Below are 121896 nucleotides of genomic sequence, written 5' to 3'. Positions count from 1 at the left end.
CACAATAGTGGGATATACCACATACATTGTCTGTATTTAATTTCTATACTTGCTTATAGTTTTGTTGGCTGTTCAGTGAAAATGCTTTATATTTTATTTAATTAAAATCAAATAAAAGGTTACTCTCTCTCTCTCTCTCTATATGTATATATATATATATATATATATATATATATACATGTATATTTAATCCAAATTAAAAGGTAACATTTACATATGTGTGTACTGTGTATATTTATTAAGTATATATAAATACAAACAAATACATGTATTTATTTAAGAAATATTTATGTATATTTATATATAATTTATATATCAATATAAATATTTTATATAAACATAATACATTTTTGTTAAATATACATGCATGTGTATGTATTTATATATTCATATACACAGTACACACACATACATTATGTAAACAAACTTTTATTTTGTATGCGATTAATCATTTCACAGCACTAATATATCTTATATAACACACAACATTTAAAACATCCAATTTTTTCTTGACATTAATTTATGGATAAAATGTAGATTTTTAAACTACTTTAATTTGAAGCAGACAAATATGGGAATATTATATCAAAACTTGAGATATATAACAAAAACACAGAGTTACAGACATTTAATGTGTTATAACATTCCCCAGTCCACCCATAAAAAATATTATTTCCACACATTTCTCATTTTTACCTTATAACATGAATAAAGGGTAGAGTCTACATGCTTGAAACATATTTGTTTACATCAGACATAATGAAAATATAATGATAATAAATGGCAAGAATCCTAACACAAGGCATTCATCTTTAGTCTTTTGAGTTTGTTAATCACACTTACAATTCCACGGCGAAACACAGACTGGGAGAATCCAAAACAAAGTATATTTCCCAAGCTGGATGCTGAGCAAAATGACATTGTGATAAATCTATGAGGATCAACTTTTTCAAAGAGGTCTGTTATGAATAAGGCAGCGACTGCTACAGTCCATAGGCTGCTGGGCAGGAACAGGGCCGTCTGTACCATGCCTGTTACTGTGACCCGCATCTGGCTCTTCTGCTGAGGTTGGGAAAAAGATTCACTGCTCTGCCCCATCTTTTTCATATGTTCACGCAGATAAACAAAAGTTTTGCCCCAAGAGATTAATAATGTGATCATTGGACAAGTGCAATATAGCAAATACAAAAAATTTGACATATGAAATAAATACAGGTCTGACTCTAAGCTTGCTGATGATGTTGTGTTCAGATCATGAGAGGTAAAATTCTCTGGGACGGGCTCAAGCAAAAAATATGATACTGTTCCCAAAGTCAAAGAAAACAGAAGCATTATCTGATTCAGAACGAAGCCGACATATAATATGACTCTAATATTCCTCTTAATCCAGATAAAGATGGCACGATGTTGAGGAACAATTGACATGTAGTAGAAAATGCTAATCCAGGCATTGCATGAGAAGTTGCCGCAGAAAAATTGATAAATCAAAACTCTGCATAGCGTTTGAAGCCAGAAAGGGGATTCAAAAAGAAGCATAATAATGGTCAGGGCAGTGAGAAGTTGTTGAAATGTTGAATTGAATAACACAATGATTAACAAGAAGCGCAGTGGATTGTGAAGCGTCACTCCAGAGACTGGTCGCATTAGGCAAAAAAAGAAGATGATGTTGAAGACTGTGGCTGTGAGGCAAAGGGGACTGGAGATCAAAGCAAATAGCCAAGGCTCCATCTTCAGTGTTGCCTCCAATCAGTTGTCTATGGTGGCAGTCCAGAAAATGCCCTGCTCTTCCTGATACACCTAGGCTTTTATTACGACATCGCCAATAAATAAGGTGAAAGTAAAATAGGTTGGTGAATTAAATGTGGCTCAACGGCCAACCATAAACAAATCACACACATTCTTACATGGTTAAAAACAGAACTATTCACAAGCTCTTTTTGGAGTGTTACGTAATCAGTGCTACTACAGAAATTATTGTTTGAGTTCTCAATACTTTAGATAGAAAAACAAAACAATACTTTTTAAATAAAACTATTTATAAATATTGTAGATTGAAGACTTAAAGGGTTAGTTCACCCAAAAATTAAAATTCAGTCATTAATTACACACCTTCATGTTGTTCCACACCTGTAAGACCTTCGTTCATCTTCGGAACACAAATTAAGATATTTTTGATAAAATCCAATGGCTCAGTGAGGCCTGCATTGCCAGCGAGATCATTTCCTTTTTTAATGCCCAAAAAGGTACTATAGACATATTTAAAACAGGTCATGTGAGTACAGTGGTTCAACCATAATATTATAAAGCTACGAGAATACTTTTTGTGTGCCAAAAAACAAAGTAATGACTTTATTCAACAATGTCTAGTGATGGGCGATTTCAAAACACTGCTTCATGAAGCTTTGAAGCTTTACGAATCTTTTGTTTCGAATCAGTGGTTCGGAGCGCCAAAATCACGTGATTTCAGTAAACGAGGCTTTGTTACATCATAAGTGTTTCGAAATTTCAATAGTTCACGTGACTTTGGCAGTTTGATACGCACTCCGAATCACTGATTTGAAACAAAAAAATCATAAAGCTTCAAAGCTTCATGAAGCAGTGTTTTGAAATTGCCCATCACTAGATATTGTTGAATAAAGATTATTTTGGTTTTTTTTTGGTGCACAAAAAGTATTCTAGTCGCTTTATAATATTATGGTTGAACCACTGTAGTCACATGAACTGTTTTAAATATGTCTATAGTACCTTTTTGGGCATTGAAAAAGGAAATGATCTTGCTGGCAATGCAGGCCTCACTGAGCCATCGGATTTTATCAAAAACATCTTATTTTGTGTTCTGAAGATGAACGAAGGTCTTACAGGTGTGGAACGACATGAGGGTGAGTAATAAATGACATAATTTTCATTTTTGGGTGAACTAACCCTTTAAGAGTTTTATATTTGTATTCTTTTAAGACTCCTGTCTTAAAATAACTTTCCATAGCTACTGAAGAATATGACAGATTTTATCTCCAAAATGTCATCTGATGAGTATTAAGAAAATAGCATCCTATCCTATCGTATTATGCCAGATGTTGACATTATAACCAGATGTTGAGATTGAATTATTTAATTAGTGGTGCTTTATAATAATACTCATACCTGTAGTTACAACTAGGGATTTTAACAAGTCTTTAAAATAAAATACTACAGTATAGGTCAATATACGTAATTTGCCTGGTGGACAACAATAAAAAAAAAACATAGATTTTACATTGAAAAAAGGACCCAAGCCATATACTTTAGATGGACTACAACATCTTGTGTGTTGGCTCTGACCAATGAGTAAACACACAGAACACCATAGCAACCACATAGTTTTGCACAGGTAAGCACTTAATTTTTTGCCAACAAAATGTAAAACAATGTTCATCATTGTAAAACCTTAAGTCAGTATTCATTATTGTAACTCATTGTTCACTTTTGCATATGCATGATGCAGCTGGGCTCCTGTATTAAAGTGTTTAATTAGCCATGACAAGATGATGCAAACCTTTATGTGATATTTGCGTCGGTTAGGATGCTGCATGTTATGTAAAAGACAATAATGACTTGAATAAAAGGTCTATAGGCACAAAGGCACATTCAAATTACACATGGACAAAATCCTAAACCATTGCTGGCACTTCTTTTTGATAAACTATTTAATTTATTCTCTGATATTAAAAAAAGGGGGAAACATTATCTCTCCTCGTGTGAATAAAGGAAATGAATAGTGAATAAAGCAATTAAAATAATTATAATTAAAATAATACAGTGACAGCCACTGTAATGTGAAATGAGACTAAACTACATTACAGAGTGAAGTTTTTAAAGACGTTTTACTGTGCTAAGATAAAGTGCAAACTGTAATTTTCATATCAAGTGTTCCATTTAATGCTCTTGAACTTATCCACTTCTTAAATGACCTTATTTTTCCTAAATGCCGCAACTAATACTATAATTGTACAGTATGTAAATCTGTTTAATAAATTAAATTAATAAATAAAATTTTTGTAATCAGTACTTACACAAAAATCTGGCACAATGATGAAAAAAGTGTCTTTTTTTTATTAAACATGTATTTACAATATAGCTGTACATTTACATTCATACAAAACAGCCCCTAAAATAATTAATATCAATAGAGGTACAAAAGAGTTTGAGAGAGAAATATATCAAAGGACACTTCAGTTTCCAAAGAGAAAGATAAAGATCTGTCAGTCCAGTCCAACATAATACAACCATTTGTGTGTGTGTGTGTGTGTGTGTGTGTTAGCAGGGAAAAACAATATAATAAATATCATCTGGGGGGAAAAAATACAATGCCACTTACTTTACAATGATTATTTTGTGTATTGGAGTAAAGAACATATAACATCTGTTGTGTTAATTTAATAGACTTTCAAGGAAGTGGTTGATATTCAACAACCACAGGTAAAAATGTATAGGCATGACAAAATCTTTTCTTCAGAGTCAATACTGATTTTGTATTACAGGCAAATATTAAAGGACTAACTGCTACAGTTACGACCTACTCAGAATTGTCTGTGAAGATTCTCAGTTATCCAGATCATTGAATAATGTTTAGTGTTATTCTTGTCATTTAGACACTGTGAACTGATTGCGAAATTCAGTGATACTTAGTTTGAAACGGGGCAGCAAAGACACCTGATATTATTATCCGTCTCAGATCTGATGTGCTGTGACAACATATGATTGGATTTTAAAGGGATGGTCTCTGATTTTTAGAGGAATGCTCAATGTTATTTTAGTCAAACTTCAGATGTTCTTCTGTCTCACTGCATGCTAATGTTGGACCTTCAGAAACCGATGTTATTACCAGATGTAAATGGGGTCAGATTGTCTCAGGGAAGAGTGGATGGCCCATGACAGCGGTTTTGCCCCAAATCACATCTGTGATCGTGATTCACATGGTTAGTGTAACACAAAAAGTCCTGAAAGGGCACTGCGTACGATAAGGTTAAATTCCATCATCAGTTCACAACATCATCATGTCAACGGAGAAAAATGTCCAGGTAACCTAGAACAACTCAGTCAATCCAGAATCACACTACTGTTCAAATGTTTGGGGTTGGTATGATTTTTTTAGTCTCTTATGCTTCAAGGCTGCATTTATTTGATCAAAAAAGACAGTCAAAACAGTAATATTGTGAAATATTATTAGAAACTAAAATAAAGTTTTTCTATTTTAATTTATTTTTAAACGTAATTTATTTTGGTGATGGCAGAGCTGAATTTTCCAACACAGCAGCCAGGATTCTTTGATCAATAGAAAATTCAAAAGAAGAGTATTTATTTGATTTTTTTTTTTTTTTTCTTTACTGTAGCTTTTGGTTAATTTAATGCATCCTTGCTGAATAAAAACATTAATTAAAAAAAATCTTACTGACCCCTTAAGGATTTGTTCATTATCAATATGGCAGATATTTCACATCATAACACAGATGGGTAATGTTACATTAGACAGAATCATGTTTAAATCTACAATATTTCTGCACATTTTTTTTTTTTTTCAATTTCTGAATTAAGCCACTTTACTGAATGAGTTTGGTCTCTGTTAGCAGCTTCTTTGTGAAACAAAAATCAATTTTAAATTGTCCTGCATGTTTGTGCATGAACTCATTTCATTATTAACAATGCTTTTAGGCAGAATAACATACAATTATAAGCCAGGTTTGGACAAGCTACTGTTCTTGAAGCATTATACTTTTCAAATAGTGTACCACGACTTCCTCTTACAATGTTGCCACTTCAAAGATATTTCTGGAAACCTAAAAAATTGACAGGCTTTAAAATATGTGTTTAGTTTGTTGTTCTGTTAAGAGTACGATTAACACTTCAGAATCTGCATTCATGCACTAAAGATGACCGTGTCATTCTCCATTCCAGTTTCTATCCAGAGGGCATTTTATTGAATTAATACAAACACCTCCTAACACACCACTCACATCCCATAAATGACCTAATGTTGATTGATCCAACACTTGGGGCAAGCACTGTGAAAACTACAAGCTACTACTTACACAGATCAGAAGATTCCGCTGTTCCCAAAGCGAGGGAATCTCCAACTAACGATCCTTACTGGATAGAAAGGGCCTCACGACACGTTTGCCGAAGGAGACACAGGAGGAACGGACAGCTGAACTGAAAACTACAGGGTCGGATTGTCCATCAGATGTAGTACTCTTGCATGCTGTCTCTCATGGAGTTGTGAAGGTGAAACTCTGCCCTGTAAGCAGCTTCAAGGCTACGTTGGTGCTCCTTTTCTTGGAGGCTTGCAGTTCTTTGAGCTTGTCGATGTTGGTAAAGGAAACGGGTCATCACTGCCAGCACACAGAGTGTACTGAAGACTGCAGCTGTCACCACACCTGCGAATCAGAACGGACACTCAGCTTATGGGTGTTTTGAACTGGAAATGGGGCTGCTCACATAGGACCCATTCTTGCATTTCATAAAAAGCTAAATGGAGACCAATGGAACAGAAGAAAAGGAAGGTTTGTCAAGGCACAAATTTATATATTAAAGGGTTAGTTCACTCAAAAATGAAAATTCTGTCATTAATTACTCACCCTCATGTCGTTCCACACCTGTAAGACCTTTGTTCATCTTTGGAACACAAATTAAAATATTTTTGATAAAATCAAAATGAGGCCTGCATTGAGAGCAAGTTAATTTAGACTTTCAAACGCCTAGAAAGGTACTAAAGATATATTTAAAACAGTTCATGTGACTATAGTGGTTCAACCTTAATGTTATGAAGCGACGAGAATACATTTTGTGTGCCAAAATATCGACTTTATTCAACAATATCTAGTGATGGGTGATTTCAAAACACTGCTTCATGAAGCTTCGAAGCTTTACAAATCTTTTGTTTCGAATCAGTGGTTCGGAGCGTGTGTCAAACGATCTCAAACTGCCAAAGTCACGTGATTTCAGTAAACGAGGCTTTGTTACGTCATACGTGTTTTAAAATTTCAATGGTTCACGTGACTTTGGCAGTTTGATACGTGTTCCGAACCACTGATTCGAAACAAAAGATTCGTAAAGCTTCGAAGCTTCATGAAGCAGTGTTTTGAAATCGCCGATCACTAGATGTTGTTGAATAAAGTCGTTATTTTGTTTTTTGGTGCACAAAAAGTATTCTCGTTGCTTCATAACATTAAGGTTGAACATTTTAACTGTTTTAAATATGTTTTTAGTAGCTTTCTGGGCATTTGAATGTCTAAGTTAACTTGCTCTCAATGGAGGCCTCACGAGCCAACAGATTTGATCAAAAATATCTTAATTTGTGCTCCGAAGATGAACGAAGGTCTCACAGGTGTGGAACGACATGAGGGTGAGTAATTAATGAAAGAATTTTCATTTTTGGGTGAACTAACCCTTTAAAAGGGTTGCATTCTTTCGGAAAGGCCTCTTACCCTTTAAAAGAACATTCCATGTTTAAGTTAAACTTAATAGGCAGCATAACAGCATAATGTCCATTATCACAGAAAATATTTTAGATTAATAAAATAAAATAAAATAATTACAATGACAGTAAATGTGCCAGTAAATGCAATACTTGAATACTCCCACACATTCTACAAATTCTCTTTCTCCTTTAATGGAACATTTATGCTGACAATAAATAACTAACAGTCAACAATTCCTTGTGACAATTTTAATGGAGATTTTATTACCATAAGTTACTGCGCACAACAAATTACCAATACAAAGTCATTACCCATTTCTGAAATAAAGAGAGCAAAAAGGAAAGATGAACATAAACAATACGTGTGATAGTGAAAGCTCATTTCATACTTCACTGACTGTTACAAATGAGACAATGAAGCAGACTGAGGTGGTAAAACAAACCTCCGATTACAGCTGAATCAGGCTGGCTGTCGTCTTCACGATGCTCGTTATCTTTTCCCACCTCCTCTCCATGATCTACAAGATGGTGGAACATGCATCACACAGAAATATAGCACAGACTGAACTCTAAAGACATATTTTTTCTCTGACAGTGCAATATGTGTGTGCAAAATGCAGTTGCTTTACATTTTAAGGGTTTAACCCTTTTGTTTTTCAGAATGCCCATTATACCTCCTTTTCATTATATTATTTCTTCTTTTAAAAAATATCTGTTCAAAATTAAAAAGTTATTTTTGTGTCTAAATCTATTAATTTCAGTTACGGCAGATCAGTGCTTGTGTTGCTTGGCAACTCTATGTAAAAATGGTTTAAATATTCTGCATCGTTCTCGCCATTCAGAATGTTTCAATGATATCCTGTGCATTTTATGTTTTTTTTTTTATTATAAACTGATTTACATAATTTAGCATCTGTATCTATCTGTACTGTACATTTTAAAGAAATAATTGAAAAGATAATGGCTGATATAAAAAAAGGAACTTTCTGGTTCTCATCTAACATCACATTAGTTTTTATATGAAACGGGATCATGCTCATTGCTTCTTGCAATTATTTTTAAGTGTTTGCTTTTTAAATCGCATCTATTTTTCTTCTAACTAACCCAGCCATAGGAAGTCTTTATTATGCCAGTAGTAACTATAAAGCCACATGAGCCACTAGTAGCACAAAAAAGCACACCAGGTGACCCATTGTCATCACAATTACCATGGTGAATTATGGGATGTTTCCCACCAAACACATAATTGTGATGCTCATCCTTTTTTTAAATTCTTATTTAAGTGATGGATATGATATGTCTGACAGCACTCAATACCAAAACTATTCCTTAAATTGTATTGCAAAGAAATGCTCTACATAATGCACTCAAAGGCAAAAAACGATCCATTCTCAAACAGCGTGATCATTTTGTACTGATTTCTAAGAACATACCTAAACGAGAGACAGAGGTTGAAAGATCAGCTAATGCTCCGCAATTTGATTCCAGTAAATGTCCTCGTATGCTGACCAGAGAGCTACCTCTGTTCAATAATGCTGCCTTCAATGGAGCAACGTGGTTATACTGGACAGATGAGAAGCAGCCGATGAATCCTTTGGACCCAGCATGAGCTACCTCATCATCCATTACATCACTTCCTGTTTGGAAAAAGAAAACAATAAAAGTATAAAAGTCAGAGATTGTTTCATTCACACACATTTACAGTAACTGGTCATTAAAAACACTGCTTACAGCTATTGTGAGCATTTATTTCAAAAGTTACAATTACAGACAGGCACGAACACATGAAGTCTCACTGTTTTCAAATCCCTGAATATTCCAGACACAGGCACAATTCTGCTCATGTGTTTCATGATTGTCAGACACCTTGAGCGACTTAAAAAAGATAAAAGGCTTCAAACTGAAGTCAGCCTTCATTGTTGAATCACCCTTGTTTAATGTCAGGAAAGGGGAAAATTCAAACCCATCAAGCATCATGACAGATTCTGAATAGTCAGGGCACTATGTAGCGGGAGTAGAGGAAGGTGCAAAATAACATGAGTATGTATCAAGATAGGTGTTATCCATATTACAGATAATGTTAAATCCCCCAAAGGCTTTAAAGGATTAGTTCACTTCTGAATGAAAATTTCCTGATAATTTACTCACCCCCATGTCATCCAAGATGTTCCTGTCTTTCTTTCTTCGGTCAAAAAGAAATGAAGGTTTTTGAGGAAAACATTCCAAGATTCTTCTCCATATAGTGGACTTCACTGGGGTTCACTGGGTGCAAGGTCCAAATTGCAGTTTTAGTGCAGCTTCAAATGGCTCTACATGATCCCAGATGAGAAATAAGGGTCTTGTCTAGCGAAATGATTTTAAATTAAAAAAAAAAAAAAAAATACAAATTTATGTACTTTTTAACCACAAATTCTTGTCTTGCACTAGCTCTGCGATCTGCATGCATGACCTTTCAACGTAATGCATTGCACATCACAGAGCAGTGCAAGACAAGCATTTGTGGTAAAAAAGTATATACATTTTTATTTTTTTTAGAAAATGGCCGATCGTTTCGCTAGATAAGACCCTTGTTCCTCTTCTGGGATTGTGTAGCACCATTTGAAGTTGCACTGAAACTGCAATTTGGACCTTTCACCCATTGTACCCCAGTGAAGTCCACTACATGGAGACGAATCCTGGAATGTTTTACTTAAAAACCTTAATTTCTTTTCGACTGAAGAAAGAAAGACATGAACATTTTGGATGACATGGGGGTGAATAAATTATCAGGAAATTTTCATTCAGAAGTGAACTAATCCTTTAATTAGTGTCTTTTTAAATAGGATCAATTAGATTCATTACCTGTGACTTTCCCCAATGTCAGTGACTTCATAGAGTTAAACGCTGCTTCATATGAAAGTGTGTACTTCTTATTTTCATGGTCAACCTACAAAAAATAAATAAATAAAAAATCAGGGGCAGTTGAATGAATACATGATAAATCACTGTCAACAATCTGTCAGCAATTTAGCATCTTCAGTGTCTTGGCACCATGTTGAAAAAGTCTGGTGTGAATCAAATAAACTTGCTAGATTTTTTTGAAAATCCACATTCAATGGGAACAATATATGTACCAATTTGGTGACAGTAGGTAAAACTAACCCCCCCACTTTTGACAAAAGGTGGTGCTACTGAGCCCCTCCACCACGTCTGCTTCTAAGGCTTTGCCCATGTCTACTGGCTGAGACCTCAAACGTGTGTGCCAAGTTTCATGCAAATTGAAGCATGCTAAGAGTCTCAAAAGCATCCAAAAAGAATATTAAAGTTTGATGCATTGCCATGGTAACAGTACTTAAGATATCAAGAATCCTTTTGCAGGTCTACATCTGCCGTGTCTTGACATTATTCTGATGAAGTTTATAGCGAATCCTGTAAAAATAAGGGTGATTTCAAAGCATTTTGAAAGTGACACTTCCTGTTGCCGGTTGGTGGTACTGTGACTTTGACTCACAATAGTCACATCCATGTGATTGGCCTCCTACAATGAACACACAGCTGAAGTTTCATCAAAATCAGTCAATGTATGCAGAAGTTATAACACACTTCCCGTTTCTCTATTTTTTGCCATAAATTCATTTCAACGCCATGGCCAAACAGTTCGAGATATCAAAAATCTGCTCGCAATTTAGCATCCTTAATGTCTTGATTTTATACTGACTGAGTTTGGTTGCGATCGGATGAATCCCTTAGGAAAAGTACATAAAATTTCAGACCATGCATTTTTTAAACAACCCATAATAGCCAACTTCCTGTTGGGCTGGTGTGAGACTTAGAGTGCAAAAGTTGTTCGACCCGATGAGATCTATAACTGTATGAAGTTTGGTTACTGTAGGTGAAAAGGGGTGTGCTACAGAGCCCCTCAAATACAACCATATAAAAGGGTGTGCAACAGAGCCCCCCCACGACCCCACCCATGACAACTTGTGCCCGGCCCTGATGGCTGAAGATTACTAAGTGTGTGCAAAGTTTCAAGAGTTTTTGAGCATGTTAAGGGACCCAAAAGTGCCCAAAAGGTCGAAAAAAAATGTACCTAAGGAAAACAATAGGTCAATTCAATCAATTCAATCAATTTCAGTTATGTAATGTCTTTTGTGTTCTAACAATTTTTTCACATTCTAGCATGTTTCACGTATGCAGTGAAATATAACACCTGAACAAACACGTCCTTTCCCTCCCGCTGGATGTGAACTCTATGCAGCCGTCCGTCTGCCAGGCTGCTCAGGATGGGGCTAAACACATCCGGTCTCTTCTCCTTATGCAGTTGGTACCAGATTTGTAAACTCCCTGAGAGGAACAAATCAATGCATTAGCATATTTGGCAAACGTTACTTATAGCTCTAGTCAGGGATGAATGATTTTGTTGTGAGCATGTTGTAAATCATTGTAAAAATCCATTTTATTATCCATTTGGTACTTGGATTAGTCAAGCAAAAATTAAAACCATGTAACTCCAGTCATGGTGAATTATGTATGTTCCGATATAAGTGAGTCATCCTGTAGCGTTCTTACAGAGCTCAGCAGATGGACTCCTCAGCTCCAGCACCCAAGATGAGTCTTGCATAAGTCTAAGACAACGCATTTATATATAGACTATGCAGGACCTTAGCAGCTGCTCTTAAAGATTTATAAATATTAATTCCCTGGCAGCCTCTAGCCCTTTTTACTCTGTATTGAATTTGTCAATACACATTTATTTGTCCCTCCTACACACATATAGTGCAGATAAAGGGTCAAGGTGCAGGTTGTTGCTGAGATTCCCTCACAAAGTTGGTACAGTTATATCTGAGACGTCTCTTGACTTTCTTTGTGTGCCAAGGATTACTGCGCACCTAACACTTTCTGTCAATATTTCTAAAAAGCATTGTGATTGGTTTTAGCACAACAAGAATGTGGGTGGTACTATTATGTAGGAATGAGTGTTGCACAATAAAAATCCATATTTTAGTAAGCTGGGTGAAGGCATGGCTGATCTTAAAAGAATAGCTCTTTCTGCTTTTACTCAGCCTCTTGTGGTTCCAAACCTGTATGATTTTCATTCTTCCATGGAACACAAAACTTGGGACAGTGGGATGCCGCTCTTTTCCATACAATGAAAATGAATGGTGACCAAAAGGACAAAAAAGCACAAAAAAGTATCATAAAAGCAGTCCATATGATTTAGCACTATATTCTAAATCGTCTCATGTCATATTGTTTTTGTCATAATCAATCATGTCACATTTAAATATTCAAAATTTTCAAAATCAAATCTCAACAATCACAAAAATCTCAATTTTCATGTTTCATGTGCTTAACATAAAACTATTATATGACTTAGAAAGACTTGGAATATAAAATTAGTAATTTGGATTATTATGATATATTTCAGTTTTATTTTATAGTATTTATTAAGGATTTGAACAAGCTTTTAATTTTATATTTTCAGTAGTTCATTAGTTCTACTTTTTATATTTATAATTAGCTTTAATTTACTTTTTAGTTCCGTTTTAGTAATTTTAGTAGCCTACTTCATCTTGTTTTATTTCAGTTAGTTGCCAAGGCAACATTACTATTTTGTGTTTCATCTAATAGTTAATAGTTTTATTTTTAATTAACAAAAACATATATATATATTTATGGTGCTTTTGTCATTGCTGGAGCTTAACAGTTTTTGGTTATCATTCACTTTCATTGTGAAAAGAGCAGCTTGAAACATGCTGTCTAACCTCTCCATTAGTGGTCGATGGAAAAAAGAATGTCATATGGTTTTTGAAACGACATGAGAATGAATAAATGATGACAGACTTTTCACTATGATAGCTGAGTGAACTATATCTTTTTAAGAGTTTTAGTTTTTCTCAATCGCTTTGGCTCACTTTTTCTCTCTCAAAACAATAAGTTCAGGTCTCTGAACAATTAGTTTCTTGTTCACATCAGATTTGTATTTCTTAATGATTTAAGCAATTTGCATATGTTTTGGCACACATGTGCAAAAGAGAAAGTACAATTGTCACAATATCTAAATGCTTGTTGATCAAAACTGATGAGTTGATTCTCAGTGAAAATGTCAAACTCTTCACAACTTCTAAACATTCTTTCATTGAGTGAATCTCCACATGTAAAATGATTAGTTATCAAAATCTATCAGACATGCATGTATATTCCATAAATACCCATGAATTGGAATATTTGTAATGTCTGCTGAATTGGCAAATATCCTGCCATTGTAATGAAATAGGAATTACAATCTTACCAATCAACCAATCAAGTTTGGAAGCATACAGTAGGCTATATGGAGTTTGCCTAGCGCAATCACTATAATTTTTGAACATGGAGGAATGTCTAAATCCCTAAACAGCAACAGCAGTTTATTTTTGTAAAAATGTGTCACATATAAACTGAAAATACACAGTTGTTTCTTGTGGAAGATCAAGATATGTAAAGCCCGGAACACACCAAGCCGACGCCAACGAACTAGTGGTGACGAAAGCAGACTGCGGGGTCGGCAGCGTTTGGGTCCAAAGTTGCCCTGACACACCAAACCGACGCTCAACACCCGACGGCCAAGTAGCACGTCCGCTCTGCGCCTGCGTAAAAAGAAATGCCTTTCCATACCAGCAGGTGGCAGTAGCTGAACAGCCAATCAGAATGATCAGATGGCCTGACTGACGAGCTCCGACGCTGATTCAACATGTCGAATCGGCCGAAAAAAGCCAACAAGGACCAACTTCAGCCGACGGTGCGGAACACACTGAGAAAACTTAGTCGGCCGATGAACAAAAACTACCCGACGGCCGACCGTCGGCTTGGTGTGTTCTGGGCTTAAGAATGTGTGGTGTTAGGGGAAGACATAATAGAATATGTAAAATGAGCATGCAACTGTACATTTTCAGTTTACATGTACCACATTTCTACAAATATGTGCTGTATAAATAAAAATGTTCAGTCTCACTTTATGGTGTCTTTAATTACTATGTAATAACATTTAAATGAATAATTTGATACAATGCACTTATTGTGTACATTTTTACATTGTACTTATATTAAAAAAAAAAAAAAAAAAAAAACGCATGTAATTATGACTAATTAAATCTAGAATTACACTGTTGACTATTCCCTATTCCCTGACCACCCTTACACCACCCCATACAACCAAACCTGTCCCTAACCTTACCCGTATCCCACCTGAATAGCAGCAAATGTGTTTTGCAATACAATATGAACACAATAAGCACACTGTACTTATTTTTTTATGTAAGTACATACAATAGAACTAATATACATCTAATATAAAGTGTGACCAAATGTCCATTTTCTTTTTGAGTACTACAGCATTGACTTTTCCTAGTAAATTTTTACTTACTGCTGAAATATGTATCTACAAAGCTCAGTGTGATACGCAAGAGCATTCAGCTAGACACAACCAGCATTCTTGTATAGTGTAGAAAACAGACAGTCTAACTAAAAAGTAGAAAGCACATGAAATTTGTATTTAACCAACTACATTGCCAAAAGTTTTGGGATGCCTGCCTTACGTGCACATGAACTTTAATGACATCCCATTCTTAATCCGTAGGGTTTAATATGGAGTTGGCCCACCCTTTGCAGCTATAACAGCTTCAACTCTTCTGGGAAGGCTTTCCACAAGGTTTAGGAGTGTGTTTATGGGAATTTTTGACAATTCTTCTAGAAGCGCATTTGTGAGGTCAGGCAGTGATGTTGGACGAGAAGGCCTGGCTCGCAGTCTTCGCTCTAATTCATCCCAAAGGTGTTCTATCGGGTTGAGGTCAGGACTCTGTGCAGGCCAGTCAAGTTCCTCCACACCAAACTCACTTATCCATGTCTTTATGGACCTTGCTTTGTGCACTGGTGTGCAGTCATGTTGGAACAGAAAGGGGCCATTCCCAAACTGTTCCCACAAAGTTGGGAGCATGAAATTGTCCAAAATGTCTTGGTATGCTGAAGCATTAAGAGTTCCTTTCACTTGAACTAAGGGGCCAAGCCCAACCCCTGAAAAAAAAAACCCACACCATAATCACCCCTCCACCAAACTTTACACTTGGAACAATACAGTCAGGCAAGTACCGTTCTCCTGGCAACCGCCAAACCCAGACTCGTCCATTGGATTGTCAGACAGAGAAGCATGATTCGTCACTCCAGAGAACTTGTCTCCACTGCTCTAGAGTCCAGTGGCGGCGTGCTTTACACCACTGCCTCCGACGCTTTGCATTGCACTTGGTGATGTAAGGCTTGGATGCAGCTGCTCGGCCATGGAAACCCATTACATGAAGCTCTCTACGCACTGTTCTTGAGCTAATCTGAAGGCCACACAAAGTTTGAAGGTCTGTAGCTATTGACTCCGCAGAAAGTTGGAGACTTCTGCGCACTGTGATTTTACGTGGCCTACCACTTCGTGGCTGAGTTGCTGTTGTTCCCAATTGTTTCCACTTTGTTATGATACCACTAACAGTTGACCGTGGAATATTTAGTAGTGAGGAAATTTCACGAATGGACTTAGTGCACAGGTGGAAACCTATCACGGTACCACGCTTGAATTCACTAAGCTCCTGAGAGCGACCCATTCTTTCACAAATGTTTGTAGAAGCAGTCTGCATGCCTAGGTGCTTGATTTTATACACCTGTGGCCATGGAAGGGATTGGAACACCTGAATTCAATGATTTGGAGGGGTGTCCCAATACTTTTGGCAATATAGTGTACTTCCATGGTAAAAAAAAAAAAACCATCTAAACATTTTGACCAGTAAGGCTCACACAATGACAAAAATACTTTTTATTTTAGTGGCACTGGCCAATTTACTGACACATAAACTAGGTTTTGAAGCATGAATTAAATGTTTTGGGTGAGTAATTACATTTTGCAGACATGCAATAGAGTTCTGATGTTTCAGCAAACAGTTGTGACAATTACATTTACAGTTTAGAGAATGTTAAGACTGTTTCAAAAAATGTGCCAAAGCGATTGAGAAAAACTGTAATGTGAGCTTGAAGAATAGGATTGAATTAGAAGCTTTGGTTATGAGAAAAAGCCTGATCTTGTTTGGCTGTTAATATTTTGCTAGTTAATTGTGATTTACTGTTAATACGATTCGTACACCTTCCAGTGATCTACAAGGCTGTAAAACTGAACCAAATCAGCAGGATTAATCAACAGCCTTGCGGCCTTAATCTAATTAGAGAAGAACACAATCAGAGAACTATAACTTTTTATGTTTCTTTAAATTTAATCTCGCAGCACAGTATTTCAGATAATAGGGGACGTGAGTAATTAATTTAATACTGCAATATCCCTATTATAGACATATAAACCTTTCATAAACTAATGTGATCCAGCATGATATACGTTTGCACAGCCATCTCACCGTTCCGTGCTAAGATGATGGCTACATACTGCTGGCTGAGAGTGTTGACTGTGAGCAGCATGGCAGGACTCTGAGTGGTCTGGAAACTCAGTGCCATGTTGTCCCTGGTCTTGCTGTACTGAGAGGGGACAGACAGCACTGTGGCCGACCTGTTCTGTATGACAGAGAATGGCTCCTGAAATATGTAGGTGACCGATGCTCCTCTTTCAAAGGACATGGACACCTCTGTGGACACAAAAAGACCAGATGGATATTGTCACTGGCTATAAATCTAATCAGAGTACACCTGATTTCCTACAGGTTTTGTTTAAACACTTTAAACAGGGGGTATGTGACTATGGAAAATCTGTGAAGACAAACTCTGAATGTTGGCTTGATAAATCCTTGTCTGAATATATAAAAAAAATAATAATAATTTGTCCTGTAAATTTGAAGGCTGTACAGCTTTGAAGTCAACATAAAAGACCATTTACAACTATTTTTCTATAATATGACGACAGAAGGAAGGAAGGAAGGAAGGAAGGAAGGGGAGATTTTCAAACATTTTTTAAAATCTTTTAAAACACAGATTTTAAAAAAGTTTAAAACAAAATGAAAGGGTTAGTTAACCCAAAAATGAAAATTCTGTCATTAATTACTCCACATGTCGTTCCACACCCGTAAAACCTTCGCTCATCTTCAGAACACAAATTAAGATATTTTTGATAAAATCCGATGGCTCAGTGAGGCCTGCATTACCAGCAAGATAATCACAAGATAAACACTTTCAGATGCCCAGAAAGCTACTAAAGACATATTTAAAACATTTCATGTGACTACAGTGGTTCAACCTTAATGTTATGAAGTGACAAGAATACTATTTGTGCACCAAAAATAACAAAATAGCGACTTTATTCCACAATATCTAGTGATCGGTGATTTCAAAACACTGCTACATGAAGCTTCGAAGCTTTACGAATCTTTTGTTTTGAATCAGTGGTTCGGAGCGTGTATCAAACTGTTAAATTCACGTGATTTCAGTAAACGAGGCTTCATCACATCATAAGTGTTTAGAAATTTCAATGGTTCACCATTGGGGGGGGCGTGACTTTGGCAGTTTGATACACACTCTGAACCACTGATTCGAAACAAAAGATTTGTAAAGCTTTGAAGCTTCATGAAGCAGCATTTTGAAATCGCCCATAACTAGATATTATTGAATAAAGTCATTATTTTGTTTTTTTGGCGCACAAAAAGTATTCTTATTGCTTCATAACATTAAGGTTGAACCACTGTAGTCACATGAACTGTTTTAAATATAGTAGCTTTCTGGGCATTTGAAAGTGTTAATTATCTTGCTGGCTATGCAGGCCTCACTGAGCCATCGGATTTTATCAAAAATATCTTAATTTGTGTTCCGAAATGAACGAAAGTCTTACGGGACAGAATTTTCATTTTTGGGTGAACTAACCCTTTAATTATTCCAGATATCACAATAAATCAATGACTATTGCAGCAAGAATCAAAACAAATACTTTGGCATTAATAATTACATTTTCTTTTCTGTCTGTTTTTGAATATTGTGCATCATCACAATGACGAGTCCTATTAGATACAGACTATCAGACAGACAGACTAAGGCAAGAGAACAGAACAGTCAGACTTTCTCATCTCATCCTCATCGCCTTTGATCAGCACAGCTCATCAGATCAAACTAAAGGCAGCTTAACACACATCTAACTTTCTGATGTCTTCATGAATACAAATGTGTGGATTTTTCTCTTCTTGTTTACTGACAGATTATTATATTGTATTATATAACCTTATATAACAATATTTCTGTAAACATTCAGAAAGGTATATGTTTTCAAGTACATCTGCCAGTATGTCATAACTTTCATTAACAAGAAGCTAGAACATTCCACCCACATAAAAAGAACGGCAAATTCAAACATAGCAAGGTTAAGATAAGCCAATATTGCTTTGTTGTTCTGTACTAATGGCAGTTTTTTTTTTGTGTGTGAACTGAAAGATACTTATGTAAAAAGTAGCTTTGTTTCAAATTCTGTACATCAAGATGTTCAAAAATCCCACTCAACACATACGCCTCCAAGACTTCTGTGCTTCAGTGCTCATACAGGCAACATCAAAGCTCTCCAATCCAGCATCAGAGAGCCTTTGATAGAGCCGAGTTATTCAACGACTGGCAGCGCTTGCCCGCTGACATATGGATAAATTATTTTTAAAGTACATTATGCAAATATATAGACATCACTAAGTCAACCATGAATTCATGTTTCATATTACATGGCAGTTTCATCACGTCTGAGACAAAGATGATGCTGTTGGAAGTAGGCTATTCATTATTGCATAATGACTGCAAAAACAATTCTATTTTACATTCAGGATTTTAATTGTTAGATTGCATGTGATTATTAAAAAGGAAATTCATTTTATATTTTATTCATTTATTTATTTGATTATGTTGGTGGTATTCAACAAGTCATATAAAAAAACCAGATTCTCTCAAATTAAGTATGTTATTAGTTGATTATGTTATTAGTGATTATGAATAGTTTAAGTGCTTTCTTTATTCTTCTTGCTAATGTTAATTTTCTGTGTTTTGATTTAACAGTTATAAAAGGTTTCATTTATTGACATCACTAGTTAAATTTGGAATATTACCTTCTGTGCAAGAGGGTCCCCCATAAGCGGAGTTAGTGCAATCGCACATGTAACCGCTGCTCTTCTCAATGCATTTCCCCCGATTGTGGCAGAGCCTAGCTGAGCTGCTACAGTGACCCGCACACCCTGAACTCACTCCTGGTGTCACTTTGGCCCGTTCCTCCATGTCAAAACTCACTCCGTTCATGTTTAATGACCGAATACATCCAAGAAAGCCTCTATGTCTTTTGGCTGTGCCCCCTGAGAGATGAAATGATGGAAATAAGAGCAGAAATCAGAAATACTTTTCAGTGGCAGATGCATGAAATGACAACTACTACTAGACTGAATGAAGAGTAACAAACAAATACAACTCCTTCCTTTATGCACTTTCAAAAGGTCAGTTTTACCAACAAACAGCTGGTTTCCAAGCTGCAGGCGAAGGTGTCCATCAGGTGGGGTTTCTATGATCCGCAGGGGCAGCTGGTCGACCTGCAGGCATGCCTCTTTCACATTGCGTTCAGCTCGAACCCAATGCCACTGCCTGTCGTTCAGTGGCACAGGAGATTTGACGGTCAGGACTACTGGCCCGTCGCCCGCATTAAAGGAGAAAGTCACTGCTGATGGAGCTGGGTGCACAGGAACATGAGGATTTGAAAGCAGCCTGAACAAGTAGAAAAACTAACACTTCTAAAACCGCTAGCATTAAAGCAAAATCATAGTGCAGGGGTTCTCAACCCTGGCCCTCGAGATCCGCTTTCCTGCAGAGTTTAGCGCCAAACTAATCTGCTTGTAACCTTCTAGTAATCCTGAAGACCTTGATCAGGTGAGTTTGATCAGAGTTGGAGCTAAACTCTGCGGGAAAGTGGACCTCGAGGGGCCAGGGTTGAGAACACCATAGTATGTTAACATTAGTTGCATCTTTATTAACATGAACTAAAAATACACAATTTTGCAACATTCAATAATCTTTAATGTAGTTTATACATACATACATACATACTACATATACATACAGTAGCCACCATTCAGTGAGATTTTAATTAATACTTTTATTAAGCAGGAATGCATTAAATTTATCAGAAGTGACAGTAAAGGCATTTATAATATTACATATGATTTCTATTTCAAATTCTGTTCTTTTGAAATAATAATAAGAATAAATATTTATTGAAAAATCATACCAACCTCAAACCTTTGAATGGTAGTGTATATTAATATTTCAATTTGTATAAATTAACATTTTATGTGTATTATGGACAAACATGAATTAACAGTAAACAGTAATATATTTGTAAATTACAATTAACACTTAAAATAATTAAATGCTGTTTACAACATTTTTTAATGTTAGTCATTATAACCAATGTAAGAAATTGAAACCTATTTTAAAATATTATCCAAGTTATATTACAGTTGGAGGCAAAGCAGGTATTATTGCATTAACAATCAGCCAATCATAGGCCCTGTTTCCTCTCTAATGATTTTCCATACATCATTACACATTGCCTCAACCCATTTATTTATTAGTCTGTATGGATTTGTACACCAATCAATAATGGATGGATAAGTATTGAATTTTGTTTAGATTAATCTTAACTTCCTTTTTAGATTTATATTAAATTACTTGTGCTATTAGATTTCTAAAACAGAAACCTTGATATGACATTTCTACAATCTTATACGTGTATGATGATGACTCACAGCTCAGCTCAACCCTGATAAAGTCTTGAATGCCCATGTTTTCCAAGAAGACCCCGGAGGGGGAAGCAGTCTTGAAGTAGAAGGAGACATCGAGGGAAAGCTCTGCCTGAAGGGCTGGGAACTGCAGACTTGAAGCCGCTTGATAAAAAGATACAGCATTCCACAGGGACTCTAACAGGGAGGAAGAAAGACATGTCATATTCGATAGCCTTGACCGTTTACATATTCCTTTTATACATAAAATTATCTGCTATTTGTCTTCTTGTTTTCTTTTTCGTCTTGTTTTCAAACATCATGTTTGACAACAGAAGAACAGATCAGTTCAGTTCAGTTCACGTACTGTCACCAGAGCACTGCAGGGGTCCCACGATATACATGGCTTCAGAGCCTTGTCTGTAAGTATCGCCAATCGCAATCTCCTGCACTGGCAAGTGTTCCTTATATGAGAGGACACCAGTGTCATTCTCCCTGTAAACAAAAGCTCAAATTCAAAACAGTTCTAACAATAGATGTATATGGCAACAAGTACATAGCAACAGCATTTATACTCTATAATTTTGATGCATTTTAAAATAAACTAAAATGAAACATGGATACGTTAGATATACGCTACTGTTCAGAAGTTTGGGGTGGGTAAGATTTTATTTTTTGAAAGAAATTAATGCTTTTATTTAACAAGGATGCATTAAATTTATACAAAAGACTGGATTAGTTCACTTTCAAATGAAAATTACCCCAAGCTTTACTCACCCTCAAGCCATCCTAGGTGTATATGACCTTCTTCTTTCTGATGAACACAATCGGAGAAATATTAATAAATATCCTGATGCATCCGAGCTGAAGAAAGTGTTTCCATCCACATCCATCCATCATAAATATGTGCTCCACACGGCTCCGGGGGTTAATAAAGGCCTTCTGAAGCGAATCGATGCGTTTGTGTAAAAAAAATATCCATATTTAACAAGTTATGAAGTAAAATATCTAGCTTTCATCAGACCGCCTTTCGTATTCAACTTACGAAAAAACAGAACTGGTGTCGCGTCAGTTACACTTTTTCCGTAGGACGTAGCATAAACTTTTTGAACTGTGAGAGTTTTACACTTTCTTCGTAAGTTGAATACAGAAGTCGGTCTGGCGGAAGCTAGATATTTTACTTCATAACTTGTTAAATATGGAGATTTTTTTACACAAACGCATCTCTTCGCTTCAGAAGGCCTTTATTAACCCCCCGGAGCTGTGTGGAATATGTTTATGATGGATGGATGTGTATGGAGACATTTTCTTCAGCTCATACTCGTTTGGTAACGCTTACTGCCATTATAAAGCTCGGATGCGTCAGGATATTTATTAATATTTCCCCGATTGTGTTCATCCGAAAGAAGAAAGTCATATACACCTAGGATGGCTTGAGGGTAAGTAAAGGTTGGGGTAATTTTCATTTGAAAGTGAACTAATCCTTTAAATTTATACAAAAAAATATATATTTTAAATATTTTGAAACATATATTCATCAAAGAAAAATGTATCACGGTGTCCACAAAAATATTAAAGCAGCACAGCTGTTTTCAACATTGATAATAATAAGAAATGTTTCTGGAGCAGCAAATCAGCATATTAGAATGATTTGTGAAGGATCATGTGACACTGAAGACAGGAGTAATTATGCTGAAAATTCAGCTTTACATCACAGGAATAATTACATTTTAAAATATATTAAAATTGTAAACAGCATTTTACAATATTACTGTTTTACGGTATTTTAAACAAATAAATACAGCTTTGGTGAGCATAAGAAGCTTAAAAAAAAATAAAAAAATAAACAAATACATATCATAAATTATAAATGTAATAAATTAGTGACCCTAAAATATGTCTTGCTTATTTCAGTGTAACAAAAATTATAACCGGATCTGGTATAAATTCTGAATAAAAGTAATCTAGGCTTATATAAGGTGTTTACTGACTTTCATCAGGTTTTGAGCCTTGTCTGCGCACATAATTACGCAACTTGTTCACAATTATCAGTGAATGAGATCCAGCATTAGTAAAAGTAAGGTCCATCTCTGTAATCTAACAGACATAATGAGTTGCATTTGCCTTGTTACCATGACACTCTGTCTGCATCACAGTTGCAAAAGTAGTTCATGTCGACACAGTTCTCTTCCAGACCGCAGGAGCACTGCTGCACCCCTGGCTGGTATCCACCCCAATAGGTCCTCTTCTCTCCTCTGCGGTCCACCCACCAGGACAAAGGGGTGCCATCTGCAACAACACCAGACTTATTCAAATGATGGAGAACCTGTATAAATGTAAGGCTCAAGAAATGTAACATGAATATTTCATTGTTGCTAATCAAGACCTGTACAGTTCAGTCCTTTACCTCCTCCCAAAATAATAGACAGTTTCATGTATATAGGCACAAATATTAAAAAAACTTTCTGAACATACATACAAAATGGAAAAAATTTTTTTGAAAGTGTAAGGAAAAGTGACAGTAAAAGTGACAATAATTACTTGATGACAGTGACTATGGGAAATATGATTCCCTTGATTTGTGTGAAAGAAAGAAGTTCGCACTCTCAAGAATAGACCTAAAAAACTGACAGATCTTTAAACTGACCGTTTAATTTAGCACACTAAATCAGAACACTTGTGATAAGGTGTGGAACTGTAATAATGACTTCCAATAAATCTTTGGTCTGCACTGCATATTAACGCCAAGTGGAATTTAATCTGGGCAATAATTATGGTTTCAGACTGGGATGACTGCCAGACTGAAAATAAATATATGGATATTCTTTCATTCTCTGCTAGCTTATGAACTACAAGACATCTGTAACTTAAATAAAAAAAAACTATTTGGGATTTTTCTTTTACATTTCAGAATGTTTCAGAAAACACTTTATTCTTTACACTTTATGTGATGCCACGATAATTACTTTATACCATAATAATTCACCCACACCTCTAAATTGAAAGAAAGAATTGTCAAACTAGATAACAACCCTCAAAATAAATATTTTAATTGTGTTAAACATACATGATGGAGAAAAAAAACAACAACAAGAAATGAGATTTTTAAGCCTATTTTTAACTATAATATTTCTCTTTTACTATTGCTATATGTAATTTAGATATAAATGAAGCATTTTCATCATAAAATATACTACTACTAATAATAATAATAATACTTCCAACATAACTCTATAAACATCTTTAAAATTCAATAATTTTTTGTATCTGTTGAGAAATATTCGCATGGCATGTTCAACTCATATAATTCTACATTTTAGTTTATTCTTCACATATGTAAAAAAGTAGTAGTGCTGGGGAAAGTTACCTTAAAAATGTGTTACAATATTGTGTTGCTTTCTAAAAAAAAAGTAACTAATTGCGTTACTTAGTTACTTTTTATGGAAAGTAATGTGTTACGTTACTTTTGTATTACTTTTTCTCACCTGGGCAGGGCTTGCTTGTTTGTTTTTTTGTTTGTTTTTTTATATTAAACAAAACAAAAGTTTCATACTTTAATAGCAACAGAGGGTCAGAGAGAAAACTAGAATTTCAAAAGCAATAAAACAAATTATGCTTTTCTTTCAAGACAGCTGGACCAGAAGTAAGAAAAAAAAACATTTTTTATGATACAACAGGTAAGGAATAATAATCTTGTTTATAGTCTGCAGTGACATGATATCTGCCTCAGGGGAACTGAGATACATCAATTTTTCATAAACTGAGGAAAACTGCACATGACTCCCTTCAAGAGCTGCCAAAACTGAAATAGCAGCTTTTCAAAATCTCTCTCTTCCTTCCTGCAGACACTGGATGACCATTATGACCTTTCTCACATACGTTTGTTGAGATGCTAAAGAAGCATAATCTTTTTGCATGCCAATATTATTTAGTCATGCACTTCATAAAAAGTGTCTGTCTTTATTTATTTTCTCATGATGCTTTGACAGACCAAAATGTACATAGGCAAAATTCTCTTCAAGAGTGGCATGTCTAATTTTGATTAATGTTTCATAATTCAGAAAGAGTAAAGTGAGGAAAGAAACATCTACCTGACAAAATCAGTCTAGTATATCTAGGATTGAATGTTCTTTCAAAAACGTTGATGCATACTGAAACACTGAGAGACTAAGACCAGCACTTACCCCAGGGGTAAAAGAGCCGTGACCTTCTGCAGTGGTAGGCGATTCTCTGCTCACAGTGTTCCGACAGAGAAACCAGGGCTTTCAGCTGTTCAGATGAGGCACTATAATTGAACCATCCAACATGTGGCTTCTGCTGCGTAGAGCCTCGTACACTAACTGCATTCGAGCTGTTGTGACGAACCACCGTCCACACTTTGATCCCTGAAAAAATTTGACGCTCTGCATTATTTCCACATTCAAGGACATATAAAAGGTACAAAACAAATGAGTGTCTTTGTTATCATTTTAAAAATTGGAGATATAGGGCCAAATTTACTAATAAGTTGCACAAGCACAAACCCTCTCCTGGCATTAAAAAACTACTATCAGGATTTACTGTCAGGATTTACGTCAGGATTTAAATCCTGAAGAAGCATTTAGCATTTTAGTTTGTAAAACAGCAACTGCATGTCAGTAGATACTGTATTTTGTACTGTATGAAGTTTGGGGTGTAACTTCAATTATACAGTATGAGATTAAAATATAATTTTATCTTATAATCAGGGTTTGAAATTAACTTTTACACACCTGCCAATTTGGCTAATAAATGATTAAGTTACCGGCCATTCATAACATTTATTTAATAGAAAACAAGCTAAAGATTAGCCTTGACAGGCTGCCAGTTCATAAAGTGATCAGCAACAGATTCCTCACAAAATCAGCCTATGTACTGAATTCAGTGTATTAAAGCCTCTCTTCCCTTGACATCCATTCATATCGCAAACAGGACAAGTCATTCGTTCACTTCAAGAATGAGTTTGAATTTAAGTGTTTGAAAATACAACAGTGTAAATGGAAAAAGAAAGAGTGATCTATATTATCATATTTCATATGAAGCATAGACATTATTCAAGCCACAATACTGAAAAGAAAGAAAAACAAAACAAAAACAGAACAAGCTGTTGTTAATGTAATTTAATGTAAAACTATGAGAATGGCATGATTCTGAACAGACTCCGGAGTCATAATTGGACATTTCTGACAGATGACCAGTGCCGCTGGTGTGTTGACACAATGTACTCGAATTTTAAAGACGTGACACTTCCCGTCCAGAGTGCGACCCTCTTTACACTTTGTTTTGCTAATGTTGGAAGTTCCTGGTTGGAGGGCATAATCTATGAATCATACCAAATTGACTAGTGAGTTATGTATTACCCACCACAGTTGATTTTCACACGCATTTAGTGGGTTGGTGGGTGTTCAGTTCAAACCCTGTTTATAATGTACAACCAGAATTCCGGAAAATGTTGGGACATTTTTTAAATTTGAATAAAATAAAAAAAACTAAAAGACTTTCAAATCACATGAGCCAATATTTTATTCACAATAGAACATAGATAACATAACAAATGTTTAAACAGAGAAACTTTACACTTTTATCCACTAAATGAGCTCATTTCAAATTTGATGCCTGCTACAGGTCTCGAAGAAGTTGGCACGGGGGCAACAAATGGCAACAAAAAGCAAGACTTTTTGTAAAGATTCAGCTGGGAGAACATCTAGCAACTAACTAAGTTAATTGATATCAGGTCTGTAACATCATTAGCTATTAAAGGGATGTCTTAGAGAGGCAGAGTCTCTCAGAAGTAAAGATGAGCAGAGCTGTGAAAGAGTGCGTAAAAAGATTGTGGAATACTTTAAAAATAATGTTCTTCAAAGTCAAATTGCAAAGGCTTTGCAAATCTCATCATCTACAGTGCATAACATCATCAAAATATTCAGAGAAACTGGAGAAATCTCTGTGCGTAAGGGACAAGGCCTTTATTGGATACCCGCGGTCTTCGGGCCCTCAGACGACACTCCATCACTCATCAGCATGATTGTGTCAATGACGTGATTGTGACTTTCACCTATAGAGAACATTTAGCGCATCATTAAACGAAAGACAACCACAAACTCTTTAGCAGCTGGAAACCTATATCAGGCAAGAATAGGACCAAATGCCAACACCAAAACTCCAGAAACTCATAACCTCAATGCCTAGACATCTTCACACTGTTTTGAAAAGAAGAGGAGATGCTACACCGCATACTCCCGTCCCAACTATTTTGAGACCTGTAGCAAGCATCAAATTTGAAATGAGCTCATTCTGTGCATAAAAATGTAAAATTTCTCAATTTAAACATTTGTTATGTTATCTATGTTCTATTGTGAATAAAAATTGGCTCATGTGATATGAAAGTCTTTTAGTTTTCAATTTATTCAAATTTAAAAAATGTCCCAACATTTTCCGGAATTCGGGTTGTATATAGTGCCTGTTAAAGAGAGTAAAACACGTGGGAAATATATAACAGTTTTGTCAAATATAACATTTAAGCTGGGTTGAGGACAGGAATAACTGACCTGTAATGTTGCAGTAGACCTGAACAGGATCAAGAGGGCCACTTCCATCAGGATCTATAGAGAAATATCCAGAAGTGCTTCCTGCAAGCCTGTAGTGTTCACATGAAGCTTCATAGATGGCTAGGAACGCAAATAGAGAATAAAAGATTTCATCAAAGCACCTGAAACATTTCATAAACAAGATAAAGGCCATTACAAAACAGTGCTGTCTAGATGTCTGTACTTTTAACAGACATTATCTAAAGATGATTCCTGTTAAAAACAGACTTTGAGGAAAAACACAGATCTTCAAATACAGGATCAAAGCTTCCTCAAAAAAATGTATTTGATAATCTCCATTTATGTCATGTTAGTTTCTGTATCATGCACATTCAAATACCCAAAGGGAACATTGATAGTGAAATGTAAATGTGTAAAAGTAAATGTGACCCACTAATGGTTACTATTTAGTTTAAAAAGTCTAAAACTTAGGTGTGTAAGTAAATGTGTACAGTAAATCTCACATAATAAATAGACAGTAAGTGTGTTTGAAATGTAGGAATCCATTGCGCAGACCTACAGTTATGGCACGTAGCTCCACTGTATCCTGTACCGGTGCAATCACAGGTGAAAGAAGACCACGTCTGGGAACACCGGCTGCCATGCTCACAGAAATTATATAGACACCTGCCAGAGAAATGTAAGAAACATACTGTATAAAGAGATACACAAACATTTAGTTCAATGCAAATACACTGTGAAAGGAATGAGACCAAACCCAGCGTGACCAAAGGTTGCAATGTAGATTTAATTTAAACAGAGTAAAAGCAATCAGCTTTTATTTGTAACAGGCTCATTTCGAATAAAAGTCCTCAGTCGACAGAGAACTGACTACATTTCAATCTCAAGTCAAAATCAATTTTCTGAGACTGAATGAGTATGTCAGTATACAATTAAGTTGTCTGTTGCCGGCATTGAAATAGACCTTAACGTGGCCTCGCTGCTCAGACGGCATCAAACAGTCTGTTAAATCAAGAGAATCGTTGAGCTTTTGACAGAATATTTAATATCAAGTGCAGCTGGATCTAATTTACAAAGGGTAAAATTAATATTTAGATTTGTGTGAGGAGAGCATCAGAGACAGGATTGTCGCTTGACTCGAAAAAAATGAATTTCCTTTTCAAAAATGTATTTGCTTTTCTATGAAAAGCACAAAATCATGATGGTTTATAATCTTTAATAAAGGAAACCTTTTACAAATGAAAGAGCAAAATAAACTAAACAAATCTAAAAGCTTACTCAATAGAGGCATTCAGTATAGTATTTGATAACAAGAAATGTCATCTTAACCCAGCATTGAATATTTAAAAAAAAAATACTGTAGATGAATATTAATTTGCAAAATAAAAATGTTTAGGATTTAGGATTTGATTTGGCCATGCAGTTTCAGCTCTGTTTTCCTCAATAACAGTGCTACATGAACCCTTGATTTCTTCTGTGTAGGAAAGTCTTGTTTTAATGCAGTGGCTGTCGATAAACACACAGACATACTAAAAATTGATATGCTTGCAGGAGACGTGTTGATTAATAGCGCATTAATTTGTCTGCTTAACTTTCACAATTACCAGCCTTTTAGGCCTGCATATATTATTTCACAGAGCTCAGTTTGCACGCCTGGTCCCTGAAGAGCCCACTTTACGAGGCCTCCACGTGCAATACAGCCATTCAAACAGCCATTAACCACTACAGGGAGAGTCAACTGCAGGCTGGATACTGTTTCAGGTGATGATTTCATTACCTCTGTGCTATTTCTAGTCATGCTTGGAAAAAGGCTTTGCTGGACCATAAAATTATGCCAACCAATGTGCAGAACTGCAATAAACCGCCCAATGAAATTTTAGTGATAGAGGTTGCTGGTAAGGGGACATTGTCTAAAGTAAAAGTCGATGACCCGAAAATTTGTTGTTAGGTTTGTGATGTTGAAAAAAACAGGACACTGTGTGCGTTTTCAATGAATGATAGGCATTCGATCTACATTCGTGATTTTAACTGGTCATATAAGTCCCATTAAGTCACATAACGGTCGCTTTAATACTTCAGTAACATTAAAAATTTAGAACAGCATTAATATTATTAGCAATATAAAGCAATAACTGTAATATAGAGACATAAATCAAAGAACACATTCATCAAAATGGGAATTAAAAGATAATTGTTTCATGAGAATTAATGACCTTATTATCAATGGGACATGCACAGCAATGTTTAGTAAGTTAAATTCTTCATCAGTTTCCAAACTGATGCCAAGGACCCTCAAATATGATGATACCTTTGCAAAGGAACATAGCCCCCATTCAAAAGTTTGGGGTCAGTTTTTTTTAATACATGAATACATGTATTCATCAATAATGCATTAAATGGATCAAAAGCGACCATAAACACTTTGACATTGTTACAAAAAAAAAAAAAAAAAAAAAAAATCCAATTAAAATGTTTTGCTGTTCTTTTAAACTTTTTTGGTTTCCACAAACAAATTAAGCAGCACAATGATAAACGAATAATAAATGAAAATGATAATAAATGAAAATTCAGCATTGCCACTACAGGAATAAACTTTGTTTTAATATTTAATTATTTTAATTAATAATTAATATTTAATATTTCACATTATTAATGTTTTTACTGTATTTTTGATCAAATAAATGCAGCTTGAACATTTCAAAAACATTTAAATATCTTACCAACCCCAAACTTTTAATTGTTGTGTACTTTCATGCATAAAATTATTATTTACTAAATTCAGTACTAGTATAGATTACTATTTAAACTATCTGAAAGAACATAATTAGTGATAAAATGTACTAAAAATAAAATTCTTTAATAGGCTCCAGCATCGCCAGGACCCTTCATGACAAGCAGTTTAAACAATGGATGGATATTTCTATTGGATTTAACTTATATTTAGTTATTAAACTTATTAAATTAACAACATATTCAAGATTAACTCTACAAAATGCAGTCAATAAAGTAATTAAAATTTGAAGACCCCTGAACTAAACTACATGCTATTATCAAAACAATACACTGAGGTATTAGGTAGGGGGACATATCTTTATATATATATATATATATATATATATATATATATATATATATATATATATATATATATAGACTAGCCTATACTTTGATATTATTTACTGTATAATTGAAACAGAATGAAGTTACAACATTGCCACTTTTAGTTAGTCACTCAACACTGCCGTTATGTGATTGCCAAACTAGTTCTGATAAGCTTATGTAGCTCATTTGCAGATACCTCAACCTGAAACAGTTTCCCATGTGTCACCACCTTCAGACAAAAATAAATAAATAAATAAATAAATAAATAAATAGGGCTACATCATTAAAATAAAAAAATAAAAAAATGAATGTCTTCCACTGAGGCTTCATTAAGTTAAAAAATGTAAGTGCTAGACAAAAAAAAAAAAAAAGCATATTTGTCTCCACGGAGAAGCTCTCTTTGACAATATCCAAAACCCAAAAGAGGGCAAAGCGTTGCAGGGGTCAGCTATTTTGGCACTTGATTATCAGAGACACACAGTCTGAGGCTGCGTACAGAGGGGACAGAGATGGAGGAAAGGTTTAGTCTAGCAGCCGGGAGCATTCGCCCTCTGGCAGGCTCACAAAAACTGTCACATAGCTCACAGCGGAGGCCCTCAGACTATGACAGCTGCTCATGAATGATTTAGACTTGCCACTGATGGAGGGGTCTTGTCATGTTCATACAAGTTCACTATTAATAAAATCCCACTGTACAGACAAGCCAGAGGGACATGTCCCTGCCATCAAATAAAAACATACTGAGAGACTGAATTAAAGCTAGTATGGCGATCTGGTTGAAGAGAAGTGATTTGAGTGCGTCTGTATAGAATAATAAGTGCAAAAATTCACTGAAGGTAAAAATATTGTTACTGGGCTGGAACTGAATAATGTCTGAATTAAAGGGATAGTTTCAGGTTTGTTCGCCCTTCAGAACTTAAATTTCAGTTCAGTTCCTGAATTTGACTTGAAGTAGCAAACAGGATGCAGAATTGCAATTTAATGAAATTAATGAAATTAAAATGAATTAAATTCAGAGAATATATATATAAATTTGTATTTAGTTTATATATTTCATCATACTTAATAAATAAATGTTGTGCCCAATGTGGAAGAACTGATTTTATTAATAACTTTAGGTTTTCTACATAATCTTTTAGGATAAGTAGCCCTGTAGGTAATATTTAATAAACACTACAGTTCAGAAATGTGTGTTTTTTGTGTGTGTTCTTTTTTAAAGAATTTAATACTTTTATTCAACAAGGGCAGACTAAATTGCTCAAAATAGTATTTAAAAAATATTATTATTTGAAATATACTAAAATAGAAAAACAGTTATTTTAAATTGCAATAATATTTCACAATATTACTGTTTTTACTGTAATTTTGACAAAATAAATTAAGCCTTGGTGAGCATAAGCATGACCTTTTTCTAAAAACATAATAAAAAAAAAAAATCTTACAGACCCCAAATATTTGTACAGAAGTGTATATCCCCTTCATCTTCTACAGATCTATAACTGAAGATCCCACCTTCAACTGTTGCCATTTATCTTGTTTACTCAAAAGAAAGTTAATAAGGAGACAAGAGCAGAAATTCCCCCATCCTCCAAGCTGGACCCCTGTAGGCCTGGGGGACAGCAGGGGTCATGCGGCTCAGGGTCGATGAGGCCTCTGATTCCAGTATGCAGTAATGAGAAGAAGTGCCGAACGAAGCACTGAGCTTGTTAGTGGGCCACAAACCACAATGAAAGTACAAATGAACTTCCTCTAGTTCTAATTAGGGTTCTGCCAATAGCTCAGACAGCAAGACCTGAGGCCTTAATGACAAAGAACAGCTCTCATATATTCAAGTTTCCAAGGTGCTATGAATAAAATTAAATCCAACAGATATTTTTTGTGGTAGACAAATGTAAAACAGCAAAAGAAATATGGATGAGGCATATGTTCAACTGTGAAATGAAAACTGCACCTGTCACGGATGCCACATAAGTCAAACTGTAGCTGACTGTAGCTTCCTAGATGGCCTTGCTGGACTGACAGAAGATCAACAGGTTGGTTGTTGACAAGGATGATTCGGACGCAGCCTTGAAAGGCCATCGTGGGATTGAAGCAGCTGGATTTGTTCTGGGATACAGGACATCCTGAAAAATGAGAAGAAAATACACCTGACTGTAGGTATGGATGTTATAAAAGAAAAAAAATGGTAACACTTTACAATAAGGTTCATTTGTTAAACATTATGTATTAACTAACATGAATTAACCATGAGCAATACATTTGTTACTTTATTTACTAATCTTCGTTAATGTTAGTTAATGAAAATACAGTTGTTCATTGTTTGTTCATGTTAGTTCACAGTGCATTAACTAATGTTAACAAGAATTTAATAATGTATTAGTAAATGTTGAAATTAACATTAACAAAGATTAATAAATGCTGTAGAAGTGCAGTTCATTGTTAGTTTGTTAACTAATGTAGTTAACTAATGTTAACTAATGAGGCTTATTGTAAAGTGTTACCGAAAAAATAAATATAAAAACAAAAAGTGCTTCAAAAGTGACACTGACGCTAAAATATGTTATCTATATCTTCCCAATTTCACACATCATTATCTTCATTTATGCCACCAAAATACAGAAAGGAAAAATTATTAGGGCAAAATTGGGGCCATTATGGGCATTGCTATTATATTTATATATTTCATTTAATATTTAATACATAAAAATATTTAATTTAATACATAATTACATTTATCTAGAATAGTTCATCTTTAGCTCTTGCTCGTGTTATTGTTCATAAAACTATTAAAGGATTAGTCCACTTTCAAATAAACTTTTCCTGATAATTTACTCACCCACATGTCATCCAAGATGTTCATGTCTTTCTTTCTTCAGTCGAAAAGAAATTAAGGTTTTTGATGAAAACATTCCAGGATTATTCTCCTTATAGTGGACTTCAATGGCCTCCAAACGGTTGAAGGTCAAAATTACAGTTTCAGTGCAGCTTCAAAGGGCTTTAAATGATACCAGACGAGGAATAAGGGTCTTATCTAGCGAAACGATCGGTCATTTTCGAAAAAATACAACTGTATATGTTTTATATAAACAAATGTTCGCCTTCTAAGTGCCTCCGCCAAAACCGCATTTCCGCATTCTCCAAAATGCTTACGCTGTATGTCTCACACCTTCCCTATTCTACTTACGGAAAAAACGTAACTGGCGCTGCGTTCGTTCCGTAAGTTGAACGTTTATATAAAACATACACAGTTGTATTTTTTTCGAAAATGACCGATCGTTTCGCTAGATAAGTCCGTCGTCTGGTATCGTTAAACCTTCAACCGTTTGGAGGCCATTGAAGTCCACTATAAGGAGAATAAACCTGGAATGTTTTCATCAAAAACCTTAATTTCTTTTCGACTGAAGAAAGAAAGACACGAACATCTTGGATGACATGGGGGTGAGTAAATTATCAGCAAATTTTCATTCAGAAGTGAACTAATCCTTTAAAAACTGTTTCTGGCAATTGATATAAAGTTGAAATAAAATAAAAAAATATTAGATTATTAGAAATGCTGCCTTGGTAACTAACTGATATGAAATAAGTTTAACTTGAACTACGACAATTAAAACTAAAACTGAAATAAAAATAAATAAAATATAGAAATATATATATATAAAAAAAACAACATCTAATAAAAATGACAAAAAAGCACATTAGCTAAAATTAAAATTAAAACTGAAAATACAAAAATAAAAGCTAATTCAAAAATATTAATAAATACTACAATACTATATAAATAATATTAAAATGACACTGTCTCTTCATCTTGAATCTGCTTCATTTTTAAATGTTTTAACTTTGTGAGTTGCATTTTTATGAATGCAAATGTCTAATCTGATCCCAACTGTAGCTGAAATGATCTTTTAGTCTTTTCTGGAAATATTTGTGCACTCTTTTACCTCCAAAATAGTGTTTGTCTTTTGGTTCCAGGTAGTTCGTCAGCTGGATGGTGGATGCGGGCTCACTGTCCAGAGTCATGACGATCTGCAGACCTCTAGCGTTGAGACTGACTGAATGCCACAAACCATCATTCACCCTCTGACCTGTCAATCAAAATCGCCATGTACTGTTTTAAAGAACACACCAAGAGTGTATGAACATGAAACACCTTTTAGTACAAGATATCACATGATGTTAAACAAACCACACACATACTGTAAAATTCAACAATCAGTATGTGAACCGTCAACTCTCATCAAAAAAAAAAACAAAGCCATGATAAAACAAAGAACTCTATATCACAATACAAAGTGCCAAGAAAGCAAATCTGCTGGCAAAATAAAAAACCTGCCCCCCTCTACCTCCATCCCCAAAAGATAAATTCTCTTTGAGGTTTGATTTAATTAATTCTGGCCATTACATGTGAAGGGCGCCCAAGCTGTGTGCGGCCGCTGTGTGTCTACAGTCTCCCCTGTGCCAGCCATCTGTTTGTCGTTTGAGCTCAAGCGCTTCTCTTCTTCTATTCCGGTAATTACAACACTCTCTATTTCTGCCAACACTCCTATGAAGTGAGTTAGACCAAAAAAAAAATTTTTTTCAGGTAGGATAAAACAACAGCTCTAACACAGACTGGCCGTGCACAACAGATGGAGAGCGCCCTCCTTCCCCCTGCTGCGTGTCGATTGTTGTTCAAACATCAGGATTTCTCACTAGACTGAAACACACAACTGTCTGTCTCAGACACTAATCTTGTTTAGACCAGCATGTATGTTTCCTTTGATCTTTTGTCCAGAATGCTGAACAAAAATGACTTTGCCTTTTTTGGGTGAGGAGATAAGCTGTAAGTGCTGACTTTCATACAAATGGTTTTGTTTTGTTCACGCATCTCATTGTTGAGAAAAGGGACCATAGAAAAAGCGTGTCATTCTGTGCTGTGAAAGTAATAGGATGCCTCTGCACTGCCAGGCTGGCTGAATTGAAAAACAGAGACATTTATACTCTTGATCGTTATGTGCACATAATTGCTGAAACTGAGCAGCATTTCCAATTAGACTCCTTCAAAGCAGTCATTTCAGTGGCTAGAGTGTGTCATGCCTGGATAAAAGTGACAGCTCTACCATTTGATCACTGCTGCATTTCCGTGTCACTTGCTGAAGCTTTACACCTTTTACAATTTGCCTGGTGCATGTTAAATTGCTGAGCTTAAGAATGAATGTTGAAAAGAATAAACGTTATATCAATTACATGATTTAGCAACATAAGTGACTGGGTTTGTTATGCTTCTCCATGTTTTGAATCAGTTTATGTACATGCCAGCATTTAAAGAACAAAGTCTTGTTGTAAAATTATGCCTATTCTGCTGGGAAAAAAAAAAAAAAAAAACATCTTGCTGGTCTTCTTAGCTGGTTTAAACTGGTCTCCCAGCCTGGCCAAGCTGGTTTTTAGCTAGTTTAGCAGTTTAAATTAACTAGCTAGGCACGACAGTTTCCCAAAACCTCATTAACTTTGTCGCACATCCGTCGCTCGAACCACAATATAGAACTGTCATTTGTAATGTCATGCAGTTGGTGGAGTAATAACTTCTTCTAATTAGGTTGTTCGAGATCAAAGTATCATACTAAGGTCATACTAACAAGAAACTATGCTTGTAACCACAGGTTGAGGGCTGTAGTTCCAATCACACAACTTTGTGATGCTGCTTGAGAAAAGTTCATTGGAATTATGGTTTCAGGAAACACTGATTCATTGGACCATGAACCATAGTTGACCAACAATGCTTTTGGGACATTCACCCCAGGCTGGGACACCAACTAAGACCAGCAAACAAACTTTCTAGTTTAAGATGCTTTTTCAGCAGGGTTTGTCCACAAAGTTCCCTCAATGCAACTATCTGAACTGTATTTCTGAGAGAACTGGCACTGAAAGTCAAGCTACAGAAGAGCAAAGAGGGGTCTTCTCACCAGCTGACACTTCTGACATCTTCAGAGTTGATGTCTGGTGTGTAAGGTGGAGGCGCCCACTGCTGATCTGCAAAATCAGGTAATGAGGCTCCTGACCAGAGATCAGTGGACTGGACAGCAGCAGGCCATCAGGGTTCCAGGTGCGAAACTGCAGGCGCACCGAAAGGCCCTCCAGGACCGGTGCAGGAGCTGGCAGCGACAGAAAGCTGCTGCTGGAGCTCTGAAATGTGGCAGCCACCAGCTGTGGTTCTGAGCAGGAAAAGGTCACGTTGCCCTGTGAGAGAAGGGAGAATGCCAAAGCAACAGTTTACATGCAAGCAGGGAATGACCAAATGGCAATGCAGCCTGTGTACAAATGACCCAATTGCATCTACTGTAGTTGATTGCACTTGAGGTAATCAGTGAATTTATATCGATGTCAGGTGACACTGCTGAGGCCAAAATCATGCAGTCACAAGAGAGTAAAAGAGACACTGTATAAGACTGTCCTCAAAAAAGAAAAGGATAACTCTTTTAAAAAAATCTACTTCTCGTTACAAATGTGAAATTTGTATTCATGACAGTTTCAAAAAATATATTCCAGTTTCAAGAAAAGTTCTTTGACTCTAAAAATAAAAGTTTTTCAAATATTATTAATCAGCAAAACAAGTTTTGCTAAAATATTTACCTTTTTTTTTTTTTTTTTATACACTAAAAATATTTAACAGAGATTAAAACATGCTCATCATAGAAATGGTATATTCAAAACGTGAATATGAACTGCAGTTGAAAAAACTTAGTGGAAAGAACAAAAGAGTGTCATTTTTATCATGAAATGTACAAAATTAAAATGCAATTGAGAAAGCTGGTAGCACAAGAGACTGTCAAAAAAAAAAAAGCTGGAGGGTTACATGAGAATTGGAGAGGCTGAGAGCCAGACCCACAAAGGCAGCAGGCGGTCTGGATAAATGTCACCAGCGCAGCTCCGCGGAGAGTAACAGAAACACAGAGAGCACATCCGCAGGACAGAAGCTCACGTAGGCGTGAAAAGGTTACTGCAGTGTGAGGTGAACACCTCATTGATCCCTGTGCCACAGGGCAGTACAGACACCAGATCGCTGAACTGAGGCCTCGGCAGACCTTCTACCAACCTGACAGCCTTAAGCTGTGTAACGTCAGTGCTTAATTTGAGCCGGATCCTGCCGGATCCTGTTCCGGAAAATGTCAGATTTTAGATTTTTGCATTCCGCCATTTGTTAAACACTCTGGCATTAACAAGTGGATTATATGGTGAGGCAGAGCGAGCACAGGTTTATGCAGATGTATTTGGAGGTTATGTTTTGCTATTGGCCCTCAGCATATGTATTTTTGACCAATCAGCTTTCTTAAGTTCAAAATCACTGGTTGCTGCTTACTTGCTAATTGATTTGCGCGCAGTAAAGCGTTGTTTAGAGAGTAGCGTAAGGTTTGGATAGAGTGTATATACCTGACGAATGATTCTAATAAAAATAAGTTAATATCGCTAAAATGTCAAAAAGGCAGTATTTTCATTTTCCATATCCACGAGTAAAGTTAATGGTGTTTCTGATCAAAAGAGATCTTTAACTTTATTTTAAGATGACGTAGTTACAAGTTACTACATTACTGTAGTAATAACATCAAATTATGCATAATTACAACTAACCCTAAACCAAACCCTAACCTTAACCGTTACTCTATAGTAAGTACAAGTACAACCCGAATTCCGGAAAAGTTGGGATGTTTTTTAAATTTGAATAAAATGAAAACTAAAAGACTTTCAAAACACATGAGCCACATGAGCCTGCTACAGGTCTCAAAATAGTTGGGACGGGGGCATGTTTACCATTGTGTAGAATCTCCTCTTCTTTTCAGAACAGTGTGAAGACGTCTGGGCATCGAGGTGATGAGTTTCTTGAGTTTTGGTGTTGGAATTTGGTCCCATTCTTGCCTGATATAGGTTTCCAGCTGCTGAAGAGTTTGTGGTTGTCTTTTGTTTAATGATGCGCCAAATGTTCTCTATAGGTGAAAGATCTGGACTGCAGGCAGGCCAATTCAGCACCCGGACTCTTCTACGACGAAGCCATACTGTTGTAATAGCTGCAGTATGTGGTTTTGCATTGTCCTGCTAAAATACACAAGGCCTTCCCTGAAATAGACGTCGTCTGGAAACCTTTATGTATCTTTCAGCATTCATAGTGCCTTCCAAAACATGCAAGCTGCCCATACCGTATGCACTTATGCACCCCCATACCATCAGAGATGCTGGCTTTTGAACTGAATGCTGATAACACGCTGGAAGGTCTCCCTCCTTTTTAGCCCGGAGGACACGGCGTCTGTGATTTCCAACAAGAATGTCAAATTTGGACTCGTCTGACCATAGAACACTTTTCCACTTTGAAACAGTCCATTTTAAATGTATCTTGGCCCACAGGACACGACAGCGCTTCTGGACCATGTTCATATATGGCTTCCTTTTTGCATGATAGAGCTTTAGTTGGCATCTGCAGATGGCACGGTGGATTGTGTTTATCGACAGTGGTTTCTGGAAGTATTCCTGGGCCCATTTAGTAATGTCACTTACACAATCATGCTGATGAGTGATGCAGTGTCGTCTGAGGGCCCAAAGACCACGGGCATCCATAAAAGGTCTTCGGCCTTGTCCCTTACGCACAGAGATTTCTCCAGTTTCTCTGAATCTTTTGATGATGTTATGCACTGTAGATGATGAGATTTGCAAAGCCTTTGCAATTTGACATTGAGGAACATTGTTTTCCACAATCTTTTTACGCACTCTTTCACAGATTGGAGAGCCTCTGCCCATCTTTACTTCTGAGAGACTCTCTAAGACATCCCTTTTATAGCAGCTTTTATAGCTAATCATGTTACAGACCTGATATCAATTAATAATTAATTAATTGCTAGATGTTCTCCCAGCTGTATCTTTTCAAAATTTCTTGCATTTTCAGCCATCTGTTGCCACCATGCCAACTTTTTTGAGACCTGTAGCAGGCATCAAATTTGAAATGAGCTCATTTAGTGGATAAAAGTGTAAAATTTCTCAGTTTAAACATTTGTTATGTTATCTATGTTCTATTGCTAATAAAATATTGGCTCATGTGATTTGAAAGTCTTTTAGTTTTCATTTTATTCAAATTTAACGTCCGGAACTTCTTCGGAATTCGGGTTGTAGTTAAGTAATATTACTCAGTACAGTATTTGAGTAAGTACAATGTAACTATGTCACCTTAAAATAAAGTGTAACTGAGATTATCACTGATCAACTGAACAATATTGGGTCTCAATGTAGCTATATACATGTAGTTAGGGCTGTGCAGAAACCTACGAAGGATGCTCCAATAGTTGTGCCATCACTGTTTAGTGATGTCATCGTATGTTCAGAGAAAACTGAAGTTGAATAGTCAGTGTTGGTCACAGCGCCTTTTAATTGCAATACTACTAGATAAGTTAATTGTTTTTTACAGAGCTAGATGCAATATTATTCTTCTCTCTTCTGAAGTGATTAAGTCATGGTTGTCTTGTCATTTTTATTTAGGGAAATAGACAAGAGTGTGATGTGATCATTCTGTTTCTAACAAGCAGCTTTTCAGCAGTAAAACAGATCTCAAATGTGATAAAAATATAATTTGTGAAATTTCTGAGAAATTAAAAGTGTAAAATTTGGCACAGTTTGTGCACACCTTTAATGATTGTTGCTGATATTGAAGAGGCAGAAGTAATATGTCTGGGTATGATTGTGAGAATCATACCCAGAAGGCAGAAGTGAGAAGATGACAGAATCACTAGGTCAAAACCCATGTCTCCTAATAAACCAGCCGCTTACCACACTGTATATCTGAGGCTTTCGTCGTTTAGCCAGGTCGATGACATTCACTCCATTGTAGTAGAGGTTCTCCATGCAGCCATGAAAGTTACGTCGAATAAAGGTTCCAGGTTTACCTGGCAGTGGGATCCCACCAAAGCTTAGCTGTTATAGAGAATGAATAAAACATCTCATTTCAAAATACTATCAACATTAAATATGTTTTTCTATTTATATATGACATATTGCAATATATTATAAATATTGTATATTTATATAAAATGTATATATATATAAAATGTATATATACATATATATATATATATATATATATATATCAAATTTACACACACATTTCCCTCACTGCCCATAAAAGCTGCTTCTGAACATTGTCTTGAGACTGGCACATTGTGGTGATAAACAAAATGCCTGAAGTCTTTGGTATTTTGGACTGTCTTACATGATTTGTTTCAGGTCATGCCACAACATTTCAGTGGGTTTAAGGTCAGTACCTGACTTGGCTTTTCCAAAAGAGATATTTCCAAAAGAGACTTAGCCATTACGTTGTACATTCTGTGAAGCATCATTGTTATTCTGCTTGAGCCTCATTCTGTTAAGCTCCATCTCACATATGGACAATCTGACATGGTTCTATACAATTTATGGATACAGCCCAGAATTTATTTTTTCCATCAGTTACTGTCCAGCTCTGCTGCAGGGCAGTTTGAAACTATTTTGAATGCTTTGGATGAGGTTTTTCTTTTTAGAACACTTTTTCTACATTCCCCAGTTCTTTCTATACAGCACATCTGTCTGCAATACTGTCTTTAGTCCAGTGATGTTCCTTTACACAGGGCACTAGATTCCATTTAAAAACAGTAGGATTGTAGGGGCTTACATTTAAAAATAAATATATAAATGAAGAACACTATCAAGTAATTAGGAAGCATAAAGCGACAACAGCAGTGTCCTTGCTGCTGAGGGAAATAAAGGTCAGTCTATGGCCAGGCGGTCTCAGTGGCAGTCAAGCTACAGTATGTCATGTCATTCCTGGATCTTGAGGACACCTTGTACAGCTCATACACAGAACAGTGTCATCTCTCATAGGTGAGGTGAACTGCTGCCTTTATAGTGCTATTAACTTCAGGTGCAGCTCCAGTTAGCCTTTGACTATTGTAAATCTGGCTCTGGGACAGTCAATGGAGGCCTGGGGAAACAGTGATATGAGGGGAGGCATATACTCCATCACAGTGGATTTATGAACTAAATTTTCCCTTCGATGATCAATAATGTTGTTGTTTTTTTGTTTGTTTTGTTTTTGTTTGTTTTGTTTTTTTTGGTGGTAATCTAGCACCACATGACTATTAAAAATCATTTTCCTAGGCCCCCTGAAAGCCAAACCTGCATGATAAAGACAATACAAATACAAAAACTACTTAATGTGGTAGTTATATAGGTACTTTACCTCAAACACCTGCTTTTCATCTGTTGGTTGAATTTTATTTTTATTGCCTTCTTCAAAAGAGGCCCTCTTCATTATCATTTTATAGTAGTTCAATTACTTATTCAATGATTTGTTCAGTAAATTATTTTATTAAACTTGGACAATGGGAATTATTTCATTTCAAAATTATATCAGTGCGCTTGATATACACTACCGTTCAAATGTTTGGGGTCAGTTTTTTTGTTTTTTTTTTGTTTTTTGGAAAGAATCAGATTCCACAAAAATATTGTTGAAAACAGTTAGAAGGTGATTTATAAAAAATGTTATTGTTAGTGTGAGCACTAAATCAGCATATCAGAATGATTTCTGAAGGATCATGTAAGACTGAAACTATTATATTTTACTATATTTTATTTTAGAAATATATCATTTTATTTTTTATTCAAACAAGTCCCTGTTTGTCTATCATTATAGCTATATAAAAATCAACATACATCTAGGTCAAATGAATTTAGTATAACAGGCCATTTAAAAGAGCCAACTAAATTTCCTGCGCCCCTTTTTAGGCTCGCGTACAACTGTGACTACACCAGACAAACTGCACAGATGTAGAATTTGCCGCCTCAAAGGCTTGTCATTTCCAAAAAGAGGAAAATAGAGGGTCCCAGAGTCCTACCTCATAGTCGACCTCTAGAGAGTCTCCATCACCCTTGGTCCTAAAGTGCTGAGTGTGTCTATCCAAAGTGAAGTTGACCTGCTTGTTAAAGCGTTCGATCAGAACAGAGTGCCAGTGCAGATCGTCCAGGAGACTTCCTAAAGTGACCACCATACGAGCACTGCTGGATCTCACCCGGCTGTCATCTGCCAATGAGAAGGTTTCTCATGAGTCATATGTTAATAGCCATGAATAACTTCCAGTCATTAGCATGCACTACTGTTCAAAACTCTGGGGTTGGTAAAATCTTTTTATTGTTTTTAATATAAGTCTTATATGCTTACCAAGGCGGCATTTATTTGATCCAAAATACAACAAAAACTGTAATATTGTGAAAAATGATTAGAATTTAATATAATTTATTCCTATGATGGCAAAGCTGAATTTCCAGCATCATTACTCCAGTCTTTAGTGTCACATGATCCTTCAGAAATCATTCTAATGATTTGGTGCTTAAGTAACTTTTCTTATTACGGTCTATGTTGAAAACAGTTGTGCATTCTCATGAATTCCATCATGATTATTTTTTGCTTCGTAACAATACAAACACTACAATAGTCTCCACTCCAAAGTATATATGATTAAATGTGTGAATACTTCAACCCTTTGAAGTTGCTAGCTTCCCTCAGTACTGTAACTCACCCAGGTTTAGATGTAAGGCCAGCCTGCCACGATGAAGCTCCAGAGTGATATAATCTCCTCGCTGGCCTTCTCCATGCAGTAAAACACCTTCTGTCTGTCGACTCTTAAATCGCAGCGATATAACATCTTTCACCGTGCTCATAGACTTCTGGTTGAATCGGTAGAGCAAAGAGCTTCTGCCATCAAAATCAGCCACATATGATCCTATGAACATGAGATTTTGTATAAATTAACTACTGGAGACATTCTTATTTCACTTAAAATGTAAATAACAAATAAAAAGACAGTACACAGAAAAAACAATTGTGGATATTCATTTCACATTAAATGTTAATATAACATTAAAAATCATGATGAAACCAGATAAACTGCTAAAGCTGTGATCTGCAGGGATTAAAGATGAAAGGATTAAAGTTGCCTGACACCACCTGTGAAACAAAAGTTTTCAAATTTCTGGTATTCAAGAAAGATTCTTCAGGTGCCTTGAATTTGCCGCTAGAAACATTTCAGGAAACAACATTTTTGCACTTAAAATCCAAATTTACAATCAAGTATAACAGCAATAAGTAATTTATTTAACCCAAGGTGGGAATTTTATGAAGCAACGAGAATACTTTTTGTGCGCAAAAACAAAACAAAAATAACAACTTTATTCAACAGTATCTCTATTCGACGCATTCGTGTGATGCTAACGCAGGAGCCGGCCAATAATGAGTCGCCGTTCTGACGTAGAACCTGAAAGTGCTGAACATAATCATTGTTGATATTAAAGTCATTATTTTTGTTTTGTTTTTGCGCACAATTAAGGTTGAACCACTGCAGTCACGTCGACTGTTTTAACTATGTCTTTAATACCTTTCTGGACCTTGAAAGTGGTGGTTAAATGGCTGTCTATGGACGAGTCATATACCTCTCGGATTTCATCAAAAATACCTTAATTTGTGTTCTGAAGATGAACGAAGTTTACGGGTGTGGAATGACATGAGGGTGAGTAATTAATGACAGAATTTTCATTTTTGGATGAACTAACCCTTTAATCATTTAGCAGACACTTTTATTCAAAGAGACTTGAGGAGAACAACAGAAGCAATCAAATCAACAATAGGGCCACAATATGTAAGTGCTGTGACTAGTCCCAGTCTAGCACAGTACATGTAGGGTTTTTTTAAATAAAAATAAATTAAATAGATATATAATACAATATAGAGTTTTAGTATTATTAACGGGTCAAATGTTGACGAAAATGGTTAAAGAGGAAAAACTGGCATCATACACTAAATGAATGATCACACAGTCCCAACCTTCTTGTTCCGAACACAATAAATTCATGCAGAAACATGTGCCTCGTTGCTAGGACATGCATGACAAATACAAATAATGTGTTCTAAAATTAGCTCAAAATATCAAACATTTTTGATATCCTCCATAAAACCATAGCCTGAAGCTAAAAAAAAAACAACGCAATTTTCTGTGAAATCTGTCCACTCCGACTGCCTAAATTCTGCAGACTGGCTCTGACATTCAGCAACTAGCATCAGCTCCTCCAAACTGCAAATTGGGGCAAAAATCTGGGCAAAGGTCATGTAGTGTATTCCAGCCTAGAACTGGAGTTCTAATTGAGCTACTTAGAAAATGGGAGGCTATAGGAAAATGAGTTCTTACAAGAGCACTGTTCCCCATTGAAGTTTTAATCGAGCAAATTAATGGGGCTCAACAGCTCGCAGCATAGACGATCAACTCAGCGAATCAAGCGTTTAACTAATGTTTAACTTTAGTGTCTGAATGCCATAACATGTCCTGAGATCAAATGCTTCACATGCTCAATTCTATATCACATACTGGTAAACAGAAATGTTTCTCAATTTTCAGATGACATATTCAGTGAAATCTAAATAAAGTATGAATTTTTACTCAGAAAGTTAATGAAGTTTGTCTTGAGATGGTCAAAAAGGCATATGACCTGAAGGAAAGTGTCTGCTATGATCCATTTCCCTATTACCCTTTTGAGCAATGCAGCCAGTGTGACTTTATAAACAACACTCCAGAAATTTTTTTTAATTTTTGATAGACCAAAAACAGTCTAAATATTCTCAGAATCAAAACACAGAATGTTCTTTTTTCATGCTTGTTTGCAACGTTGTTTTTCAGAAACCTCTATATCTGTGTTCCAGATCATTAGTGAATAATGCCAATCATGATGCAAAAACCCCACAGCCTACGGGAAAATGAACGAAGGAGTGAGTTTAAAAAATAGATAAAAAATGAATGCCTCCTTTTTTGGATTAGTGCAGTAAAGCAGAAAAGCCTGTATATATTCCAGCATTGAATATAATGACCTATTTTTGATAATAAGCAACTGCTCCATTTGGTGAAATAAGGATACTGTGAGCCATGAGGGATGTGGTCTGGGCATAACAGTCTTGCAGTCGTGATAATGACACTTATCTAGTATTGCACCATTCTCAGGTTCAGCTTGAGTTCACAACTGTCACAGCAGTCGGCTGATTAGCATTATGTGATATGCGGCTCAAGTTAATCTGAGCTGTTAGGTGCAATCACCGCACTACCAGTGAGCACTAGCCGTCAAATCATGTATAATTAAAAGAACATTTATGCTCTTCTTTCAAGGTTATATTCGACACTCAAGATCCAGTGCACATAATCAGACCAGTGCTCATAGATTCATCATCTCAAAACACTAGGTTCAGATTTGTCATGGGATTCACATGTGAATTCTTTAAGTGTCTGTCGTTAATTAGCACAGACAGCTGAACTGTGATTCTTCATGCAGCATTTATCTGCAAAGTACACATTCATCCGAGTTTAATACACGGATCATGCCACTGAATAATGAAGGCGCTAAATGTGGGACCTTTTTATAAATGTCTATGTAATTCAACAATTGATCCATTTTGTATTTGAACCATTCTCAGTATCATTCAAAAGGCACATTTCTTTTTATCTATCTAGCTAACATAGCTTTTCTGGATAAGTGTCTGATATTTAGACATCTTTGTTCGGTTTTGGAAAAGTATTAACAAAGAAAGTCATCAAACGACCTTCATTTAAAGAAACAAAGTGAAACTACTGCTGTCATGCAATTAATTATCTGTGTCACCTTAATTCAACACCTGTAAAATATACTCTGTGACTAGAAAAGGACAAAGGACAGAAGGAATGTGAAGATCTGCAGCAAGAATTATGGGTAATGTTATCACCTTATATACTGTGCCACAACTATTTTATTACCCCTGTTACCAAGACTGCGGAAATGTGCTGTGTGAACTGCTATCGGTTGCTTCTGTAATGTAATTCTGCAACACTCTTTTCTTTTCTTTTCTTTTCTTTTCTTTTCTTTTCTTTTCTTTTCTTTTCTTTTCTTTTCTTTTCTTTTCTTTTCTTTTCTTTTCAACTCTTATGGAATGATGTAAAATATGAACTGCATAATATGGAAAACTACATCTAAACTCCAACTTTAATGCTAAGCACAGAAATACTGTGTACCCTTAAAAATAAAAGCAATAGATGTAACTGCTGTGTCTCAGAAAGTAAAATGCCTGCTGGTCATTTGTAATATATATTTTAAACATGAAATACTCTCACTCACGGTAAGCACAGCCGTACACAGCCACCCTGAGGCCCACCCGACCGCTGGGGCTCCAGTCCAGAGGAACGAAGCGGAGGAACCGGGTTCTGATAGACTGGCTGAGTTTATGGTGGACCACACTGTCTGGATTCATGTTACCCACAATCCTCTGGAAATAGAAAAAAAGGTTTTCACTTATGATTATGGTACAGTTTGGAGTCCCAGTAGTTTTCTGAAACATTAAAGGCACAAATCACGTTTTCATTATGAGAAGTATTATATACTGTACATACACGATCAGGCATAGCATTATGACCACTGACAAGTGAAGTGAATAACACTGATTATCTCTTCAACACGGCACCTGTTAGTGGGTGGGATATATTAGGCAGCAAGTGAACATTTTGTCCTCAAAGTTGATGCATTAGAAGCAGGAAAAATGAGCAAGCGTAAGGATTTGAGCGAGTTTGACAAGGGCCAAATTGTGATGGATAGAAAGGTCAGAGCATCTCCAAAACTGCAGCACTTGTGGGGTGTTCCTGGTCTGAAGTGGTCAGTATCTATCAAAAGTGATCCAAGGAAGGAACAGTGGTGAACTGGCACCAAGGCTCATTGATGCACATGAGGAGCGAAGGCTGGCCCATGTGGTCCGATCCAACAGACGAGCTACTGTAGCTCAAATTGCTCAAGAAGTCAATGCTGGTTCTGATAGAAAGGTGTCAGAATACACAGTGCATTACAGTTTGTTACGTATGGGGCTGCATAGCCGCAGACCAGTAAGAGTGCCCATGCTGACTCCTGTCCACCGCCGAAAGCGCCAACAGTGGGCACGTGAACATCAGAACTGGACCACGGAGCAATGGAAGAAGGTGGCCTGGTCTGATGAATTACGTTTTCTTTTACATCACGTGGATGGCCAGGTGCATGAGTCGCTTACCTGGGGAACACATGGCACCAGGATGCATTATGGGAAGAAGGCAAGCCGGCGGAGGCAGTGTGATGCTTTGGGCAATGTCTTGACGGGTCAGGGCAGTTTTGGCAGCAAAAGGGGGACCAACACAATATTAGGAAGGTAGTCATAATGTTATGCCTGATCTGTGTATATAATATAATGAATATAATGAAATTATTCGTTAATAATGCTACATTTTATAAAATTATCAGTATGTCCATTTATTTTTAAATAAAATCACACGAACCAAGGGTTTAAACTATAAAATTCTGTAAAAACTAACAAAAGTAACATCACATTTTCATGTCTTATTTTATACCATATTCATGGGAAGAACCTTATAATAATTTATAACATGCAGGTTGATCAGGCGTTTTCTGCATAATGCTATTTATGAATGCTCAAATCCAATTGAATCCAAAGTGCAATATTTGTTTTGAAGGTCTCAACAGTTTATATAAATGTCAACTCATTTTCATCTGATAACACACATAATTTGACAGTAATTTGTGTCTGACTCACTTCACAGTTGAGACTTGTATGGAACATGAGAACCAATGACCAAAACACCACATGGTTACGGATGAATCACAAAGAGATGACGTCAACTTTTTTCAAAGATAGACTTCTCCAAGTCCCTTTGAGATAAATAACATCAACAATATCATCAACTCCCCTGGTGAGCCACTCACAGCCCACAAATGCTGTTATGATGCCAGCAAAAACAACAATCTTACATTAGTGACTTTGAAAACCCTGTTTTGTTTTGCTTGCAGACAGACTCGGAAGAAGAAATACTGCACTAGCCAAAAGTGTTAAGGATAGCACCTTTGTACATAAGCAAGCTTGGCGCATTGGAATTTGTGGAAAGATCTACTTTAAAGTCGGCATGAAACGCAAGTTGCAACAGTCTACTCATCCCTATTGTGAGGTATATCAGAGTGAAATGAGAGAAAAGAAGAGATGTTGCTGCAAGAGGGAGAAGTTATTTTTATTAAAGGTTACAAGGGAACATTTTCTTGCTCAAAGTCTTTTGCTGTTGTTGTTGTTCTTTTCATTGACTGTACAAAGATAGCCTGATTCAAATCAAACAGTTCTATACTTTATGCTATGATACAATTTGTTCCCTTGCTAAAGTAGTTTAGATATTGTTTTCCATTATTAAATGCATCAACATCAACCTGAGCACATTTGTCATTACATCATCAGCTCCTCACCGACACTCATTTGAGCACTCAATGACGACAACATCCTGTCCCTGACTGCTTCTTCCTCTCTCTTTTTCCACCTCTGAGAGGGAAAAAAGAAAACAACAATACATCCATCCAATTACCTATCAGTTCACCTCAGCCCAAGGGCACAGTGGAGCTCCCATCGGATCCGGGGAGATGTCCCGGTTACAGGCTGCCCACGTAAACAGCTCCTCTCTATACTTCATTAACTCTATTCCTGTATCAACTCCTGCTAGACCTCCTCCTCTTTCATTAAGCCCCCGTGCACTGCTGGCGTTATCACGGACTCTCCATGGACCGTTTCATCAGCCCTGTTACGTCTGCAACTGTTACATCCTCATGCGATTCACCAGTCATTGTTTCCCTAAACCCAGTGTGAATCTACATCAGAAAGAAAAGCCAGCACAGATGAGTTCAATTGGGGTGGGTTTTATCTTTGTTATCTGGCAGGAAAACGCTTGTTGGTGCTTGCTAATGTATGTCTCTAATGAAGAACAGATTTCAAATTCAAATAGCAAACCATGGTTATTATCATTAGCTAAAACATAACTGAGATAATTAAAATAAAACTGAAATAAAATATAAATATTAGATGAAAAAATTGAAACACTGTAGCAAACATATCTGATGAATGCTAAAGGATTTAATATGTCACTTTTCACCAACAGGAAGCGGTTTCTGAGCTGCCTAACTGTTGATCGGGCTTCCACTGACCCTTTCTAAACATGAATTACACTCCGTCCCTGGAGGAGCAAGGGCCCGAGAGTGTCAGAAATAGACAGCACCTCAGTGCCTCTGTGACTGTGCTTAAACGAGAGCTAAGACAGCAAAACTGTCCCCAGACAATAGACAACGAGTCTCTTCCTTTGCTTGCTTTCCTCTCTCACTGTCTTCAGTGTGCATTGCCTGTGCCTGGAAACATCATAAATGTTTTATTTACAGTTGTTCAGCAGAGCAGAAAACAGACAAAATATCTAAAGGTATCCGAAGGCCTAGCAAGTGACGATTTTTTCATTGTGTGAGAGCTGTTGGTGTGTTGCTAGCATGTGTACAGAGAGGCAAGTGAGAAACTCACACCCGAGGTGATTTTTAGAACACTTCTACTGCGATTCTGATTCTGGCCCGTTACGGCTAAATGAGTCGCAGACTTTTACATCAATTATACTTTATGGGACCCAAATGGGCCGCCAGGCTCATGCTTTAAGCAAGCTAATCTAACGAAACCATGGGCCCTCCTATTGATTGCCTATGGGGCTGCTCAAGACTCCGTGTAATGTGAGACCTGGGAGGTATGGATGTGAAATGGAGGGAGAGAAAGAGAGATATAGAAAGAAATGAGCTGATTTAGATACATGACATGCGGTTAGCGCATAAGAACCAAATGAACCAAAAATTATGCAGTTTTTTTAGGGCTGTCAATCAATTAAAACTTATTATATAATAATATTATTAATTAAACAAATAAATCACTATCACAGTATATACATTAAAGGATTAGCTCACTACAGAATACAAATTTCCTGATAATTTATTCACCCTCGTGTCATCCAAGATGTTTGTCTTTCTTTCTTCAGTCGAAAAGAAATTAATTAAACATTCTAGGATTTTTCTCCATCTAGCGGACTTCACCAAGGTACAGGGTTGAAGGTCCAAATTGCAGTTTCAGTGCAGCTTGAAAGGGCTCTACACGATCCCAGACGAGGAATAAGGGTCTTGTCTAGCAAAACGATCAGTCATTTTCTAAAAAATAAATAAAAAATTGCATACTTTTTAACCACAAATGCTCGTCAAATGCTCTGCGATGCGCCACACATTACGTAATCGCGTTGGAAAGGTCACGCGTGACGTAGGCAGAAGTACCGTGGTAGAGCGGTCATTTTCTCCTTCAACTTCAAAATCGTCTGACATCATTGTTTTACCTTTTTTTATAAAGCGCATTAGGTTTAGTCTTTGCACGTTCGCTTTGTAGACACTGGATCGGACCTTTCCAACATGATTACGTAATGCGTGGTGCATCGCAGAGCAGTGCAAGACGAGCATTTGTGGTTAAAAATACATTTTTATTTTTTAAAAAATGACTGATCATTTCGCTAGACAAGACCCTTATTCCTTGGCTGGAATCGTGTAGAGCCCTTTGAAGCTGCACTGAAACTGCAATTTGGACCCCAATGAAGTCCATTATATGGAGAAAAATCCTGGAACGTTTTCCTCAAAAAACATAATTTTTTTTTGACTGAAGAAAGAAAGACATAAACATCTTGGATGACATGGGGGTGAGTAAATTATCAGGAAATTTTAATTCTGAAGTGAACTAATCCTTTAATATTTTGCCTCAAATGAAGATAATTAAGACATTATTTTATTGTTGCATATGCATTGAACATTACAAAAAGTGACTTTAAAAGTTAAAAATTGCAAATATTTCCTTGCATATAAGCGAAAGAAAGAGTGAATGGGCTGTGTTTTATGTAGCTTTTAATCGTTTAGTGCAATGGATCGTACCTAGTTCAAAAATAGAATTATATTGTATTTGTTTCAATGATAAAAGCATAGAACAATGAGTTCAAAGACTTCATAGTCTGCCTCTTTGTTCAGAAGTTTTGAACCTTCCAGTTATTCAAGCACAACAGCAGTTTTGCTGACGTAAGGCAAAGTCTTTATGGTATTGATCCAATGATCTGCTTGAAAGAACTGCCAGGATTTCACAAAATCTGCCCCCTTGAGCAGGCTACATCCACTCAGGGGGGAAAAAAAACGCTTAAAAGTTCACCAGTTTGAATAAGGTTTTGTGTCCCTCCTGATTAAGGACTGTTAGGCCTGTTTCATATAGTTAATTAATAAACATAAATTAAAAGATTGTGACTAGGAGTTGTACATTAAGTTTATTACAAACTTTATTGTCATGAAATTTAATTTACACAAGGAGGAGAACCATATTGTAGAACCATATTTCACAGAGTTCAGAAAGCTACTTTATGTGTGGCAAAAATAGGCATAGCACTAACACTTACACCTTCAGCTACATTCCTGCTAAGTGGTACTGCTCCACTCATGCTTGCGGTGTGAATACTGTAACCTGTTAATATGGTCGCCAAAATAAAAAAACTTTTGTGTGTGGTGTGAAGCAGGCCTTGGCTTATACATTCATGGTGAGAATGCAAGCTTGAAATCTATTCTGAAAGACAAAAAAGACAGAAGGAGAAAAGTGAAAAAGAGCATAGGACAAAGGGGAAAAGAGGGGGGAAACAAAAATATAAAAGGTCTTTCTGTCATTACAGTGCTGCTTGAAAGCAAAATGATCCATCATATAGAGGTATCCTGGATGTCATGACTATAACAGCTAGTTTTAACATCTGTCATGTTGTTAACGTTTTCCAGTTTGATTCCTGTCATTCTAAAGAGCAAATCCTCCCTGGAAGACTCCTAGAAAGTCTCCGGGCAACCTTCTCACATTCTAGAGACACAGAATGTCTGCGGAAAGAAAATGACAAAGGACGGCATGAACACAGCTCAGTAGCTCGAAGCCCCACAGGCTATAAGATGAAAGAAATGACCGTGGCGAGGCCCCCACAAAGCTTATGCAGTCAGCGATTTTCCGTCAACGTAGGCGAATCCTGTTTCCCCGCCAGGAGATGATGGCAATACAAGATGAGAGAAGATGAAGACAAAGAATGAAATGTGTCAGGGAAACTCCAGAAAGATACATGTCAACAGCTATTTCAGCTTTTGAAGGCTAGCGCTAGTCTGTCTTCAGTTCACCAAGGCCACAATATTAAGACTTAATGTGACATGAGCTCTTTTCATGTAATTCAGCACCTTGTAAAATAGTTTTCTTGTGAGATTATTGACTGGTGGTTATTGATTAAAAATACGAGAAATTCATGATTTTACAAGACGACGTACTTGTTTCTTTCTCTCTATCCTCCTCTGTCTCACAGCAAACACTATTACGCATCAACACACTCAGCAGCAGCAGCAGTGCAGACTGGAGAGAGCAATTATCTGTCACTTTGGGGAGCCCATTCACACCTTTCTACAGGAAGACCTTCTCTGACATACAGCGGAGGCAAACAAGCTCTGCGGTTGCGCCGTCCTCTCAGCCCAAAACCTTTGGCAGCTTTCCTAGCCACTTCTGATACAGATATAACACTCATTAAAACAAAGAACTAGCTTGAGAGCAAATTAGGAGTGTTTTTTATCTTGTTCTTTTTATTGACAAGCCATTCTTTTAATTTTGTAGACACTTTCTTTTCACATAAACACTGTGAACATGAAACCATTGATGCTGTCTAATACTCTTTACTCTTGGCTTGTCACAGCTCGCTAAAACAAGAAAAGTGAAGTTAGTTGGCAAAGAAAGAAAGAAAGGAAAAAGCAGAAGATTCTGACATGCAGTTTTACGTTTACATTACATTTATACATCTTATCCAAAAAGACTTACATTGCATTTTAAAGATGCTTTTATCCATACATTTAGCAATGCTAATACAGGAGCGCTGAGGATCTGATGACTGGAAATATTTGTTCGCTCTGTCTTCAAATTTTGCTGCTGGGAAAAATATCAGCCTAATGTACCATCTTTGCATAATGAGTTTTCACAATAATGCCAAAAGAATGAGAATATTATGTTGTCGTCATAGAAAAAATAAGCCAAGGCAGCTGGAGTATTAAACATATACTACTTTTCAAAAGTTTGGGGTCTGTAAGATGGTTTGTTTGTTTGTTTGTTTTCATTTCTGACAGAATGTCTTGTGCTCACCAAGACTGCATGTCTTTGATCAATTAAAATGCAGTAAAAAAACAAAAAAACGTAATATTGATAAATATTATTGCAATTTAAAATAGCTGTTTTCTATTTTTATATATTTTAAAATGTAATTTGTTCCTGCGATCATAACAGCATCATTCTCCAACTCCAGTCTCCAGTCTTCAGTGTCACATGACCCTAAAGAAAAATTTTAGATATGGTAATTTGCTGCTTAAGAAACATTTTTCTTACTGTCAATGTTGAAATCTGTTGTGCTGTTTAATATTTCTTTTGTGGAAACTGATACTATTTTTCCAAGATTCTTTGATGAATAGAAAGTTCAAAAGAACAGCATTTATATGAAATAGAAACCTTTTGTAACATTTTTGTCACTTTTGATTAATTTAATGCATCCTTGTTTAATAAAAAGTAATAAAAAACTGACCCCAAATTTTTGAAAGTAATATAAATATACATACTGTAAGAGATGAAAGCTTGTAATATTTCATTTGGTGTAAAAATATGTAGATTTTACTGTATACATTATATTTAAAACTAATTATCGCTTTGCGATAAATGCAGGTGTCGAAACTTGCATGATTACAATTGATGAAAATGTCTGTATGTTCCCAGTACCTCACTTATTGGATTATATATTTATGTTCTTTATATTTATATTATATAATATACAGTGCTCAGCGCAAATGAGTACACCCCCTTTGAAAAGTAACATTTTAAACAATATCTCAATGAACACAAAAACAATTTCCAAAATGTTGACAAGACTAAGTTTAATATAACATCTGTTTAACTTATAACATGAAAGTAAGGTTAATAATATAACTTAGATTACACATTTTTCAGTTTTACTCAAATTAGGGTGATGCAAAAATGAGTACACCCCACAACAAAAACTACTACATCGAGTACTTTGTATGGCCTCCATGATTTTTAATGATAGCACCAAGTCTTCTAGGCATGGAATGAACAAGTTGGCGACATTTTGCAGCATCTTTTTCCATTCTTCAAGAATGACCTCTTTTAGAGACTGGATGCTGGATGGAGAGTGATGCTTAACTTGTCTCTTCAGAATTCCCCATAGGTGTTCAGATCAGGAGCCACTGAATCACTTTCACCTTGTTCTTCTTCAGAAATCCAACAGTGGCCTTAGATGTGTGTTTAGGATCATTATCATGTTGGAAAAGTGCACGACGACCAAGGGCACGGAGTGATGGTAGCATCTTCTCTTTCAGTATAGAGCAGTACATCTGTGAATTCATGATGCCATCAATGAAATGCAGCTCCCCGACACCAGCAGCACTCATGCAGCCCCACATAAGGACACTGCCACCACCATGTTTCACTGTAGGCACCATGCATTTTTCTTTGTATTCCTCACCTTTGCGACACCATACAGTTTTGAAGCCATCAGCTCCAAAAACATTTATCTTGGTTTCATCACTCCAGAGTATAGAGTCCCAGTAGTCTTCATCTTTGTCAGCATGGGCCCTGGCAAACTCTAGGTGGGCTTTTTTGTGCCTGGGCTTTAGGAAAGGCTTCTTTCGTGGACAGCACCCATGCATGCCATTCCTCTGCAGTGTACGCCGTATTGTGTCACGGGTAATAGTCACCTCAGTTTGGCTTTCTACTTCTTTAGATAACTGCAGTGAACTTGCATGCTGATTTTCTTCAACCCAGAAGACGCTCCTGTCGAGGTGTTAACTTCCATGGATGACCTGGACGTCTCTGTGAGATGGTTGCAGTTCCATCTTTTTAAAATGTTTGTACCACTTTTGCTACAGTATTCTGACTGATGAGTAAAGCTTTGCTGATCTTCTTGTAGATTTCACCTTTCTGGTGTAAAGAAATTATTTTCTTTCTCAGGTCTTTGACATTTCTCTTCCATGTGGTGTCATTACTAACAGCATGAAATGGGAAGGGGTTTTAACACCCTTTTATAGTCAACTGTCTGCTGGACACCTGTGAAATGAATAATTAGACTCACCTGTGGTTGAACTCTTGTCAAATTAGACATTTGTAGTCTAAAATTTAGCTTTGCTCCAGAGACTTTCAGTGGGGTGTACTCATTTTTGCATCACCCTAATTTGAGTAAAACTGAAATTTTTGTTCTCTAAGTTATATTATTAACCTTACTTTCATGTTATAAGTTAAACAGATGTTATATAAACCTTAGTCTTGTCAACATTTTAGAAATTGTTTTTGTGTTCATTGAGATATTGTTTAAAATGTTACTTTTCAAACTCATTTACGCTGAGCACTGTATATAATTATATAGACATGTCTTTTCTGTGATGCTTTGATGTATCTATGTGTAAAGGATCAAGCTTCTAAACCTGTTGAACGACACTTTTTTGAAGAATTTACATAAAATCAATCAACTGGTACCACAGAAACATTTAGGCTATATACAGATTGCTAAATCAATCCATTTCGCATGACAGCACAGTGTGACTCAATGTCTGAGACCATTTCTTACTGTACATCATGTCAAAAATTCAGAGCTTTATAATGAGCCAATTGTGTATCAAATAAAAGTGCAGGTGGGGTATTAATAAAGCTGAGAGACAGTCCTGACATTATGCACGTCCAATCAGAAAGAAAAAACAATGTCTGTAGTACAGCTAAACCAAGCAAATCAAACCTGTAAAATGCAGAGAATTTATTACCGCACCACTTCACACTGCTGAGCATGTTACCTTTACACTTCTAAACCACTTTATTCTACATTTCCACCACATTAAAAGCTAATTACATCTTACTCGACTGTAATCTTCTCCTTTCATTAAACACACTTTGAAAATGTCATTATATCTTTAATAAAGCGGCAGTCTCATCGTTTGAATATAATTACAAAGCAGCAATATGAGACAATGAATATTCCATCATTTACAGGCATTATAAGTGTGGAGGCCAAGCCTGAGGACAAAGACAACAGATGCGTTGGTAGATCACGCTATCTTCAAACACCTGTGATGATTGAGAGGCTGTGGCAAGTTCAACATCATTAGTATGTTGTATTTCAGGAATCTCAGAAATTGCTGGCAGCAATTCACATGTTTGTAACTGAATTCAGTGTTTAGTTAATGGGATCAGAACTATTCAGCTCATGAAAATAAGCTGCACTGAAGATGTTCAAAACAAGACCATCATTTTCCTCTGCAGCAGCACAGGTGATGCATAATCAATTAAATCAGTAAATATTCAGCCTCAAAAAGTGATTGTCAAAAAGGATAATGACTTCATATGCTCTTTTGAAACTGAATTTAAATAGGGTGATCAGAACCCAGACGCAAAGCAAAAGAGTCTTGTATCACCCCGAAGGGGTTTATTTTCCGCTAATGATCAGGCAAATGTACATTACGCCACTACTTACCAAATAAATAAATAAACTGACATGAAATATTGAATTGAGTTCAAATTATTTGATTACATGCAAAGAAAGAGACTGAGGAGTGATATGAGAAGCACTGAATACCACATTGTAGGAAATTGGTTGTCAGGGACAATGGTGAAATATACAGTTTAACGATCATTACAAAAAAATATTCAACTGCAGAATGTTGTGACTGACCAATCAGAATTCAGTATTCCAGATTACGCTGTAATAATTTTGTATAATGACCACTAAACTGTATAATCTTCCATTGCCCCAGACAACTGATTCCCATAGCTGTGCGAGTTCAATATTTCTTCCCACATAATACAATATAATAATTTAGACCAAAATCAATATCTCATTTGCATTTCTTCATTTATTACGCAAGCGGGATAATGCACAGACAGCCAGTCATTTTCACAAAATAAGGCCCTTCGGGGATTATACAGTAAATTGGTACCAAAATACACACTTACCCCAACATTGTCCTCAAACATGTACTGTTTCCAGATGCGTCCGGTGTCACTGTACAGGAGCATGTAGGCACTGACCCAGTCCGAGCTGCCATGACGACCTTGTGTGGCCACTGCTGTGACCTCCATTCGTTCCTGGAGGTCAACCTGCAGCCAGGGCGACCTGTCCGTCGACTCTGGGCTCCAACCACCTCCTCCTAGAGAACCCCATAAGGTCCATCAAAATCTTATTCAACTTTGAGTGTCATATAGTACCCTTGCTCAAAAGCAAGACATACAGGAAAGGAAACTGGTACAGGTTTTCATTGAAGCAACTATATGAAATGATCAAATCTGCATTTCAGTTTGGCTTTTCAATTGGTTTTGTATTCATGGGCTGAGCTGCTGTCAATCAGTAGACTGCTTCCACTCCAAAAACAAGCCAAGAGCCTCAACCTCTTGACCTCACTTAACATGTACAGCATTCACTTCAGATCACAGAAGGCTGTTGGCACATGTGCTCCATATAAAAATGCATTTCTGCCTCTACAATCCTCCAGCTCAGAACTGTGTGGAGAAATTGGTCTGACTTGAGCAGAGAGGTTCATTACTCAAGCACTGCGGACACCACAGGAGCAGATCAGAGCAGAATTTTAAACTGGGGACCTCTGACTTGAAAGAAGCAGCGTTTACAGACCCCCTAGAGAGAGGAATCATTTAGTTTGTTACAGATGCACGCAGAGGTTGGTCACATCTATAAATAGCTCAGGACATGCAGAGATAGGGTGAAAGCAAAAGCTCAATAACACATCAAACTTGCAATTTTCTGAAGTTGTAGTTTTTTTGTTTTTTTGTCATTTTGAGCATGATTTAAAAGCACATGGATGCAGTAAATATTTAATAAGCGCTTTGCATCAATGCATCTTGTAAGGTTTTTCTTCAATCCATAATTTATTCATATGTTTTAAAGTCCCCCTGTGGTGAAAATCAAGTTTTTAATGTTGTTTATATGTGGTGTTTTTAGTATGCTTTAAGACAAACCATGTGCAAATTCATAAGTCAACACCATTGCTGAGTATTTTCTCTTTAAAACTGCAGTGATCTAAAGACAGTTTCAAAACCGCGGTTTGAAATCACTGGTGTTTGTGACGTCACAAACTACCTTGTAACCAAGGGCTTTAGCATATCATTAACATATCATTATTTTCTGTTGACAATCACGTCAACGTGCCTGCGGGCTTTAGCATATCATTAACATATCCTTATCATTTTCTGTTAATATGAAAAATCTGGAAGATTTAGCAATATAGCGGGTGTATTTCGATGTTATGGTGAACTATATGCCTTTCTCCACTTACGTTCTAAGTTGTTCAAAGCGTTTCTAAGGATATTTATTTTTAGAAGGCAGCTGTCTATCTATGAACGGGAACATGGTTTGTGTAACATTAGCTACACATTATTAGCTGTTTGATAATGTAGTCAACCAAAAGGTTAATCATATTAATTACCATTATGTGTCCGACGTTGTAAAAAGCGATACCATTGTGCAGCATTTACCTCAGTAAGTTGACCGAGTGGATCACTGAGCTTGTGCGAGTGAGTGGAGGCGGGGCTAATTAGCATATTCATAGATACTCATATAATAAATGAGGCAAGGGTGTAGAGTTACATTCAAGTTATGGAGACATTTTTTTCACAGGAAATTTTTTTTTAAATATGTCATTTTGGTGATCAAAGATGAGTTCTAAGGGACAAAATTATTGACTACAGGGGGACTTTAAACAAAGGTCTAGATACAATGTTCATACAGATGATGATGATCTTATAATATAAAATATTTTAATTGCATAAAATATTGTATAATAATTGTATAAATATAAAGAATATTCTCACACAATACATAAATACAAAAAAAGTTTGGAGTCTGTAATATTTTTTTTAAATGTTTTTGAAAGCATGATTATAAACACAGTAAAAACAACAATATTGTGAATTTACATTTACAATGTAAAATAACTGAATACATCTTAAAATTTAACTTATTTCTGTGATGGCAAAGGAAAAATTTTCAGCAGCCATTATTCCAGTCTTTAGTGTCACATTTTGAATAGGACTTTTTAAAAACTTTTGTATGCAGAAAAGGTTCAAAGGGTTCATAAACAAAAGGCTCCCATAACTCTAAGAAGGCTTAAATTCCCTAGGTGTCATTTATGTTGTCTCCTTAACTGACACAAATATGAATGAAATAACAAACACACAAGAACTTAAACTTACCATCTCTTTTGTTTAGCTTGGCAAAATATGCAGCCCGACTGTCTGAGAAATGTGAAGAGCTCTGAAAGGAAGTTGCTGGCAGAAGAGATGCCAGAGATCCATCACAGCTGTCTGGATAACACAACAAATAAAAAACAGACAAATATTAGCTAATATGAAAATAAACCCCTCTACTCACGTATGTGTAAGATTTTCTTCAGGCGAATCCTTTACTGTTGAGATAATCTTCCAACAGACAGGTGAGATGGATCTTTTCACTAATACATCTGTAAAAAAAATCCTGATAGTGTGGAACTTCATGGCAAATTCATCTTTATGTTGTTCATATTACACCTATTTGTAGGCTAGAGAGTCTGAATAACTGAGTGAACCTTTTTCTTAAGTTCAGACCTGTAGATTTGAGGCACAACCTAAAAAATAAAATAAAAAAAAATACAGATATCAGATGAAATTAAATTTAGCAATTATTTGAATAAAATAAAACAAATACACATATAAAGATTTGACATTGACATGGTTTTACATTTTTTTTTAAAAAAGGTTGCATAATCTTTGTAATTTAAACAAAAAATGGCGTAGTGGTCAGAAGCTTAAAAATGAGATGGAGAGAAAACAGGTTTCTGGGTCAAGAAAGCAACTGCTGAAGGTTATCTCTATGGTAACAGCAAAATATACCTCTGTACTTTAGTGAAAGTGTCATAATTAGGGTTAAAACTCAGTAGGGGTCTTGACTTTACTGTTTGATAGAAAAGGTTATGTGCTATTTTATCATGTAAAGTTCACAGACAAGACAATAAATCACCTATTTATACTATACTATGAAAAAAAAAACATTTCTAGCTTACAAAATCCACTCACACAAAAAATTCAGCTAGAAATTAAAAAAAAAAAATGATTTAGTAAAACTCTTGCCCATAAAACAAGCATGCTTTTACAAGGTCAATGAAAGTTGCCCCATAGTACTAATGTCCCACATGAAGTGTCCTCAAATAAGACTTCCAATGGCTTTAGGACACAAATACTTTAAAACCTACTATTAAACACCGCAAATGCCATTTTGAACTGTAAAGACAACCGCATGTTTTTAATCAATGACTGAAAATCAAAATGAATTTAATTAGCATGTCGACAAACATCTCGAACCTTCTCCTGGGTGTCTGCTAAAGATGCTCAGCTTCTTTCACTGTGGTTTTCATTAAAGCTCCCCAAATGATGTGAATTACTTTGCATTGCAAGCAAAGGCCTTGAGGCAGGAAGAAAGAGATATGAAAGGGTAATTGAATATCAATAATTACACATGGGATTTCTCGGTCAGCTCCCTACCGGTGATGCATTCCACAAACACACTTCTATTTAAAAACATTCTGGTGTACTTTATGATTGCCGTCCAGAGTTACATGCAAGAGACAAAGCCTTGGAAGCGCACTTAGATAAATTGATAGCTGTAAACATAATGAAATGATAGTCATCAATACGCAGAGTCAGATATATGAATAATTACTTCAATCACAAAAAGCATAACAGAGAAATGCTGCACGCTCCAGATAACCCCTCCTTTTAAATTTAGACGACATATGTTCAGCTATTAACCTCCCGCTAAGCGCTAACCACTTTTGACCTTCATACATATGTGAAGTCACCGCAGTGTCTGAATCTCCTCTCTGTATCATATTCTTATGTTCAAGCTCTCTTGACCTTTGCAGATTCCTGAGACCAACAACTAAGAAAATAAGATCTCTTTCCTGAAAGCTGTCATGAAACGTTAATTGTCAGAAAATGAAAAGCTCTTATTTAAGCAGACCTTACAATTTGTCATTCTGCACGAATTCCTAAGATGAGAATAATGAACTTTCATCCAATTACGGGAATTTGGGTTTTGAGTATTTTTGCCAGATAATGATGGCACGACACTGACATTAAACAGAAAATAACTGTAATGTGGCATTTACTAGGAATATAGCTATTCTAGTCTCCACATCATAAGTGCATTCAGTTGTTTGGTGTTAATTGAAAAAGTTTAACACATTAAGAAATAAATTGTTTTATTGTGAAGTCATCTGAATGAAAAGTGTACTTGAAGAAAATATAACATTAATGGGAAAAAAAGGCCACTTAAAAGTACTTCAAGAAAGTACACCTTCATACTTTATATTATATGTCAAATTAAAAGTTTTACTTTTTAAATGATTGTTTTTATAGTTCTTTATCATGCTTTATAGAAGTACACATATTTTGAAGTGTTGTATAGTTGTAGTATGTTATTTGAGTTTACATTTAAAGTGATTATATTTAAAATTTCATCATAATTACAACTGTGTAATTACAAATATATTTAAATACATGACATATATTCATTTCAGTAGAAATGAAATTGAAGTATATTTTAGTTTACCATAAAGCATTCAGCAGTACAGAATAAAAGACAATAGAAGTAAGGGTAACACTTTACAATAAGGTTCATTAGTTAACATTAGTTAACTACAATAGTTAACATGAACTAATAATGAACTGCACTTCTACAGCATTTATTAATCTTTGTTAATGTTAATTCAACATTTACTAATACATTACTAAAATCTTGTTAACATTAGTTAATGCACTGTGAACTAACATGAACAAACAACGAACAACTGTATTTTCATTAACTAACGTTAACGAAGATTAGTAAATACAGTAACAAATGTATTGCTCATGGTAAGTTCATGTTAGTTAATACATTAACTAATGTTTAACTAATGAACCTTATTGTAAAGTATTTCCGAAGTGAGTAATTATGACATTACACAAAGATGCACTTAATTACTACTTAAGTGGGTCATAAGAACTCTTAAGATCAGATAATTGTAATTAATATAAATTTACACTATTTTCAAGTAACAGTATTTACAGTGTCTTTGTTACACATTGCATTTACTGTACATGCTATAGTAAATTATGCATAATTAATTACATGCAACTAATCCTAAACCAAACCCTAATCCTAACCCTATACTAAGTACATGATGTTAATTAATATTATTCAGTACTTAAATGTATAATTACATTGTAACAAGGACATCTTAAAATAAAGTGTAACCCATTTTCATTTAATTAACATGCAATTAAGTGTCTGAAAACATAACATTCAGTTCACACCTAAGTATATTCTTTGAAAGTATATTATTTCTGTAATACAGTAGGTGCTCTTTTTATAAGTAAGCCAAAGTGGACTTTTTTCGCAAGGGTCTGTAGATATGCTAGTTGCGTAGTGTTGTTTGGTGATGCGAAGAGTAAAAATTAAACAATGAAACACACTTATTATCATGCTTTACCAGTGGAGATAATGGGAGAATCAAGTAAGAGAATTAATTATTGTGTAGTCCGGTCTCTAAAACTCACAAGTATGAGTGTAATGTGCATAAAAGTCAGAAACCATCATGTTCATCCACACTGATAGATGGCATTTAGTGCAAATTACTGAACAAATCTGCACCTTTTCATGAAAGGAATCAAAATGTCTAAGTTACAATACATCATGTAGTATTACTGCACAAACTTACAAGGGCGATGACAAGAACCTTTTAGAGAAAGCCTGTGGCGGCCCCGGCTTTCCCTGTGTGCTCGTTGAGCTGCGTTTAGGATTACTGTGCCTCCAGCGTGGAGTGGCAGATTATGAGTACAGCGATCTGAGCGTGTCAGCGCTCACAGGCCGCTGATCCGGGATAAGGCAGGGGAGCAGATCTGCTTGGACTCCAACTCTCTCTCCATTGTTCCACGTCTCCACGCCAGTGCACAGCAAGAAACTCTAATCTGCTGTAGAGCAAGCGAGGACACAGTGAAAACTGGCCGCCAAGCGATTACAATAATCACTGCATTCCAGCCATCTGCGGGTCGAGAGCTGTGTTCATTTAGTGAATCCATTCGGTTTCAAATAATGTCCACGACAGGCTAGAGGGAGCCGAACAATGTTTTTAGCTCGATGAAGTAACAAGGATTGAGTGCAGATGAGGTAAAATATCATTCCATTGCTGCAAAAACCCTCTGCGTGACCTGACTTGACTGCACTTATATCATGTATGTGAACAGATGTCTGTAATACTGATTTAACAGCCAAATGAAGAGGATCAAGCTGTTTTCATACATCTGAGTGTCTTATTCTCCCGTCGTGTATATTACATAGCAGCCGTAATACATCAGAACTCCTCAGGGATTATGCAGATGACACTGTCACACGCTCTAACTGCACCATTCAACCCCTTTATGATTTAACCCTTTCATTCTTCCTATTCGTCTCATTTCTATCTACATCATACAGTCTCATTAGCTGTGAGAAATGTAATTCATATTATACAGCTACACTTTGTTTGAGCATTTATTCAAATTAGACACACCGAGTTTGTTTAAATTCACAAAACGCTACGTTCACACTATTTTGCAAGCTATTTTGAAAGTGTTTAACTTGCCAAGCTAGCGCATCTTAAATGGAATAAGTTAAACCACAAGGTACTTTGGAAAACGAAGTTAGCTACACTGAAAGCAGCAATCTAAACTGAACTTATTTAAGGGGCAATATACATTTTTATAAATAATAAAAAAGTTATTCAATGATATACAGTACACTACCATTCAAAAGTTTTGGGTTGGTAAGATTTTTTAATGTTTTAAAAAAAAAAATAGTCTTATGCTCACCACAGCTGCATTTATTTGATCAAAAATACAGTAAAAACAGCAATATTGTGAAATATTATTACAATTTAAAAGAACTGTTTTTTGGTTTTAATACTTTTAAAATGTAATTTATTCCTGTGATGCAAAGCTGAATTGTCAGCATCATTACTTCAGTCTTCAGTGTCACATGATCCTTCAGAAATCATTCTATTCTGATTTGCTGCTCAAGAAACATTTCTTATTATTATCAGTGTTGAAAACAGTTGTGCTGCTTAAAATTGTTGTGGAAATTATGATGCATTTTATTTTTCAGGATTCTTTGATGAATAGAAAGAAATGAACAGCATTTATTTACATTTATTTATTACATTTAATAAAACAATTATTAAATAGAAATATTTTGTAAGATTATAAATGTCTTCACGGTCACTTGTGATCCATTTAATGCATACTTGAATGAATAAAAGTATTAATTTATCTCTTTTTTTAAATCTTCCCACAAATGTTTGAATGGTATCACGGTTTCCACACAAATTTGAACTGTTTTCAACATTGATAATACTCAGAAATGTTTCCTGAGCAGCAAATCTGCATTTTAGAATGATTTCTGAAGGATCATGTGACACTGAAGACTGGTGTAATGATGTTGAAAATTCAGCTTTGATCACAGGAATAATATATTACATTTTACAATATATTCACATAGAAAACAGCTATTTTAAATTGTAATACTTCTTCACAATATTACTGTTTTTACTGCATTTTTTTTTTTTTTTATTAAATAAATGCAGCCTTGGTAAGCAGAAGAGACTTGTTTCAAAGACATTAAACAACTGTAATGTTTCCAAACGTTTTATACAGTATATTTTCTGCCTTATTCTGTAATCATTTTTTTTTTTTTACATTGTATAAAATCCATGAGGACTTAATGCACAAGTTTGCATTACATAAACCAATCATAAAATTGTCATAAAATACAGGAAACAATTTTTATAGATATTAGTGGTTATTATTCAGCACAATCAGCAGTGGATTTGATTTCTTACTAAATTAAAAGCAAGAGATAAGATAAAAAAAAAAAATAAATCTGTCAATTAGACAGTCACAGTCTGTGTGTTTAGTTTCATTTTCACTGACTTTTAGTTGGTTTGACTTCAGTCACGTTTCCTTTGTTCTAGTTTCCCGCCATTAATCTGTTACCAAGGACACTCATTTAACGATCACACCTGCTTGACATTTGGTTCGTTATCTTGTGTATAAATGCCCTCTGTTTTCAGTTCCTCATTGTCCTATTGTTTGTGTCTTGCTACACGTTACCTGCTTCTTGTATTGGATTTATTTGAGTTTGGTTTGTAAATAAATACTTTGTTTTGGAACCTTTTTCATCCTACTCTTCATCATCTGAACCTATATGTGACAGATAGAAACTGGTATTACACCCAACATTTCTGTCCCCTTCACTTCTGAAATGACGGCTACACCCCTGAGGGAAGCACTTAATGCAGCTTGTTAGAAGCTTTTTATTAGAAAAGATATAGAAATTGGCAGATTACTCTAAGGTTTTCTCTTCTAAATGCAAACAGACATGCACACATTAAAAAAACAACAATACCACCTGAATAGCAGTAAAGGTGTTTATGCGCAGACTGAGTGAAATCTGTGTAATGGGCAAAAATCTACTAAACATATTTCACTCAAAGAATTTTCCATATTAAACCAATTTCACTCCACATGTGCACACCTTTAACAGCATTCAAATGGTTTATTCAATGTCTGCATGTCCTGCATGAATGCATGTGTGTTTATGCTTTGACATCAAAACGAGAGAAAAACACATTGACTTCCAATTCTAATGTAAAGACCGGAATGCATGTGTGAATTACACTCTCTGTAATTCAAATCAGGCCCTTTCAGTTAGTACTTGTGCTTAGATCTGGTAATTTAGTGTCTCTCCTGAACTCTGCTCTCATTTCTCATCATTTCTCTTCTAATCAACACAGAATGGCCATTTTCATTAAGCTCAAGTGGCTTTTGTTTTTGTTCTGCAGTCTGTGTATTTGTGTTAGCAAAAGATTAATAGTCAAAAACTGTCCCTCAATGATAATATGTATTTAGTATCAATGTAATTGTATTATCCTGCTCTCAATGATAAGCATAAATAGCTTTCTCACTCCTACACATGCTGGGAAATGAAAGCTCTCAATATCTGATTCTATCAGCATTCGTTTAGAGCGAGCCATCCATCTTTAACATCATTGACTCCCACTGTCACAGACTGCAGCCCAAACAGATGCTGGCTGCATTAATTATATTTCACAATTGTCAGCAGATTAACGAGGACACTTGTGGTCGCCAGCATGTCATAAAGTGTCTGACTGCGTCAAACTGTAGCAATCTTTTGACCTTTGTAAGCATTCAGTGTAGCCAAAAGGTCAACACTCAATGTTAAGACCAAAATAGCAATTTGTTGAGGCTTAAAAAAATAAAGTGAAACAGTATTCAGTAAAAAAAAATACTGAATCCTTGTTTAGTTCTACGGTACAACTGAGACTTTCACTGCTGGCAGGTGAGCTGATTAGAGAAAGGAAAAGCTATTCTGACAGACTATCTGAGCTCAGTGTTTTTTCCACAGTCTCAGCACTGAAACGCAGGTTAAACAAAAGCTATCAACTCCAGTATTTCTCTCTCAGCCACAATAGCCAAATATACATATACTATCGAACAGTATAGATAAAAAGTAAACACACATTAAATGGCCTCCACTGAAAAATCCAGAACAGATTAACTAAACTGGTTCAGTTGGAAACCATTTTAAATTACAAACCTTCTAGGTTAAATAACATTTTGAAGGATACTAGTACACTACCATTCAAAAGTTTTGGGTCAGTAAGCTTCAATAAGGACATCAAGGCCCGGTTTCACAGACAGGGCTTAGCCTAAGCCAGGATAGGCCTTAGTTTATTTAGGGCATTTAAGTAGCTTTTATAAAAATTCTGAAAAAATAATTTCTGGTGTGCATCTTGAGACAAACCAATGGCACTGACGTATTTTAAGATCTGTCAGTACAAGTTACTTTCAGTTAAAACAGCTCAAACATGCATTTTAGTCTGGGACTAACTTAAGCCTTGCCTGTGAAACCTGGGGCAAACGTGACATAAATCTTTTGTAACATTATACATCTTACTATTTCAAATAAATGCTTTATTTTTAAAGAAGTCTGTATTCAAAGAATCATAAAAATGTATACTGTATGTATACAGTTTCACTGAAATATTAAGCAGCACAACTGTTTTCAATATTAATAATAATAAGAACTGTTTCTTAAAATCAGCATATTAGAATGATTTCTGAAGGATCACGTGACAGTGAAGACTGAAAACGTTTAAAAAAATCTTACCAACCTCATAAATTTTGAACAGTAGTGTACATTTTACTACAAGTGTAGTCCAAATAAATCACCAAACATAACTGTAATGGATATTGCACAAGGTACACTCATATACATAATTAAATGATTACATTACAAAAAATACCAAGTATAACAATATAAAAAATATATGAGGTATATGTCAGCAATAAGGTACGAGAGGCTGTGTTGTAGTCATGGCTGAAGGGCGTTGTTAGGCACGACGCGAAGCCTAACAAATATTAAAGCCAAAAATATGTATCAATGCAACTTTCATGAATTAAACTTTCACCAAAAGCCTTGCTTCCGCCCGAAAAATTAGTCCCTGACCGTGAACAGCAATAGAAGTTACATTATTACGCCATTAGATGGCGGCAAAGACTGTCTTTATGAGTGTGTCAGTCAGTAGCGAAGACTTTTACATTGAAAAGACTGAACTGTTGTGAACACAGAACAACACGCAACTGACAAATGCTTTGACTAGCACTGTCAGTCACCGAAAAACCCCTTAACTGTTAAAAGGACAAGATAATACATCGGACATTTAAACAGATGTTTTACTATGAGCATAAGGCTGACCTGAAGGAAAATGCTAAATCTGAATGCAGGTAATAAACTCGCTCACTCAATCTCTTTCTCACAATACTCTTCTACATAATACAGTAAGCTTCAATGAACAATATCAATTGAGAACATACAGTTTATGTTGCTAAGAGTGGTTGCTAAGGGTGTTGTGTAGTGATACACAGAACCGTTGGGTGAAGGTGTGAATAAAACACAGCTATTGACCAATCAGAATCAAGGACAGAAACTAACCATTTTATAAATCAGCATATTAGCCCATAAAATGCTGGGAAAGTTTTGAGTTTGCATTAATGAGAGATATATTTCTTTTGTGAGCATTTTACAAGTAAAAGAGCATTGCAGGAAAATCTTTATGCACATCTAATTTATATGCACATTTATTATTAGCAGTGACCAGGGAAGGGACAACATTGCTGGTTTCAGCAAAATAGCTTTAGTGTCACCAGTGAGGTGAATTATGCAGCCACAGTGGCTTGGGAAATGTGACCAATAGCTTATATCTCATTGGTTAGTCAGTTTTTTTTTTAAATTTATTTATTTATTTATTTTTTTTGGAAGAAAACAGTTTTTCAGTATTCTCAGTCCAGGAGTGAAAAGGCCTTGATGGCGTTATATTTTGGTGACATTAATGCTGGTTTTGGCATGGCTACACAGGTTGAGATGGTCTACCTGCAACAATAGCCAGCTTAACCAGCCTGTGCAAGCTTGTGCCAGAAACAGAACAGCATCGCCCATCTAAAAAAAGGTCCAAAGTGTTTTTTTTGTTTTTTTTTCAGCAGTAGTGTGGGGACTGTCATTAGTGTGTGTGGTCTCTATTTGAAAACATGAGTAATGTCCTAAAGCAGTAGCTCTGCATACACACTAGCCAAGGGATTTGCTGGCCCAGCAGTTAGCATGAGAATCCTGTTCCATAGACAAACCATATGAGAACGTGACCTTCCCATGCAGATTGGGAAGGAATACTTTTTGAGACAGATATGCATCATGAAGCCTAATAGGAACATTACTCAATGCCTTGATACGTTATTCTCTCCAATGATTTTAAGTAGAAATTGTAGTCAGGCATATGAAACATTAACCCTTCTTTCAAAGTCAATGATAACTGCTATCCATTTATGCTCTTCAGATTTTTTTTTCTACCTCTCCTTTAATCATCTCTTTAATACGCAGCTTCAAAAAAATGCATTGCATATTATGTGAAAAACCTTCGTAATGATCATACTGCCGCCTTCACTTAAAATAAAAGAGGTTCATGCTAATTTTGTGCATATTTGCCAGAAAACTATAGGGACCTTATTGCCAAGACAACTGCTAAATTGATCGAGAGAAGGTCACCCACCAGGAAGCCTAGCCGAGTTAATTTTTTTAGCATCACCCAAGCTGTTGATGAGACTCAAGCTAAGGATGTAAAACAGCATGTTACACCCGGAGTGCACCATTGCTCATAATTAAAGGCAGCAAGACAAGACCCAGACATGCAGGTTGAACACTCACTGAACCCCAAAGTGCAATACAATATATTGCAAAAAGATCATATAAAAAGCTTTTTAAACATATATTTAGTGCAAATTTTCATCTGATTGTTTTCTGGAATATGCCCAGGAGCATAATTTTTTTTTCCAGTCAGTGACAGTTCTGATTTGTCTTCCTAAGACTGTGAGTCATCAGAGTCTAGTGGTGTAATTTTATAGTGTGCATGGGGGTTGGGTACAAATCCTGATATAATATACATTTTTAGGTAACACTTTAGTTTGGGGACCGATTTTCATTAACTAGTTGCTTATTAGCTTGCATATTGCTAGCATATTGGCTGTTTGATAGTACTTATAAAGCACACATTAATGTCTTATTCTACATGACCATATTCTACATCACTTAATCCTACCCCATACCTAAACTTAACCACTACAACAACTACCTTACAAACTATTAATAAGCAGTAAATTAGGAGTTTATTGAGGCAAAAGTCGTAGTTAAGAGTGAATTTGTGTTGCCCAAACTAAAGTGTGACCAATTTTGATAATGAACTGATCTCTCATGCCAGTGATCGCCCTGGATTTTCATCAATGGAAAACAACAGAATTGGCTTAAAGGGTCAGTTCACCCAAAAATGAAATTTCTGTCATTAATTACTCACCCTCATGTTGTTCCACACCCATAAGACCTTCGTTTATCTTCTGAACACAAATTAGGATATTTTGATGAAATCCGAGATTTACGTTGCAGAGCTTCCATGTTTACATCCGTAGAAGCTGGAAGCACTGCAAAGTACACTACCAGTCAAAAGTTTGGAAACATTACTATTTTTAATGTTTTTGAACGAAGTCTCTTATGCTCATTAAGGCTGAATTTATTTCATAATAAATACAGAAAAAACAATAATATTGTGAAATATTATTACAATTTAAAATTATGGTTTTCTATTTTAATATACTTTAAAACATAATTTTTTTCTGTGATGCAAAGCTGAATTGTCAGCATCATTACTCCAGTCTTCAGTGTCACATGATCCTTCAGAAATCATTGTAATATGCTGATTTATTATCAATGTTGGAAACAGTTGTGCTGCTTAATATTATTTTATAACCTGTGATACTTTTTCAAGATTCTTTGATGAATAAAAAGTTAAAAAATATCAGCATTTATTTAAAATAGAAATCTTTTGTAACGATATACACTACCGTTCAAAAGTTTGGGGTCAGTAATTTTTTTTCTTTCTTTTTTTTGAAAGAAATTAATACTTTTATTCAGCACGGATGTGTTAAATTGATAAAAAGTGATAGTAAAGATTTATATTGTTAGAAAAGATTAATATTTGGAATAAATGCTGTTCTTTTTAACCTTTTATTCATCAATGAATGCTGAAAAAAAGTATCACAGTTTCCAAAAAAATATTAAGCAACACAACTGTTTTCAACATTGATAATAACTGAGTATCAAATCAGCATATTAGAGTGATTTCTGAAGGATCATGTGACGCTGAGGACTGGAGTAATGATACTGAAAATTCAGCTTTGCATCACAGAAATAAATTATATTGTAAAGTATATTAAAATAGAAAACCATAATTTTAAATTGTAATAATATTTCACAATATTATTGTTTTTTCTGTATTTATTATGAAATAGCCATTTGACTGGTAGTGTAAATAGCGTAGCAGAATGACAGGGGAGAGACGAATTTGTTGAATAAAGTCGTTATTTTTGTTTTGTTTTTGCTCACAAAAAGTATTCTCGTCACTTCATAATATTAAGGTTGAACCACTGTAGTCATGTTGACTATTTTAACAATGTTTTTACTACTTTTCTGGACCTTGAATGTGGTAATTTTGTTGCTTTCAATGGAGGATAAAAAAACCTTTCAGATTTCATCAAAATATCTTAATTTGTGTTCCGAAGATGAGCGAAGGTCTTACGGGTTTGGAAAGACGTAAGGGTGAGTAATTAATGACAGAAATTTCATTTTTGGGTGAACTAACACTTTAATAACTCTGTTTGTATTGCATATAAAAAAAAATAAAAAAAATTATATACACTAAGTTTTCACTGTAATAATTACTGCAATGTCCCAGCACGACTCAGTTATATACACTTTTAAATTATGAACCGAAGCCAGAACATGTATTGTTAACACCTTTATTGTTGCTATTCCATATGTTGCGAATATTTTAAGTCCTACATCGATTCAGTCTCCAACATATTCTGTAGCTTATGCAATGGACACCGCAAGGCTAAACTGCACCTTATGTCTGCGTTTGGAAATGCATATTGTGAATCAGAGGACGTTCTCCGGTCCTTAAAGCACTGCACCTATAGTACAACATAATATAGTACACATTAAATGGATATATAATAAATATCTCATTAAATGCTAAAACTCTTTGGTTGTATTGTGTTGACAAATTAATATTTTGTAAAATTTTGGATGGATTCCCTTAACCACCTGGCTTAATGTGATCATCTCAGAACAATTCATTACTAAATGAAATGTCTTCAGTTAGACTTTCTCAACTGCCCATATTTTTGTTGTTGTTGAACATACTGCAAGACATTGCTAAATGAATTAAAACATGATATTTTTGTAACATGAATAGATTATGATGAATGTCTATTGTCATTTTACCACTTTCCACGCCTGTGAGATGAGTTTCGTTTTGGCTACTCTGCCAGCTATCATTTTTCAGCATTATTGGTCAGCATTTCCTCCTAATAGCTTTTGAACAGCTGTTATTCCATGGCCTCTGCAAGCACGGAGCTGTACGGGAGATTGGCATCACTCGGTCCCTAATTAGGCAGCCTGCACTTCACCAAAACAAACATTGCTCTACAAAGAGATCCGACTTAATAATGCCAACAAATTGCTTTCTGTCTCCCAGCAAAAACATTTCTGCTTTTCCGTCTCTATCTGTGCCAGAATAAAATCAAATGTCTCAGGTAGGTGTGTAGTGTCTGGAATCTAAAATAGAAAAGATGATTAGAAATTATAACTTTGTTATAATGCAGAACATGATGAACTGGATGTTGAAAAGATGGATTTTTTGAAATAGAGATGATGGTTTTGGTATATGAGATTAAATGAGTATACTGACATGCTTCTATTAAAGCTCTGAAAGAGAAATGAATGGAATGAGGAGGCTTGCAACACAGAAAGATCAAGTAGCTCAAGGATACATGGCACAATTCAATCCAGTCCTCTGTTATGAAGCACAGACCTATTGATGGCAAGATTAGCCGTTTTCTCTAATAAACACTGAGCATGAAAACCTAGGAATGAAAATAACAGCTAGAAGGCAACATCAAGCATCATAGCACAAGGAGGAAAATAAAGATACAGAGGAGCATGAAGAAGAGATATGAACCACCAGACCAGAGATCATGATGTTAATTCTATGATATCTTGTGTTAGAATGATGACTAAGTGACTTAAAGGGTTAGTTCACCCAAAAATGAAATTCTGTCATTAAGTACTCACCCTCATGTTGTTCCACACCCGTAAGACCTTCGTTCATCTTCGGAACACAAATTTAGATATTTTTGATGAAATACAAGTTTTGTTTTGTTTTTGTCCCCCATAAAAAGCAACATAATTATTGTCATTCAAGGTCCAGAAAAGTAGTAAAGACATTGTTAAAATAGTTTACCTGACTGCAGTGGTTCAACCTTAATGTTATGAAGTGACGAGAATACAGTTTGAGCAAAACAAAAATACTGAGTAAACGTTCGGACATAAACACGGAAGCGCTGAACTGCGTTCACTGCATCAACTGCATACGAGACTGACAGGGTAGAGAAGAAATTGTTGAATAAAGTCATAATTTTTTTTTGTTTTTGCGCACAAAAAGTATTCTTGGCGCTTTATAACATTAAGGTTGAACCACTGTAGTCACTGTTTTAATGTCTATTTTAATGTCTTTAATACCTTTCTGGACCTTGAATGACAGTAATTATGTTGCTTTCTGTGGGGGATAAAAAAAGCCTTTCGGATTTCTTCAAAAATATCTTTATTAGTGTTTCGAAGATGAAAGAAGGTCTTATGGGTTTGGAACGACACGAGGGTGAGTAGTTTTTGGGTGAACTAACCCTTTAATTCCACATCTGCTATTGATTCCTACATTTTCTAGACTGAAATTGGGAGTCTTGACATAAGTCCCAGGGCTAGATCATTGTTAACCTGTATGCTGGACAGAGTGAGGGAATGCCTAAGGTTATTGTCCTGTGAGCTTCTGGTGAATATCACATGTGTCCGCTTCTATCCCATCAGCCCAGATGGTGGGGCACATGCTTTGCCCCCCAGCTGGCTCATGGAAATGTCACAAGGTTGGCTAGCATTTGGTTCATAATGGGAAAAAATACAGGAGCAAAGGTGTAGGTTTTACTTTTCCTGATGTTCTGCCTTTAACATGGTAACATGACAATGTCACCACATCACAGTTTAAGAACTTCAGTGTGACATACTTTGGATTCTAGGATGAAATAAGGTTTTAACAGGGAGAGGTTAAATCATTTGGAATGGGACCTGATACGCACTTCTTAAAAAAAAAAAGTTTCAAAGAGTGTTTTGGTAATCTTAGCACTAGTAAGAATGTTCTTTGATGTGGTATTAGGATGAAACTCCCTGCCTGAAAATGTTTTTTAAAACTCTCATCAGGTTCTTCAGCTTTACAAATGGAGTCAAACTGGCAAAAAAGTCTTTTGAAAATCATCCCACTGGGCATTTGGTTTGGTGAAAAAGATAAAGAGAAAGAAAGCAGGACTGAAGTGGCATATGCTAAATACTTTGACATTGCATTAAGCATATACTGTTTAAAACAACAGCATCTCTCACTCTTCAAACGCCCACATGGAGTTACAACACACTTATTTATACCACACTTTAATACAATAACTTAAAAGTTAATATAGTTATATACAAATAATTACATAGTGTTCAAATATATGTAATTAGTAATATTTTTTTTTTAAAAGAAAATAATACTATTCAGCAAGGAGGCATTAAATTGATTACAAGTTCTGTATTATATTTCAAAAACAATATTTCAAAACAAATGCTGTTCTTTTGAACTCCCTATTCAAAGAATCCTGAAAAAATGTATCATTGTATTATCAATGTATTGTGCCAAAAATAAATTTAAACAGCACAACTGTTTTCAGCATTGTGTCAGAGTTGTTTAGCTTCATTGTGTTTTGGTTTCCTGCATATTCAGTTTAGCGTTCTCCTTATCCTTGTTAGTTTCCTTGGTTTCTCATGAGTTAATGATTACTTTCACCTGTCGTCTAATTAGTTACCTTTAACTACTCTGTGTTTTGTTCAGGTCTTTGTCAGTGATTGTTAACATGTGTGGAAAGAGTTTATGTTTCTCCTGAGATTCTCCAACGTATTTCTGTTGTTGGATTTAAGACGATTTAGACTGAATTCTGGTGTTCTTTGTGTTGGCTTGTTACCACGCGTTACACATTGATAATAAGAAATGTTTCTTAAGCATCAAATCAGCATATTAGAATGTTTCATGAAGGATCATGTGACATTGAAGACTGGAGTAATGACTGCTGAAACTTCAGGTGTGTCATCACAGGAATAAATTGCATTTTAAAATAAAGAGAATAGAAAACAGGTCATGGGTTTGATTCCCATGCAATGCATGAACTGAGAAAAAAAAAAATTGTACCTTGAATGTAAGCCGCTTTGGATAAATACATAAGTGTAACTGTATCATATACTGTATGTATTCTAAATTACTAAAATGAAAACCAATTTAAGTTTCAAGATAAAGAACAACACTTTTCAAAGATGGTACTCAAAGTATGTGATTGGAAAAAAATAACCCAATTTTGAGGGATTTTAAAATGTTCAGAGGAAAGCTTCATGATTAACATTCAGATGGAGCCATTGTTGTAATATTACATTTCTGTTCTATTATTCCTGTGAACGTCTTAGTGCTGCAAACATACTGTAATCAAAAAGCAAATGAAACAGTATCTAACTACTCCGGCAAGTTACATATTCATGTCCACATATCTTATCTGCATGTGAATCATGTTTTAATTGGTAAGGAATACTGAATGCACACGAAGGAAGGTTGATTGCATGCATTATCATGGCTGGTATAACCCAAGAACATTTACTGGAGTGCTGACTGTATGAAGATTTGAGATAGATAATTAATACTGAGAGCTCACTAGAGACAAATAATGAATGAACGAATAGAGAATGCAAGATGTAAAGCAATGCAAACCACCATTTAATGTGCATTTCTCATAAATTATCTTCAAATAAATGAAACTAGACCAGCAACAGTGTCATCCTGCCAATAGATCACGTACAAGCCTGTGTGAAAAATCCTCATTCATTTATAACTAATCATTTTCCAGATTCAATCATCAAAAGATATCAGATGAAAGCAAACAAGTAATGAGAGGCCACAGTCATGTTCTAGTTTCTTGTTTGTGCTCATCTCAAACGGACAATTCAGACAGTTTTCAAAGCATCCCTCTAAAATAGTTTCTGTCATATCATTAAAGTAGCTATTTCAAGCTTTACATTTAAAGGGGTGGTTGATTATGATTTTACTTTTTAACTTCAGTTAGCGTGTAATGTTGCTGTTAGAGCATAAACAAAGTCTGCAAAGTTACGACGCTCAAAGTTCAATGCAAAGGGAGATATTTTCTTTTAAAGAATTCTCTGTTTAAGGACTACAACAAACGGCTGGTACTGAATACAAGGAGCTTCTTCCCGGGTTAGTGACATCACTAACCCTAAAATTTACATAAACCCTGCCCCCAAGAACATGCAACAAAGGGGGTGAGGTCATGTTGGGCTGCTTTAGAGAAGAGGAAGAGTTGTTGTAGTAGAGTGTTGTTACCATGCCATCATATTATGCTGGATTCAACGCTGGATTTGCACAAAAGATTAACATGACGGCACATGCTAGTCGATGAGTTGAATCATCTCCACAGCAACTACAAAAATTAATCCACTAACCATTCAGAAATATCCAGATGCATTCTATAAGTTGTAACTTCTTCCTGAGTCTCTCCATCAGTGTCCGACTCCGGTTTGAACAATGTAAGGCTGAACACCGTTACTGACAATCGTCATTTTGGCTGTGTGAGACTCTCCAGCTTTGTTGATGAGAAACGTATGCCCTGTCCCAAATGGCACACTTCTATGCACTTTCGGTCTTGTGGACTTACAATGGCTGCCACGTGCGCGTGTCCGTTAAGTCCACGAGACCGTAGGGTGTCCCATTTGTAAATTTAAGGCTTCAGAAGGGTGCTCGCGAGCTCCCCCTCTGCGGCCTCGATGCGCACTTTTGCTGTGTCCGCATTGGTGCGAGCTCCGTGGCAGACTTCTTCCCGACATTTCGTCACAAAAGTGCGAACTCGTAAGAAGACTGTGAGTGTTTAGGATGCCATTTGGGACAGGGCCCAAAGCGTGCGGGAGAAGCAGCTCATTTGCATTTAAAGGGATGGTGTAGTTTTTGAGGGGCAGTTTTGACAAGCTATAATAAATGATCTGTGTGGTATTTTGAGCTGAAACTTCACAGACACATTCTGGGGACACCAGAGACTTATATTACATCTTGTAAAAGGGGCATTATAGGTCCCCTTTAAGTAATATTTTGCACTACATGACCCAAGTTAATTCAGCTTAATTAAATCTACAGAACCAAACAGAAGAATAAAAATATAAAATAACATTTGACCCCTTTCTTTCTTTTCTAGCTTGGATTTACATTTCTTTGAATGTATTGATTAACTTTCCCAGAAGTTGTTTAACACATGCTAATGCTGTAAACGCTTCGAGAGAAAACTATTCTAAATAAATCATTTTGTCTCTCATGCGCCATACTCTAAAAAGAACAAGAGAACAAGCTCTAATCTAACTCCTGAGAAACTATCTGTTATGTATTTTTTGTTAATTTACACTGTGGGAAGAAAGTTATAGGAACAGTGTGATGGATTACCACACAGAGAACAAAAGGAGAGCCATATGTGTGCTAGTAACTGTAAATGAACTGTAATATCTGCAAGAGCAATTCCTTCTTGTACCCAAAAGCCACAATGATTGAAAAGATTCATGATACAAAAAAAAATCTAATCTTTTCTTATCTAATCATAACAAATGAGTGATTCAGACAGCATATGCTTTACAACGACTCTTATTTAACTGGCTGAATGACTGATTTGTTGACCACAAACTGCCTAAGAGGTCATAGCTCCAGCGGATATAGCTTATCTCAGATGACTGATAGATAATAGATGCATGATCCACAGTAAGGCGGTCTACAATACTCTACTCTATGATTTAGGCATATGAGAACTACTAAGGCTGCAATTATTGTCTAAAATCATCAGACATACAGTAATTGCAGACAGAGCACATGTGTGTCAATGTCAGCATTTCAGGACAAACACAGGCTAATGGAAATGTATCTTTATAAGATTGCGAGCAGAAAATCCACAGATGTACAATCTGCTGACTATCCACTAACCTGCAATACAAAAAAAAAAAGTCAGACCTAGTTTGTCAGTATCAGAAATTCAGCAAAATCTGACTCATTTTGTTATGCGTATCTCCCTTTGCAGATGTGAAGCTGGGAATGCAGTGATTTAGGTTGAATAAAGCCTTGATTAATCAATATTTTCATGCTCTGACACCCACACAGCATAAATCAGCATGGAGATGAAGTCAAGTTTACAATATGGACAACACTGTCAATGCTCTTTGCCACCACTACCCTTTCAAGGAGATTTATATTATGTGCTTAATGACATTCTCTCCATTTAGCCTTTTATTACTTTCCAAGATGATTCAGTGCAATTTATTATCTTTTTACAGGAATTAAAACAGAAGCTAGTTAGTTAGTTAGTTGTGCATTAATATTTGAAAGAAAATCTGAACCGGTCCTTTTTCATCTACACTTACTCTAATGCCAAACTATTATACAGGAAACAGAAAAAAATCCTCTAAAGATTCCCTCCCCTACAAAGCCCACAGGGAATCTGGTCAGCTCCACAGGAGAGCTCCCTTTAAAAAGCCTCCCGCGTTTGACCTCATAAGAAAGTTGAAATAAATGACTCTATCATGCTAATGCCCGACAAGACTCCGCTCTGCCCCACTGAGAGGGGAGTTGTATTTAGAATGTTAAATCAGTCCGCCTGTACCACAACAGCACTCTGACATGCGTTCGAACTGAATAAATATGTGTCCTGTTTGGGTCAATGCACACATTTTGCACTTCAAACTTGGAGTCAAACTTCAAAGACAGAACTTTTATCTTCTGTCAGTTATGGATGTGTTGATTGACAACACTGCATGATCAATCAACACTTTTATTCACAGTCTTGTTCTAACAACAACAGCAAGCACTCTTAAAGGTGTGTGTACATTTTAGCGGCATCTAGCAGTGAGGTTGGAAACTGCAACTAACGGCATCTCACCCCTCCCTTTCGCGTAATTTGAGAAGCTACGGTGGCCGTCTGGTCGACACAAGTCAAAGATGTCGTCGTCTGAGACAGCAGAGAGTACGTTAGCCAGTCAAGCAATGAGGTTTCTTCTTACTTCTAACAAAGAATGGTCTCTGCTTCTAATAAACTAGACAAATACTACTGCTACTACTACTACTTTGTGCGTATTCAATGTAGTGACGATGCAAGCTGCCTCTAAAAACACGAACAATTTAGAAGAACAACATAGTGACGGGGGGACCCGTGATTTATGTGGTGTATGAGATAGAAATGGCTCATTCTAAGGTAATAAAAACATAACAGTTCTTTATGTAAGGTCTTTATACACCACTGAAAACATAGTTATGTATATTATATTGCATTTGTCAATAGATCCTACCAAAACCTTTAAAGTTGGCATTACATGAACTGTTTTCTAAATGTATGTTATTAATCTTATTGTGAACAATTCATCCATGCATAATTTCTTTCTTTTTTTTAGTTTTTGAAATTTGTTTAGACTTCAGAGTTTTTTATCAAAATGTCATAACTTCATCATCTGGTGAAATGACAGACTTCTCTATGGTGACATATGTCTGTTGGACTTTTTTTTTTATATTTAAACATTAAGTCCTCTTAAATCCCAACCTTTTCTTACAATCGACTGCAAGCTCTCAGATTTGCCTCCATCGATCAAATCTGGATACAACCAAGTTGACAATTTTTTTCATTTTTGATAACCTGTTTCGTTGACTTTCGGATGTGCATCACAATATGCAAGAAAACCTGTCACTCCTTCCATTTCATCACAACTTTAAAGAAATAGTATGGGATCAATATAATTTAACCCATAATTTAAAAAATAAAGGTTCCTTATCGGCATCCATAAGGAACCTTTAACAACCATGGAATCTTTGCATTGCACAAAAGGTTCTTTATAGTGGAAACAGTTCCTTAGATTATTAAAAAGTTCTTCACACAAAGAAAAGTATTTTTTAAAGGAATTTTGTGGAAGGTTCTTTGGGTTCTTTTAGGAATGTACAGAACCTTCACATTGCACAAAAGTTCTTTGTAACAGAAAACAGTTCCATAGATTAGAAAATGTTTGCCACACTAAGAAAAAAATATGGACCTTTCCCTGAAAGGTTCTTTGGGGAACCCAGAAATGGTTATTATAATGCAAAAAAAATAAAAAAAAAAAAATCACTTTTTATTTTTAAGAAAGTATATCAATGTATGTCTGGTTTCACTGCCCTTGAAGGGTTATTTGACTATTCTTCTCAACTGACTATTCTTTTTAACTGTCCAGGCGGTGTGAAATTCAGAGATGCTGAGATATCTAAAACATGTTTGCAAGTCCCACACTCAGAAACATGCTTTGCAACAATTCTCAATGACTTGGATCAACTATTCTGCATCTCTACATCTATTCGTTTTTTGAGGTTAAAAATGCTGGACATTTTTAATACAATCATGTCCACAATGTCAGTAAACACTGAGCCTCTGGATCCTCGCTGTTTGCCCTAGCCAGGTGAAACAAGGCTTTTATCTTGTGTCATGTTGGGACCCTCAACTGTCCCAGTGGTCACAGTAAAAGGGATGTAGTTGTTCTTCCAGGGACACCAGATCTGAAAGGACATCCCCTTGTTATCCCTCTCTGAGAGCAGAGCCAGGGGCTCCTGAGAGAGACAGCAGCAACCATTATCTCTGTTACCTGACACAGATGACAAGGGCATGATGGATCTCCAGCTTTATTCTAGTACCCCTGTGGTAAATATGAGAATATCCTTTTGCATGTCCTCAGTGAGGATTCACTTCATCTGATCCAGCTGATCCTGATCCACAGAGCACATCTCATGCGGAGCAGAGCCATGAATGACTAAGGAAGTTTTTGTTTCGTATCATGTAACGACGCAAACTGTCTCTAAATACATAAAAATGACAGATATCATTGTCTAGTGAAACCTACAGATACTTCCAGTAGCATAGTGTTTCTCATCTTAATGATACAGGAAAAGGTGGATCTGTGAATAATGTGCTCCCCTGATTCACACAATTATAGCTGTGAAGGCACTGTAAGAACACTTTAGACACATCAAGCTTCACACACAGGAATAGCAATCATTCACAGTAATGAAAATATGATAAACTGTGCTGGGATGACAAAGGAAATCGCCCCTTTTGGCACACACAAATAGCATAGAGGAAACCAAAGAACGGGTAAAACCATCAGTTTAACTGATTAGAAATGAGCTACGGAGTGAAATCACATCATAAGACCACCACTCTATTCAAAACAATTTTGAGGTAAGAAAGAATTTCATGCTTGGTATAATTTAATTTGGGATCATGTCATTGCATAATGGATGTTAAAGGACAGGACTGGAATCATTTAGATCAGCAGGTTATCTTGTTTAATCTGATATACATGTTATAACTAGAAATGCATGTTTGAGCAGATGAGGAAGGTTGTAACACTTTTCAATGTACTTCTACTGGAAGTACAAAAATGAAAACAAAATGGTACAGTATATGAACAGAACTGTTGTTTTTAGTTTTAAATTTCTGTATTTGTTGACATTTTCCCTTAGCTGCTGTGAATTAAAATGTTTCCTATAAAATCTTTACAATAAAATGAGGTTGGTAATGGGGAACTTGCCACAATCAATTAATCCATAAAATGTAAAATGTACTTTATTAGTGTTACAACCCGTCCGGAATTCCCATGCATGCATATATAAGCGCTCTCTGTACTTGATATTAATTTAGACAGTTTAGTAATAAGTAGTAGGTTTGTAGCAGACACATATGGGAATATTATATCAGTTTAACACAAAAAACAATGAGTTACAGACGTTGAAACAAAATGTTACAACATCGCCCATCGCCTAATTAATCGAGAACTGATATAGGCTGCAAATAACTGCTTTTTACGCCTCACTTTCCGAGATACAATCACTAACTTTGAAATGCTCAATGCCTCACACCTGCTCCACGATCTTTTGTCAGATGCTTATGAGAATCGTGAAACGCGAATGCACCAGTCATTCATCATACATTAATTGTTACGGGTTCATCAGATCCAGTAAAAGTTCACATTAGCAGGAATCGTCTTTAAATCCTCTCCACTTTTTCAATAATTGAATTAATTTAAGGATCTCTGATTGTATGGCATCGGTATGAAACCATAAAAACGCATTTAAAGAAATCACAAACCAAAGCAACTTCTAATACAGTGTTCAACAGCACTGCGTGTACTTACAGTGACTGGCGCACATTGCCGAGCTGAGAACGGAGAACAGCGTCAAACTGACAGCAAAAGCCTGTGACTTTGGCGACTGCATCTTGTCCTGGTTTCCCGATGTCCGTATATCCTAAATGTGTATGAAAATAAACGTATTTCCAATACGATGTGCGTGTCTCTCTGTTCTCGTGAGTATTTCGGTGGCTCGTGCCTCTCTATCCTGACACCAGTGAGCAGCTGAAAGAAGCTCTTAAAGACACCCACAGCTCCCCAAACGCCGTCATCGTCATCCCTCTAACGCGCACACACTTACACATCGCGCTCTCTGCTTTACCACGAGTCCCTCATTTTCCAAAACAAACACTGGTTGAGCTCCAAATGCATCAGAAGCCAGTCCCATATGACGTATAAATGTGTTTTGGAGGAATAGAGGCGAACGATGTGGAAAAGTGTATGTGGCATATTCATCAGGGCATAGTGATTTCATCAGTGAATTGTGAGCCAGCACGCTTTCAGCACAATGGACAGCTCCACGACTGCTTTCCCTGCTGTAGATATTTGAAAAGATGGTGGTTTCAGCTGGTCTAAGTCACTTGGCATATGCTTTTATCCAAAAGATTTCCAAAGATTTCCAAAAAAAAAAAAAAAAAAACAGTCAATATCTAGCTTAGAATATTTTAGACCAGCTAGAAACCAGATTCCATGTTCCAACACAAAGTTACCAGCTTAAGCTGGATTTTCCAGCAGGTTGAATTCTGATTGATATTGACAAGCTAACAGCAGTGAGTTAATTAAGCCTAGTTAATGTTCCATTACTTTACAATTGACATTTTTTCTAGGTGGTTTATAAAGCATTGGGGAAAGACTTCCGGAGGCTATGCGCTGGACATTTCAACAATTTGAATACAGTTCTGAATATTTCCCACTCTTTCTCTGTCTGTAATTATAGGAACGGAAATTCTAAAAATCAATAAGTTTTTATTTTTATTTATTTTATTATTATTATTATTATTTTTTTTTTGTGAAAATATAATTTACTGATGCTAATAACTATTAATATTAGTAGTGGCCAAATTCCACATCATTAGATTATGCATGTCAATCCTGTATTTCTTATATGAATGGAGAGTCTATTATAACTTAACAATAAACAGTAAATAAGTTGACCATCAGTGTCACTGACCACTCAAAATTGTGAATAAAGATGCTCTACATATTTTCTAAAGTGTTTGCCATCCTGTGCGCCTATCTTGTCATGTGCACTATTTATTTATATTGTTCTTGGGCTGGTGGTTGTAAACACTTTTGGATCTCATCCATCTTACTTTACTAGACAGCTGGTGACACCCATAGGCTTTAAATGGGATGACAACACCTGCCTACTGACTAAATGATTCACATGGAAAAAATGAACAGGAAGTGGTGTGAAAATCAATTAATTATGTTCAAGTGCCATGAATCAATACATAAAAAGCTTTCGCTTAGAACTTGATGCTTTTAAATTCAAGAACCAAATTCAATAAAAACCTGCTTCATTTACTCATTTTTGGTTGCCTTTTTATCTTCATTTGGAGGTTATTCTCATCTGCTTACATTATGCTGACTGCATCACTGGCCAGATCAACAGCAGGAGGGTTAAACAACCTTAAACTAACCCAGTGACCGAAACTAAATCACCACAGGTGATGTGCAAGATTTTTGTCCTAAATATAGCAGTCAAATGTTTTTAGCAGCCTGATCTATTTCCAAGTGCAGTAAACAGATGTTGTTGAGTGGCATTTCTTTTTATTATGTGTAATGCTATATTTAAGCACTCAAACTACTACCAAATAGTTGAATTAAGAGAGATTAATAGGTTGGTTGGTTAACCAAAAAAAAAAAAAAAAAAATTCTGTTATCTTCTTAACCCCATGTCATTGAAAACCTGAATGTAAAAAATATATATTATTTGTCAATGCAAGTGTTCTGCAGAAAAAAGGTCATCCAGGTTTGAAATGACATGAGAGAGAGTAAATGATGACAGAAATTTAATTTTGGGAGAACTATTGCTTTAAAGGGATAGTTCACCCAAAAATGAAAATTATCCCATGATTTACTCACCCTCAAGCCATCCTAGGTGTATATGTGTATACGAGATCTTCTCTCAGACGAACACAGTTGGAGTTATATTAAAAAATATCCTGGCTCTTCCAAGCTTTATAATGGTAGTGAATGGTGCTCATGATTTTGAAGCCCAAAAAAGTGCATACATCCATCATAAAAGTAATCCACACAGCTCCAAGGTGTAATAAAGACCTTCTGAAGCGAAGCGATGTTTTTTTTATAAGAGTAGAGGAGCTTGATTTTGTTGCACAGCCCTATATTTTTGAACCGTGAGTGGCGTCTACTCTCACCTACTCCTATGTCCTACGTCGCATCACAGATCGTGCTTCTGCTGTAAGTCGACTTGCATACTAATGTTTGTCAGAAGCTGGTTATTAAAGTTTATAAAGTTTTAAATATGGATATTTTTCTTACAAAAACCCATCGCTTTGATTCACAAAGCCTTTATTAACCCCCTGGAGCCCAGTGGAATACTTTTATGAATGGATGCACTGTTTGGGCTTCAAGTTGTAATGTCACTACCATTATAAAGCTTGGAAGAGCCAGGGTATTTTTAATATAGCTCCAATTGTGTTCGTCTGAAAGAAGATAGTCGTATACACCTAGGATGACTTGAAGGTGAGTAAATCATGGGATAATTTTTCATTTTTTTGGTGAACTATCACTTTGAGTCAAATAAATCCAATAAAGAAGTTACGATCGATCGATTGATGGACAGATATAATAACAATAGATACATATAATTATTATTTAATATAGTCTTTGTTTTATATAATTTTTTGTAATGTTTTTTCAAAGTAAAATATTGCTAAATACGTGTTACCTAATTCATCTATTCTCATACTCGACAACAAAAACGGACATTCCAATGGAATTTCAAAGCTATTGTAGACAGTTGTATGATAAGTGTGTTTGTGCAACAGTGGCTTAATGTTGCGGTCAGGATTCATCTCCCACTGGGAAGAGTGATAAGCATGTTATCGAATAAGAGGTTATAAACAAGGCTTCACATGGGACAGAATGGAGAGAAGAGACAATGACATTAATATTTAAAGTTTCACCCTATCAGTTTAGATGTCTATTTTCTCATGGGTCAAAGTATGAAAGATTTAAATATTAAGGAAGAAGTGAAGTCTCCAGCACTTCAATATCTCTTCATCAATTATTTATTAACCCAAAACCATGCATAATGATATATCAGATAATGCGTATAGAACGTATTGCTCATGAAACAATTTGCTTAAACAAATACATGACCACTCAGGGGTTTTTTTCTTGAAGTTTGCTATAAATTGATCTTATTCATGAGCTGTAACAGTTTTTTCTATATTTGCACTACTTCATATTACATGGATCAATACTGAATGCTTTGTAGAGCATCAATTGTGTGCAATAAATATGCTTGTGGTCTAATTAGTGCAAAAAGTTTCATGATCTCACCGCCACAAAGATGCTAGTATTACGCACTCTATATCTAATCACCCTATGAGGACTTTTCAACCGTGCATGCTAGTTCCTGTTTTCTTCTCCAGTGGTTGCGATGGAAATAGATTTTCAATGTGACAAGAGTCTCTTGGGAATGTATAGCTGAAGTTATTGTTTGATAGACTGTCCAATTATAGAATCATTATACACTATTTAATTGATATTTAAAATAATCTATGTGTAAAACCACTTTAATGCTTTAGTAGAAGTTGCATTGAACTATTTACTAATGTGCATAATGGGGGGGGGAATGATTTATGTTCCCTATGTTCTACTGACGGCACTATTTCCACCATCTGCATAAATGCATTCAGTTCTCATTTATCTAGCAGCTCAATAGGCTCTCCCTTAAGGTCTTACCCTGAGCCTTTTCTTGTCGAATGTCAAGTTATGAGTCTGTACCGAATCGCTATTAAATTACAAGGCCGTTTTTGACACTTTCTTCCACCCATACAAATCCAATTCTGGTTGAACATCGCCTTCCTAAAGATGGAGAACCATGAAAAATGTTTTATTTATTCTAAATTCTCAAAGGTTGCAAGATTTTAAATATTTCAAGATCTATTACCGCTACTTAAAAACGGATACAATCTCACCACAATGAAAAATATGACTGCTTAAGGCTGTATACCAATCCTTTTCAATGTCCAACGATGCAGCTCTTAGGTAATTTCCATATGGTCTTTAATCCTGGGAATACAGAATTCAGAGGTTGAGATTCTGGTTTCATAGATGTAATTTATTTGGTGTACTATGGCTCAGCATTAAAAGCTTATGTTTCGTTCTGCACCAAACTCCAAAATATATAATGAATAAATTCTACACTGAAATTTACAGATCATCCTGAGCATTTACTGATATTCACATTCACATTTGATTCATATACTGTTTTTACTTTTTCTTTTTTAAAGTCCAACTCTGAATTGTTGGATTTACTTAAAAAAAAAGCAGTGTCAAGTGGTTCCATGTAACTATATTGAGTAATTTGTACAAATAACAATTTAGTTGTATGAACAAAAGAAATTAAAGTAAAGCTGACAAAATTTCAGAGTAAATACAAATCATTTGAATTTGTCACTGTTACATATTATTTATACTGTATGTGCAGTTTACTTAATAATGTTATGTTTATTACATAAGGTAAACACATTTATTGACTTAATTTAAATTATTAAATTAACTATTTGTTCTACAAAATGCACTCATTGAACAAAAATAACTCATTGAACAGACTAAAATGAATTGAGTTTATTGAGTAATATCTAGTGATGTGTGATTTCAAAACATTGTTTCATAAAGCTTTACAAATCTTTTGTTTTGAATCAGGGATTCAGAGCGCCAAAGTCACGTGATTTCAGTAAACCAGGCTTCGTTAAGTGTTTCGAAATTTCAATAGTTCAAGTGACTTTGGCAGTTTGATATGCGCTCCGAACCACTGAATCGAAACAAAAAATTCGTAAAGCTTCGAAGCTTCATGAAGCAGTGTTTTGAAATCGCCCATCACTAGATATTGTCATAAAGTCGTTATTTTGTTGTTTTTTTGGTGCACAAAAAGTATTCTCGTCACTTCATAACATTAAGGTTGAACCACTGTAGTCACATGAACTGTTTTAAACACGTCTTTAGTAGCTTTCTGGGCATTGAAAGTGTTGATTGTCTTGCTGGCAATGCAGGCCTCATGAGCCATCAGATTTTAAGAAAGATATCTTAATTTGTGTTCTGAAGATGAATGAAGGTCTTACGGGTATGGAACGACATGAGGGTGAGTAATTAATGACAGAAATTTCATTTCTGGGTAAACTAACCCTTTAAACACTAACATAAACTAACAACGTCTTTCCCTTTACTGAAAAACACATAAAATAGCACTTTAATCAATAAATTTACTCTCCTAATGCAGAAGCATGCTGGGAACTACGGATCCACTGTCCAGTTAGTTATGTCAACATTAATTTGTGAGTTTCACTCAGCAATGTTAAGTTGATTCAACAAACACTTATAAAGTAAAGCTGACAATACTCATTTTTAGTAGAAACAACTCAGTTAAATTAAGTTCATGCAGTTTCATGAGTTTTTTAAGTAATGTGAACAAGGATGGTTTGAGTGAAACTAACAACAATGAAAGTTCAGTCTTTGAGTGTTGAGTGACCACAAAGTTCCTCTTGTAAGCAGATCTGAAGTGAAATGTGAAGATTCTCCTGAAATCGTTCATTCTCATTCTCCTGTAACTGTTGCAAGGGATGGATTTTGTCTGCTCTGGTCTCCTTCATTCTCGGCACAATGTCAGATACGAGCCACTTCATTACTCACACCTCTCCAGAAGAGTCTTCACCTTCACTGGCCCTGTCAGCACTGAGTCAGATATGTGTGAGGCTCTGAACTACAGCCAGTACTCCAAAGTACATTTCCTTCATGAGACAGCTGTCTGTATCTATCTACCTTTAAAGAGTGAACATTTGTTACAGAGTGCTTCAGGTCTTAAAATTTGTTTTGTTTAATTTAAATTTAACAGAAAATATACACTGCAAAGTCTATAAAACTTGGTCTCTTTATATAAAACATGAGTGGATTTTATGAAACACAATTCAAGACATTTCCTCCATTAGAGGACCTAAATTTAGATGCATTTATTCTGGGCACCACGATCTGAAAAGTCCTACACAACTCAGTGTCCTCTCCAGCTTAAATGAGTCACAGTGTGGATTCTGAATAAAAAACATTTTTAGCATATTCAGGCCAGTGCTGATATTGTTAACTAAAACTATTTAAAAAAAAAAAAAAAAAAAAAAAATCTGTAAATAAATTAAAGCTTAAGAAATAAAAATGTTAGATGACAAACTTAAAATCTTAAATGAAAATTAGAAATCTTCCCTTGGCGGCTAACTGAAATACGTTTTAGTAACATTACAATAACTAAAAGTTAAATAAAAACAAATTAAAGCTACAAACAAATATTTAAAAAATGAATGAAAATGACAAAAGCACATCATAATTACTCATAATTTCATAAGATCATAATCATAATTACTAAAACTAAAATTAAAATGAAAACTGAAAAGTATTGGATTTATTATCATGTTTGAAGTACTGCAATCATATTTCCATGTGGTAATGATGAAAAAAATAAAACCAGATCTTTTGCCTGTAATTACTTTCATCACAAGTCACCTCAGGCTCTTGTGCACTAGATCGAAGTCCATCTGGCTCTGTTTGTTTACTGCACTAAAGGACATATATTCACACTTCATACTATACAAACTGAATCCATTAGAAGAGGATGAGTTTGTTGGCTACCGTAATCCAGTCATTCTTCACTTGTGACTCTAGGTTAAAAAAACAGGAGAGAAATCAAACTCTCACTGGCAAAATTCAGGCAAGGACTCATCAGTTTGATTTATAGAAACTCCAGTGACACCCATCATTTCTGTAATAGCAGTTACTGACAGATAGCATCACAGGAGACGGCCGATGTCAGGGTGAGAAAGAAGTAATGCTCAAACAATGCTGAAATGCATTTGCTATTTCAGAGAGGAGACACATTTGTTACAGGCTGACACTAAATATTATGAATGGTCAGGCTGGAGATTGTGGCATTCTCGGGGTTTTCAGTAATTTAAAGGTGAGTAATTTTCTACCATTAAAAAATACATTTCCCTCATTTACACCATGAAATGAATAGCACTTTTGGAAAATATGTTTAAATTATATAAAACCAAATTAACAAAACAGCTTTTTCTGATATGACTGGAAATGACTATCTCATGTAAGTATGCATTATATTAACAATATTTCTAAATATGCTGTTTATTTCTTTATGTCTAAAAGCTATTCAGCACATATTAGATACTGTTTTTCCCATAGACCTGAACAATAAACACCAAACATTAGTTTTAACTTGAGCACCTGAGTAGAATACACTGAATCATGCAACATGCTATCATAATTAACAAAAAAAGCAAGAAAAACTCCAGATTGGCCCTTGTAATATCTTTGCCTATACAAGTTTAAGTCCATTTCTCATGTCTCAGTGATTATTTTCTGTCATCAAAAATCATAAACCATCTTATCTCATTGCAGAAATAAGTGATTAGTTGGACTGAACTAAGAAAAAAGATGTCTTTGAGTTGTCTCTCTCCCTCGTGCCGTCCTTAGATTAAAGAAAATATCCAATCTTTGTCTGCACCAACAAAAGAAAGACTCCATGGAAACCTGACATCCACAATCATCACTGTGTCTTATTGCTTTTCTAGTGTAATTATCTCTGTAGAAAAGAATGACCCTGGCTAATATGCACTGACTAATGCTGCCATTAAATGACAAATCTACCATAAAGTTTCTAGATGAAATTAAAGCTCCACATTGCTTACACTGAAGGAAGAGTAAATGATATGATAATTGAGCAATATCAAAAACATCACTCGCTGTTGTTCCAAATATCACCACGACTTTGATTTAACCACAGTGAGGCCAGTAATCAGTCAAAGCAAGCCAAAACAACAGCACAATTGCAAGTGTGATGTTTTTGTTGGACTGCTGTACAATAGCAATAAGGTAATTTTCTTAATTTTGAATAGGCCTATCTTAAATTTTAAACATAATATTACCATTTACTTCGTCTCTTTTTCTCCGCCAGCGAAAACAGTTGCAAAGTCTCAACAGAATCAACCATGACGCGTCTTACCTGCTACACGCGTGAGAACAAACCTCTTCTGGAAGCTCAAACGTGCTGCGTAACCAATGAGGTTCATTCTCGTGTGTTACGCAGCACGTTTGAGCTTCCGGAAGAGGTTTGTTCTCGTGTGTGTAGAAGGTTTGGTTGAGCTTCTGCTTATGTTCGCTGGTCAATGTTTATATGTGAGTAAAAGCCTAAATTAAATCTTTTTATCATAACAAGCGATCAATTCTCTTCAGAAAATTTGGACTAAACCGCTCAATTCATATGGATTAGTTTTCCGATCTCTTTATGAAGTTTTTGAAGTGTCAAAGTGGTAGTTACAAAGGCAGTCAATGGAAAGAAATCTGACAGCATTCTGTCATCAAAAAGATCTACATTTGTGTTCTGAAGATGAATGAAAGTCTTACGGGTGTGGAACGACATGAGGGTGAGTAATTAATGATAGAATGTTCATTTTGGGGTGAACTAACCCTTTAAAGGTGCAATATGTAAGATTTTTGCAGTAAAATATCCAAAAACCACTAGGCCAGTGTTATATATTTTGTTCACTTGAGTACTTACAATATCCCAAATGCTTCCAACTATTTGTAAATCGTGAGAAAATTGCAATTTTAACCAAGGCTCTGGGACGTGTGAGGAGTCGCCTGTCAATTGCGTCATACCCGCGTTACCCTCGGTTTCCGGTCTTATTTTGTAAAAACCATGGAAACACCAAAGACGCTTTAATATATTATGTTTTAATAGACAAGGGAACAACTGTTTGGTTACGTTTATAGACAGAAAACTAATTGTTGTTATATAGCTCAACACGTTTAGTCTTATTGTTTAAACCTAATTTTCTTGATTTTTTGCGAGTACCATGCTTTACCATGCCTCAGAGAAAAACACTATTTTGTCAAGTAGCTAACATAGCATAATCAGATGCAGCTTTATTTTTTAGTAACAGTAATACAGAATTTTATCCATCATACAATACGTTTTAAAATTAATTGCATGCCATTTTTTTTCAACACAAGCCATCCAACATTTAATACGTTATTCTAAAATCGATCTAGCTTACTGCAGTGTGTCTCAAACAAGTGTCTCGCAGCAGCCGCCGAGCGAACGCACAGAGTAACGTTATAACATCATTTTCAACACTCTCAAATGTATCTAATATGATAAACAGAGCTGCGTTACCTCATACTCATGACCGGAAAAGCGGAAGCTGCGCCAGGGACTGTGGCATTGTGAGCCGTGTGTTGCGCAATCACTCCAGTGGCCTCGTTCAGCTCCCACAACACTCGGTCCTGCTCTGCTTCATACTACAGTAACGTTAATAATCACATCCATGGACATGATTTCTTCCTGAGTCCTATCCCGATTGTTTCCACCGGCTGTGATGTGAAGACCACAAGTCCCAAGATTCCGTGCTCAAACTTGACGTCAACAAACTACGCCTTTGTTTTGAATAGGCCTCTAGCGACCTGTAGCGAACAGAAATCCCACATATTGCACCTTTAAGCAACACACAGCAGTTGTGTTTCATTTATGAATAAATCAGTGTTTTGGAACCATACGATTCTGTAAATGAGTCATTCCTAAATGATAGACAATAATTTGTCGCCACCTGGTGTAATTATGTAACCTGTCACTTAAAAAAAAAAAAAAAATCTGTCATTTGTTGTTCGTCCTTTTTGAAGCTTATTGTAGACTATGACAAGCTGCATAACAATCCTTTAAACACATTTATTTTATTTTTCAAAGAAAATTAGCAATATAGGAGTTTGGACCTACAGGAGTATGAGTAAATGACAGATTTTCTTTTAGGGGTAGGCTATATTATAGCGTCAGTGGCAGCGAGGGATCATTGGCAGCTTTCAAAGACAGAAAAACAGTGTCTTGAATGGAGAGAACTGCCAAAACATTAAAAACTCATAAGCTATAAAGGATGAGCATCCCTGCCAACGGAAGAGTTCTCTCACGTTCCTGCAAAATAACCTGCTATTCAAAGGTTCTGTAAGTAATTTCAGCAGATTTATTTTTTTACCTCCGCCATTTTTCCATCTTCAACATGTGCGCTCAACAAAATGCCACCGTCCAAAGATATCTCACCAAACCGGAAGGCTCAAGGTGAATCAGCTAGGTAATGACAGCTATGCTGATATTCGGAACACTAACGTGCGCGAGCAGCAGTTCAATGAACAACGCACCAGTATAAAAATCATAACAGTCCAAAAAAGTAGTTATTATTGAGTAACTTACATTTTGGACATAATATTTCCAGATTCTGTGTCGATTTTTGTTCCGCCCGACGAAAATAGTTCTAACGAAAGGCAAAAGAAAAGACAACACTTTGCGCTTGCCCATCTCCGAACAGCTCACATAGTGGCGTTTGTTTGGTCTCTGAATGAATCGGTGTTTTTGAACAATTCGGTTGAATAATGGATTCAATTACTCTATATTAATACAGACAAAACAACACTTCCCCTCATCTACTGACTTAACCATATAATCTGCAGAAAAGTGAGCGTTTAACACTGAAGCCTGCCATGTTGATAATAAAAATCGTTTGTTTGTTTAATTAACCTTAAGACATAATGTAAAAGAAAATCTTTAAAAAATATATTTTTAAGTTTATTTTTCTAAAAAAAAAAAAAAAAATGATGAATAGATAATCAAGTAAACCTAAGTTGCTTCAGTCCAGTAGATGTTCATCTTGAAATACTAATAACATAAAAGTTTTTCTTACATTTAGGCCTACTTGATTAAAGGTAGGCCTAATTAAAACTTCACAGCAAAAAGACACATGGTCCAAACTTATGGTGGACATTTTTACATTTCTACTAAAAGGTCTTTTTCTTTCTAAAAATGTGTGAGCTATCAATCCAAAGGCATAGATGATTGTCTACAAATAAAGAATAAAAATAAATTGAATACATACTGTGAGCTAGGAAACAGAGGACAGTGGACACCAGCTAATCAGAGACAAGAAACCATGAGCAATCATACATCAAAACGAGTGTACATTTGCAGAAGACTGTATTTAGCTGATGTTTTACATGTAAAATAAGTCAATTCAAACTGTGAACTGTAAATTCAATACTTGAAATGGTTGTAAAGTAGTATTTTGTTGTTCTTCTTTTCAAACACCCTGGAAGAATTTAAACACTTCTTCTAAATGTGGTATTATTTGAATACACATAATTGTTTTGTTTTCATTATGACTCAACAAATGCAGCATACATCCCTTCAGCCACCTGCTGACATACATCTGTGAACGTCTTTCAAGTGCTTTAAAAACACTGTGAAATTTGACAACATTTTATAAGTCAAAGCATTGTTCATTTCTCTATTTTCATCTCTCACAGAAGTTGAGTTGGGGGCGGGGGGACAGGTGGGCCGCCAGCTGTTTCTGCAGTACACAGCCATCACCCAGAAGAGCCAGATGGGAAATCTAAACACCTCAGAGAGAGGGCTCCCCTTTGAACGTGAAGGGCCATCAGTGTGACAAATGGCTTTATTTATATGCAAAACCGAAAAGAAATATACTGGATCAGTTTTACCATGCTGAGGATGAGACTATCGCTAAAGGCAACCACGACATCATACAGCACAGCAGGTGTTACTGTGTATTAATTCCAGTCAGATGTGACTACATGAAGTCATGAATGACGGCAATTTTGTTGCGTACTTCATCTATGTTTCTTTTGAGATTATTAAACTATTAAGTCCTAACTGAAAAAACAAAATTGCCGCTATCCAAAACAGCAGCAGCTGCAGCAGCAGAATGTATTGTTGTTTTGTGTTACCGGAGGATGTATTATAAAATTATCTTGCTTCCCACAACCCGCAGTTCACAAGCCTCTTAATCAGGATCTGCAATATGATTAATATGATTGAACTTCCCCCTTAGGATCTCACGGGCCTTGTGCGAAAGATTTCTAATCTAATTGCCATGATTATCTTGAGAGAGAGGAATACTGTACATTATAAAAATATATAAAATTCGCAAAAATGATTCAATATTTAGCACCAGCGAACAAATGAGCCAAAAAATGGTACTTCTCTGAATCCTTACTCAGATGAACTGAGTCAGTTTTGCTCCTTTTCAGAACAATTTAACATTCATTGGGTGAAATGGATCTGTGTGATGTTAAATGCCTGGGCAATTACAGTTTACGATTACATTAACAAAACAATCATTATACATTTATCAGGATCATTGCTCATTAGCTGCAATTTTGCCCAGAAATGAATTGATTAAGATGTCCTCTGCACTTCATAATTTGTCTTTTGCTTCAGGGCCCACCAACAACAAAATCACAAAACTACATTTGAAGATCACCATTTGTTCTTGGGTTTCATTTCCACTTGGGAAAGGGCAGGATAACTGACAGGGCATGTGGGGCATATGCCAGACTCCCAGCTGTCCCATCCTAAAGCACAGTGTCCATTAACATAAATTGTTGTTAACATAGCTTTTAACTGTGGCTATATTATTGTTATTTTACCCCTCGCTATAGCACTCGTGTTCTTATGGACAGTAAGTTAACAAGAGAATGCTTTAAAGACAGGTTAGAAATACCAGTTGAAAGTTCACTTTAACCCCAAGAGAACAACAATTTAGATATCCTGACAGCACCTTTCAGGCCACTATTAGCTGATCTGGATGTGGGAAGCTTAAAATGCCGCAAGCTGGGTTCGTCAGGAGACATTTGCTGAGTCAGGTGTATGTTGTGGGCGATTGTAGGCCTAATGGATAAAGTACCTGGAGCCATTTTGGGAATGAAATCACACAAGTGAAGGCTGGAGGGAAAACTGAGACTTTATAGACCTGAACAATATCAGCGTGGCAAGCGCAATGTGAAATGACTCTTATCTCGACATGATGGGAGACATAAATCATGTTGCTGACAGCCATTTGACTGTAGTGATTGTGCTTTGGGTATAACGTGTTGTATATCAGAGCAGTAGGTGTTGCTGCACCATTGAGCTTTGTTAACTACATTAACTGCATGTCACTAAATGGTACTGACAGATGCTCCAGAAACAGTTTAATAAAGCTAAACGGTGCCCACTCGTTGCATACAAAACATTCCATTATTCATTCTTACTTCTGTCTGCACTTGTTACATAAATTAACAACAAAAAAATAAACAAAACAAAATCTATATTTTAATCACAAAGTCAACCATTTCTGCTATTTAACCCTGGAATTATATAAATAATTTTAATAAATCACACATTTTACAAAGATCTACTGTTTTATTCAATACAGAGATGAATATCTATAGATTAATATTATATGAAGGTCTTTTTTATCCAAATGTCACCTTAAAAAATAAAATTTGGTAGTTTATTTATTCCAGAAATTTCCAACACATAATGAATAGTGATTTGTGATCTTGACACTGAATTCTCCAGTGATGCATGTATACTGTATTCCCATTTGGACATTGTTACACTATGAAAAAATGGTTTTTATGCATGTTTTATTTCTAAAAGTTGAAGTTGAAGAAACACCAAACTCATTCTATATGCTACAGTACACGCTATAAATACTACAACAGATTTGCCCGTTAAAAACTCTGATGAGAACCCTCTTCATTAAGCATCTTGATATTTTCTAAGTCTGTTGAGTGGATTTTTAAGTGCATCCAGATGCAAAATTGTGAAAGGGAATGACTGCATTCTGCCTTTAATTACCCGCATTAGCATTTGTAAACCCAATCATTACTCCAAGAACGGTTATGTTTGTTTATGGCTAACTTATCAGCCACTTTTAGTTTAGCTCAGCACTGAAAATAAAATTTTCTTTTATTACTTCACTAAGTAAATTTCTATTGGTCTGTAGGTCAGTAGATCGTATTGACCAATGTCTCTTGAGGCATCGTCCTGTCCAAAGGAGTCTTCAAACCTCCCCAGATCATTGGCAGAGGAATATTCATTGCTTCTGTCCACAATGACAGAGCTGTGATTCAAAATACAGTAGCACTACCAAAGCCTGAACTTCCACAACAGAATCACTCCCCCTGCATTATAACCTCTATAAAAATTTTAAAAAAAATCACAGACCCTATTTGGCTTGTTCTTTGTGTTTACAGAATATCAGATGTGGGTATTCTCTGAATCAGTATAAAGTCCAAGGTATATTTCTTACTGTAATCGATTTGTAGTTCTCGAAGTGGTTGTTTCTCATCCTTGAAATTGACTGTCATGTTTATATGTGAATTTTGATGGTTTTATTTCAGGTCAGATCTCTGCCTGAGAAAACTGTTTAATTTTTCAAACTTTATATAACTCTTATTACATTATTCGGTAACATAAAAACTGGTAATAAAAAAAAAATGTTTTAAAGTGAAAGTTCTAATTGGCTTGTTGTGCAACTATATTATTCAAATGAGTGCCGAGTGGGAGAAAGCTGTTACTGACACTCACAAACGTGTAATCTTTAATTGCTGTAACTGTGAGACTGTTATTGATGCTAAAGCAAACAAATGCCCTCAAACAATTAGCAATGTTATCATAGCCTATACTTCCACATGACTCTGCACATATGTTTACAAACAGTAACTTAATTCTGGGGCTCTCAGGGCCATTTTTAATTAGGAAGTGCCTAGTTTTAGCTTTAGACAAGGTTAATTTATCTTTACTGAAATGCACAGATTGTTTCAAGACATCATAATGCCAAGGGCATAAGTTAGGGCATAATGTTAACATTGTAGGAATTTAAGTTAAATCAAACGTATATAGACGCACCATGTTTTACACGGCGTAGTTGCCTTCTACAGCTGATAAGTTGTTCTTCTGTAGAAAGAGAATTTATATAAGCATGTATTTGTCCACTAACTTTTATATGCTAAATGAATCATCCAGGTTCTTGTACAGCTCTTATTCAAAGTAAAAATATAGGCACTTTAATAGCATTTTGTGTTTAAATCCAAGGTCATTTCATAATATGATTTAAAGGGTTAGTTCACCCAAAAATGAAAATCCTGTAATTAATTACTCACCCTCATGTCGTTCCACACCCATAAGACCTTCGTTCATCTTTGGAACACAAATTAAGATATTTTTGATGAAATCCGAGAGGTATATGTCTCGTCCATAGACAGCAATTTAACCGGCATTTTCAAGGTCCAGAAAGGTACTAAAGACATTGTTAAAAAAGTCGACGTGACTACAGTGGTTCAACTTTAATTTTATGAAGCAACAAGAATACTTTTTGTGCGCAAAAACAAAAATAACAACTTTATTCAATAATCTCTTCTCTTCCCTGTCATTATCCTGCAGTAAGCACAGTGAAGGCTTCCGTGTTTACGTCTGAACGCCGGCTCAGTATTGGCCAAAGCTGGTCACTTGAGCAGCACAATGCATGCATGTGATGCTGACGCAGGAGCCGGCCAATAATCAGTCGGCATTCTGACGTAGAACCTGGAAGCACTGGATGTAAACAACATATAAGAATGACACAGAAGAGAAGATTTTGTTGAATAAAGTCGTTATTTTTGTTTTGTTTTTGTGCACAAAAAGTATTCTCGTCGCTTCATAAAATTAAGGTTGAACCACTGCAAACGGACAAATGTTTACTTTCACGAGCCGTCACGTATTTGCGTGAGAACGAGTGAGAACGAGAACTTTAAAGCTTGCAGGCTTCCGTACGTCGACTGCCCGCAGCGTCCTCTGGGACTTTTAACAGTTCGATTCTCTCAAGTCTGCATTCGATGCATCCTCGATATCAAGAACACATCCGGGTACTTACATGTGTCCTCTGTTCTTGGAACTGTACTTCGACAGTTGATGATGACGTACAGTGAGAACACAAGGATGCAAGATCACTGAAGTATTAGTCTATAAAGGGAAATAAAATACTTTTTATCAATAAACACAGAAGCTTATACTTACTTTGCATGTTTGATATGTCAATGCAAGATCGAGTGAACTCCAGCACAGTAAAATAACCTTGATAAGGGAATGTCCCTAAAGTCCATATGTCTACCTAACTCCACCACCATGCATAATGCAAACAATATTTAAATTAGTAATATGTACAGTACCAGAATCTCAAATCATTCATTTCTCACCATATTTGTGTTTGATTCAAAATGACAGATGACAGTTTTTGAATTGCAGCATGTTACGTAAAGCAATGTTGTCCTTTATCATTTATCTCGGGGAGTAGTTTGAGGGTTCTTTTTTTTTTTAATTCTCAGATCACAGATGAGTGTCAGGACAGACCGCTGTCACACAAACACCACAACAGAAAAGCTGTGAGTCAAACGCAAACACAGCCTGTGACATCTGAGGCCGGCACAGACAGATGGTCAATAAAGCTCTAATGCGACCTGTCATGCTACATGGCAAGAGCAGTGAATATGACACTGGCAGATTTTGTTTCCTAAAGGGCTCAAATCATGAGGAATCAAATCTTACTTGATCTGTTGAGATAAAAGTGTTCAGTATATTATGAAAACATGCTCTAACTTTCAGAAATTAAAACTTTCCCCCAAGTGGAAAAAAAACAGTTTAGTGAAATCAAAGATGCAAAAATCAAAACAAAAATCTACAGACATATACATTTCAAATACATTGGAACCCATCACATGCCCAGATTGCTTCCCACATTTATGTTAATATAGTCTATCCAGCATTTAGAAACTATGACAGAGATATTATTTAAAAACTACGGAGCCCCGCACATGACATAAAAGAAAAAAAATTAAATTGTGCGCACAATTTACTATTCCGTTCCCTCGATTTACTAAATCGTGCGCATGATTTATAAATCGAGGGAACGAAATAGTAAATCGTGTGCATGATTTAGCCTACTATTTTTTTTCCTGCATGTCATGTCCGGGGCTCCGTAAAAAACAACAGAAGTAATAATAAAAGTAAAAAACAAAAAAACCTGCGAATGAAAGAAAGTTTTGCAGGTGAATGCAAAAGCATTGAAATATAAAATTTCCTCCTATCTCATTTTTTTTCATTACCATGTCCCATTAGGGGGTCCATAAAATGGTGCTAAAGTTACGGTCAAACTCTTGTCTTTTTATTCAACATAATATACATACAAAATGTAAAAATATATGACCCTTGACCACAAAACCAATCTTAAGTTGCACGGGTATATTTGTAGCAATAGCCAACAATACATTGTATGGGTCAAAATTATCAATTTTTTATACATTTTGTAAATTTCCTACCGTTAATATATCAAAAATGTATTTTTGTGAGTGGATATGCATTGCTAAGGACCTCATTTGGACAACTATAAAGGTGATTTTCTCAATATTTTGATTTTTTTGCACTCTCAGATTCAAAATATTCAAAAAGTTGTATCTCGGCCAAATGTTGTCCTATCCTAACAAACCATACATCAATGGAAAGCTTTTTTTTTTTTTTTTTTTTTTTTTAAAAAAAAGCTTATTTTTATTCAGCTTAATTTTAAAAAAAACTGACCCTTATGACTGGTTTTGTGGTCCAGGGTCACATTTGCAATCTAATTCACTTAAATGCAATGCTTCAATCCTACTGATTTAAAGTTTGAGTTATTTTAATTCAGCTAAGAAGTCACACCGTGACGTAATATTCTATTGGTCACACATCTTCATATGACACAAATTTGCATGGCAGAGTTCACCAAACTTGAACTTGATCGAAATTCGCGTCTGTCTCCCTCATTCACATGCATATGAATGAGAGTCAATGGAACTAAAAGAATAGTGTGACCGACCCTTGACAGAGAAACAAATGTTTAATGTAAATCCAACAAAGCACATACTACATTTGACCAAATGTCATTGGATTCCTTTCTATCATTTTAAAGAGGCAAGTGTCAGTTACCAGAAGATGTGAGTGCTTATAAAATACATTAGTCACACATACAAGATTACATGAGAACCAATACAAGATTACATTAGAACCAACTTCAATGCTTTAGTGCTGTTACACATGGAGCGGAGACACTCAGCTGCTGTCTGCCTACATGCACAACCTGAGAATAGTAAATGTAGGCAGGATTACATAAAAAAAAAAAAAATCTGCTTAAACTGTGCACTGTATGCAGGAATATAAATCATATAAAGGCACATTTGAAATGTAAATTTTCCTTATTGTTGATGAAAGGCCACTGATGGTCACATTCCTTCCCACAAGGACAACGAGAGATCTAAATGCTTCTTTGATGGTCTCATTGCAACTGTTTGGCATTTCATCTGTTTCAAGGACAGTAAAAAGAAAAAAAGAGAGACAGATTCTGAGTTTTGGTATCTTCAATTGAATTCCTATTCGAAACATTCCACTAATCTTCTTCTCTGATGTATTGCACAGTTGGCTCCCATTCACCAGGAGATTTGTCATAATACCCAGCCAGAGCCGGATTTATTTCCATCTTGTCGGTGGCCTTTTGTCTTGATCTTACACAACATCCCTTCATTAACATAACTGATCCTCGCAGGGGGCGTTTTCCATACATGACTGAATGTCTTATTACTCGTGAGCAGTTTAAGCCAGAAGACTAGTTCAGAGAATGCCTGAGACGATCCAAAATGTCTTGATAGACAATCAGCTCATATTATGTTTAAAACAGTGGTAGAAACAATATGGATAATGATTTAATATTATGCACAAAATATTGACTTTCTGCTAATTATGTCTTTAAATGAAACTAATAATGTCAGAGTATTATAATGTGTTTGATACAAAAACAGACAGAAATTATTTTCAATTAGATTTTTCACTCAATAAACCTAAAAACTGTTGAACTGGTGGTTGAAAAATAAGCATTTACAAAAGTCTCTGCATCAGTAAACTGTATTCTTTATTAATAAGATGCGACATTATTGCATGGTGGCATAAAAAAATGCTGAGAGCCCAGGACAGCTCATAAACATGTAAGTGCCTGCCAAAGACCCTAAATATCCACTGACTGCTCTGCTCTCATATCAGAGGCAGCGGCTAATGTCTTGGCGGTCTAGAGCACAATGTGCAGATGTAAGCAGGTTTGGATCTTTACTAGCCAAGTGAAGAATCTGACACTTCCATCCCAGAAGAACAGAATCATTAAGTTGAGAGCTGTTTAACGGGCAGATTTTACATAGCTCTGTTTTTCTTCATTTTAAACTTGAATAAATACGTCCGAGGAATTAAATGTGACTATGTTTTTTTTTTTTTTTAAGTATATTTATCATTTCAGATTGAAAAAAAAAGAGGTTATCTTGATATCCAATGTAGATATTAAGAGGGATTATTTGGTTGTCATTGGGTTTAGCTTTCTCTTATAGTGCAAAGTGAGGAGAAAGATCATGTTCTGTTTCACTGTCATTACCATGCTAAAAGGAAATCTGGTATATGAAAGGCCATTTCTTTTTAGAGAATCTCTCTTCTTCTTAACCGGCTGAAGAAATATACTCAAACCATTTATTATCTATTTTCATGCAAGCTAAACTCAGTTGCCCTTTGCACTGATTCAAGATGCAAAGGCACATTGATAAAAATACACTTGCTTAGAGCATATACAGTAATGTTCATGTAAATCCATTTCCTTGCATATAGTCTGAAAGGTGTTTTGCATTGACCTAGTTGCTAAATGTCAGCATGTAACATATATTGACATAGACATATACATTTACTCAAATATAACATGCATTAGCAAAAATAAGGCACTTTAGAATATTTCAAATGATGGAATTATGCAAAAGAAATGACCATGAACAAATGGCATAAAAAATGGATTGCTGGTGTGTAATAAAATATGATTTTTAAAATCATAATTAATTACACACCAGCACAGATGGGTGATTATCATTAATATTGTTGACAAAATATATTATACTTAATCAACATTATATTGTGACTAAATGTAATATAGTCTCTGACTACACTGGCAACACAACAGTTCCACAGCAACAGCAAACTTCTGACTAAAGGACATTAATGAAAATGATGTGCAGAGAGTCAGAAGTACCTTGGCAGGAAAAGACTGAATAAACAGTGAGTCATGGCCAAGCAGGGGGATTAATTATTTACTAGAGCAACGCATCAGTGGTTTATTAAATTAAATAATGTCCGATGTTCCAGAGCGTTCCAGTAATCACCGCCGTTTCTGATCAATACCTCAACCAACTGCTATTAAAATGATTCTCATTCATTAGAGAAAATAGCCCATCCTTTGTTGAACTGCCCTGAAATAGAGCTGAGTTTTAGTTCAAGTAAATCATTGGTAGTATGTTCAGGGTTGTGAGTATTCACCGGATAATAAAAGTGAACAGAAATAACTTACAGTACATAACACAAATTAGATTTCACTTGTTATTGTACATGGTTGAATGTTCCTTTTTGATTATTTACGATTATTTTCCAGGTGCACTGCACAGAAAGTCAAGAATGCTTATACATTTTTGAAAAAGTAAACCTTTACAGAAATCATTTTTGGCAAACAAAACACTGTGCTGAAAAAGACTGATATGATACCTAGAGCAAGCAAGTACTGGCAAAAAGCCTGCCCCAGGTGAAAAAAAAAAAAAAACTACACTTCCATAATGTACTTCAAATGCTCTATTTTCGTGCACTAATTTTGTACTTAATATACTAAAAATTCTTCTTTAAGATAATATTAAGAACATCTAAGTGTACTCAACTGTGCTATTTTTTAGACAGCATGAATATGAAATAAATTGTGCTTTTAACATACTATCTCTGTATTTAAAAAATGTATTTAGTTACCACTTGTAGTACACTTGAATCTTTCGTACAAAGTGTACTACAAATGGTAACTAAATACATTTTTTAAATACAGAAATAGTACAACCCAAATTCCGGAAATGTTGGGACGTTTTTTTTTTTATTTGAATAAAATGAAAACTAAAAGACTTTCAAATTACATGAGCCATTATATTATTCACAATATAACATAGATAACATAACAAATGTTTAAACTGAGAACTTTTACAATTTTATGCACAAAATGAGCTCATTTCAAATTTGATGCCTGCTACAGGTCTCAAAATAGTTGGGACGGGGGCATGTTTACCATTGTGTAGCATGTCCTCTTCTTTTCAAAACAGTGTGAAGACGTCTGGGCATCGAGGTTATGAGTTTCTGGAGTTTTGGTGTTGAAATTTAGTCCCATTCTTGCCTGATATAGGTTTCCAGCTGCTGAAGAGTTTGTGGTCATCTTTGACATATTTTTCTCTATAGGTGAAAGATCTGGACTGCAGGCAGGCCAATTCAGCACCTGGACTCTTCTACGACAAAGCCATACTGTTGTAATAGCTGCAGTATGTGGATTTGCATTGTCCTGCTGAAATACACAAGAAATAGACGTCGTCTGGAGGGGAGCATATGTTGCTCTAAAACCTTTTTATACCTTTCACTATTCATAGTGCCTTCCAAAACATGCAAGCTGCCCATACCGTATGCACTTATGCACCCCCATACCATCAGAGATGCTGGCTTTTGAACTGAATGCTGATAACATGCTGGAAGGTCTCCCTCCTTTTTAGACCAGACGACACAACGTCTGTGATTTCCAACAAGAATGTCAAATTTGGACTTGTCTGAACACGTTTCCACTTTGAAACAGTCCATTTTAAATGAGCCTTGCCCCACAGGACACGACAGCGCTTCTGGACAATGTTCACATATGGCTTCCTTTTTGCATGATAGAGCTTTAGTTGGCATCAGCAGATGGCACGGAGGATTGTGTTTACCGACAGTGGTTTCTGGAAGTATTCCTGGGCCTATTTAGTAATGTCACTGACACAATCATGCTGATGAGTGATGCAGTGTCGTCTGAGGGCCCAAAGACCACGGGCATCCAATAAAGGTCTTCGGCCTTGTCCCTTACGCAGAGACTTCTCCAGTTTCTCTGAATCTTTTGATGATGTTATGCACTGTAGATGATGAGATTTGCAAAGCTTTTGCAATTTGACATTGAGGAACATTGTTTTTTAAAGTATTCCACAATCTTTTTACGCACTCTTTCACAGATTGGAGAGCCTCTGCCCATCTTTACTTCTGAGAGACTCTTCCTCTCTAAGACATCCCTTTAATAGCTAATCATGTTACAGACCTGATATCAAATAACTTAATTAGTTGCTAGATGTTCTCCCAGCTGAATCTTTTCAAAATTTCTTGCTTTTTTAGCCATTTGTTGACCCTGTTCCAACTTTGAGACCTGTAGCAGGCATCAAATTTGAAATGAGCTCATTTAGTGAATAAAAGTGTAAAATTTCTCTGTTTAAACATTTGTTATGTTATATATGTTCTATTGTGAATAAAATATTGGCTCATGTGATTTGAAAGTCTTTTAGTTTTCATTTTATTCAAATTTAAAAAAATGTCCCAACATTTCTGGAATTCAGGTTGTATGTAAAAAGCATATTTTAGTTCATATTTCAAGAATTTTTTTCACCTGGGGCAGCAAGACAATTATTTGCCATTTACAACAGAAGTACAATACAAGTGTTTGTTTGTTTGTTTGTTTGTTTTTAAATACTTGTTAGCTATAAGTGATTATTAAGTGTTGATTTCATTTACATTATTGTCTACCATAATGTTATTGTCACAATATGAGGGTGTGCATTGCTGGCAGACAGAACGGACAAAGACTCAGAATGATAAAACAGCTGTTTTGATTGACTTAGTGTCCATAGTAACAGAAGAGTGGCGGGAAAATCAAACAAAGGAACACAGGAACTTAAGAAATACAAACTAAAAGTCCATTAACTAAACTGAACATAATGGTGATGGTTATGACAAGTGCAATCATTTGAAAAACAGCATTTTCAATAAGGTTTCATTAATTAACATTCGTTAACATGAAGTAATAAGGAACATCTTTGTTAATGTTAACTTCAACATTTACTAATACAGTATTAAAATCAAAAGTTGTATTTGTTAATATTAGTTAATGCACTGTGTAACTGTGAACAAATAATGAACAGATACCACATAGTAACAGTAACCCAGCTCTAACAGCTCCAACAATTATCGCTTAAGGACACCGTGCCCTTCTCTTCCGTAAGTGTCATCTCCTAAATAAAAGCCCTGACCACCTTCCCACAACACTTTCACTCTTCTGTTTCCGACCACAGAGTTCAATTAACAGAGAATTTCACAATCCTTCGCTTGGCTTGTCAGGCTTGGAGCACAGTGACTCTGAATGACTTTGAGAGGCCACAGAAGGATCAATAAGTCGCAGACACCTTTCTCAACAGAGCTGCCAGCCCCACTAGACACTTTTAAAGCAACAAAACATGTTCCAGCAGCGTGTGGACTGATTTAGCTTGAGCTTATTTATTCAAAGAAAATGAATATATTCTGTGACATTAGATATGTCCTTTCCTGAACATGGAGAACTCTTCATTGACCGCTAAAGTGCAATCAAGCACACTCAAATTCAAATACATATCATTTTTAAGTGAGTAAACACCAAATTCTTATATTATGTTCAAAATACATTCTGCCTTCAGTCTAAAAAGCCAATTTTAAATGAATAGAAAGAAAAAAAAAAGAAAGAAAGAAAGAAAAGAAAAAAGAAAATTCACTCATCTACAATTTGTTTTCAAACCTTCACAACTTCCTTCCTTCTTTGGAACTCAAAAGAACATATTTTAAAAATGCCTCAGTGTTTTGTTTTGTTTTGTTTTGTTGTTTTAGTCCACACAATGGAAGTCAATGGGGTCCAATGTTGTTCTGGGCCCCATTTATACAAAACATTTTCTATTACTGTGTGTTGCAAAAGAGAAAATCATGAAGGTTTGGAACGACATAAGTAAATGATTTTGGACAAACTATTTTTAAGTATAATCGGTTACTCACTGCACACCATCCTCTGCATTTTCACACTGTGTCCGTTCTTCCTGTTTTTCCTGTTCCTGTCTAAAACCCACCTCAGTGAGTCTCATTAATAAACCCTGAGACTGCAGGCTTTGCTCTAGACCTACCACAGCTCAGAGCGGAATATGATGGACATTTTGTCAACAGAATCCAAAGATGGATTATATGAGAAACTGGATAATTGTGGTATTCAGTCTGAGCCCATCTGTTCATTTATAAGATTCATTGAACCTAATTAACTTCCCACATGCTTTGTGAAGGTTTGACATGTAGCTGATTGACATTGTTCACTTAAGAGAAGCACACACGATTAATTTTGTCTTACGGTGTTGGATGTAGAAAGAAGGGGAAACAGGTGATTTCACACTAAATACTGCGTTATAAATTCCTGGGGGTAAGTGTGGTAGAGATTGAGCACGTTTGATCCTGCTGTTAAGGGAATATTGTAACCAGAGGGGGCAAAGTGCCTGGCAAGTATATCATCACTAAAACTGCTGAGACTGGACATGTCAACAATAACCAGGGCACATCAAACATGCAGATACTCACCTGAGATGTCTACTCCTATTACACAAAAATGACTATTCATTCATAATGATTTTTCCTTTTAATTTAATACACAAGTAAGCAATAAGGTAAGAGAGGCTGTGCTGTATCGTGAATAAGTCACGGCTGAAGGTCGTTGTTAGGCATGACGCGAAGCGGTGAATAAGCCGTGACTTATTCACGAAAAAATAGTCCCTGACTGTGAACAGCAACAGAAGTTACATTTTCACGCCTTTAGATGGCGGCAAAGACTGTCTTTATGAGTGTGTCAGTCAGTAGCGAAGACTTTTACATTGAAAAGACTGAATTGTTGTGAACACGGAACAACACAAAACTGACAAATGCTTTGACTAGCACTGTCAGTCACGGGAAAACCCCTTAACTGTTAAAAGGATAAGATAATACATCGGACATTTAAACAGATTTTTTATTATGAACATAGGACTGACCTGAAGGAAAATGCTAAATCTGAATGCAGGTAATAAACTCGCTCACTCGATCTCTTTCTCACAATACTCTTCTACATAATACAGTAAGCTTCAATAAACAATATCAATTGAGAACATACAGTTTACGTTGCTAAGAGTGGTTGCTAAGGGTGTTGTGTAGTGATGCACAGAACTGTTGGGTGAAGCGGTCATAGCCGTGTTTTATCGTGAATAAAACCTTAATCATGGATTTATTGTTATTTATCTGTTGAAAGGACAGCGTTTCTCAAAGAATTCGCACTGAATTCAACTTTTGTTCTTTTATTTTTACCAGATCCAGAAGTTTAATGAAAGGATTTTAATGAGTATTACTTGACCTTGAGCACTTCAGAAAAGCAACGAAAGCACTAAAACTCAAAGGTGCCCCTGCATCAATGTAGAGGTTGTTGAACTCTGAGCTCCTGTAATTAACTTTGTCTTGCTTTGTGAGGTCACCCCACTCAGAGTGACTGTACAATGCAGTGCACGAATTTCACCATTAATTTAGCAATGTGTGAACAACACATACTGTTAGGGCTCGAAGTGTCTTGTCTTGGCATATGCACCCCCCTGGGCAAAACAACAACCCGTTAAGCTGCTCTGTGCTTGTGTATGGAATATAAATGCTTTTTTTCTGCCCTGAGGCTTCAAGTCACCCTGGGAGAAATTTGTGAATAAGCAAAGGTTATCCAGGAGGGGGTAAAATCACCAGATGTCTCTCTGTCACTGCCATAATCTTGTTTTTACATTTTATTTATTTATTTATTTAAAAATAATAAATAAAAATTTTACTTGGAATCTAATATACTCTGTTGGATCATTGTCCAGTTATATTTACCCACTGTTGTAGTCTACAATTATTGCAACTAAGTTTAAAAAATCTTAGATACAAACACAAGACAGAACTCTTTACTTTTAGAGTTATTTTTGTTTTTTAAAAAAAAATCTCTAGACCAAGTATAGTGAAATGGAAAAGAATGCTGGGTCTCCAGATGCGCATTTAAAAAAAAGTTATTTAACTTGACACAGCCAATGCATGCAAAGTTCGAAAGAAAATCGCAGGAGATCTCGAAACTCACATAGATGCATTCTGCATCCTCCAGTCCTTCTGAGTTAAAGCTGCAGTCCGTAAGTTTTGCTTCTTTGTCGCCATCTCTGTTTGAAACCTGCAATTGCGGTTATTTGTTGGTTGTGCATCGGCACGGCTGAATTTAATGTTTGCTGTCAGTCACCACATCGGTGTGGATACTGTACTTCAGAATCACAGATTCTACATCTTGGAAGTATGACCAAAATAAGAATTTTCATCGGAAAATGTCATCTGAACAAGTAAGTAACATGTCTGCCACTTTTGTTCTGACCAACTGAAAAAAAAAGCATTACAATAAATCGCGCTACCAATGGTAATTAAATCTAACGATCGCTTAGCTCAGATCACGTCAAACCATGCAAATTATTATTATTGTTATAATTTGTTCTCAAATTGTTAATGTTAACAACATCAGCATTGCGTGACTATGTGTATTTAGTGTGTATTAGGGTTACCTGTAGATTTCATTTTCTGTAGCCACTCCGCAGTCCGAAGTCTTTTGCTTTTGAATACGGGTGAATCTCGAGTTGTCACTGATGATTTTCATTTGGACCTTTCTGGATTACAATCTGCCATCAAAATAATAAGTGTAATTATTGCAGCTGCTGTGAGAAAAGGCTAATGATCCACCACCTGCAGCATCCTCACATGCCATATAGCCTACTAGCTGGGACTCCTTCTTTATGTAAACAGACGTGACATAATGACGCAAAGACAAACAGCTGCATGCTCGAATTTCCAGCGGAAACCCACCAGTACCGCTCTTAATCGAAAACAATATTACAAGCTTACCACTGTGAATCGAGCTAATGTAAGGAGATAGTCTTAAACACTGGCTGGTTATGTACTTGTTCAAAAATTGATTTTGGATAATTTTTAACCAAAAAAAGTTACCGACTGTTGATTTTTGAATAATCTAAAAATAAACTGCTAAAGGATATCTTTTAAAGTTTTTTTTAGACCTTCTTTTAACTTGAGCACTGCATTTTTAGAAAGCCATCGCTACAATCAAAAGTGAGTAGGAACTACATTTGAATTTGAACTTACTTTGCGACTGTTTAAAAAGTATGTACTATATAGTGTAAATATAAATGAAATTCGGACGTACTACATCTGCCATGTTGTTATGGTCATGTGACCTACCAGTGTCAGTTGCGTCGCTTCACTGCCATTCATAAATTCTCTCCCATGGCCTCATGGGATAGTAAAGTGTCCATCGAATATGCATTTCAGAATCTCACTGGAAGTAATAGGTCATCAGGGGACTTTTCACCTACTGTTTTTCACATACTATATTTTGGACGCAGTGCACGTCACATGTGAGACGCTGCAAAAGACATGAGACACAAGCGCATCGGTCAAACACATCCGTCTAGCACATGTTTACATAGAAAAACAATGGTAAAATAGAGGAGTGGAAAGTAAAATGTGTTCTGTGTGAACAGCCCCATAAGTTAAACTTTTCTCTAGACCTTGCGCTTTTTCCATTCCACTGACCAGCGTCTTGTGTTTTTAATAGCAAAAACACGTTCTGTGTGAACTGGCCCTAAGTGTGTATATTTGTATGCAGCAGACTGCTAATGGTTGTTCTCTTGTGTCCATTTAAGCATTGTGAGGTGAGAGTACTGCTGTGTTCTCTGCTCTGAATGGATGGAAACAGCTGTGATTAAGGATGGCCCATGGAAACACTAAACGTGGTGGGGCTCCCTGGACCATCTCCCAGCTGCAGCACACATCTGCCTGCTGCTTTGATGACAGGGAACACAGGGAGAAGTTTGAGGAAAACAAAGGCAGAGTTGTCTCTTGTGAGTTCACAGCATGTTCAGTGGTTTTGTTTTCATTTTTTTCTTGCTAATTTCTCATGCTGGTGTAATGTACAGATGTTGTTGGTCACCAAACATCTGTGACAGTGGAAAACAGTATGTTGCTATGAATTTCCACAAACAGGAGAACATGCCAGGACACTAAACATTAACTCAATTTATCAAGTTCACACACATGAAAAAGTTTCACTGATATTCTTGCTAATGTCAGTACTTCAATAGCAGTAAAGATCTCCTCTAGCAGTAAACCATCTTTGAAGATCATGACACTTCAAAGGAAGCCATCATACAGATCAGACTAATTCGCCAACAGCATCAGTACACATACAACACTCTGATAATAGCAGCATTAGGATACATGAGATAGTCCATTAGCAGACGAGAGGGTCTCCAGTGCTATTACTGCTCATTTGCTCAGCACAGTAATACCTCAAATGTCTGTTCAGATCCACAGGATAATGAGATGTAACATTTGAAAGCGTGCCATCAGAAAGACAGCGCTAATGTTATGGTTAATTACCATATTTAGTTCTGCGTAAGAGGAAATGGAGGAAAATGACCTTTAGGAGATGAATCAATCAATTTGTTTAGCTGTTGCTATGCACATTCACATAGAAATGCAGGAGCATTTGTGATGTCTGCTATGATGTGAGAAATGTTTACCCAAAATAGAGGAATATAAAGTAATTAATTCTTCATAATGCAGACCACACAGAGAGGTCAGTGGGGTGTTGCATCCGGATGTCTCATTTGTGTTTGATATTAGCAGACTAAAATGGTTTGTTTGTCACAAATGATTTTTTTCCCCCTGCAAAATTCTTTCCATTAGGCTAATTTGTTGATCATCATTTCTTTTCTACTACTGAGCTACAAAAAGCATCTGATGCAGTCTCATAAAAAGTAAAGAAAATGTTTAATAATTAACTAGGCTTTTAACCTATAAACTGGCCTGTGGGCATTACCACATTACCTAATTTAATGGCTTTAAATTCAAGAAGTGCTGTCCTTATAGAAATAACACACTTTATTTATCTATATGCCTTATATTTTCAGATGACCCCTTAAAGGGGAAGTGTGTAATTTCTGCACTGCTAGCTCTGCCATTAACACTGAAAAACTAAAAACTTTCTCACAAAATAACAGGTCTCATATCTCAAAATACAATTCATTATTCAATATTTTGACCAACAGATAAGAATGATCGCTATAACACAAAGGACCAGTGTTGGGGATTTTACGTATTACAAGTAACTTGAGTTACATAATCAGATTACTTTTTCAAGTATCTAGTAAAGTAACGCATTACTTTTTCTATGTACAACAAAATATCTAAGTTACTTTTTCAAATAAGTAGCTCAAGTCACATTTATTGACTGACAGCTCTCCTGTGCCCATGTTGAGAGTGCAAAGGCATTGTGTTCGCTGTGTGAACGTGATGGTTATTGTAGTTCTAGACTAAATGTGAACATGCATTTACTCATCTCACTTGCACGAAAACATTCAGTATTCCTCAAAATGAATAAAAACAGAGTGAAATGCAATCTCAGAATTTTATGCAAACCTGTAATAATTAACTATATTAAATAACACAAATATACTTTGTATTTAATCTCACTTTATTAACCAGTGTCTTTGCTACTGACCTTCAGTGATCTAATTCAACCATACTAATAAGCAAAAATTACTTTAGATTAGATTTAGATATAAGAGTGTTGAACTTCCTTCTTCTGTATCCTTTTCTTCTTTAATCTAGAATGGCAGCACAGCTGAAAGGTTTGTTTGAGCTGCGCCCTCTATTGTACAGGCGTAAATATGCATTTCCTTCAGCCTGAGGCTTATTCATTTCACTTTTGGTGTGAAAGGGCTTTAACACTTGCCAAAAATAGAACTTTTTTGTTGTTATTAGAAAAAAAAAAACATGTTACTTTTCATAAAAAGTAACTAAGTAATGCAATTAGTTACTTTTTAGGGAGTAACGCAATATTGTAATGCATTACTTTTAAAAGTAACTTTCCCCAACACTGCACAGGACTACTATATTAATACTATAACAAAACAAAAAGCAGCAGTTAATACAAAAGAACACGTTTGTCACTTGAATTTAAGCAGGCTGGGACAAAGATTTTATAGGTAGCCTCCCCTCACACATATACTCATACCATGAGCCCCAGGACAATGTTCCTGGTTACACCAAGCAAACAGCTGATGCTGGTTCTGAACAGTCCCTTGGGTTTGTGCTCTTCTGCTTTTCTTATCTTGACTAATTTTCTTTAAATCAGTTCAATGGTTGAGTCCATAGAGGAGAAAGTGAACAGTTCCAGCTGTGCCAAGAACATCTCCGTGTCACCACTGTGCACCACACAGCGTCTGGATGACTAGTTCCCCCATGATTAAAAGCAACAGCAACCACATGTGCACAGAGAACAAGGACAAACTTAAACAACTGAAGAGAGAATGAGTCATTGGGGGTTTTGTTTTTAAACAGTTTTAATGTAGAATTTACATTAATGTAGAAAATACATTTTCCTATATCCATCAACTGTTGCATCGTGCAACTTCCTATACAATGCATATAAAATTTTGACTGTCAACTTTCCTGGCAATTTCGTGCATGGGTTACAAATTTGCACCCATCTCAGTTTGCTGCTCTGCTGTGCTGCACTGCTGTAGCAGGTAAACAGGATGTAAGTAGAATCAGTTGTAAATGGTATTCCAGAGCCTTGGAAAGAGATGAATAACCGACAACGATTTGAAGCTCTTTAAAGCGGGTCATGACTTCAGTGGTCTTTGCAGGCTGAGAAAGTCTCCAGCTAATGGATGAAAATAGAGGCAATATTCAAGTTAAATGTTAAAAAACCACTTAGTATCCATTCGCCATGACTTTCAGCAAAACAAAACATTAAAATGTAAAGGAGCAAGTGTCATGCTTAAAGTGTGGAAATGTCAGAAAGACTAAGGCGACCAAGAAACAGTCTTGGCAGACCTCGAGTCCACCCTATAGAAGTAAAAATGCCAAAAGCCACTGGTGAAGGTATGTTTGCTGCAATCTTTATCTACATTAGTGGTATCATCCATATTTCCCAGTGGACTATTGAATACAGTGAATTTAGGGCATCTCTACTATCTGACCTTGTCAGTTATAGGAGGCCAAGGTGTAAAACGCTGAATCAGGTCAGCCGGAAACTGTGAAAACCCACTTCCAGAGCGTGCGCTGTTCTTTCCGATTGTCGTATCAACATGTTTAGTTCTTTGCGGCAATAATCTGTGTGTGTGGCAAAGGAAAAAAGGCAACAATAAATGGTGTTCAAACACAGCTGTGAAAGATCCAAGTGCCAGAGAGGACAGCTGCTCATGCATCATTTATCCCACTGGCACCTGAACCAAGATACTGTTCTCGTCTCTCCCCAAGTTACAGAATGACTTCGGGGCCTGTAGAAGTTGCCCTGTAGTTTGTGAAATCAGTGTTGGCCTTACTTTACTCAGCAGTTTGACATAAGAGGGCTGTTTAAGATCAATTTATGGGTAAAATAGAACATATTTTTAGCTTGAGGCTAAACCATTGAGGCACTTTGAGTCAGGCAAACCACTCAAGATGCTTTTCTAAAGGTTTAAGACTAGTCTAAAAGAAAAAAAAAAGGATTGTTTTCACTGTGCATAAATGTTGTATATCTCACTGAGATCACCCTCATGGACCTAAAGCTAGTGAGTGATGCAGAATTATTCTTTTAAAGGATTTCGATTTATTATGTGTGGAGTTCTACAGAAAGAGCATCTTTATTGATAATTAATTTATTTATTCAGCTCCAACATGAAATCAATCAATTTGAACTTATTAACTTACTAGATAGATAGATAGTACTACAAATATTGACAAGAAATCTTCAAAATATATCACTGAAAGTGTCATTTCAAACTATACAACACATACCAATCAGTGATAGAACAACCGGAAGGAGCAACATTAAACTGAAAGGTCACTTGGCATGACTGCATCAAAGTATGTGACGAATATCCATTAATTTGAGCACTGGCCATGATAGTTTGTCTTCTGGCTGCCTGGTTCAATTACACTCCTCACACAAGAATGGAAAGTGACAACCATCCATTATTTGTTCTTTAATTACAAATCACAGCTACAACAAACAAAGATATCTCAAGTGGTCAGGAGAAAGCAAAAACTCATTTAGACTGAGACAAGGCAAAGGGAAGGGAAGGGAAGGGAAGGGAAGGGAAGGGAAGGGAAGGGAAGGGAAGGGAAGGAGCCAATATGAAAAAAATTAACACTACATTTTATTAACACTTTTTAATTTATTGAGTGAACTAACACTCAATAACTTTTGTTTTGTGAAATTGTTAATTAATAGCAAACAGTGAACAATACTTTTACAGCATTTATTAATCATTTTAATGTGAATTTCTACACATATTAATACATTTCAGCATTTCTTTTCATACTTTTCTTATAACAACACGTCTCATCACTTACCATCTCTCTCTAGTCTTAACACACACACACACACACACACACACACACACACACACACACACACACACATTCTGATCAGATGGAAATGATGTATGACTTCATCTCTCTGTCATCGCTGCATGAAGAAACCCTGCTAGTTTGGAGTGAAATTACACAGACAGTTCATTGCACCATTTCAGTGAGATGGATTGTGCCTCTTGGGCTTAGTTTATTTTGGGTGAAGTGTTGTCAGACAAGTGGCCCAATACATTATGGGGCCATCACATTATGACAACTGCGTTCAGAAGCAGGAACATGCTGATGTGTTGAAACAGAACCTGCCCTGACTATTGATATGCCATCTCTATTGATTCATTAATTTGTTCTGTTTGTTTGTGACATCAGGTAATATCTACACTTTTGAGTGACTCCATTTTGAATGCATTTCATACCTCTGATGTTCACCTTACACCATTCAGTTAATACAGAATATGAGGATAAGTCTCCCCACTGTCATCAAATGATAATTGTAATATTTTATGCAATAATCACAATATAATGCAGTTAGCGTTAATGAGTCCTTTGAGCAGGTGAGAATTATTGGCACCCTTGGTAAATATGAACAAAGAAGCCTGTGAAAATAAAGATGTATTGTTAATCCTTTTGACCTCTTACTTAAAAAAAAAAAGGGTTCAGGTCAGAGGACTGGAATGGCTGTGGCAAAAGCTTCATTTTGTGCTCAGTGACCCATTTTTCTATAATTTTGATGTTTGTTTTGGATCATTGTCCTGATGGAAGAGCCAAACAAGGCCCATTATAAGATTTCTAGCAGAGCCAGTCAGGTTTTGATTTTTTTATCTGTTGGTATTTCATAGAACCCATGATGCCATGTATCTGAACAAGATGTCCAGGACCTCCAGCAAAAAAAATAAGCCCACAACATTAAAGATCTAGCAGTATATTTAATTGTACAGATGGTACTTTTTTATACCTTTTTCCCCCAACCCATCTTGCGTGTGTGCTGCCAAAAAGTTTTGTTGTTGTTGTTGCTGTTTTTTAAGTTTCATCTGACCATAGAAACTGTTCTGTTTGAAGTTGCAGTAGTGTCTGACAATATGCTGGAGTTTGTTTTGGGATGAGAGCTTTGGATTTTTCTTGAAATCCTCCCCAAACGACTTGTGGAGATGTGCTGTTTGATTTTTCTTTTTTTTCTTTTTCTTTTTTTTTTTGAGGCTTTCTGACCCCAAGACTCAACTCAAACTCAAACTCTCCTCCTCACCGAGCATGTGGCATGTGTCCTCTTCCATGAAGATTCGTAGCATTTCCTGTTAATGAGAACTTCGTAATTATTGCCCCGATGGTGGAAATGGGAATTTTTCAACAGAAAATTTCAAAAGAACTATATTCTTTGCATGGTTTTATCTATTGTGATGGATCATTAAGGTAATTTGGCTTTTGTGTTTCCTTATATTTAAACTCCTGTGAAACAGGAAGTCATGGCTGGAAAATGTCTTGTTCCTAGTCACCCTGGAGTGCTAAAAATTGTAAATATGAAGGGGAATATACTTCAGAAATATATTACTCAAAAAATTTCTAAGGGTAATTGTGGCCAACGTGTATTAGAGAAAAACATATATTTCATAATGTGATCTTCCCCCCACATTCATTAGTTTTACTTTAATGAAAGGTTAGTTTTTTTGTGATTTTTTTTTTTTTCTAAAAAATCAAAAGGATAAATGAGGCAGATTTATTTTCACTTCCTTCTTTGATCATATTTACCAAGAGTGCCAATACTGACCATGCTGCGTGTAATTATATATATATAGCCTATATACATACATACAATCAAGTTTTGTTATCACATATATATATAAAAAGCTGAATAAATGGCACTCGCTTGACAATTAATAGCAAACATAACACAAACGTGTTAAAGTAGAACGTGGGCATCACTCTGATGAGATTTTTAAAAGATGTGATGATAAGAGACAAGATGTTGAAAGTGTTGATAATTATCTTGTTTGTCTCTTTGAAGATCAAAGATTTTACGAGAGAACCCAAAAAATGAAACTAAAGATCACAGTGGGAAGGACCTCAAAGTGTGCAGTTTCAAGATTTACATTTCACTTCACATCCATCTAAATACTATTAGTCAAAAATACAGCACCCAATTGGCCAAACTCTGAATGAAATCTAGCCTACATAAATACATGTTTGATCAGATCATCTTTATTTACCATCAAATTAGGCATTTACAGTTTTTCTCAATCGATTTGACACATTTCTCCAAACTCAGATCACTGTTCTCAAAACAGTTCTGAACACTTTGTAATTGTCCTAAACGGTTTGTACATTTTCATTCATTTCACACAAATTGCAAATCATCTGAATCCTTTTCTCAATATGCACAAAGTTCTCAAATGATTTCATAATAGTTAATACATCCAACCAGAAGTTTAATAAATCAGGAAAAAACAATCACAGCTTTTTTTATTGGCTTTACACAATTCCCAAACATTTATGTACCATTTGTCCAAACACAACAAACAAAACTCTGGAATTTGTCATATTATCAAGTGCACGTGGTATGTTTACAATTAGCCCCAAACTGATATCTGCTTGATTACAGTTTTTTACAGACGCTAGGACACATTTCTCAATACTTAGGTCACTTTTGCAAAACTCTTCACACAGTGAGCACAACAGAAGTCTATGTGGGCTAAACTGAGGATCAATTATCATTGCTTTGGCATAAAATGCATTCAATGACTACATCTCTCAAATTTCATGAATTCTTTTCTCACTCAGACACAACAACTGCCAAAACTCTTTGTACGTACAGGCCAATTTGCACATGCTTACATACTGTTTTCAAAACTGTTAAACTTAAGTTCAAAACAATAACATAATACAAAACTGAATAAGACAGAAATTTGCTACATTTCTACAGTAATATAGTTATGAAATATATTCTGAATCTAAAAAATCAAATACTATCAAAACAATTAGATGAAACTGAACACCTACACAAGCATTAGTCTTTCAATTTCATTACCATCAATTCAAAAGGGGAAACTTAGGAATAATTTTGTTCTGTAATGTAAACATGGACCATGTAACATAAACTGCAGTGAATTATAAGCAGTAGAGAGTGTCATTCTTGTTTTGTAAAGAAATTTAAAAAAAAAAAAAAAGAAAACATTGTATAATGCTAACTGATGTTAGTGTTTTTAGGTCAATGTTTTATGAGTGACAAAGTGTGTTTGCTTAGTGAAAACCTTTGCTAGTGTTCTGGAAGAATGAGTTGATTTGATACATGTATGAAGTGTTTTGGTAGATTTGGTGCATTTTGAATGTGAAGTTAACCTCTGTGCCAAGATGAAAGTTGGTTAGGAGAACTGTGTGAAGAGTTTTGAAAAAGTGACCTAAGTATTGAGAAATGTGTCCTAGCGATTGTAAAAAAACTGTAATAATACACACAACACAGGAAATTCAATATGTTTACACATTTATCACAATTGCATTATGTAATGGGGAAAATATCAAAGGGAAAGTATACATAGAGCAAGAAAATATGCAAGAGAAGAGGGAAATAAAGAGGTGTAAGTGTAAAGGTGGTGGAGTGGGTAAAGGAAGGGGTGCAATGAGAAGGAAAGGAAGAGTGGAACATATAGAAGGAGATCATACTGTATATGAGGTATATGTATATATATAGATAATTGGAAAACTTTTGCTCGGCAATTTGTATATTCTCAAATGTCAGGGTGGCACAACTGCAAATATTTTATTATCAACTGACAAAGTAATAACCTTAAGCCTGATACTGGAATGCAACATCCAGAGGACCCCAAAAGATCATTGTGGCAGAGTGAAAAGGGTTGTAGATATCTCTCAAATACTGATAAAAACAGCTAATTTCATGTATGGGTAGATATATATTTACAAATATTTGGTTGTACCACCTGACAAAAAAGTTTTTAAAAAAAGAAGAAAGAATTTAAACACTTTGAAATGTTATGTAACAACTGAAACTTGTTTAAACACATTGTTCATGACTCAAAAATATGCATTACATCAGTTTTTAAAGATTTTTTTTTTTTTTTTTTTTAAATACTGTTTTGAAGCTTTATTTTGCTGAATTACCCATATAACAAAACCTGTTGGAAAAACATTACAATATATGTGTATTTTTGTTAGTGTATTTGTACATCCACAGCTGAAAATATTCTAAAATCAATAGACAATACGACCTGTAGTTTTTATGTTAGTATTTACTTTTAATAAATGCATTACTAGAAAAAAAATGCAGTGCTTTATTTTGCAGTTAAGGTGAACTGTTCGGCAAATGTAAGAGTGTGTTTAGATCACTGTGTTAACTGTTTTGAGAGCAGGTACATTACTTTGGAGAAATGTGTCAAATCGATTAAGAAAAACTGTAATGTGTTTGATTTTGGCAGATTCACAAAGAAAGGCAATGCTTAAGAATACAAACAATTAATTAAATCTATTTGTAATGTTCAAGCTGTTTATTCCAAATCTCTATATTAATTTTAGAATACCTTTCACAGCAGTAAAGTCAACGGTGTAATGAAATAAAGACAGCTTCAACAATTTTGCATGTCATGAACTATTGTGAATATTTAATAATTAAGTTGAAGGTGCATATTTATAAATTACATGTTTTGATGGATGTCTTTTTCATACATTGTCCACTGTAGGTCAAATGTAACAGAACTTCCTCTATGAACTGATGTGAAGGCTCATAAATATCTTTACTTCAGCTCCACACACTATTTCCAGAGCACTTAATCTCACATCTTTCTCAGACTGTCATCCTGGATGGACAAAGACCACAAAGGAAGCCTAAATGAATGGTGTCAGGATGATTGGATTTGCTCAGTGGACCATGTGAGAACGGACCCGATGATTATCTATGTTCGAATTAAATCCAGTTGAGTTAAATACAAATCCAGGTCATAATAGCTTTATTTGAAATCCCACTGCAAATGACTTTAATGGTCCTCCAACTGAAACTGGAAATACTGTATTTTTGTCACAAGTTACTATGGAAAAAGAGTCTATGGCCTCATCAGGTTGTGTTGGTCTCATGTTCATGAACATCTGTCCCAGGTGATCGACAATGCTTCATAAAAGCAAAGAGCTTACATATTCTTTATCTGAAAACTATCATTTTAAAACTGAACAATATACACACATTATTTCAGTAATACATTAGAGTATTTTAAGATTTAAAATATCACATCAAAAAAGGGGGAGAATGTGCTTCCCCCTCTCGAAAAGCACCAGCCGCCACTGATTTGAGTAATGTGTATATTAGTTCAATGATCTATAAAAGGTCATCTGCCCCAGCTCTATAATATCATGACTAATCCACTAATGCTGCTCTGAAGCAGATATTCTGAGTAGTCTGAGTAAATTGGAGATAACCTGTGTGTAAACGCTGTGGTTCTGTATGCTGCTCAGTGTCCCTCAGTTATTAGCTGTATCCTCCATCTCAGCACTTCCTTGGATGACAGATTTGCCAGGTGGTGGTGTTCTCTGGACAGACTTATTTCTGCTGATTCAGATTTCACTGACCTTAAACCTCACTCACTGACTGAGAGATAAACACATTGGTTTAATAAACCCAGTATGCCATTATCAAAATATGTCATAATTATATAAGATTTCTTTTTTATTGTTTTCGATTGTTTTTAAGCAATATACTCGACTGTTTGGTAACTAGGGAAATATGGCGCTATTGTGCAGGAATTAATATGTTTTCCTTACTTTCCAAGTTGTTAATAACCCCATTAACCATTAATAACAAATTCAAACATTGTTTCATGCACAAATTAAGTCATATGTCTGCCAAAGACAATAATTAGATCTAAAATATGACCAGACATCTGTGAGATGTGCTGAGGCGTTAAGTGTGAGGTTTCCATCTCTCTTCCTTAAAGCGATAGTTCACCCAAAAATTCTCTCATCATTTACTCACCCTAAAGTTGTTCCAAAGCTGTATCAATTTCTTTGTTCTGCTGAACACAAAGAAGATATTTGAAAGAATGTTTGTAACCAAGCAGATCTTGCCCCCCATTGACTACCATAGTAGGGGGGGGGGGGGGGGGGGGGGGGGGGGTCCTATGGTAGTCAATGGCCGCGTTTTCATTACAGATTTGTGCAAAACGTTTGCGATATTTTCTAAATGTCTATAAAAAACTATTGCGAAATGAAGGCGTTTCCATTAACCGATGTTATGTGACTAAAACTCTCGCGATGAGTCATTTTCCTCTTGCGATAAGTAATTTTCTAAAAGATACTTCTTTCTGAGAGACTTATTTGGAGCATAACATTTGCCACGGCTTCTGGAAGCCCTTCTCCCTCATATATGCTTCCCTGGGTGCTTCTCAATACTCCAATGGATACTCCAGGCCTGTGACCTGGAAACCGTTTTTTTTTTTTTTTAATTCTATAAATGCCATTTTAATTCTTTAAATGCACCGCGAGGAGGTGAGGAACGAGGAGTGAGAAAGCTTCCTGAGGAGCG

At 35.8% G+C, this 121896-nt stretch overlaps 2 protein-coding genes across 2 annotated transcripts; both read right to left on the bottom strand.

Moving 5' to 3' along the window:
* Window positions 1-792: 792 nt before the first annotated feature.
* LOC127518861 (uncharacterized) lies at window positions 793-2058 on the bottom strand. Its single transcript, XM_051906074.1, has one exon. It carries the CDS (start codon window positions 1726-1728, stop codon window positions 793-795), a length of 936 nt encoding a protein of 311 aa, XP_051762034.1. The 5' UTR covers window positions 1729-2058.
* Window positions 2059-4068: 2010 nt separating this feature from the next.
* cntnap5a (contactin associated protein family member 5a) lies at window positions 4069-83764 on the bottom strand. Its single transcript, XM_051906218.1, has 24 exons — window positions 82889-83764; window positions 60043-60153; window positions 57793-57986; window positions 47010-47157; window positions 43403-43606; window positions 42722-42906; window positions 40623-40766; window positions 36782-37055; window positions 34781-34924; window positions 32791-32962; window positions 28297-28403; window positions 27738-27857; window positions 25356-25556; window positions 23304-23460; window positions 21539-21666; window positions 21199-21369; window positions 19905-20123; window positions 19516-19755; window positions 16852-17076; window positions 11643-11776; window positions 10295-10379; window positions 8887-9090; window positions 7897-7971; window positions 4069-6410 (listed from the first exon to the last, which is right to left on the bottom strand). The coding sequence occupies exons 1-24, from the start codon at window positions 82968-82970 to the stop codon at window positions 6214-6216; spliced, it is 3921 nt and encodes a 1306-aa protein (XP_051762178.1). The 5' UTR covers window positions 82971-83764; the 3' UTR covers window positions 4069-6213.
* Window positions 83765-121896: the final 38132 nt, after the last annotated feature.

This window comes from Ctenopharyngodon idella, chromosome 9 (assembly GCF_019924925.1).
Source record: "Ctenopharyngodon idella isolate HZGC_01 chromosome 9, HZGC01, whole genome shotgun sequence".
In the NCBI taxonomy this organism is placed as follows: Eukaryota; Metazoa; Chordata; class Actinopteri; order Cypriniformes; family Xenocyprididae; genus Ctenopharyngodon; species Ctenopharyngodon idella.
The sequence above is the reverse complement of the archived record's forward strand: the minus strand, read 5'-3'. Positions and strand labels throughout refer to the sequence as shown.

Coding starts and splice junctions, on each gene's coding strand:
- LOC127518861 (XM_051906074.1), bottom strand. CDS start 1,728: ATGGAGCCTTGGCTATTTGCTTTGATCTCCAGTCCCCTTTGCCTCACA.
- cntnap5a (XM_051906218.1), bottom strand. CDS start 82,970: ATGCAGTCGCCAAAGTCACAGGCTTTTGCTGTCAGTTTGACGCTGTTC. Junction 60,154..82,888: donor GGCAATGTGCGCCAGTCACT/GTAAGTACACGC, acceptor TGTGTTATCCAG/ACAGCTGTGATGGATCTCTG. Junction 10,380..11,642: donor GAAAGGACGTGTTTGTTCAG/GTGTTATATTTC, acceptor TATTTTTTGTAG/GTTGACCATGAAAATAAGAA.